Below are 128,714 nucleotides of genomic sequence, written 5' to 3'. Positions count from 1 at the left end.
AAAAAAAAGTTCAGTAAGTAACAAAATGTATTAATAATTACATTTTTAGAACAATTACATAATATTTCTTAGCATCATCTACCTTGGTTTAACATTTAATTTCAAAAGAGAAAGTAAATTTGCCCCTGGTTACATTGAGTGGTTTGACAGTTGTTACAATACTATCTAGGTCAACCTCCAACTCATCATCAACAAGAAGGAATATATATACATTTCCAAAAGATTTGGAACTTTTTCGCAAAAACTTGCACACTTTGTCATTTTTAACATCCTTTCCTGTGACCTGTCCATAATATTGCTTAATCACTTGTTTCTTAGTGTTCTTATTGAAAACCAAGTCCACAATCACAAATGTACCATCAGAAATGTCATCCATTTTTACTTTTACATTGTTCGCCACAAATTCATCATCTTCACTGGCGTCACTTAAGACAAGGTCAGAGCCTGAGTCATGTACTGAATAGGCTTCTGTTTCATCACTTGAGTCGTCTTCATTTTTTCTTCTGAGCCTCTTTGCTTTTTGTTGCAATGGTGGTGTATCTTGTTCCGGTATTTCAGTAGTCTCCACTGAAGTAGATTCAATGCCTCTTCCGGGTGGAACATTTAATTTCTTCTTTCTCAACTTTTTCAAAGACTGTGTTTCTTTTCTCCTACTTTCTTCCAAAAATGACTCAAATGTTAATGTCCAGTCACTCCCTGAGTTGTCAGTACTGGTATTGGTAGATGCTAGAGGTACTGGTACTTCATCATTAGGTTGTGACCTCATGTGTGAAAGTCTCTTCAGTACTTGGTCCTAGCCAATAGGGATGATTCCTGATGCTTTGAACGCACTCTTAATGTTTCCCCCCCCCCTCTACAATCTTCTTGAGAAGCCGTGGAAATTTTTCTTTGGGAATTGATCCAGAATTTTTGTTTTTCCACTCTTCTAATGTTTGACGCCATTTGATTTTTAATGGCCAGTAAAAGCCAACATCTAATGGTTGAGTGTATCCAGTGCTATTGGGAGGTAGAAGAAAAAAATTATATGTTGTTTTTACACTCCTCTATAATCCAAGGTGATATATGATTCGCCAAATTGTCACCGATCATGACTTTCACAACATCCTTGTCAAATTTTCAGAAATAAGGTAGGGCAATCATTCTGAACCAGTCTTCAAATATTTCACAAGTAAACCACCCACTTTTGGACTGGTTGAAGACTGTGCCCTTAGGACCACCCTCTGTCCATGTGTTGTACAGATGATCAGCCTTATATGTAACATAGGGAGGTAGTAGTGTGCCATCAGCCACAGCAGTGAACATGACAGAAGTGCTTACTTTAGTAGAGTCAATAATTCTCTCTGGGTGTCGGCTATCTCTTCTAACTACAATTTTATGTCTTCCAGGGTCATCTATCATGTTGGTTTCGTCGTAGTTTATAATAAGGTTGGGTTTGACATCATTTAATGTCACACTCAATTCATCAAAGTAGTCGTTAATAATGTTTGCATCTATCATTGCTCGACTTCTCTTTACATTTTGGCATATTTTATTTGACAATTCACGTTTATATCTTGCTAGAAAGGACCTCACAAAATCTACACATGGTAAGTTATTCTTAAATCTTTTCTCTGTTATACCCAACCAATCAAGATATGATTTGAAATAAGACGAATATCACACATCATTAGTGGGAATCCCCAGTCCCCAGCCATAATCAAACACTGCACCAATTGTTTTTGGTCTTCATCAGAAAGTACATATGGTCTTCCAACTTTGCCTGAATTTTTTCCATTGATTTTCCTGTTCAATATGGACTTTGATATCCCGAACTGTTCAGCTGCTTTTCTCACTAAAGTGACATTTTTCACTGCCTCAACTGCTTTTTCAAGTTGACTTGTGGAATAATCTCTATATTTACGTGCACCAAGCACTCTTTTGTAATCCCGCACCATATTCAAGCCTAAAACAGAGATCAAAGGGGAAAAATGAGAATTTTCGATTTATACGTAATAAAATTTGCAGGATACAGTGTTGTCCCAAGTTAGACCATCTTTGACACTGTTAGGAAATTTTTATTTAGTTCTAAAGTAAGGTTGGCAACACGACCTTGAAGAGGTCACATGCAGAAAACCAGCGCTTTGAAGTTAGACGTGAAGTACAGTACTGTCATTTATTTAGCTTCAATAGTATTTCGTGTAGAGAGAAAGTTATTTCATATAAAAATTTCGTTTAAATAATTACGAAGCAGGGGCGTATTTTGCGGGCTACCGGGGCTACCGGCGGTAGCCCAAGGAAATTACAAAAGAAAAAGTTTATAATATAACATAATGTAATAATTTTGTATTATTAGTTTTACCATAGTAATTAAAATTAAAGTCATTGTTAGATATATTTTGTGTAATAATAGGGTCAGCGGTAGCCCAAACCCTTTAACCAGTATACGCCTCTGTTACGAAGTATGAATGACCACTGTAAACTTACCTGTAGGTATAAGAACATGCAAATTATACGATAATTACAACCGGACTTCATTCATCATACCACCATATTCAGAAACAACCAAACTGAAACAGGTTTACCACACACGGCAACGAAATAAATATTGTGAAAATGGCTCAAGTAATCCCAATGTCCCAAATAGCCCCATTTTAGGTATGAAATGAAAAGTTCTAGCTATTATAACATGAAAGTGGTGATTCTATTTTACGATATGTTCATACAGTGCGATTATTTTCTTCTTGTGAGCCAACAGGTCCTGCATGGCAGGCAGGCAGGCAGACAAGCCCGAATTTAGAGTTGTAGGCACCCTAGGCAGAGTAAGTGGTGGACTCCCATTATTTGAAATACTACTGTAGTTAAAATGTAAAAAATATAGTTATATTAAATTTTTTTTGTTTAGTCGACTGTCCGAAGACAGGTTTGAACCTCATAAGTAACACCAATAAGGCATCACTCATGAGGCAACTAGGCCAGGAGATAATGGAGTAGGGTGGCCAGTTCCTTTCCCCCTCCAATGCATACATCGTCGATTAACTACATATTCCATTGATCAGACTTCAGATGCATACAAACAATTGTTCTTCCTCTGACACACATCGTCAAGTGAGATATACTACCTGATAATAGATATACATATCAGCCAGAACCTCAATGAGAGGTATATTAAATTTTATTTACTTTTTTTTTTTTTCTTTTTACAATTATATTCCTATACAAATATGGTTAAGCTAAAAATGTTTAAATACAAAATTAAATATGAAGTGAAAAGAATAACAAGATGATCACCAAATCATTATTAAGATGGGTACGTAACAGAAATAAAAATTGAGTATGCCAAATACATACATTTAGAACAAAGACTTTTCCCTAACTTTTCTCCTAAATAAATTTGTCTATAATCCATTTTCAAAGAGCGGTGAGAGTGTGGTGCCAACCACACCACCTCATTCTAGTGCCAAGGTCACGAAAGCATCGAGCTTTATCTCCATGCCCCTCAAGTACCTTCATGGCATGTAAACGGGATAGCTTTTACCTTTACCTTTTACCTCCAAAATACTTTTTTTTTTACCTCTGTACCCCCAAACTGCATTGCAGTTATATAAGAAATAACAAAAGACTATGATTGATGATATATCCAAAATAAATTATTATTATTATTATTATTATTATTATTATTATTATTATTATTATTATTATTATCGTTATTTACACTACTACTCCTACTCTACTATTATTGCTATTATTATTATTATTATTATTATCATTATTATTATTATTATTATTATTATTATTATTGTTATATTACGTATACAGAAGTTGTTGATGCAATAATACCGGTAATAGTACCATAATGTCTTATGTGAAATGTTTTTAAAGCAAAGAAAAACAAGAGTTGGTGTTGTAAAATGAAAAAAAAAAACACACACACACGGCATGCATACATACATTACATACATACATACAATTCTCCAATCTTTCCCATTTCCTGCCTTCCTCTTAGCCTCCACATATGATCTGCATATCTTAATGTCGTCTATCATCTGATGTCTTCTTCTGCCCCGAACTCTTCTCTTGTTCACCATTCCTTCCAGTGCATCCTTCAGTAGGCAATTTCTTCTCAGCCAGTGACCTAACCAATTCCTTTTTCTCTTTCTGATCAGTTTCAGCATCATTCTTTCTTCACCCACTCTTTCCAACACAACTTCATTTCTTATTCTGTCTGTCCACTTCACACGCTCCATTCTTCTCCATATTCACATTTCAAATGCTTCTATTCGTTTCTCTTCATTTCGTCGTAATGTCCATGTTTGTGGTCCATACAATGCCACAGTCCACACAAAACACTTCATTAGTCTCTTCCTTAGTACTCAAAATACATTTGTATTTCAAATACCCGATACAATATATAAAGAAATAAGAATATTACCGAAAATCTAAAATATTATATTAACATTAAAATTATTTTTATCTCGAAGTTTTATATAAACACTGTAACTGAACATTCTTCCTTTTCCCAATCAACAATGAAATTGTGCTATATATGAATAATTACTGCTCCCTTTCCAAAAAGCCAGTTTCTCAAAAAGTTCATCAGGTAAGGATCCCCTTGCTGGTGAATGAATAAATCCTGCAAAACAAAACAGTCTTTCTACAGCTTGTTTCACTGTTAGGTAATTCTCTAAAGAGCACAGGGTTGTCCCTTTGCCATTGAAGAATTTTATGAGCTCATACTCCGCAGTAGACAAGTTCTTTTCTTTTTGCTTTTCAAAGTCTGTTGTACTTGAGTTGAAAATATAAAAATTGTTTTCGTCGTCTGAACTGACCAAAGGTGTAGCAGAGAACTGCTCAGCTGATTTCACACACATATTCTGTATCTTCTTATCATCATTTGGTGAGGCAGTGTCAGGTAGCTATCTCATCTTAAATGATGGGTGGAAACAATAGCTCAATTTGCTTCTGGGGTCAGATCAAACATCGCTTTAAATCTTGATGAAAGCAAACTCATTAGGATTGGAGTTACTTGGAATAGATGGCGTAGATTACTAGATAACATAATATATAATCTGTTTTTGAGGTAAATTAATATGGATAGAAGTTGGCCGTAATAGCACGTCTTCCCATTTTGCATTACATCAAGAGTTACGGCAATGGGTTTCAGAACTGCATACTATTCTTCAAGGTACTGAAACTCAATATCTTTGAAGGTTGGCAATCTCAGTTTTTCACATACACTGTTCATATTATGTTTGAATTGCAATATTTGAGAAATTGAGCCATAAAGAGAATTCCATCGAGTTGGGCAAGAAAAGTTTAATGAATATTTCAAGACATCTGATACAATTTCTGAGGATTTGGGTCTCCTAGACGCATTCCATAATGCTGAACACTTAGCAAGTGTTGAGTGATGGATCCTTGATGCTGTTGAAGATGTCTTTATGGCATTAAGGAAATCAGTTGTGGCAAGAAAACTAGGTGTATGAGCTAGCACATCTGAAATGGGTAGGCAATTAAGACAGAAGTTCATTCTTCAAATACAAATCCAAAACATGAAGGACAAGAAGAAGAAGAAGAAGAAGAAGAAGAAGAAAGTATTTTGAGTATTTGAAATACAAAATACATCAATTTTATGTAATTAAATACAAAATACAAACTACTTTCTAAAATCCTTGCAAATTACAAAATACAAATGTATTTCAAATACTGCCCAGCCCTGACTATAGTATGTATTATTTAATTACAGCTCTAATATAACTTCGGGTAAAATAGGGTGCAATAAACTGGGATGTTGTTATTATTATTATTATTATTATTATTATTATTATTATTATTATTATTATTATTATTATTATTATTATTATATTAAAATTGTGAACACATTGTTATTAATATTTGTATCCAGTTTAATATATCGTGTCTTCTTGAAAAATAAGTCAAACATTAAAAAACTGAGTTTCTTTATATTGTTAAAAGCAATTTCCTTCCAGAAAGAGCCAACAACCTGTTTTCATTTTGAGAGTTACATAAATATATGTTTATTTTCTTCAGAGCAGAAGATATTTTCAATGTTGCACTTGTGACAAGAATTGTTACAGCAAGATTGACAAGTTTATACTTTATACACTTCTGAAATTATGCCACCTAGATTAGCTATAGGTCTACATCGAATAACTTGGAAATCAATAAACTGACAGTTCAGTTCTCGGCTAAAGAAAATCGAAGTAATGTTGTTCTGGAATTTATATAAGAAACCTCAGATAAATGTTTTGAGTCGAGAAGTGTGATGATTCTAGATTGATCAATATCTTAAAACCATTGGTTTGCCTCATTTTCTCTTTTATATTATCAACTACTTTATGCAAACTCTTCTATGGGTACAAAAATTTATTTTCTTCTGACATCTCCAAGCCGTATTCTTTTAAAATAGTGAAGAGACATTTTACTACTCTTTGGTGTACTTATTATCAATTCGAGATCAATAGTAATTTTAATAATTCTTCAGCTAATGCAAAAGTCTTTATAAAACTTCACTTCACATCAAGAGATTTTTTCGTAAAATTTCAGAGATGAAGTCAACACGAGGGAGAATTGAACTGAACGAATGCGGTAGAAAGATGAAATCAAGTCCTGAGGAGAATCACGAAAACCTCTTGCACCATTACACATTTCACTACCCCATTTATATTCATTTTCAATTATTATCGATTCAAAAGTGTTATAAAATATCATCTCTGTGTTCAAACACAGCTGCAACGAGTCAACTGATGTAGTTCTACCTTGTGGGTATAAATGATGGAAATCTCGTTTTCACTTTGATCAAGAGTATAAGAACGTTAGATGATTTTGAGAAAAATATATTTATTCCTGAAAGAGTAAAAAAATACTGCACTTTTTATGTGATCTACAGAATTGTTCAAAACCAGATTAATTTTTATGTGCAAGTTCAGCCAGCAACATTCCAGCCATTAGAATTTGCTTGGGAATCATTGAGTACAGACTAAATATATAATGTTTTCAATTCCTCTAAACAGGTTAGTCTGCAAGAAATCATAGCCTACGTATTACTAGGGGTAAAGTACTCCAAATGAAAGAATTATTACTGTTCGCGCAACTTATCTGGGCAGCTAAAAGAGCAGGAAGCGGGGTGTAGCGGGGTTGCTTGTAGCGGGAGCGGGGCTAGAGAGGGAAGGATGTTCTACTAGGCGGGTAAAATACATTTGCTTGCTTAGTGTGATCTGTACTTACAGTAATTTTGCATTCTGTGAAGACATATTTATGCAATGGCCGGTAGTAATACGAGATGCAACAAGATTGCCGGTTCGATTCCGGCTGAGGTCGATGGCATTTAAGTGTGTGTAAATGCGACGAGCTCATGTCGTAGATTTACTGGCATGTAAAATGACTCCTGCAGGACAAAATTCCGGCACACCGGCGATGCTGATATAACCTCTGCAGTTGCGAGCATCGTTAAATAAACCATAATTTAATTTTAATATAGCGTACACAGTAAGTAGAGGGAGATAATAAGGTCAGTGGTTGTTTGTTGCGATCAAGAGGTAAAAGAGAAATATCTTATTTACTTACTTATGGCTTTTAATAAACCCGGATATTCATTGCCGCCCTCACATAAGCCCGCCATCGGTCCCTATCCTGAGCAAGATTAATCCAGTCTCTACAGTAATCATATTCCACCTCCTTCAAATCTATTTTAATATTACCCTCCCATCAATGTCTCAGCTTCCCCAAAGGTCTTTTCCCTCCAGCATCCCACTAACAGTCTATATACATTTCTGGATTCGCCCATACATGCTACATGTCCTGCCCATCTCAAAGGTTTGACTTTAATGTTTCTAATTATGTCAGGTGAAGAATAAAATGCGTCCAGTTCTGCGTTGTGTAACTTTCTCTACTCTCTTGTAACTTCACCCATGTTAGCCCCAAATACTTTCCCAAGCACCTTATTCTCAAACACCCTTAACCTCTGTTTCTCTCTCAAAGTGAGAGTCCAAGTTTCACAACCATACAGAACAACGGATACTGTTTTATAAATTCTGACTTTCAGCTTTTTTGAGAGCTGACTGGATGACAAAATCTTCAACCTAATAATAGCAGGCATTTCCCCTATTTATTCTGCTTTTAATTTCCTCCGAGTGTCATTTACATTTGTTACTGTTGCTGTACTATGTTTTAGTCACGAGACCTAATCATATACTTTGTCTTTTCGGGATTTATTTGGAAACGAATCTCTTTACTTGCTTCAAGTGTTTTCCCTAATAATTTATGGATTTTATAATACGTCTAGACGACACCAGCAGTGACGACTATGATGATGATGATGATGATGATGATGATGATGATGATAATAATGAAGAAGGGAAGAGGATGAGAAAGAAGAAGAATATTGATAATGACTGTATGTGAAAGTGAACTTTTTGGAAACCCAACAACACAGACCTGTGCTTCTAATTAAAGACTTCATGCATCGCTTACCATCAGTAGCTCACGGCCAGATACGAATATTGTAATAATTGGAGTTGTGATCATACTGTATAGCACACAGAAGAAGAAAAATGTAATTTATTTATGTTTGTTATTTTGTGAAACCATATACTTTCACCTACCATATCCAATGGAATGGACTGAAATTAAATACCGAATGATGTTTTTGTAACTGCACCTACAACTGCGGCAGCGACGGTCAGGAGCCAGCAGATAGCTACGGGGCAGCGAGAGAGCACTAGGGAACCCAGGTGCCTAGATAAGTTGCGCGGACAATATTATCCAACGATATATACTGAATTTCACAAACCTGTGTGCATTTATTGCGAGCTTCAAGAAGGCATGACAGAATCTATAGAAAAAAATCGCTGTTGTGAGAGAGAAAAGTGGGAGCTGAATCCTTTCAGCTCATGCCATTAAAAATGTTCCATTTCAAATTTTCTACCAAATCATTCTGCCATGCCATGCCTCGTAACACCACTGAGTGTATCTCTTTAGTGAGAAGACCTGCACCTATCTGAAGCTGTGTTCCTTGCACAAAAATGTATATAGATTTTTTTTAGTAGGTTATTTTACGACGCTTTATCAACATCTCACGTTATTTAGCGTCTGAATGAGATGAAGGTGATAATGCCGGTGAAATGAGTCCGGGGTCCAGCATCGAAAGTTACCCAGCATTTGCTCATATTGGGTTGAGGGAAAACCCCAGAAAAAACCTCAACCAGGTAACTTGCCCCGACTGGGAATCGAACCCGGGCCACCTGGTTTCACAGCCAGACGCACTAGCCGTTACTCCACAGGACAAAATTGTATAAAGGAACTAAAAATCTGGACCAATATCAATCAAGTCACAGGTCACAATAAAAAAAAGTTACAAAGATATTATCATAATGCAATTAAAAACCACACCAATGATGTCAGTGCCATGCAATCAGCCATTCATGCCACTCTCCACCATTGTGGCTCTACAGATGAGAAACCATTTCATTTTAAACCGGAACTGAAGAGAAATTAGATCCATTATACAAAATGTTATCCTCCACCAGTCTCTTATGCTATGTTTACACAGCGACAGTTTAGAGAAGAGAGCTAGAGATTATAGCTGAGTATCACTGTGTAAACAGTTGTGAGAGCAGGTATCTCGTTGACTCTAATATCTAAATAGAGAGTCTAAATAGAGCGGCCTTGAAAACTGCTCTCATCGTGTAAACACCCTGAACAGAGAACTCGCATATACTGTCAGCTCTCATTATAGCTACTCTAAATTAGTCAGCTAAGTTGAACTCTTTCATTAACTCTCGCGACTGTTGCGTACGAGATTATACAAGCTTGCGCATAACTCTTGAAATACAGGTCTAAAGTAATAATCATGCTACATTTGCACGGCGACAGTTCAGAGCGAAGTTCTGAAGAATCATGAGAGCTCTCTAACGGAGTGTTTACACGGTGACAGAATATAGCTTCTCTAAACCCATTAGCGAGCTCTCATGAGATTTATATCATTCTAAACTCTAAGTTACTCTCCGGACCGTTTACATGGTGCAGACAGTTTAGAGTGAGAGAAAGTGTTGAGAGAGAGCATTTAGAGAAGCATAGGCTGGTCAGTGCGTTTTTATGACATCTAACTTCTGAGCAGTGGTCAGCAGTTGTGTAACCTGGCCGATCATAGCACTTGCGTTACTAATATTGTTGGGTGAGTCATTATTTATTTATTCGTATAGAATACTATAATTACACGAAGGAAGGAGTTAATAGTCTTGATAAAAAATGTGCAAATTATAGCTCAAGTCGGCACACATGTAATTTACGTTTTATGAATCAGAGATGCATGAAAAAAGTACCAATGGAAAGAGAAACTAAAAGAGTTTAGTTGTGTTAACATTGTTTCCCTACTTGATAACACAACTCATAATAGCGCATATAAACAAATTTGTTCATTGTTGAGGGGAAATGGCTGCTATAGACGACAGAAGAGCTTAATTTTTATGTGAACCAGTTGGTTATTGATGCGCAACGGCATTACCGAACAAATTTTGGTGCAGATCCGCCCAGTGGCCCTAAAATCCGTAAATGGTACACAGCTTTGAAGGCACGATTCTTCGCAAGCAGTTGAAACTCCATCCATACTTACTACAGTTGCTGCAAGCCCTAAAACCAGAGGACAAAGTGCTACGAAGAAATTTTTGCACAAGTATGCAGACTTTAATTGAAAACGATGATGAATTTATTCGTTCCGTAGCGTTTTCTGACGACGTCACTTTTCAAATTTCTGGTAAGATTAACAGATATAACCTCAGAATCTAAAGATCGGAAAATCCACGTACCTATGTGGAACTTGACTATAGGCTTGATGTGTGCCGTGTTACTAGGGGGGGGACACATTGAACATCTTTAAATCAAGAAACTAAACGTTTGGAGTTTCTCTTTCCATTGGTACTATTTTCATGCACCTCAGATTCAAAGCACGTAAATTACATGTGTTCGAAACCGGAAAGGTCTTTTGTGGGAACCATGTATAAAGAAAATTTTCAGGCTTCCTGATGAAAGAAAGGCAACGGATGCAGCTGAAGAAATGGTTCTTGAGAAGAAGAAGAAGAAGAAGAAGAAGAAGAAGAAGAAGAAGAAAAAGATGTGCTTTGTGCCCCCCAAAATTAAAGAGGAAAAATAATATTCTTGCTACAAGGACCAAAGTCCAATTTACCTCCAATGTTAAAAAAGTGTGCAGAATTTGCGATGAAAATGACTGATTGCGTTTAAGCTCCTAAAAAGAGACCGAGTGTTCAAAGAAAGAAAAACTATAATTTATCACATAACATTGTTCATCTTTTTCATTATATTGTGTTAATAATGGTTCTACTAATACAGTGTAATAGTTGTGCCTATTTCGTTTTGTTAAATTATAACTATATTATTCAGATTCCGGCACAGACCCCACTGTACCAGTTATGTGATTTGTTTGTAATGTACTAGGTGAGCGTTATTATTATTAATATGATGCATTATCAATAGTATTAAAGGAATATAGAAAATATTCCACATCAAACGAATGGTGATAATTGCACAGTAATAATAATAATAATAATAATAATAATAAAATAGTGATGATGATAATAATAATAAAATAATAGTGATAATAACATTATTATTATTATTATTATTATTATTATTATTATTATTATTATTATTATAGTTCGCACTTACCGGAGGTTATGGAGCTTTCGCTGTACCTCCTCTAGCAAATAAATAATAAAACCCACAAAATAATTAACAACTAAAACAATGGACCTTGCTAAAAATTAAGGCCAAGTTACAATAAATTAACAAAACTAAAAGCCAAATTCAGATGCCTCAACAGTCTCAGCTAGTTTTGACAATGCCTGATTTCTCAGGCCCTTATTCTTGTAATTATTGTTAAACACATTCCACAAACAACTTTCCAATTCATATGCTTCAATCAATCTTCGTCTCTTCGACACTCCATTGTTTTTGGCCGTCATTTACACTGCTTCTCTCGCGAGAGTTTATGAAAAAGTTCAACTGAGTTGAATAATATAGAGTAGTTATAATGAGAGTTGAGAGCATATGAGAGTTCTCTGTCCAGGGTGTTTACACGGCGAGAGCAGTTTTCAAGGCCGCTCTATTTAGTCTCTCTAATATCTAATTAGAGTCAACGAGATACCTACTCTCAAAACCGTTTACACGGTAATATAGCTCGAATGGAACCTAGTGAAGCTTGACCTTGATGGAGAAACCAGTTCTACGAGCGGTTAGGATTGGAGGGGGTAGCGCTTGTTCAGTCTCACATGCATCTCGTCACATAACATCGGTCGGTAGTCGATCCCACACCACAATACTGTTCTCTCCCTCCAAGTTTCACCAGGTTCCGCACGGGCTATACTCAACTACCGGGTGTTCAGTTCAAAATGTGTCTTGGCTCGCTGTATGCCGTCATGTGGCTAGCTGATGAGCCTAGAGAATTCAATCTTCCTACACTTCCGCAGCCTCAGTGTATAACCTAAGAGCAGAGAAGTTGCCTAGCAAGTACGGCGTCTCAATCTGAACTGAGTACGTGTACGATACGTACGCGTAAGCAGACAGATGGCGGTCCTCGTGAACTGTTGGACTACCAGTACCTCTTCGGGAACTATGGGTTGCGCCGGCTAAGACGTACCTACGTATTTGTTGATCATACTTCGTACGGTAACATGGACTTTGATTTGTGTTGTGGAATGTTACCGTACGCAACCGATGATAACAAATACCCTGCGTACGACTTGCCGGCGCAAAACATAGTTCGAAAGAGGTTATGGTAGCACACAGACCGTAGAGACCGCCATCTGTTGCTACGACGTTCAAGTTATACCGTACACGTTCTCAAGTTCAGATTGAAGAACGCCTTAAATAATAGGCAACTTCTCTAACATATAAGCTGAAACTCGCTTCAAATCGGTGACCCAACAACAGTGACGTCATGACACACTTTGAAATGAACACCCAGTATAATCTCTAGCTCTCTTCTCTAAACTCACGCCGTGTAAATGTACAGACGCAATTCCGCCGCTCAGAGCGCTGTTCGGTTCTAGATATTCGTAGCAGAACACTTATTGACATTGACATTTTGGGACATTTAAAGGACTCATCGTTGCGTACTAAATGCTTCGTACAATATTTTATGGTCAATAGACTTAAGTTCAAAACTTCTACGTCTCAATTATATTAAAATAAATGGTTGTCATTTTTTATATGAAAAGGTATTACATATTATAAACTCAGGGCTATAGAAGGAAGGGCTGGCTCATAGCGAGTCGGAAAGTGCTGCTGTCTTCCCAGCCGCTGTGACGTCATCACGGTACACAGCAAGTCCTTCGCTCACAAATAGAACGTAAAACTCCGTTACAATAAGTGCTGGAATTATCGACCAAATATAATATCAACTGTGGATTGATATGACCATCGTGAACACCCCCCAATAATAAGTTATAAAACTGAACCCTAGGCATATGGTCTGTTTCATTCAATATTTTATAAACGCTAGTTGTCTTTAAAGACTTCAGTTTTAACAATTTCGTCGCTTTTCAAACTGATGTGCCTGTTAAGCTATAGCTTTTTTCTTAAATATTTTGTGGTAGACTTTTATTTCCTTTATTTTATTTCCTTTCACGTGTCACGTTTCCCTGCTGATTAAATTTTATATCCCAGGTCAAGGAGAGGCATTCATTAATTCATTCATACATGGACAAGGTTGTTATATAATATGGGACATGTGGACTAAAGCTGCGCGCCAGAACACATCAATGACGATAATGATAATTAGACTATTATTATAATATTAGTATTGTTAAATATTATATTATATTATATTATATTATATTATATTATATTATATTATATTATATTATATTATATTATATTATATTATATTATATTATATTATACTAGTGGCTTGTGCAGCAAATGCTGAAAACTAAGTTCATTAGACGTTCAAATAAACATTTTTCAGATTTATTTTCAACGAAGAATACCAGACATTCTGAAAGTTATTTGCTTCCATAACAATGAAAGATACTCTCTCGAGCCAATATTGAAGAGAACCACGCATATAAATATCTACACCAGACCGCCATTAAATATATGAAAAAGACCCAACCCCACTTGATTAATAATTATAAAAATATTTGATTTTTAATAATATTATTATCTTACGTAAGTTTTATAGCTTTCAGTAACATATACTATATATACTATATACCCGCCACTCAGTAAAATATAGAAATCAAAATCTAATTTAAGTTATTCTCTGCATCTACTTATACAAATCCAAAACGTTTCACTTTCATATCATCAATATAGCATTAATATGTATAATTAATGAAAAATAGTCACATCATGGCATTAACTACAATAATATTTCATTTCTAATGGTAATAATGTCATCAAACCACCTCAAGTTTTGTAGTTTTTAATATCCAATACACAGCTGTACCCAGAAAATTACACACCACAGAATCGAACCTGTAAATAATTTTTAGTAAGTTCAGTTTTTAATAACCAATTTAATTTGAGCTCTAAATATGTCAGCATTCTTGCAGATCATGGCCTTCGTGTAATATTGTTTACTGTAGTATGTGTCACAGTCTAATACATACAGTCACGAAACTTCAACACTTTTTCTGTCAACATCCGCGACACTAGCGCCCAAGCGGCAGGCAAGGCACTGGTCATAGTCTCGTTCAGCCAGCACGTGCTTTAAAGGGATGAGAGATGTTATAATAACGTTTTAATCATGCATCGGAATAAAGGCAATGTGTGCAATGACGAAAACTGCAGTAACAACAAGTTTAAATCTCCGAATTTGTCGTTTTTCAGATTCCCTAAAGACCAAGAGAAAATCATAACTCAGTCATAACCAATAATTCACGTTGTAGGTAGCCTACGTATTGTGTTCTATAAAACATTTATTAGTTATCAGTTACATATTTGTATGTCAGGAAGGAGAATTTAAATAAAAACAAAGAAAATACCTGTTACAGTATATTATTTTTTTTGCAGAAATCATATGTGTAAATGTATAACAATTCCGATTTTGGATAATCTATCTACAGTTTTTAATGCAAGTAATTCCATAATTTTTGTAATCGTGTTTTTTTCTTTATGTTTTTCAAAAGTTGAACGTTATATTGCATTCAAGTAGGGATCATGGTGTTAATTTTTCAAGTATTCATGGAGTATTGTAATCCTTTTGCAAAATATTCACTTCTTGAATAAATCCAGACTGTGTCTATAAATTTCTGATGTGTTGGTGTAGATTCATATGGCAGATGTATTAAGTTCTCAAGAGCCTTTTTAAATTTAATATAAAAAGCAATCTTTTCTGTAATAATTTGCATGACTGTTATTGGTGTTGATTTTACATTCTCAGTGATTATTTGAGCCGTTCAGAGCAGAAGTGGTGTAAGTCAAAATTAGGTAATGAGGTTTAAAGTAAATATTCTGTAAAATACAGCGCAAAGTAGCAATTAATATATCCTTCGTGCTATTCACTGACTACTAATAGTTTAAATAAATTCAATATTAACTGCTACTTTGCGATGCATTTTAAAGAATGTTTACTTTAATCCTCATTACCCATTTTGACTTACACTACTTCTGCTCTGAAAATAAAATTAGGCCTACATTTTCTGAGTTAATTGAAGTCACAATTTTTTCAACGAAATTGTGTGTTCATTTATTTGTTCTCACCTACGTCATATTAACAGTAAGGGCATGTAAATTACGTATTATATAGGTAGGATAAGTTAAAATTAAGCTTATGTGTGAAAACTGGAAATGTAATGTAAAATGCGGTAAACTTGCCATAAACATTTAAACCATAATATCAGCACTATTTGTCACTCAAAATTATAAAGGAAATACCGGCTCTTAAAAAATGAAAAATAATGAACTTCATAAATCAATGTCTGTCATATTAAGGTTTAAATCTTCCCCTTTTTTATTTTCAAATTTACCTCAGCGGCCGAGTTTACCCCAATTTGCGGTATGAAAAATAGTTAATTTCTCAGGAAATAGGGAGAGGAGTTCACCACGCAATGTACCCTACGAGATATGGCCTACAATTTTGAAGCTACTAATTTTGACTCTTCTCACAGGAAATATAGAGTTCTAATGATTCATAAATATATTTAGGAATGAATTTAATTAACCATTCACGTACGAACAATTATATTATTTCAAACCATGATACGTGAACAGGGCCATGATTCAGTTGTAAGGAGCAGAAAGAATTAGGCTACGTTTATTCCCAGCTTCTGAAACTTGTAGATTAATTGCGTGTGAAATTCTTCTAGGATTCTAAAGTAAAATTAACAAGAATCATATACACTTACTGTATAGCATAAAAATATAAAACAAATTACGCAAAACTCGTTTTCTGATGTGTTATCATATGTCGTGTGCACACTTTTAACCCTGGATGAGTAACATGGGGTATTTGAATACCCCACTGAATTTTGTTTTCTACATATTTTTGTGTTGGTTGCACTGGCACATCTGGCTTTCCGTTACTTTTCCTAACAATGTGTCATAAGTTAGTACCTCCTTTGTGTCTGTGGTGAGTGGTTGTGTTGTGGAGTTACCAAGTGATTGGGGTCCGGAGGAACCCCACATTACTCTTAGCGTTTTAGGTGAGAAATCCATTACTAAAATATATATCATTGTACAAGTTTATTTTATGTGACTGATATACTTACAATTTCCTAATTTCATTCCAAGTGATATATTATATTATATTATATTATATTATATTATATTATATTATATTATATTATAATATATTATTGTACTGTATTGTATTGCATTGCATTGCATTGCATTACATTACACTATATTATATTATATTATATTATATTATAATTTAGAATGTATTACGCTATTTTCCAGGTTTTCCTAATATGGCTTATTTGAACGATGGTGCAATATACGAAGAACTTATGCTTGAAGATCCTCGTGATCCTAATGAACATTCTTCACACGAAGATGATGTAGTGATTACTGATAACGTGCAAGAAGACTTGAACTCGGTTCATATGACACTGAACTACAGGACGACTTACAGAACAGTGAATTGATAAGTGAAGAGGAAACTCCTCCTGAAAAACAACCTAGGCATTCAGACCCATCTTCTAAACCAAGTAGTTCCACAGCATGTCACGTTCTCGTTCCTTCTAGAACTAGTGTCAAAGGGAAGAATGGCTATCGTTGGTCGACAGTTGCTCCAGTGAAATTTGGGCGCACTCCTAAGCGAAACATAGTAGTGTCTATTCCGGGACCAAAAGGAAATGCGAAGCATGTGAAAACGCCGCTTAGTTCTTTTCTGCTATTTTTGGATAATGATATCTTAGAGAGTATTATTTAGTACACTAATGAAGAAATTGAACGCCAGAAACTGAATTATTCTGATGATCAACGAAACCTGGGTATCATTACATACGATGAATTACTTGCACTTTTGGGGCTTTATATTTATTTTGGTGCTCACAAATCAAGCCAAGTTTCAACAGAGTTACTTTGGCACAAAATGAGAGGTCTGCGCATTACTGAAACAGTCATGTCACAAAGAAGATTTAGATTTCTGACAAATTGTCTCCGCTTTGACGAAAAATCAAAACGATCCGAAAGAAAACAACTGGATTCCTTTGCTGCTATTACGGATGTTTGGAATAGGTTTGAAGAAAAGTGTCGCATGCTTTACAACCCCGGTAGCTACTGCACAATTGACGAACAATTGCTTGCGTTCAGAGGCAAGTGTACTTTTCGCATGTACATTCCTAATAAACCAGCCAAATATGGCATAAAGACAGTGATGTGTTGTGATGCAAAAACCGGCTACATGCTCACTGCAATACCTTATACCGGAAAGACAATGAATACAAATGGCAAACCACTTGCTGAATTCTTTGTTGAAGAACTCTCAAAGCCAATACATGGCACCAATAGAAACATTACAGTTGACAATTGGTTCAGCTCTAGTCCATTATTCAAGGCTATGGCACAACGTAAATTGACAATGGTGGGCACGCTGAGGAAAAACAAACTACAAATCCCTAAAGAAATGATAGACATTAGAGGAAGAAACGAGAATACACGTATGTTTGCCTTTGATAACGAACTCATCCTTTTGTCGTATGTTCCGAAGAAAGGAAAGTATGTACTACTTCTTTGTAATATGTATCAAGGAGCTTCTGTATCCGAGTCAGGACTTCCTGAGATAATTGATTTTTATAATTCAACGAAAGGTGTAGTTGGCATGTTCGATCAGATGTGTAGCACCTACAGCTGCAATAGGAAGACACAGAGATGGCCACTTTGTGTCTTCTATGGTATAATCAACTCATCATGCTTGAATGCCTATGTCATACTACGCCACAACATGACAACTGTTGGAGCTCACGTGCAACCCAGGGAAATATTTCTTCTGTCTTTGGGGGAAGCAACGATGACTCCATGAATGGAAAAGCGTCTTGTGATGCAGAATCTACCACGTCTCATCAGAGAAAACATTGCTGATCAACTAGGCAAAAACGTTCCTGAGACATCAACCACGCTTCAAGGAGAAGGAGCGAAACGTCGGTGTCATCTTTGTCCTCGAAGCAAGGACCGCAAAAGCAAGATACAGTGCAGTGAATGTAAGCGTACTGTTTGCCAAGATCACAAAATTTCGTTATGCCTGCAGTGCAAACGTTAAAAACAACAATGAAACAACAAACAAGAGAGTGATTCAGAATTCAGAAAAAAAATGTTGTAGTTCAACAATGTTCAAATTTAAGTGGCTTATTGTTACCTATGGTTTAATTATCCAGGTATAATTGATTGTTCACATCCTAATTTACCTTTTTCATCTGTTTTTAATAAAATTTGAAATATTTCTAACAATTAAATAAATGTTTCTAAATAGGGGTAAAATAATACCCCACGTTACACATTGTATTCCTAGAATTGTATGTTACTCATCCAGGGTTAACTTGCCTGCCGCTAGAGGGCTACTGTCGCGCCAGCTGTCAAATGTTGGCATATTTTATACGTATGAGTTGCGTGACTGTAACAACGAGCTAGATACTATAGAGAGGACAAAGATCTCAGAAAGTTGAAGACAATTGATCATTGGTCCGCCATGTTTCGGTTAGTCAAAACAAAGGGGCGTGGCTCGGATGTTGTAGGAAATGACTTTGATGAAGTTAGTATTATTGTGAATTGAGTTACATATTAAGACTATGTTAATAAGTAAAAAGTAAAATACACACAAAACTTTACGTTTTATAACAGCTGTAGGCCTATGTTTTATTAGTTTCACTAAATATAGCCCAGATACTAAATGACAAGCTATACTCGATGCAACCAAAGCAAAGCACCTAAAGACGGATGAATTTAATCGGCAGAAGAAAAATAAATAATTTTTTGACTTCGTCACAAATTTAATTACCTTACAGCTAGTCTAACCTAATATGAAATCATGTAATTCAGTGCTCACCAGGTGATTTCAAGAGAGACGACGTATGTAACTAATAGGAGTAAAATATAGGAAAGGTAGTGGCGAAAATTAAAAAAAAATCCAGTAATTAAGTTATTGAGAAAAATTCATTTGAAATTGGAATTAACACAGAGAACTTTTGAAAACTGAAATCATTAAAACTACCAATAATCTCTTAGCATGCAACATAATAATTAAAGAATGACACTAATAGAAAGTTACTCATGATCATAACTCACCACATTTATTGAAACGATAAGATATTTACGATTAACATTGTTATCAGAAACAACAGGAGCCACAGCTAGGTACACTTCTTTTCGCGTGATGGCGACATCGTGTAATCTAATATAATTTGAAACAAGCATTGATCTCACACGTGTCTCGCAACTAAGCAGAGGCTTTTGCAGAATAAAACTGTTCTTACATTATTTTGAACAATAATGACAAATTGTGTGTGATGCAAGTGCTAACTTTCCTCTTTGGTAACAAAAAGAGCCCTAACGCATTAATAAAAAGAAAATTGGAGTAGGCCCTATAAACACAATAAATACTAAACTCTTGATGGTACAAACTTATTAATGCAGATATTTCGCTTATGCTCAGTCCGTCTTATCTTATAATTCTCTGCGGCCATGGTACCTGTATTGAGAGGGTTTAATTATCCAGCAACGAATATTATGATTTACGGTACATTTCATTTAAATCCGAGGGAATGAGACATTTTTGGAAATTTTAAAGTCTTAATTATTACTTTTTCATTTATAAATCAGCTTTTTACAAAACCTATAGCGAAATGTTTAAATTAAATATTGATGTATCTGAAAAATATAATACATGTACCAACTCGTTACAGTGTACCTTTGATAAGCACTCCTTGCGGAGGCTGGCGGTACTAAAGACGCCATGTTTTTTAGGGAACGATCCATAGTACTGTTGGCCTCCGCAGGGAGCGCTTATCAGAGGTCTTTAGCCTCTCTATAGTATCTAACTCGTTGGACTGTAAGTATTAGACTGTGGTATGTGTTTTGTTTTATTCTGAAATGCAACACGGCCGACTTGATGCTCGCTTCGCTTCTCCTCTACAAAAAAGCGAAGGGTATATCAAGTCGGCCGTGAATGCTATTAGCTAGTTCTCAAAACTGACGACAGATGGATTTTGGAAAATAGAAAAATTATGTTTAAAAATTGACATTTCACTGAAAACTACTATTTTTCCGAAAAACTTTTTGAGTTCCAAGCTTCAAAATGAGGGGCCATTTATTAAAATCCGTCCAGCCGTTTTCACGTAAATTCCATTACCAGTTCAAATTATATATATAGATTATATTATATTATGTATTATAATTGTATTATATTATAAATATACATGACTGCTGGGGTTGTAGTGAAAGATCTGACCTTGGGCAAAAATCTATCAAGGAATGAATATTATATTATGTCTGGAATGGAGCGTATTAAATGGACAGACAAAATAAGAAATGAAGCTGTGCTAGAAAGAGTGGATGGAGAAGAATAATGCTGAAACTAATCAGGAAGAGAAAACGAAATTGCCTGCGTCACTGGCTAAGAGAAACTGCTTACTGAAAGGAGTAAAGTTCGGGACAGAAGATATCAGATTATAACATTAAGATATAGGGAAGCGACTAAGAAGGCGGAAAATAGGGGAGATTGGATAATTTTGGGTTTGCAGTGAAAGATCTGCCCTTATACAGAAAACTCTGAATGATTATTATTATTATTATTATTATTATTATCATTATTTCGATAACCAATAATTTCACTCCTGGTTTAAGTGCATGAAATCAAAGGGTTTTAAATAATCAGCTAACTACATTATATGGAAATAATGGAACAAATGTTTACCTTTTGCTAAGTAATAGTTAAGGACAGTGGCGTATACTGGTTAAAGGGTTTGGGCTACCGCTGACCCTATTATTACACAAAATATATCTAACAATTACTTTAATTTTAATTACTATGGTAAAACTAATAATACAAAATTATTACATTATGTTATATTACAAACTTTTTCTTTTGTAATTTCCTTGGGCTACCGCCGGTAGCCCGCAAAATGCGCCCCTGGTTAAGGATGTACAGTGTATATTGGTGGCAGAGTAATCAATTTTCATAAGATTGGTAAATTATCAAGTACATCAACGTTATTCTTACTTTCGTTCTATAATGATTCAGCTAATTTTATTTTTTCACTCATCTAATGAAGTTACTGTTTTCTAGATGACTTCATCCACTTGACATTCTTCTTAGCGCTGTTCCTCAGGAATTCTGCTCTCTGCCCCCGATTCAAGGACCTCAATCTCACAAATGTTCTCACACGTGCATATAGTTTGATAGCCTCGGAGCACACGTTTGAAAACTTAGTTTCTAGCAATGTTTTGAAACGTTGTATCACTTGTTCCTCTTTGTCAATGGAGTTCCCGTGCATGGTTTTAAATTCAACTTCAAACATTTGTATAGTTTTTTTTTCCACTCTTCGGAAGGTTCAGTTAATCCACCGTAAGACAAAATCCCCACCCAAGTGTTGTTTTCACCACCTAAGGTTTTTGTTTTCTGGCCTAAAGATGAATCTTTTTCTTTAACTTTATGTGCTATGTAGCCAGCAATGTAGTTCAGAGCTTCACTTTCTGCCCAGCTTTTCAGATCTTCTTGGTTTGCATCCTCTATTCCTTCCATAGGCCTTAATTCATCATCTTCATCGGAGAGTACAGAATTCAATGTTGCATTATTTTCAGTGGCAATAATATTCACCTCATCAATCCCGAAGGCAGATTGCAACATGTTTGCTGTTAAATATGGTTTTAGTTGACAATCCTTATCTTCAGTAACGTTAGTTTTATTAGATGGAAGGGGAAGTTTGTTAGAAAGTAGGAGGCGTCTCAGTCTGAAAATGAAGTCTGTTGGAGTTGGATGGTCGTAAAAATGCCCGAGACCTCTAATTTGACTGAAGAGACTTTCCAGTACATCCTGAGTTAGGCGGCAAGTCATTACGTAAGTCAATCCCTTACGTTTAATTTCTTCATGTAGACCCAACAAGGAATTAATTGACACCAATATCCCCTTTTGGAAAGGCAGTAAGTGTTTTTTACCTAAAACTCTCATATGAAATATTGCATCTTTCACGTCACTAAGCACTTGCAACTGCTCTGACATGCAAGAATTTAAACCAAAGGCGGTCTTCATTGGATGAGATGATGAAAAATTGGGACTGTTGCTGTTCATTATATCACAGAATGAATCTATTAGTTGAAAAAATTCTGATGCCTTTTCATTTCCAGTTAAAGTGGATATTGCTTTAGCAACTGTTCTTGAGAAAACAGTTTTAGCCGGGCCAACCTTCTGTCTCTCATTTCCTTTAAGGAAGAGAAACTCAGGCTTAAGTTTATAACGTAATTTCACTTCCTTTCCATCTTCATTTAGAACTTCGATCAGTAAGTCTTTATTTATAACTGTCCCATCTTTAAGTTCTAAACCAGTGTCAAGCAAATGGTTTCTCAGTAGCTTTAGATAATGTGGCATGTCGGCAAAAACCCATACCTTTCGACACGAATCAGTGGGATGTATGAAACTCGAGGTTTCAGGTGATATTGCCAACTCTTTCCACAACAAATTGCACCCCCCCCCCAAATCTGAAACAATTGCTGATACAAGTATCCCAGTTCTCTCTATATGTACAATTATGTCAAAGAGCAATGCCTTATTCATGGTTGTGTCGAAATTGTAGTACACAGGTTGTTTCCAAGGTGCAGTCAATCCTCTAGCAAGTACTACTTGAACCTTAGAATGAGGTCCAAACACCTTATCCATGCCAGGATGGTAATTTAGGCGGCTGTCGATGCTCATCTCATCGAAGCTAAGGACACATGGTTTCTCTAAAGATGAAAGATTTTCAGAATTGTCGAACATGAGCTGCAAAACATTATGTAAAATTCCAGGGCGACATTGGAACCCAGAGCACCATCTCTTTAAAGTCGCTGGAGAAGGAAGTGGAATACCTATTCTTTCTCTCCAAAAATCGAAAGATTTTCTGGAAATTGCCCGTATTACAATTGCTCTACTTATATCCTCTGAAGACCAAATAATTTTTTTCTTCTGAGAAATTACAGCCTGAATTTGATTTTCTGTAAAAATATTTTCCATATTTCGAAGAAAAGTACAACACTTCTTACTGATAATTCTAGATTTGTGGTCTGTCTTTGTTCTATAAGGAACAGTTACTTTTTTTCGCATTAATCTCCTAACATTGTTTTTCAGTATTTTATTGTTTGACTGCGAAGTTTTAATACTGTATTCTAAAATATTTACCTTTTTTTCAGTAAACCAATTTGTTTTCCGCGTTCATCACACTTCAGACAATGTACTTCAGACGCTACAGATGTTTCTTCAAATCCCTGTGTAATATTTACATATTCAGAGCTGCCGGTACTATGTTCTAATCTTGGCTTCTTTGGACTCGATGTCTGAAGGTGATTAAGAGCAGCTTTCCGAATATTTCTCTTCTGATATCTATCGTCTCGATTTGAGTCACTTGCAGCCTTGGAACTTGGAATATTTAGAGATGGGACCGCATTTTTCTTCAATATTTTCCTTTCTTTTAACCCCAAAAGCCTGTTCTTCATATCATCTTCATAATCGGTCACACTTTCGAAATGATCACTACAGATACGTGCACACTTAATATTCACTTGGTCCTGCCTATGACACTTGCTTTCCCACTCTTTAGCTAAAAGCACGTCTTTCGGAAAACAGTGATAAATTACTTCGTGAGTGTGACGAGAGTCATTCGAACAGTTTGCTACAGCACAATTCACCAATTTTAAACTTAAAATACTATCATTAATAATGTAATACTGTACCTTTATAATTATTCAACACATAAAGAACTGTTATATACGCTCATTACACAACCAGATAGGCCTACATTAAGAAACGGTGCACGTGAACTTGAATTACATTTCTCAACACTCGTAACTGCAACCCTCACCGAGACCAACTGTACCGCAGTGACGTCAGAAAGTGGTGGGGTGGCTAGAGGGAGAGACTCAAGGCGGCAAGCTGAACAACAAAGCATTGAGCCAGCCCTTCTTTCTATAGCCCTGTTATAAACTCAGGCACTACCTTCCTGTTGTTCAATTCATACACCATATCTTTTCGAACATAATGAAAGAAACTTAATACATTTTACATGAGCAATGTAGTCTACCCTTTTCATATGTTTATTTATTATTAATATTCTTCATAATTTATTCTGTTAAGAACAACAAAATAATGTGTTTAGGGTACAAACCTGTTGCTAGGAAGCGTAATGTGACCAACAGCCTTTCCTTTATACTAATGGCAATCCTCATAGTTGTGTCTTTTTTGCCAATTACAGGTCCGATGTATAGGCTCCATGCGTGTTCCGGCGAGATATCCAGGGTTTTTCCCACGTAGATATATTTCTCCTCTGCCTTCTTCAATTCAGAAGAATTTCACACTACAGCCGCCGCAAAACGTTGTGTTTCTGCTGTAGTTGTAAACGCACTGACCAGCCTGTTCTTTTCTATATGCTCGCAACACTTTCTCTCACTCTAAACTGTCTGCACCATGTAAACGGTCCGGAGAGTAACATTAGAGTTTAGAATTATATAAATCTCATGAGAGCTCGCTAATGGGTTTAGAGAAGCTATGTTCTGTCACCGTGTAAACACTCCTTTAGAGAACTGTCCTGATACTTTAGATCTTTTCTCGCTCTAAACTGTCGCCGTGTAAACCTAGCATTAGAGCATTGCACACTTGGCCGCACCCTGAATTTCAACGAATCTCTACATAATATGATCTGGAGAAAATGCCCAAAGGAGACATTTTTATCCAAAAGAAGTAGTATGCGAGTACAACAGTGGGTGTAATATGACCATGCAGGAAAAACTTTTGGAATCTGGATTATCTCAGGTAAAAACAAATATGGTCAAGAAGAGACAGAAAATGTGTTGCAACTACGGGCTACAAGTCGATATCAACAATACAGACAGGTGAAGGTGGCCAAACTGAAGGACGAAGCCAGAAAAAAGCAACAGGAAGGAAGTAACTATAATTCTGGAGGATTTTAACCATAATCACTGATGGGTAACTTTTCTCTACACATAAACTTTTAAATGCAGTTTTCTGGAATTTAAATTTTTAATGCATTCTTGCACTATAAATGAATTTTCTCCTAAACTAATGCACAGATTTTAATGATTTTTTGAACACATGTTCTTCAATGTATATTTGAGGTAATGGAGCATTAATAATAAAGATATTTTACTTATAAGCCATGTAAATACTGTATAGTATATGGAATAAATTAAATTCAATTTTTGACTTCAAAAAACAAAATTTTGAACATTACCCTTGCTTTACCTCAGAGATTCTGTCTTGATTTCTACATCTATTATCAGGCAGTACATCTCACTTGACGATAAGTGTCAGAGGAAGAGCAATAAAATTGTTTGCACAAATCTGAAGTCTGACTAGTGTAATATATAGCTAATCGGCAATGTATGCAATGGAGAGGGAAAGGAACTGGTCACCCTACCCCATTATCTCCTGGCCTAGTTGCCTCATAAGTGGTGCCATGTTGGTATCATTTGTGAGGTTCAGACGTGTCTTCGGACAGTTGACAACAACAACAACAACAACAACCAACCTTGCTTAACATGCTAAATTCCAATGCTCCATTGCCATAAACCGTCTTGCAGCTATAGTATGCACTATGAAAGCTTAAAAATTTCTAGTTTTACATTCCAAAAAACAGTAATATGTTGTTCAAATTTCATTACATTATCTTTTAAAATAGAAAAGTTAGAAAATTTCATAGTGCATTCCCTTGTGCACAAACAGAAATTTAAAGAGAGTTGTTACAAAAGAAAAAAGTTCATAGAACTTGTCATAAATCATTTAGGGTTGCAACCCTGGAGTGCAGCTCATGTTCTTACAGGAGGACAATTAGTTTGCTGAATGTTAAGATAAGCAAGCAATTATACTTAGTGTGACGCTTAATGTATGTAAATAAACATGTAGACTATCTAATTACGCCAATAAAATGTACCAAAATGTTTTAACATGGCAATTTATAAAGTTTGTTGGATAATTCTGAACAGAAACAGTTAAAATTGTCTTCTATCATACTAGCTATCCTTTTATTAAGGATCACTATATCGATTAGAAAGTCCACACCTGTGGAGTAATGGTCAGCGCGTCTGGCCACGAAACCAGGTGGCCCAGGTTCGAATCCCAGTCAGGGCAAGTTACCTGGTTGAGGTTTTTTCCGGGGTTTTCCCTCAACCCAATACGAGCAAATGCTGGACGCGGACTCATTTCACCGGCATTATCACCTTCATTTCATTCAGATGCTAAATAACCTAATGTTGATACAGCATCGTAAAATAACCCAATAAAATTTAAAAAAATATCAATTAGCGATCTGGGAAATATAATGGATAATGAAATCAAAATGAGTGCCATAATAAAATACCGGATTCAAGCAGGGAATAAAGCATATTTTGCAAATCTGAAATTGCTAAAAAGTGAAATATTAACCAGGACAGATAAAATACAGCTATATAAAACATTAATAAGGCCAATTGTTACATATGGCACTGAAACTCGGACACTGACAAAATCAGACCAAGATTCTTTAAGGAAATTTGAACGTAAAATAATGAGAATAATTTACGGACCTGTTTTAGATAACGGCATGTGGAGAATTCGATATAATGATATCAACCAACTTATTAAAGGAGAAGATATAGTAAGATTTATAAAATCACTAAGGCTGCAATGGCTAGGTCACCAAGAACAAATGGATGAGAATAGAATATCTCTAAAAGTGTTTAAAGCATGATGTTATTCAACAAGGAAGAGCGGAAGACCTAGAATACATGGATGGATAATGTGATGGAAGATCTGAAAATTATGAACGTGAGAGGAGAGAAAAGATTGGAAATAAGAGAATGGGGACTGATTGTGGAGGAGGCCAAGGCTCACATAGGGCTGTAATGCTTAGTAGTATGTATATCGATTAGAATCCACCTTCTTATAGAACTTTAAACAGATGTGTGACTGTTACAGTCACAGAATTTTTTTATACAGTCCTGCAATGGCATTTACAAGAGATCTGAATCAATATATTGAAAATTTCTAATATTCATGTGACAGGATCATTTTCTCATTGTTGTGCTCTAGCTACAGAGTTGTTAAAATGAATGCTTGACAAAAGATTCAATGCATTTCAGAGGGAAAATAGCATCGATATAATCCCTACAATTTGATATTCAAGACTGAGGAATTATGCAAATCCTGAAATTTTAGTTTGTCAATATTTTCAAATTGCCACCAAGATATTCCACACTTTCTAGGGCGATGGACTTATCCTGTGGACCTGGGTTCGATCCCTGCATACCTTGGGTTGGACAAGTCCGTGATCCAAGTAACACAAAGGTTTTCTCCAGGAACTCCAGTTCCTCTGCGACATTCCAACAAATCTCTATCGTTTCATCTTGTTGCAGGTGTAGCATAGACCAGCCTCAAATAGCACACCCTGAGCAAATAAGGGAGCCTGGGGAGGTTTGACCCATTATTTTTATTTTATTTTTATTTCCAAAAATAAATTTCCTTAGAGGTGATGAAAACATACCATTAGATAGACTAAGATCTCAGACATATATGGTAAATTACAGAACAGCCTATTCTTAATGTATTAAATTTCATATATGTTTTTTAATTATACTACTTTCTGGGTCAAACCTCCCCGCATAAGGGAGGTTTGGCCCACATGTTGGGAGGTTTGACCCAAGCCTACAAAACAGTACAAGTCTGCAATATTTAAATAAATTAGGAACATGAATACAAAGAACACTATTTCTAACAAAAGTACCAAACACAAATATTATAAAAATATAGAAAATAGTAAAAGTTCCACTGAGAAATAGCACTGTTTTCACTTAACGCACATTTAAATTAATAAATCTCACTGAGAACCTAAGTTTTGAAGACATTCTTTCAGTTCCATCTTGAAAAACTGGTTTTGGAAGAATTTTCATATCTTCAAATGGCACATAACTAGTGTCTTCAACATCAGGATACACAAAGCAGTCTGACCCGAATCGGTAGCGCCGCATGAATTTCACTTTACACTCATATTCTCTGATCTGTATAACTTTTCCAACATAATGGCATGCTGTCGACTTGGTGCAGAACTTAACCAAGACGAAATCACCACTTTTAGCAGACATCACTCCCCAATCTTCATTATTCACCTCCTCGCAGTCGTCATCATCAGTTATATTTTCAGAAGCCTCGTCCTCATCAGCCGTAGGAGTAAAGTGAGATTGTCTTCTCTTTTTCCTCTCCTTTTCAATTGATACAGAGTTCTCACAGTCATTAGGAAATATTTTCCTAATAGTTTTGGAAGGAAGGGTAGCCTGATTTCTCTTCCTATTGACGCGTTCTTCGTACTCTTTCTCAATAGCTGCTTTGACAGGTGTGTCTGTCAACACACGACTAACAACCCTTTTGCGGCCATTTTTACTTTTCTTTGGACCAGCTTTCGGGAAAGGTCTTCCTTGTTCTGGTGAAATTCCACTACAACTTGGCTGGGTAATCAGTGTTGGATGGGGTTCTTTGCTTATGGCTGCTGCATCTTCACTGGCAGGACTTGGTCGATAAGTTACATATGAGCTCATAAAATCAGTAGAATTGAAAATAGTGGAATCAAATGGCCAGATCCCAGTGCATTTAAAGCCACTGATTATATTGGCAGGAGTGAAAGAAACAGGAAATGCATTTCCAACAAATTTTGGGATCTGGTAGATAGTTGCAGTCTCTCCTGGATGAGTGGTCATGAAGTCATCAATAGCTTGATTGTAAACAGTTTTGAAGGGCCCAAATACAGTTCTATCAAGTGGTTGAGTTTTATGGCTTGTGTGGGGTGGCAATGTTATTAGTGTGATACCATTGTCCTTAGCGATCTGAAGTGTCTGTGGTGTTACGTGAGATTCATGGTTGTCTAAGATGACAAGCACAGGACGTTCTTTAGAGCACTTTGTGTGTTTGATAAAGTGTTCCCAGTAATGAACAAAGGTCTCTCCAGCCATCCACCCACTTGGACTAACACCAGCACAAGAACCCACAGGAGCACCATCAATCATTTTATCATTTAATCTCTGTCTTGGATAGACAAAGAATGGTGGAACAGCATTTCCTGTTGCACTTACTGCACAGCAAAGTGTAACAAGTGTCCCCCTCTCAGCGGATGTCATTTTTGAGACCTGTTTTTCCCCTTTTGGTGCAATTACCTTGCCAGGTTTCTGTACATTTGTTACCCCAGTTTCATCCAGATTGTAAATTGATTCTGGGCCAAATTTATTGGTGTGATACACAGAACGAAGATTCTGGAAGAACTCGCCTACACTTGTTGGGTTAAAGGCTGTCCCTCTCCCTAGACTTTTTCCCTGGGGATTCCGCAGTGACAGTCTTGGGTGACGATGCATGAATCCTCTCTCCCAATCATAACTGGCTTGATTGTTTTTCTTCCAATTATCACCGATTGGTTTACCTCTAGCGACTGCATATTCATAAGCAAATCTTCGCAACTCTTTAGGAGTAAGACCATAATTCAACCTAGCTGCTGTTAGAAGGTACTTTTCTAAATCATTTTCCTCTTCTGAACTAAAAATCTGAGAGCTGTTGTGGTCTGCCTTGAAAGCTGTTTCATTTCCTTCCTTTACTTTAGAAACATACCTCCCTAAAGTCTTCCTATCAACTTCATATTCAACTGCAGCTGCTCGAATGCTCACATTATCATCGAGGACACACTTTACAGCAGCTTTCATTACTCCTGGATCTACTTTCTTCCTTGGATTTTCAGTAGGTTTCCACTTGAAAGGCATCCTATTAAGAAATAAAAAAAATGTTATGAAATCACACACCATAACATGGGTCACACCTCCTTGCAATTTTGGGTCAAACCTCCCTCATGGGACTTTTTGTATATACTAAAATATTTATATACTTAATAATAAAGAAAACTACACAATAAATATATGAAATTGAACCTAAAAGGATGTAGAATCAAATGTAACTATCACTATTACCATTAAGATTGCAATTACTTACTTGGATTCTTATAAACAAGAGCATCAAACCAACATCAGCAAGCAACAAATCAAACAGGAAGTAGAATCTCAGCTGTTCTTGGTTTCACTGCCTTGATGAGCATAAAAATTACCTCTGACATTAAAAGCAAAGAGAACCATGACAAATAGCAGAGATAAAAATGGCGGGATTTCAAATTATAGAGATGGGTCAAACCTCCCCTATGGTCAAACCTCCCCAGTCTCCCTTACTCTTGTCGGTAAATTGGTAGACAAGTGACTTCACACCGGTAAACGACGAAGTACTCGCCATTAGTATAAAAAAAAATCAAATCAAATTGTGTGTACATTTGTATGACATTTTCAAGAATTTCGGCATACAATCTGAAAATAAAGTGTTGCATTGGCGAGAGTGATTTTCTATTTTCTTGGCAGGTCTGTTGGTCTTGCAATCACAATAGTGCATTCGCAACGATTTTTTAAATTATTCAATTCGGACAGCAATTTGCCTGTTTCCAGCACTTCTTTAGAACACAACTCACTATCAAAGTTATCGTGCTTGAAGTGCCTCTAAGAAAGAAAAAAAAAAAAAATGTGGAAGTCCTCCAAAATGTATTAAAAATTTGACAGCAGAAACAGAATCCAAATGTTGTACTTTCCATTATTTTTGATCACTGACATCACTCTTTCACTGTAGTTTCAACATCTTGGTGGTGCCACTCGTAGATGAATTCCAGGAATTTCGCCTAATACTTGGGTTCGTTTTGTAAAATGTGAAGAAAAAAAAATCGAAGTTGGATGAGGGTCTACTACTGAAAAATTCTTTAATTTCCTATATTTGCAGATTGAGCCCCAAGATTAAGCCAAGGTGATGAGAAAGAGTTTTTTTTGGGGGGGGGGAACGAATTAATGAGACTTTGAAACCTTAGATGTTACCCAAACCATGAGACTATTTTTGTGCAAACACGACATTTGAAATAGAGTATAATGAAAGTTTCTTTCGACTTCTGGTAACTCGCTAGCCACGTGGTTTATAGGTTTTCATGGCAACCAAGGTTGACCTTGGAAGTAACTATCAGTTTTAACATCCTCTGCTATCTTCGCTCAAGCTTGCAAGCAATGCTGCCACATTATCGAACATAACGCAGACTGACCAACTCCTAGCAGTAACAAAATTGACAATGTTGTCAAGACAGCAGATTTATAAGCTGTGTGGCTATTAGAGAATTGCATGGCCAAAATTCTTAGACCCAGCACAGCCCAATCTGAACCAGATTCAAACCCACCTCGAAACCCGAGATTAGCTCATAATTATCACCAGAGACCAACCCAAAGTCCAAAGACTAGCAGATAAAGCAAGACCAGAGGTCACAGGGTGTTAGGAAAAGCTGCGAGAGGAATCACTCCAGTAGCAGCATGGAAAGAGTTATCTCTCTCTCTCTCTCCTAGGTAAAACAAATAATCAATGCTCTGTATCTACAACAGAGTAGAGACGAGAGAAATGCAGTTACGAAATACGAAGCCGAACTATACTGTTTTTTTTTTTTTTTAAGATGGGACATGACAGTTCAGCGGCCGAGCTTGGAACTACAGTGCCATGTTGCCAATATGGACTACCACGCTGTCAGCTGATGGAAGCTAGCAATTGTCGTTAAGATGGCTGGCGTTAAAACATTGACAATTGACGCGAAGTTAAGAAAACAGTACAAAAATCGACAGGGAATCAAACACGAAACGTACCAATGCTAACATTATTTGCACAATAAATGTCACCAAGAGAGCTATTAAGCACTCGCCGTGTGGGAACGGTAACTTTGGCAACTCAACCGTTGTTACTATAGCAATGGGCCTACCATGCTATGTGACATTCAGTTGTTTTTCCAATCGCAATGCTCCTGTCATGTCCCATCTTTAAAAAAAAACAAGTATAGACAAAGCCCAGTTCAGACGGTGCTTGTTTTCTTGCGTGTTTCCTTGCTGGCTAGCAAGCTGGGTGCCGTGGTGGGTACGGTGCTGGCTTCGGTGATTGTTATTCTCATAGACCTGGCTCTTTTCACAGTTCAAATTGGAAAATCATCTGCTGTTTCATCTGTTGCCAACACTCATGGTCAAAAAGAAACTAAACCGTGAGTAGAAAAACCTAAAGTCCTACATTAACAAATGTAGTAATAAGGTAATTAAGCCATAAGTGCAAAACAGCCAAAGTCCGATATTTAATTGCCGTTTCTTAGAAACCAAAGAATATAGGGGGGGGGGAACAGGTTTAGTTCGAAAACAACAAACATGGCGACATGGTTTCAGTGGTGATACCACAGTCTACTATATACAGTCGCGAAGCTCAATATGTAGTAAAAATGCAAACAGGAGTAGTTGCCCACCACTAGGATCGCTACTATCGCCTCATCATCGCAGATCTCTCTCCTAGCAGACAACAAAGTATGTTACACTTTCGTTGTGTTCTTTTGGAAAAATTAACACCTTATTGAAATATTAAATGCATAAAGTTAATTTATTATTTTAATGAAGTATATTAAATTCCACCATAAACTCGAAGATACCTGCAAGAAATAAATATAATTTTTGTTTGTGCAAAACGAACTGAAATTTATTATAATCGCTTCAATCATTCAAGATTATAGCGATAATTAACTATGAAACCAATAAATATTAATTTGCATTTTCCTTTACAACAATAATAATGGAAATATGAATTAATGGAGTAACTTACGTGTGCCGGTACTTGTAGTGTAGGCTTACGTAGTTAACAAAGTGGGATGAGGTTAAGCACACCAGAATTGGAAATAAAACGTGATCAATAAATTTTATTGTAACAGACTTTTTCTACGTCTCTAGTAAAGCAACAAATAAAAATAACAAAATTAACAGCTATAATTAAAAACATATCCTTCTAAAAAAAAAAAGTAGGCCTAAGCAATAATAATCCCACCAGAATTGAAAATAAAACGTGATCAATAAATTTCATTAAAACTTAATTTTTCTACGTCTTTAGTAAAATAACATAAAAATAATAACAAAATTAATAGCTACAATTAAAAATATATCCTCTGAAAAAAAAAAAAGTAGACCTAACCTTTATTTCTCTGGAAATTTAGCAGAACTTTAACCGGTATCTAATGCCCTTTCGGTTAGACAAACATTTCATTGTGAAATTTAAGGATATACTGTATTCTAACAGTCACAAAGAACTTCAAAATTAAGAGTTTTGTTTCTGCACAGCATTCTTGTGGAAACCCTGGAACCTTTCTGAATTTTTCGGAAATCGGAAAAGGATAACTCTGGCCTCTTTCCCTTACTGTTGCTACTATTTATAGCACTACAAACGTCTCCTCCTCGTCCCATATTATTATTCCAATTATTATATTTTAGCCATTAACATTTTCATTACAACCAATAACGAACATTTCACAAGCATCAATGTGAAATACGCAACGAGCTAGCACTCGATAGAAATACGACATAGTCCAAAGTCGACCATGGACAGTCTATTGTTTCTAGTTGCTAACCGCTTGGAGCACTTTATCACGAGATTTGGAAGAAGAAGAAAAAAAAAACCCCCGCGATTATTGTATACAGTAGACTGTGGTGATACTATATCATCATCTTTGGTTCCAGCCTGTAAACCATCACGAAAAAGAGCAAGGAACCTACCCTCGAAATCCAGCAAGCTAGCCATCAGAGGAGCCACCAGAGCATCTTACTTCCAGCAAGCAAGCATGCAGGCTAGCCATCAGCGCAGCCACCTTGGAATTTATCATAGAATCAAGCCAGGCTTAACTTTCGCTACTGGCAGTCTACTGTTCTGGATGGATTGACATCTAATAGTGCATGCAATAAAATCTTATTAATAATTGATTAAATGGAATCTTACTCGTGTTAATTGCGTAAGCATGTGCGGCCTACAGCTGTTTCGGTGCTTCTTCACACCATCCTCAGAGCCTACTAGATCTCGGCGTCATCTCGAACTTCGATGCCTGTTGTGTGGGTGCGTTTGATTGTTGAGAAGTGTTGAAACGTGGTGTCAAATAGTGTGTGTGTTCTGAAATTGATCTGTGTGTTGAGAATTTGATCAGGGTGTGTTTTAGTGTGTCCGTATATTTCATATTGTTCTAGTGTGTTGAGTTTTTGGTTTTTGGGTTGTATGTGTAGGATTTCCATGTCTGTATATATGTTATTGTATGTGTGGTTAGCATTAAAGTCTGTGTGATGTATCTTGTCTCACTGTGAAAACGGAGAGAAAGGAGATATGTCTTACTTAGTCTGTATTGTTATGGTGATGGGAGAGTGGAGCGGTGCTGTCCATCCATCCAGTGGCGGAAGGGAGTAGTTGATACATTCTGTAGCGCAAAATAAAATTACAAAATATCTCTCTTCGTACTGTGTAAATCCATCACTGAGCTTGTCTTTCAAGAAATTGAGTTCCGGTAGCCTGTACAATAACAAGGTTTTGAAAGGAATCCTGAAAATTTACAACCCTCCTATAATCTCCACCCTCATTTGAAGGGACTTGGTTTTATTGCTACTGAGACAAGATAAACCTTACCAGGTATAGTTATGTGTTCGGCATATGTGATCTGTGTCTAGTAGGCTATGAGGATGGTATGAAGAAGCACCGAAACAGCTGTAAGCCACACATGCTTACACAATTAACACGAATAAGATCGCCATTTAATCAATTATTTATATTAAAGTGTTAAAAGTAGTGTACGAAAGATTCAACATGGAAAATCTTGTTTTATTTAATCAGTGCATAATTTCCGAAAAAATATTTCGCGTTTCTATAAGGCCTGAGCCCAGCAAGCATAAATGATTTTTAACTCAAGCCACTCAAGCCTGGTCAGGCTCAGGCCTGCAGGCTTGACCCAATCCCATGCAGAGCTCTAGTGGCTAGCGAGCTGTCAGATGTCGAAAGAAACGTTACTTCTACTTTAGCTCAATCATTGAAAACTTTAAATCGTGTGTATACAGTCATGATTTATTGTTCTTGCCAGGTTACAATTATTCACATAAATCTTAATACAATTTCCGTACAGCAGTGTAAAAATTAGTGTAACAGGAACAAAGTTTGTATAAATCTGAATTGCACAAACCTAATTTAATGTAAGAAAATTAACAAAAATGTGTCGACACATACACTTCTGTAACTCAAAGACTAAGGCCAAAACACTTCAGTAGATTCATATCAGATCTGATGTTATTTTATAGATATTGGTGAAATTCTGCAGTGTTAATATTAACATTAATTAACAATACCTATCTACAGTAACTTCAACATATTGCAAATTTTAGCAAATTTGTACTTCTCACGCATTTTGTCACGCATGACAAAATGCATTGAATTCAGTGACGTACTTAGTGATAGTCAAAATTATTTCCGAACATTGCAGCAAGACCATGCCATATACAAGACCTGTATAAACCATACTGCAGACTCACAAAAAATATTTATTCGTGAAAAGTATGGAGCTTAAATTTCTGAAAATTGAATATCTCCAGCTGTAAATATAAATGGATTCACCATAATAGGTGTGCTATCCTTATGGTTAATAATTCTTTCAACACAAAGCTACAGGGAACATTAGTAGGCCTATACAGATTAACACAGAACATACTAGAACATCATTGGAACATAATGTGAGGTAAGAACCTTCAAATCCGGATGCTTCTATAAACACTGTGTACAAAAGAGGTTTTTAAATCCATAGAATTTCTGACTACCAAGAACAATTTTATTACTACGTTACTAGGTCCAAGTGAAACTTACAGCTTAAATACAGACAAAAAAATTTGAAATTTTATCATTTGAACACAAAATATAGCTGCACTTCACAATACTTCTCGTGTGGTTTGGACTTTTAAGTATGCTCATAGGAACAATCAAAATACCTCAGCATTATACCAAATGTTATATCTGAAGGAATGTTAGAACACTATTAACAGAAAATGAATTCTGGTCACAAATTTCTCTCTAATTTAGAAATTCACAAATAAAACAGAAAATTTGAGGTTATAATAGTGTTCTAGTATTACTTTATATACAAAAATGAAACTATGATCAGAAAGAAACTGAAAATTCGTATTCCTGAAGTCTTCAGAGAAATTAAAATTAACACACTGCATCTGGATGAGAAAGTCATTGATCATGAAATGTGAGAATGAGCTTCAAAAGGCTCGAAGAAACAAAACTCTCTACTGTAACATCACTGAACGATAAGATATGCAAGCAGATCAAAATTGAAGAATTGCTTAGAACTACTAGGAGTATATAATCATTCTACTTTAATCTAACACTAGAAATATCATATAAAAAGTCTATAGGTAATGTTTTTTAAAATTTTCAATTGTTTAGTAAGACGTGACAAATTAAAGCTCACTGTACAGACCCAGAAACAAAATTTGAGCCACCTGAATTTTCAATGTTCCAGTTATAACATACTGGAAAATTCAAGTGGCCCAAATTTTGTTTCAGGGTCTGTACAAGACAATTTGTTACCACAAATGGAAAAACTACATAATTACATACCAGTACGAATCACTTTGTACTTCTTGTACTTTTCAACTTGAAAGTACTCTGCATTGAAGTAATATCAGCACCAATTGAAAGTAGAATGAATTTAACAATAGTAATCACTAGTAAATTTAACAATCTTTGTCGCAAATTAAAAAAGTCTACATTGGAATTATATAATTGGTCACGTTCAGCCAGGACAGCACAAAGACAGCAATAACATTGTACATTGAACACCTTGCTCACCTACAGCCCTTTGGCTTTGCTCGCAGTTGCCACTTTTCATAGAAATTTTTTTTCCTCTGCTCTCCCACTTCAACACTCAGCAGACAAACAAGGGTGTGATTCTTTGTAAATACAGCAGACATTGTGGAATCAGTTAGTTCAGTGGTTCAGCCCTCAAAACTGTTACAACTCATCAAAAATTAATAGAGTTAGAGCTATCCCAGCTGAATTTGACCAATATCCTTAAGTACATAAAATTACTAATTTGGGTAAATGTTTATCTCGAACTTAATGTAATATTTAGTCATAGAACTATTCTGCTTGTAATCGACATCAGAACTACGAGATAATGTTAGCAAGGAGGACTGATGCAAAGGTTATTAAAATGATTCCCGATGTTGCAGTAGCCATGCTGCTTGTATTGCAAGCTTCAAGCTTTGGATAATTTGTCTTCAGCTGCGCGCAAACCACAGACTTCAATTCCTTCGTCAACTTTGACTGATCTTCAAGTTTGTACGTCTGTGAAAGAACCAGATATACATGTTGGAACTTAAATAATACCTAAAATGTTGAGAGAGCTTTCATTGCACAGAATAAGCCTACATCTATTTAATGAAAGAGAAAGATGAATAGATCAAATGAATAATAAATAGCAACAAGAGACAGGAGGGACAAAAAATGGGACAAGTAAGAAAGAGGCCGAGGATAAGAGACTTAGACGAGGCAAAAGATAGAGAAAGAAATGAGCGTCAGGATGAAAATGGTCAATAAGACCAAAGAGTTAGCAAAATGATGCACAATGAACATAGGGCAACAGCAATGCCAACATAATTTACTGGGATATGAAAATAAATATTATCATTGAATCACGACTACAAACTAGTAAAAATGACATTTATTTTGGGGGCAGATGTTGAGAAAATGTCATCTATTTCTTTGTAGAAAATGTCATCTATTTCTTTAAACTTTTCAACAATGCTCTTTAACACAGTACCGGTACTGTTAATTCACTTTATGATATTACAGATTATAATGATTGAAATTATACAGTACCGAAAGTAGCTTTGAAAGTCAGGGGAATTAAAAGTGAAAATGCTTTTTTTTTTTTTTTTTTTTTTTTTCTGCAAAAACAGTCTATTTTGGAGGAGCAGCAAGGATATGCAATTTTTATGTTGCATTTTTTTTTTTTTTTTTTTTTTTTTTTTTTTTTTTGGGAAAAGGAAATTGTACCAGAACAATGGAAAGAGTCTCCGTATGTAGATGAAATTATTGGGGATCATCAGTGTGGTTTTAGGCGTAATAGATTGGTTTTAGACGTAATAGATCGACTATTGATCAGATTTTTTCGTATTCGACAGATATTGGAGAAAAAATGGGAGTATAAAGGTACAGTACTTCAGTTATTCATAGATTTCAAAAAGGCATATGACTTAGTGAAGAGAGAAGTTTTATATAACATTCTCATTGAATTAGGTATTCTCAAGAAACTAGTTCGATTAAAATGTGTCTCAATGAAACTTACAGCAGAATCCATATAGGCCAGCATCTGTCTGATGCTTTTCCAATTCACTGCAGGCTAAAGCAAGGAGATGCATTATCACCTTTACTTTTTAACTTTGCTCTAGAATATGCCATTAGGAAAGTTCAGGGTAACAGAGGGGGGGTTTGGAATTGAACAGGTTACATCAGCTTTTTGTCTATGCAAATGACGTTTAATATGTTAGGAGAAAATCCACAAACGATTAGGGGAAAAAACAAAAATTTTACTTGGAGCAAGTAAAGCGATACACTTGGAAGTAAACCCCGAAAAGACTAAGTATATGATTATGTCTCGTGATCAGAATATTGTACGAAATGGAAATATAACGCAGAATAAATATGAGAAATGTGTGTTATTCAGTTGAGAAGCTTTTGTCATCTAATCTGCTGTCAAAAAAAATCTGAAAGAATTTATAAAACTGTTATCCAAGATGTGTAAAACAGTTATATTACCGGTTGTTCTGTATGGTTGTGAAACTTGGACACACATTTTGAGAGAGGGACAGAGATTAAGGGTGTTTGAGAATAAGGTTCTTAGGAAAATATTTGGGGCTAAGCAGGATGAAGTTAAGGAGAATAGAGAAAGTTACACAATACAGAACTGCACGCATTGTATTCTTCACCTGACATAATTAGAAACATTAAATCCAGATGCTTGAGATGGGCAGGACATGTAGCACTTATGGGCGAATCCAGAAATGCTTATAGTGTGTTAGCTGGGAGGCTAGAGGGAAGAAGACCTTTGGGGAGGCCGAGACGTAGATGAGAGGATAATATTAAAGTGGATTTAAGGGAGGTAGAATATGATGATAGAGACTGGATTAATCTTGCACAGGATAGGGACCAATGACAGGCTTTTGTGAGGGCGGCAATGAACCTCCTGGTTTTTTAAAAGCCATTTGTAAGTAAGTTTCTTTTTTTCCCCATTACCTGCCATTTTTGTTCTGCAATTATTATTTTTTAATTATTTTTGGGGTCATTAAAAATAATTTTCTCCAATTCTCATTGATTTTTATAGTATTTTTAAAAATGTAGTTTCCCCTCCCCCCAGCAATTTTACATACAAATCACTGTTGCTGCTTTCCATCACTTAATATTTTACTTTGCTAAGAAAACTGACCTTCAGTCGATTGTCATAGTGATTCGATAAGCTGATAAAGAATGTGGCAAGGATAGATTTTACTTAGAAGAGTTCACTGTACCCATTACTATCAGTCAGTTCTTGACTTTCAAGCACGTGAAAACCTAGCAATGGAAGTTGTTTAATTATATTATCCTTTATGAAGACGAGAAACAAGAGGGCGAATGAGTGAGGGAGAATAGTGGAAAAAGAAACTGGTTTAAAAATTTTAACTTCTGATCAGTACTGATATGAAGAGGGGAAAAAAAAAAACTGCTTAGGACGTTCTTCTTAACTGCAGAATGTAATTGCAATGGGCTAAAATAATGTAGTATTGAAGGTTCCAATAATTATTTCCTTTTGAATATAAACTGATCAACTTTTGCATAAATGCATGTACAACACATCATTGCCACACATGTGATACATTAATGTTTCTGTTGACGTAAATTTTTTGACGAGCCATTTTAAATTCTTGAAATAAAAAAGTAACATTTTTTCCATTTCATTTTTCCATTTATAGTTTTCTGTCCAAGGGTAGGTCCTTCACTTCCAACATTTCTCCAATCTACTCTATTTTTCCCCCACCCTCTCTCTAGTCACCACATACAATTCATATATCATAATGTTGTCTATGATCTGATATTCTTATTTTGTTTGTGAATTTGTATTAATTGAGAATTGTTTTTAATAGAAGCAAAACAAAAAAACAAAGTAATTCTGATTTATTTTAAAAACTATCCCCTCGTTTATGTTTATTACCTGTCTCCTGCCTTTAATTTATTAAATTTTAAGGTCAGTTTTTTTAAATAATCTATGGCATTTTTATGTTAATATAAGGACATTCTACTGATCATATTCAGCTACTTTTAGGCCATCAACATCCGCCCCTATTTATTTTCAAATATTGGATTGCAGTCTTGTGAAAGTAAAATGTCTCTTTCAGGTTACTTGACTCAAGCGGGCCCTATGCCACAACACTTCGATGTCAAAATGAAACAACTCTCCTACCCCTTAATAATCAAGATAACTCACCATATTCACAGCTACTGCTGGGACACTACTCAGCGGTGGTGACAGTTTGGCAGTTTTGTTGCCCATTTCTGACAGTAAACTCAGGCCTTCTGCATTAACACACCTCTTGATCTTCTCCACATCTAATGGGAATTTCCCTGTCTTTCCACACTAGAGAGAATATGATACATTAACAAACAGTAGTTTTCTGCAAATTAAGTAGTTGTTTACAAAGTTTAAACACAAGTTAATAATACAAGAGAATGGCCATACTGAAGTGGCTAGATACTACTAAACAATTTTCAAATAATTTTATAATTATGGACTGCAATTGTTTTCACACTGAGTCTTGAGAAAACAGTAGGCTTATACAAATGTTAGTGATTTTATTTTAAAAATTTTAACTTACAGGTTCCAGAGGAAATGAGTCATTGCTGGTTAACTTTGTGTCTACAGTGGTCATGAGGCAACCCACATACGCTATCCTATCGTCAGGAACACTGAAGTGTTTTACGGCACATGCATGAACTATGTTGCCATAGCATTCCTTCGGACCATGATGACAAGTGAACTGGAACTGGTTGTCACTGTACCACTGTAAAGTAAAGTCAGTTTATCTCTCAGCAAATTTAATATAATTTTTCTGTAACTTTTGTTGTTTCCCTAGAAAAAAAATATATATATTATCTGTGAGTCTACAGTTTTTGGAAATGATAACAGACCGTCATTATTTGATTTGGTCCACCACATACATTGCAACTGTGGTGATATTCTTGTTTACAAATCAGGGTACTCTGTTCTCTGTTGTGGTGATGTTAGCCTGTATTAGACGAAAAGTCATCGACAATGACGTTGTCTTTACTCGAACAATAAACATTAGACTATTATGCATCCTAAAAACATGGTATTTTAGAAATTAAAAACAAAACAAAATAGAAAAAAAAAAAATACACATCAAGTTAAGTAGACAGAGATGTAGGCTATACAATTTTATACTCTGTATAGTACAGTTTATTTATCAACACTTTTATCAAATACAGTGAAACCTGCCTTTGCGTTCACTTCATTTAAACGACCACCTGGCCAAAAGGCCAATTTTCTCTGGAACCAATTGGATTTTCCATAAGATCAATACAAATTCTCTCTTTATTTAGTGGCCACCTAACGCGCCAACCAGCGGCCGGGGTCTATTTGGATTGGAACCTGACTATAACAGTCACTGTCCAACAAAAAATCTTTTCACCGATACTGTCTGACCTATTTTTTCGACGGTTAGAGGACAGGAAGCAATATCGCGAGGACAATAGCTAAGTGTACAACAGTACACCCTCCATACCTTGGGGTTAGTTGGTTACTGTTTTATGACTATTATGTCACTACTTCCCACTCCAACTCTGCACAGCTATAAATTCTTACTCGTTTTTAAAGGATTGAAACACGGACTTTATTTTATCGAAAATGTCACAGTATGTTTTAGGTCAGTAGTTAATCATTCGAATTTTTTTTAAAATTTTTTTCTATTTCTATCTTTCTCTATTTGGACCAGCTTTTACGAATTTTTCTTCTTTTCATTCAGTTGATTCAGAGGAACTATGAGGTTAGTTTTAGGGAAAAATCATGTCTAACAATAAATCTAGAGTGGTGTGAAGTTTAGAGGTGAGACAAAAAATGATTGAAGAAAGTGAGAAGGAAACATCTGCGAGAAAAATTGCAGAAATATTCAATTGTGGAAGGACACAAATAAATGGTGTAATTAAGAATAAAGAAGAAATATTAAAAGAATGGGAGAAAAATATGCCAAAAAATGAATCTGTGTTTTATAATGTGAATGATTTCGTTTATGAATGGTTCAAATGTGCGAGGGCGAAGAAATTGCCAGTAAGTGGGCCTAGGATTCAAGAGAAAGCTCTTGAAATTGCCAAAGAACTCAATGTAAGCAATTCTGTTGCTAGTAATGGGTGGTTAGAGTGCTTTAGAAAACGGCATAACATTGCATTTCGTTCCGTGTCTGGTGAAGCAGGTGCCATTGCAACCAATGTTACTGAAGAATGAAGAAAATAGACTGCCTTCAATTCTTGCGGAATATGAACTCAGAGACATTTACAATGTTGACGAAACAGGTTTTTTTTTCAGGGCCCTCCCTAACGAAACTAAGTTTTAAGAAAAAAAAGTGTATAAAGGGGGAAAGTTGCAAAAGACAGAATAACCCTGCTCTTTTGTTGTAATGCTGTAGGAGAAAAAGAACCCCTCTTAATGATAGGGTAATCACTGAAACAGAGATGTTTGAAAAATGTTGACTTGGGCTTACTGGGGGTGAAGTGGACTGCCAACAATAAAGCTTGGATGACATAATCACTCTTTGAGAATTAGCTATGCGATTTAAATTCCAAGATTAAACAACAAAATCGCAATGTGATCCGTGAAATTGGTATTTCTTCCCCCAAAAACATCACACCTCCAGCCCCTTGATCAGGGTATTATCCAGTCATTTAAACTGAGGTATCGCAAGCGAGTTTTGAAAAGGCTAGTTGCAGGAATGGAAGAGGCTGACATTAATATGCACGATTGTTGTACGCTTACAGTACTAAAAAGTCAATGAAATTCAGTATTTTCATGCTGTTTCATAAAAAATCGCAACCTTAATCAAGCGGCCACCTGATAAAACGGCCATTTTACAAGGTCACTTCAGATGGCCGCTTTAGACAGGTTTCACTGTACTAGATTTATTTAACATCGATGAATTGGCGATAGCCATATTGTATTTGGCGAGATAAGACAAAGGATTTACCAGGTGACTATCTGATATTTACCATATAGTTGGAAAAACCTCGAGGAGGAGGAGGAGGAGGAGGGGGAGGGGGAGGGGGAGGGGGAGGAGGAGGGGGCGGAAACAAAGTAATCAACTCACGTAGATATCGAACTTCCATCTGAACGCAACTTGGGATCAACAAGCAAACCCACCTACCAGCCAAGACATGCAGGTGGCCTGACCTGTCTTATTCAAGCCCATCCCACTCTTAATTGTTCCAATAATTATTCTCTTCATTTATTTTGCTCATGACTAAGCCTCTGAGATGTACTTAAAAAGACAAGCTATTGGATGAATAGTATAGAGCAGGACAAGTTTCACGGCTCTTAGCTGGTTGGCCGGCAGGCTATGCGCACAGAGGTGGGGGACTCAAGGCCACGCGAGGCTTCAATGACAATGTAACTCTTGCAAACGTGGCAAGTATTTGTTAGGTGACGCAATACAGTGCATATTAAGTGAAATGGCTGAATTCAGGTACCAGTATTCTGTTCTCCAAAAAGTGTTTACTTATGATTCATAGGTCCGTACAGATTCTGAGAGTGACGTAAGGAGATTATTTGAAGAGAGATTTCCGGATATTCAAGTTCCAGGTCGAACTACGATTCATATATTACTAAATAAATTACGTGAAACAGAAAGCCTTCTTGATAAGAAACATAATAAACCACGTACAGTACGCACAGAAGGAACTCTAGATAACATTGGACATGCTCTGGAAAGGTCTCCTAGGAAATCACTTCGACGTCTTTCTCAGCAAATGGAAATTTCCTATGGCTTTGTTCGAACGGCTACAAAGTTAATGTAAGAACTTTTATTTTTAAGTGTTTGTTTGTTGAGAAATAACTTACGCGACAAACCATAGTGCATATTTACTGGCTTGATAATGTGAGTATTTTTATTTTTAAGTGTTTATTTTATGTTTCTTTGTTACAAATAACTTACGCGACAAACCGTAATGTGTATTTACTGCGAAACCTGTTCTGCTTTATACTATTCACCCAGTACTACATTTAAGGCCTTGGTTTTGCAGTAATTTTCCTATTAATATGAAGTATATTCAATATAAATTATCACAAATTTATATTAAAACACTCACCTGTGAAGATTTTCCAAAGGGAATCAAATCAATATTCAAGTAGTTCCCAAGCTCTTTGTTCACAGGCAATAGTTGATCCTTGAAGAAGGCGATGCTGTCAGGACAAAGCGACTCGTAATAAATGGACAGCTTGATGTCAGAAGAACTCTGCATCTGATTATGGTCTGTGCCGGAGGTGTCGTGATCATGATGTTCATGGCCATTATGAGCCTGAAAATAGAACTCAACATTAGCTTTCACCTCCCAGAACAGAAGTTAATTTCAAATCCCAGAATGTACTAGACAGCAGATGGTATTTTAGTTAACAGCACCTAATGCTGCGACTAACAAATAAGAAAATACCACGAACAATAGTAATCTGAGATTTAAAAGTTTTCTTTGGCAAGAACAGTAGGCAATAATGTGAAACACGCCAGCATTCAAAATAATCACATGATTGTACTCTTCAACAGATCATAGTATGCCTTACACATGAAGGAAATCTTCGTAGTGAAAAGAATATTAAACTATTATTCGATCTGAGGAACGTAACTGTTAACATATGAATAGCTTTATTTTATACACATACACAAATAACAGTAATTATACAGCAGATGCACCCTGAACAAACAATGCACACCTACAAACAGTGCATGGTACTATTAGTTAATGCAGTTAAATAACTATTTATACACCTCCAAGATAAACTAATTTAGTATTATATTAGGCCTACACACTTTGCACATGCAAGTGTGTATAGAAATAAACCTAAACATATACAGCACTTGATAAAAGCAAAGAAGTAAGAAATACATAAAAGTTCGGGAAGTTTTGTGCCTCTTCGCACTTAAACATTCCCTGCAAAAAGTTTGTTAGTGTTAGTGCTTTAAATTAATTGACTCCACAGGTGGACTACTGCAAGGCTACTTTGCACGCGGGTACACATTACATTGTCCTCCTCAGTGCAATTTGCAGCACTTTTATTGTTGTACTTCATACGTTCACAGACAAGGTTCTTCAAGTGTTGCAGTGCGTTTATCTGATCATTCACGTCGTATATCTGAAAGAAAACAAAGAACACGGACTACAGTACTTGGTATGAATTATATACAGTAAATGCATAATTGTCAAGAAATGATAGTAAGGAAGAGAGGACGGCCTAGAAAGCCATGGAAACGATCAATAGAGGAGGAAGTAGAGAGATGTGGGAAAAGCTGGAAAGAGGTGAAATGGATGGCTGGCGACAGAGTATGCTGGAGGAACTTTACTGTTGCCCTATGTTCCACGTAGGAACAACAGGATATAAGTCAAGTCAAGAAATGATAGAGCACTCTAAATAATAAATGCATAATTGTCAAGAAATGATAATGCAGTCTCAATAATACTGCAAGTATTATTTTAATCTCCTATGTATCAAGCCATCTAAGAACAATACACACACAGTTCGAGCATTAGGTATCAATTCTCATCTCCATCATATTCGCCAGACTATTTACCTTTATTGATATTAGAGGAGAAAAATTCGCTCTGGCACTGGGAATCGAACCCGTGTCCTTGGTTCTATGTACCAAGCACTACGCCGAAGTTCAATCAACAGCACTGGATCGAATCCCTCGCCTCCAGTGTTTTTCCCTTTGCGGCCGGACTCCTAGTTCGACATGTATGTTGACATTTATTAAATCAACTGCCATTATACAAGGAACGCACTCAATTGAGTGACTTGGTGGCCGGGATTCCACAGTAATATACACTGTTGGGCGAAGAATCCCCGGCACCCGAGCGAATTTTTCTCCTCTACTATCAATTGTTACCGTAACATATATTCTGTAGGACCAAAATCTTGATCTCTACGTATTTACCCTTATGCCAAAAGGCATCTCCATTTAAGGGGATTCAACCTCAAAGTGAATAAGTAATCTTAAATTCCCTAACTTATCAACCTGCCACACTATTAAAAAAAAAAACCGCTCGACAAAGTTCACTTCGGGCAGTGCCTGGTTCACACGACTAGGATAAGAATGTTTATTTTTCACCTAATGTACTCCTTGAATATATCTTCATTATAGATTATTAGTAACAACCTATAAACAGAGAGAAAAAGAAACAAACAATAACCTATAAATAGACAAAAAAAAAAAAAGAAAAACAAGAGAAAGGAAAAATAGAGGGAAGTCTTGCATAAAAAAAAAAAATTCCTTCGCGTGTAAACCTGAGCTCTCACAGAATCAACCGAAGTCTAATGGCTGGTTTGTCCAAGTATTGTTAGAACACTTAACGACTGTTAAACCTTCAACAGTTTGTTAAATACAGTTTTTCCATTTGTTCAACACCAGTTTCGCTTAACAGATTCTTAACCGATTGTTAACTTTAAATGTAGGATTTCAGGCCGTTAACTCAATTAACAAACAGTTAAACATGGCAGATAACACCACAGCTGTTCAGAAAAAAAGTTGTGAAATAACATGTTATGTTTCTCTTTGAGGAATGTTTAGAGTAAGGGCCGGTATCACCAAGCTTCAGTAAATCAGTCCAAATGAAACATTAACTAATACTGAACATTAAAATATTTACACGAGTACGTTCATATGTGCGCTCTCCCCCTAAGCTTCAAGCCAAGCTGCTATATGTGCCTCGTCGCGCTGGTAACGTCATGACTCTTCGATAGAGTAGTCAGTAGCGAGTTGGGTTGCCACCCCAGGGGCCCGTGTTCGATTCTTGGCGATAACTCTTTTTTTTTTTTTTAACGTAACTAATTTTTATACATGTTGCCTTTCTTCTTTTTTTTAATTTTGTGTACTGGAACGAATTATTTCGCAACTCTGGCTCCACAGGAGAATTTAAAAAACTCTTGGGAGATCAATTTTCTTCCCGAAATGAAACAAAGATAAACAAACAAATTAAAGAAAAATAAAATAAATACACATCTGGATCTAATACTTCATCCACATGCCATTGGCGTATATTACTGCCTGGCATTTTCGGGGCATTGAGTCCACCAGATCGCGGAAATAGTTCTGGTCCTTAGCGAAATCTTTCCAGGTAGCCAGAACTTGATCCCAGAACTGATCTGGATTTTGAGGTGGGATGTCTCGATATTCGTCAATCTTACTCTTTTTCATACTTTTCCGTGAACCGTCTTTGAACGTTTATGGCGGTGTGCGCGGGGTGATTATCCTGCTGGAAAATTAAATTTCCATCGGAAAGAAAACGATTATAAATTCCAAGAATCCAGCTCCTTCGCTTCTGTTTTAAAGCCAGTGTAAACATATCTTATCGCTAGCTATAATATAATTGTAATAAATGAAAGTTAATATACCAATTAAGTCTTGTTATGTTTGAATTCACATTATGTGTTAATTTACTAATATTTCTTAGGTACCGGTATGTAGTTATAATAATCACTTTCATGTCTTAAAATAAAACTAAGTTGTATGTTACCTAGTTGACTAGTTTCAGCTTTGTCTCAGCCTTTTTTATGATATTCTAACCTATGATCAGTTTCTTCTAAAATTTTTAGTACCGGTACCACGATCTTCGTGACGCGGTATTTTTTTGTGAATTTTTGTGTCATTCAAATTTTCAAAATGATCGGTTTTTAAATGGTCAACATTATCTCCATTTGACTCTTAATTTTCCAGCAGTTCCACAAATAACAATTCTGCGTTGAAACGTTCCGCCATTTTATATTGCAACTAATGAATGATTAAAAATTTAAAGACGGAAATTTCTATCACTAAATTTAATGATAGTTTTACTGGTTCGTTACGCTAAAGATGCTTGGTGAGATATAAAAATGATTTAATGAACCAGTAAATAAATTAATGAATCATTAAAACCTTAATGAAGCTTTGCGAGATCGGCCATAAGACTGGTAATATATAATTTGAAAGATATTTTGGAATATTAATATAGGGAAGATAATATTTATAAGTCAACTGATTATCATACTGATGCTTATTTCGATGCTGAGCTATTATTCATTTAATATTGAGAAAATGTGCGATCTCAACGTGGCAAGAAATTGAAGTCAGATTTGAATATCCTACAAACAGAAATAGGCCACTTGTTCCAATTCACCAGCTACTATTAACTCTAGATTCTATGTTACTGGCTCTTCAACTATAGCCGATGTCAATAGTACTTCAAAATATGCAGTGAGTAAATAATAAAATGTTTCAGCAGCAATTGCTTCTTTAGGACGAAATTACATATAATTTATACATGGACCTGAATTAGAGAATTTTATATGATACGAAATTCTCCTCGGGGTTTTGTGTACAGTTGACTACACACATTCGTGTAATTATTCTCACCTGGTGGTCATAATGCCGAGATTTTTCTAAACAGAAATTCATATTTAGCATTATAAAATATAACCATACTTATAATAATTATTATTATTCAATAGTAGTCAATGTAACTTTCATTTATCAACTCTCTGTACTGTATGAATCATGGCTACTGTAACAGGTCACGATTTTACACATGTTTCATGACTTACTCTGCAGTACAGAATTTAAATAATAATATCAGCCAATAAGAAGTTGTCTTATATATGCAAAATCATTACCAACTGCTGTTGAGTAGTTAGAATAGCATTAACAACAGTTAAAGTTAAGTGTTGGTTATTTTAAACAAAATTATGTTGGAAAAATGAAAAACATCTTAACAAAACGTTTAAAATAAACCAGCTGTTAATTTAACATTTGTTAAGCCAAATTAAACATTACTTGGAAAAACTGGCCAGGAGTCTTCTGAAGGGGACTTAACAGCCAGTCATTTTTTTTGGTCAAGACTGTACTTAGTAATATTCCAGGTCTCAAGAGAACGTAACATTTCGTGACTAATTATGTGTATTTGGTATTCTAGAGAGTATAATCAACCCACTCAAATATGAATTTGCAAGTGAATAAATTATTTGTGAAAATGAACTTCATATCTCTGAAACTGCTAAATGTGTGATGCAAATAATCACCACCTTTTACATAGGAATAAAATACACCAATATTATTATTATAATACCAGTACTGTCAAATTAAGAAGTTAACAGTATAGTGTCCACATCTGTGGAGTAATGGTCAGCGCGTCTGGCCGCAAAACCAGGTGGCCCGGGTTCGAATCCCAGTCGGGACAAGTTACCTGGTTGAGGTTTTTTCCTGGGTTTTCCCTCAACCCAATACGAGCAAATGCTGGGTAACTTTCGGTGTTGGACCCCGGACTCATTTCACTGCCATTATCACCTTCATTTCATTCAGACGCTAAATAACCTAGATGTTTATACAGCATCGTAAAACAACCCAATAAAAAAAAAAAACAGTATAGTAGCATACCGGTACTAATTAAATCTTATAGTCTCTTTCTTCTATTGACAACTAATATAAATTTAATACACAGTACAACAAAATTTAAAATGTACGCAAGTATAAACTACATCCACATTCAATTATAAGTAAGGTTACAATTATTTCCATTGCATTCCATCACACAGAACTATTTGTACTCTTGATGGGAAAAGAGGGGGGGGGGAGAGAATAACCATTTCGAACCAATAGTGACTGCAGTAGGCCATTAATACCGTAATATAGAACCAATGTTTAACAACTTAATTTGAAGTTACAATCAAAATACAGAACCATGTTGGATACAAATTAATCTTAGAATTTACTCCATAACAGGTACCAACATACTTTCATTTTTCTGCTATTTGGATTATAGTATTTCCAGAATGTGCAGTCTGAAATTTTGCAATTAAGTAGGTCAGGAAATAAAACTTACCTTGTTCACAACAATAGATGGTACATCCCTCAGTGAAGGAGTCAAACTCTCTGTTCTATTTCCCAAAGTTGACAACAACTGTGGTCCTTTGGTTCCAATACATTTGTTCAATGATTTCAGTTCGAGATCCAGTGAATTTCCACACTGAAAGGAAGAACGAAATTATTTTTCAATGCATGCAACACTACATGGATTTTAATGTACAATAAACAAATACATACATCAATGAAGTTCTGGCCCAAAGCAAGATATTACCTAAACTATTCTTAAGAAATCACGTAACTCACGGTAAAAAACAGAGACTACAATAGTTATTTGGTAATACTAATATGAAACTGACGATATATTTGAAGATCAGCTTTCTAGATTGAGTCTAATGTATGGGCAACACTTTTTAACACTTACGAGATTTCGCATCGAATATTAGTAAACATTTCATTCTCCATGCAAAATTGTGTACAATTGATCGTTATCTACCCAAGAGCTTTCAATTATAAAATACACGAATCACCCTTTAAGCATACCACAGCTAAATGAACACCACAGTTGAAGCAGCAAGGTGGCATTTAAACCTGCTGGTTTCCCTAAACATCTTCTGCAATTTAAAATTCATACAGACAGAAATAGTAGTATATATCAATTTAATATTTTTTTGCGTTAGACATTTTAAGTATACAGTATTTCAAAAGTCAGTTCAAACATTAAACTGCTATAAATATTTTAATATTTGAGATGGGGAGGGGGAGATCACAGTGTTGGGCAAACAACAGAGTTTACAAAACATTGGAAGATGTCTGCCTCTCTCTTATTCAATGTACAGCATTCTGTCTGCGACACCATGCACAACATTTGGCAGATGTCTTGGAATATTGGCAATTTCTTGCGAGATGGCATTTTTAAGTTGCAGTAGAGTTGTTGGATATGTCAGGAAAACTCCTGCTTTAAGGTAACCTCACAACCAAAAATCGGCCGGATTGAAATCTGGAGATCACGGAGGCCACATTGTTGGAAAGTGACTACTGATGACTGGTCAGAAAACGAACCTCAATTACGCGTGCTACCTCCACCATTAATTTTTAGTAGGTTATTTTACGATGCTCTATCAACATCTCAGGTTATTTAGCATCTGAATGAGATGGTGATAATGCTGGTGAAATGAATCCGGGGTCCAGCACCGAAAGTTACCCAACATTTTCTCATATTGGGTTGAGGGAAAACCCCGACGAAAACCTCAACCAGGTAACTTGCCCCAACCGGGAATCGAACCCAGACCACTTGGTTTCCCGGCCAGACGCGCTAACCGTTACTCCACTGGTGAACAATAATGGAATAAGACAGACTGTTATAGTAAATTACAGTAAACGGGGAGCACTACTACAGCATGTTACAGAACTTTGTCATCCCTAGACTGAGGAATCACGATATGGAAAACGTAATCTTCATGCAAGATGGCTCTCCACCCCACATCTTTATCCCTGCAAAACAATTAATTACGCAGATGTTTGGCGATCGTGTCATCAGTAGGCACTTTCCAACAATGTGGCCTCCACGATCTCCAGATTTTAATCCGGCCGACTTTTGGTTGTGGGGTTACCTTAAAGAAAGAGTTTTCCTGACACATCCAACAACCCTACTGCAACTGAAAGATCTCCCAAAAAATTGCCAATATTCCAAAGACATTACCTGCAAAATGCTGTACGTTGAACAAGAGAACGGCGGACATCTTCCCAATGTTTTGTAAACCCCGTTGTTTGCCCAACACTGAAGTTTTTGTTTTCTCCCTATCTCAAATATTATAATATTTATAGCACTTTGTTTGAACTGACTTTTGAAATACCCTATACATCAGCATGAATCCTGATATTTAGGTTGCTTCGATATTTCATTTCTGTGATGCAGTTCTGTAACCATTTATGTCATGACTAAGTCAAGCAGTGCTTAATATAAAATCAGAAGTTCATAGCATCAGACCAAGCCAAGGACTAACAAGGTTTCCTCCCAAAACTGAAGATTCCACATCGTACATGTAAGACATATTATAAGTAAAAGAACCTTCTTTCGTCATATCCGCCGACATTCTAATATCGGAAAGTAATAAACTGCACCTTCTCAGAGATGCTTTCACATTAGAAATAAAATTCTTTAAATGGCCAGACTTACAGTCCAACTATGCCTACATCATCATATCTAGAGAATTAATATCCAAAGAGTTAAATGAAGTAATTTCTTGTTCAATCATCCAACCCAGAAAGAAATTAACCTTAACCTTCACAAGAATATTTACTGTACAATCCTACGAAACAAATGACAATGAAACATCTCTTAAATTTCTTACAATTGTAAATACATTACTACAAAATCGTTCCTTGATCTAGCAAGTCAGTATGCCTGTCCCACCCTTCACATTAAATTCAAACCATACTACGCCATACCATACCTACTACAAAAAGACATAACTCTATGCTTTAGAGATTGGTAAAAAATATTTTACTTACATTTTCCACAGGATACAATTCATTCGTAAGATTTGTGGTAGTGTTGACCTCAGACATCAGGCAGAAAATAAACGGAACGTAATCCTCAATGTGACTGAATTCCTCAAAAGCACAGGCGTGCACAATTTCGGCGTAACATTCAACTTCTCCATGTGTGCATTCAAAATGGAATGTTTCGTTGACATAGCTCTGTGAAAGTGGAGAAAGAGTTTAGTATCACATTATTCACAATGTGTGTAACGAAATGGTGTTGAAATGAAAAATTAAGGACACAGTACTGCACAAGATGTAACAAAAATCTGCTTTATGATTAGACAATTCAACAGAAGTCTCGTGCGCTTAGAAACAGATCAGGTTTTTAGTATTTTTAATCAATTATTCCTGTGCAAATCTTACTTCCTTTAACTAACATACATACAAACATACTATAGTAGGTCCTATCTTACTCTGAAGCTGAATAAGATGAATTTTGTTTTCTACATTTAATATGAAGCATTTCTTTACTAACCTCATGTGTAAATTTTATGGTTTTTAAGTAGATTAAGCTATGTAATTGCATTTTACATGAAGTAGGTCTTCGTATATAACAATTTTCTTAAACAAGAATACAAATATTCAAATTCACTTGAATATTAGCATTTAAGAGCGTCACATTTGCTACTTCGCATATACCTAACAGGCCTGCAGTTCCTATAAGGAATTTCTATCAATATCATTGCCAAATAATACTCACGGCATACAGCCACTGACTGAGAAATAATAGTAGCTGAAAAACCGTTTACAATTATTATCCTGACGAGACCAATCCAGCATGGTCCTGTGTGGTACATTTGTAACTTTCAACTATAGAACATTTTCTAAAGAAATTTTGTTACGCAAGCAGAAAAAAAATATATTTCTTCATTTCCTCGAAAAATGCTTCATTTGTGTAATAACATACAAAATGAATAGATTATAAATGCATTTAGAGTGTGATGGAAAATCTGGCATCGCTGCACTTAAGGGTTACTCAGCATGTCTGAGTATCTGCATTCTTACGTTGCACCTCAGCATTAGCGAGTCATATGCCAGTTTTTCAAAGAATTCTAAAAGTGAAGTAAATTAAGGACAATGCCAAAATGTACTAATCATGAGTACCTAGATATGGTTTAATTTATGGGGAACCAAGGCAATTACTATGAATCAATAAGATAAGATTTCCTAACAGAAGACTGCCAAATCCGAGAACTTTTGTTGCTGTGACACGAGTCTAGAAACTGAATGTGTGATACCAGCCTGTAGAAATCTAGGGCTGTGATTACTAGCCTACCTTTATGTGTTTTAAAGTTTATTTTATTTTCTTATTTGTTCTGCACAGAATTGATTACTATCAAAGTTGAAGTGCAATTTCTTTTTATTTCTTGCAATGTAATTCAGCTGAAAGTATGGATATGTTAATAAATTGTATTTATTATTTGTTATTTACAAAATCTTAGTAAAATATGTCTACTGACTGGGGACTGACCATTAAGGGACTGGAGAAGAAATTGCCAACAAATGGGTATACCAGTTCAAAAAACACATATTTGCAATGAATTTTGCAAACAAAGTATTATTAGCTCAAGATCACTATATATGGAATACATGGCAAGAAAACTAAAAGAATATGAAAAATGTGGACTTCCCATAATTATAGGGAAAACTAAATATTTATGTGTAAGAGAAGAAAATGAAAATTTAAAGTTTGATAATGGAGAAGAATTAAAACTATATATTGATTGCACTTATTTAGGCACGAAGGCCATTCAGGAGATAATACAGTGGGAATTAAAAACAGAATTTCAGAAACAAAACAAGCAATAAATGCTCTAAATTTTATTTGGTGGAGCAAAAAATATTATAAAAAAAATAGAAAATTACAAATAGGCTATATTAAAACGCAGTACAAAGTATCCTACAAATATATTAAACCACAGTACAAAGTATCCTAACACATGGTACTGAAGTTCGGTAAATTCCAACTAGGGAAACAAAAAGGATTTAAAGTACAGAAATGAATGTTCTAAAATCATCTGGGGGGGGGGGGAATAATAATAATAATAATAATAATAATAATAATAATAAACGAATAAAAGAAACTATGGGAGTGCCAATGGATGACGTTTGGTTTCCGGAAGACAGACAACTGTTACGACACCAGAATGTTTTATTTAAACCACAGAAAACCAGGTTGAAATTGTACAACACACTAGCTCTCCTCACCCTCTTGTACGGCAGTGAAAATTGGACCACCAGAGCAGCAGATGCATCAAGAATAAGAGCAGCACAAGTGAAATGCATGCAAAAAAAACTTCCAGTTACATTTGGATGGACTATAGGACTAATGCAGAGATTGCAGAAGAATTAAAAATAGTTCCAGTATTACAAAAAATTGAAATTCTAAACAAAATGGATTCAACACGTAAACAGAATGGCAAGAAACAGACTACCCAAAATTTTTGAAGAACTATGTCCTAAGAGGAAGGAGAAGTCAAGGAAGACCTAGGAAAAGACTTTTGGACAGTGAGACCTGAACAGGTCAACAAATGACCTAATTCCATGACAGATAGACGATTATATTTTTATTGCATTTCACTTACAATACTACACTCACCTGATTGGCTTTACCAAAAGGCACAAGCTCCAGGTCAATGTACTCTGCAAGTGCCTCATATGTGGGTTTCAACTGTTCTTTGAAAAATTTCAGGCTGGAAGGGCACAATGGTTCATAAAATACAGACAGACGCAATTTCTCAAAATCTGTGTTGTCCTGAATCCTGTACTCATTAGTTGATGGTTCATAGGCCTAGAAACATGAATATAATCAGTTAAATTGACAATAATAAAATTGTAACTTGTTGAAAATCTTAAGTAGGTTATGAAACACTTCAATATTACAATGAAATTAAGAAAATACAAATATTCAAGAATGAAATAAAAATTTGCCAATAGAAAAAATTATTGCTACTGGTACACTAATTCCAGTAACATAAAAATTTAATGAAAATATTTTTATATGTAGGCTAGTTTGAAAGCGGTAAAAAAAAAAAACTTTTTTTTATGCACCAGACAGAAGAGAGAACAGAGTTATTTTAGAATTCAAAATAAAATGTGGAACAATTTAATCTTTGCGACATTTTACCTTTAACTAATGAATGCCATTAATACATAAATTGATCTTTACAATATGAAGCTTATATTCCAAGATGAAAAGCCAGAAGTGAACCAGAATCAATGAAAAGCTATTCTGGCATCAGTGCGACAAAGCATTCAGACACAAGCTTGACATTTCAACAAGCACTTTATATACATGCAAATATAAGTATAACCTCTATACAGGGTTGTTTGCGATCTGATCTCATGTGCATCAGGAATATCACAGTCAGCTGAATTGCTGTGAGAGGTGACAGACCAGTAGTGAGTGCACAGTGTATCACAGTAGCAATGCCCAAGAAAATAGAGCCTTTTTGGGAGGGGTACATAACAACCCTTTCAGATGCCAAGTAAAGTTACGTGAAAAGCATAGGAGCCTTTAAAAAAAAAAAAAAACGTGGTTTCGTAATTTCCAAGAAAGGCATCTTGTGTGTACCTAATAAGACCGGCAAAGCTCGGATGGGATTAATTCCAGAATGGAAAAAGCAAGCATATCCACCCCCGTCACAAGTCACCGCACCCCATGAGATGATACAAATTAATTTCATTCGAGTCTTACCTATCTTATTAAGTACACAGAAGATGCCTTTCTTGGAAATAACGAAACCTCGTTTAACGCAGGATTCTTTTATTTCCACTTAACTGTACTTGGCATCTGAAAGGGTTGTTATGCACTCCTTCCAAAATGACTATTTTCTTGGGAATTTCACTCACTACTGGTCTGTCCCTCGCGCTGCAGTTCAGCTGTCATGTGACATGATGTCATTCAGATTCGTTATCAGACATCGGAAACAACCGTATATATCAAAAAGTTTGATAAAATTAAACTAAAAGTGATCAATGATTGATGGACAATTTGAACACAATTGTTGCAGAAATTACTTCAAAATCGCTGTTTTTCAATTCATGCAAGATCGGATGCAATAAAAACCGAAATAAACCGCTACAGAGGCCTAAGTAACTGACCTTAACCATCTCCATACTGGTAAACAGACAATCCATACTATTGTAAAACATATCATCTGAAAAACCAAAATTTCTGCCCAATACTGAAATATTGTCGGAGTTCACAGCACTTAAGTTTACATGAACAAGGACATAAAGTAGTTGAAATATACCACCATGTATCAATAGAAATTTAATTTAAAACTGAAGTAAAAATAGGTACATACAATTGTAAAAAAAAAAAAAAAAACACGCGCACGCGCGCGCGCGCGCACACACACACGCGCACGCGCACGCGCACACGCACACGCACACGCGCACGCGCACGCACACACACAGAGTTGGTTACAGGCAGCACAGTGCTTGTATTTAGACCTGATCCTGCTCAACTTCATGCACAGTAGTTCGACGAGTTCATTGTCAGAATATGTTCACTTTGGGAGGTATTGTGTCAGTTGTGGAACAGTATTCAGCACCATCAGATCTTAGTGTGATGTACGTCCCACTGCACAGTAAATCAGGGAAAGGGAACAATCATATGCTACTCTCCCTTCTACTGACTTGCCCTGTCCTCATTTGCACTGAACCAGTATCAGGTCTGAATACAAGCACTGTAGTTAAAATACACCACCAAAGTATACCACCCATGTTTCCATAGCAATTTAATTTAATACTGAATGAAAAAAGTACATACAATAACCCCGTCATTCACAACACCACCATACCTTTACCATGTTGGTTTAAACAGGGTATACACAACCATCACCACTATCATTCAAACTGCCACCTCCATTGTTACTGCCATCACCATACGTCCATCAGTTACAGACACCACTTTCCTCTTCATGGCGAGAAGTTAATCCATTACACTTGGAAGGATAGAAAGGAACAGTCTTACTACATACACAACAGTTAAGTTCTTAATATTCTCGTTGAAATAAATGAAAAAACGCTAAAAACAGTCATACTTGACATATAGGGCACAAAAACCTCTAAAATGAAAAGTACCGGCAGTCTTATTAAGGATCTACTACATAAGAAAAACTTACAGCTATTTCACCTTGGAATTGTAGAAGGTAGGATTAATTTTTTTTTCTTCCAGTTATTTAAACTGGTAACTAGACGCTTCTCCAATTTTTATTCATTGGGCGCACCATTAACCGAATGGCTAAAGTGTTTGGTTTTCAAGTTCGAAAATCAAGTAGAATTTGTGGTGGACAAAGAGTGTTTGGTGGTATGTTTTCGCGGGATACTTCTGTTTACCCTACTGCAGTATAACATTGCTCCATTAATCATAATATTGTGTCACGCAGTTCATTTTCTATGGTGCACAAAGGACGCCACCTTCGTGGAGACTGAAAGAACTACAAGCTTCAGCGCGTCGCCCAATATGATGGGGACACTTGAGTGAATGACGCAAGTGCTAGCCATTAGTAAAAAAATAATACTAATATCCATTTGTCTCAAATTCAAGCAAATTATATTGAAAACATATTTCCAACATCTTTCCTCTTTTTTTTCATTTTTCGTTATCTGCAATAATAATGCAGTTTGTCTATGGAGTCAGACTTCTGAATCATCCAGTCTTTATCTGTATCAAGTTGAATTGAGCAATCCGCATTCCTAGTATCGAAAGCGTCTTTTACAACACACATTTTCAAAACTGTGCAAGCAAGTGTTAAACTATAATATTTTCGCTGTAAGAAAAATCTTAATATAAACAATAGCACGTGACTGAAGTGAGACTTCATTGGCCACTGTTTGGCGACGTGTTCCCGCCTACTGTTGTACATTCTGTTTCATGTTAAACATTTCCCGTTACTCGTCAAGTAGGCCTCACTACTATGCATTCGTTTGCTTAGGAAATATTTACTTTATAATTACTCTAATTAAAACTCACAGAACTTATTATATACATTTAAGACTATTTGTTTTTCTCCGCTTTTGAGAGGGTTTCCACTCTTACGATTAATAACCACACACAACGAGGATCCAGAAGCCATACTTCAGTACCACGTGCTAACGTGAACGACAAGCTCAAGGGACGCCAACTTGTTACAAGAACAGACTACCTCGGTATTACTGTTTGTATTCATCCGCGTTCATAGTACATAACAAAATATAAAAGTAGCTTTTCTTTTACATATCGTTTTACATATGAGTGAAGTTATACGTTTCATTGTATTTAATAACTAGAATTCAATTTTTTATTTTCAAATAATACAAGATGATAGTTTCCAAATACAGACTATATTTTCCTGCGTCATGTGAGTGTTTCGACTGTGAGCCAATCACGGGTATGACAGCCACGTGCTTGTGTTTACATTAGGATTTTTCTTACAGCGAAAACAGTATACAGTCTTCTAGCATGCAATTTGCCGCAGCTTATGTGAACTGCGCGTTAGGTCTTCATAATTTCAATGCAGGCAATCTTTCTATCCAGCATCGTACCTGCAATCTGTAGGGATTAATGCAGATTTGTAGTGGAAATAAATTCGACATTTACCTTTTAAAATAATTTAAGATTCCTAGGGTTATTCATCATCGAGCAAACCGCTAAAAACCGAGATCTGATTGGCCGGCCTCAGAACTAAAGCCTATAACCTCAAAATGCAGTTCCAATGTTTTACCACAGGGCCGCCTTGTCTAGAAAGTGGGCTAAGGGGTACGTTCCTTACAAGAGGAGTAGAAATAGAATATTCTACTCCTCTTGGTTCCTTATCGGGTATTGAACATCTGCAGGAATCTGAATGAAGTAGGAGGTAGGCCTATGCATATTAAAGCTAAAGTAATTAAGTGATTATCTCCATTCTACATTAAAATAGTGAAGCTTGCTAGTCCAGCACAGCTTACTTCTCACATATTACACAATACTCATAAATAAGTGTTGCATAAATTTATGTAGTTTTTGAACTCAAGCACGTTCGTATTTCTTTCTGACAATCCTGTGCTTTAATCATAGATGGTTTCAAACTCTTGTTTACATCAGGAACTAGGTTGGCTGGTACATGGAATAACTGCCCTGCCGCTCCAATCAGCCCGCGGTTATCAGTGATGGTGTTCATATCGAGTTATTTTAGTTTTTGAATTTACAGTACATTCTAAGCATCATGAATACGGAAGTGCATGTATGATAAATATGTACATTTTAACGAACAGGCCTACCAGTAGTATCACTTTTGTTTGTGATTATTCATGGCAGCTTTAAACACTCAAAGCTTTATGATCAGGGTAGTAGGGACGGCTCTGCCACTGCTTCATCTAGTGGTCATATACCAAACTCCCTCGCTCCAAAATCCCAAAATATTTGCCGAGAGGTTACGACAACGATGGGTGAAAGAGGAAATTTCCTTCTCTTTCTAAAAATCCTGCATCAACATATAGATTCTGAAACAAATTGAGAATCCCTGTCGTGTGATCAGCAAAACGCCAGGCCTACACCTGAAACAGAACCTCATACTGATAAAACCATTAGTGGGATTCGAACCCAAGACTCATTTTCACGCAGAATCAAAGAACTACATTGTAATTATCGGAATCATCATAAAATACCGGCACCTCGATAGTCATTCCATATGCCTTCCAAAAGGAAGGATTCCGCTGGAAAAAAAAAATCGGGGGAAAAGGTCGCTGCTGGTATGGTAGGAAGCCACTTTCCTTTCGGAGTAACGTGCATGGGAATATTTACTGTTTCACGCAATAACATCTCAAGGCAGCCATCGTCTCCTCCAATTGTTTCAAGCACTGCACAGCCATGACCCATATCCAGAGAACCGGAGAGAACAATGAATAGTAGTGATACCGCACTGTTCCAGGTGGACGCGGACTTGGCTCACATTGCTATAAAAGCTTTCCGGGATGTCTGAAGGCCAATTCGATAGTGGTCGGTTCCATATGCAGTAGTGTTTTCAAGTACTACTTCATTGAAACAGTTCTCAATACACAGTCATGGTTATTAACTCTTGAGGTTTAATAGCTATATGGGCCATTGTGAAGTTTAATGAAGTCGATTTACAGACGCAACCACCAATATACATTTGCTGGACAGCATATCACGCAAGCCATTTCCTACCAATGATTAATTTGGAATGGGTTAGGTACACAGCAACGTATGTTAGCATACGGTATCACAAAGCGATATCCTTTTTCCTGCCAAAGATATATATTTTACCTACAAATCCAGAGCGCTGCAAACAAGACTTTACACTGGTAATGCCGCTAGCCACTCTGTTCGCTGGCGAAGTAACATTTTAGAGTTTTGAGTCCTCGTAAAACAGATCGCTGCAACGTAATTCCTGCGCTAACAGCCTTGAATATTTGACTTCGTACTTCACATCAATCTTGTTCGCACATCGTAAAAAGTTTGTGAGGGCTCTTTTCATAGTCTTTTTCATAATTTAAAAAGGAGACCGTTTCACGTCACTTCTTGCACTGGTCAAAGACATTGCTTAGGCCTTAGACGGTCGAGTAGCTTCCGGAAAAGTAGCCGAAATTTATGCTAACATTCCACGTATGACTTTCTCCCTAAGATGTCTGACCGCGAAACGAGCGGGCTAGGGGGGTTCAAATCTTGTTTGGGACAAGTTACTTGACAGTTTTTCCTGGTTTTCTCCTCAATCCATTAAGAGCAAATGCTGGATAACTTTCGGGTTAGACCCTGGTCTCATTACATTGGCATTATCTCCTTCATATCACTCAGACGCTAGATAAACTAATTTTCGCTCAGACATCTCCACAATGGATATTCATTGTTCAGTAGTGTATCTAACCATGATTTTTTTTTTTTTTACGAAAACGGCCCTTTTTTAATTAGAACGAAACTGACTACCGTATGATGATCTGAATCCAGTTTTGTCTGTCCTCAGACTGGCATCACTGTGCCTCTTCCTTGTCAATTGCCGGCGATTTGCTAAACGTTAGCGCGGTCATGTCTTGTTTGCCGCGCTCAGTATATGTGAACCTAATACTCGTGTGTGAATTTTTCATGGGATAACCTAGCTTCATTTTATCAATCTAGTGAGCAGATCACTGCTCGCCCTTAATCCGATGCAGAAAACCGGAAACAATCTTTTGGAGACAAGTTGATATAGGGTTTCCATTGACATCTCTTGCATTATATTATGATATAGCCTACTATCCTGAAAGGGAGAACGAAACCTTGCTCTACGTCCAACTCAGATGCATTCCCAACTCACACCAGCTGACTACGCCGAGGTTCGCTGATTATCTAGGTTTCAAGAAGACAACCCCATTCGTTCCCATACTTTGATTAAAAATACTTCGTGATTGTACGTTAAGTTACAACGGTTACTATGGCAACAACAAATTACGGCCAGTTATGATTTGTGACGCAGTAGCGTTGTTGCCCGTTTTCATTCTATGAACAAAGCCGTGCTTGTTTGTACAATGTAGTTACTGCGTGCGTACAATATGTCTGTACTTGATAACTGAGATTTTGAGATTTTATTATACAACGCCTAAGTCACTTCTGAATTATAAACTTTGCATTGACATGAGCAAGAAGACACTCCTTGATAGAAGTCTGCACAGTAAATATAGGATGAGTAAAAGATTAGTAAACTTTTTACATATGTAATACATTAACAACACTATATGAACCATAGTGGGCTAAACGCTATATACCAAAAACTGTGAAAACAAGGGTTAAAATGAAGTGAATACCATAATTTAATGAAACATTTAGCAAGTAATATATATATATATATATATATATATATACATATATAGTTGGTTATTTAACGACGCTGTATCAACTACGAGGTTGTTTAGCGTCGATGAGATTGGTGATAGTGAGATGGTATTTGGCGAAATGAGACAGATTCGCCATAGATTACCTGGCATTCACCTTACGGTTGGGGAGAGCCTCGGAAAAAACCCAACCAGGTAATCAGCTTAAGCGGGGATCGAACCCGCGCCCGAGCGCAACTTCAGATCGGCAGGCAAGCGCCTTAACCGACTGAGCCAAGTAATATAAAATATGCACATTAAAACTGAATGATATGTCAATCTTCATTAAATTGTGGTATTCATTTAACTTTATAACTCTTGGTTTCTCCGTTTCTAATAAATGGCGTTTGGCCCACTATGGCTCTGAACCCTTCACATACTGTATGTAGTTAAACGATAGAAACGCGTTACCTACTGAATAAAGAAACACAACAGCTCTTCCGTCCTTGACGACACAGCTACGCCAGGTACTTCCCGTGTTTCACTAAAACATAAAACTTCCTTTCCGAACTACTTTAGTCATATCACGCACTGGCGATTATTGCTTAAAAATAGTGAACAATTTTAAAAAGCTTGGTGTAATCAACAAAGACTTTATAAATTTTATGCGCGACCGAATTTACTTCTATGAAATATGCTCGCTTAATAATAAAACCATCCTATTCAAGTGCGCAACATTTGAAGATCCAAGTGCAGTATGAAAGAAATTACGAGAAAAGTTTGCATAGATATTCGCTAAGACTTTCAGTAGGCTACTATTTGGACAGACTGCCACACATCCTAGGAACCCTCAAATAAATGAAGAAATGTGTGTTCTATTGTTACTCGATTCGTTTACGCAAGATAACTTCCAGTAAAAATACAAGATCAAAACATTTCAGTAATTCTCTGGAGCAAAGTAGTTTTCCAAATTTAAAACATCCACAGAAATTAGCACTATCGATTTTAATACCGGAAATTCGGGATAGGACGTGATGGAATGAAAGATTTCAAGGAAAATATATCTTCATCTCCTAACACTCTTCTACACAAACGACATGAAGTTAATGTAGTTTATAAAATCAATCCCGGACAAATTTGGAGACTCTTAGAACCCCAGCCAAAAAAAAGAGTATCGGGGCTTCAAAGTCTATGCATGCCAAGAGATTCGCGTTTATATTATAATAAAGAAGTCTCTAACCCACATTAAGATTGAACTCAGAGTATGAGTTTGTCTTAATCTGTAATCACGCAAAATAAAATTTTAAAATTTTCAGAATATCTTCAATGACATAGGAATGGTCAAATTCCAGTTTAAATAAAGTTCAGTTTCTTCCGCCGGAATAAAATTATGATACGAAGTTAATGCAAGCGAGACTCGGTTGTGAATTATTAAATAAAATGTGTATTACACAAAACAGCAGCAATATTTCAGTCTGTTTTAGTGTAGCCGTATTTACAACAATTCATACCACCTTTCTAGCAGTTTACACGATATTGCCAATTTAGCAACTGTTTTTCTGTGAAAATTTCTTTTAAATTTTCTACTGCTTAAATTGGAATTTAGCGACTTTCTGAACACACTCTGGCTACAAAAATAAAACATTCTCTATCGATAATAAAGACTCTAGCGAATCTTTAACTACAGTTTGGAGACATTCCCAATAGTTGTCGCCCTATTAGTGTTCTTCCCATTTTTTCCAAGATTTTTGAACGCCTTCTACTTCCTTGACTTCGAGATTCAATAAACCCCACTATTCCCAACACTCAATTTGGATTTAGATCTTCACATTATCAATCTCAATTTGAGAAATATCAAACTAATTCTGGAAAATTTTGGTAAACTATTAATGAAGCGACAGACAAATGTGAACCAAAATCGTACCATATTAGGGACTTTAACCCTTTGCAGCACAAACAGCACAAATGTAATTTTTTATGTTTCTTCATTCAGAATTATTCCAACAGGACACAGCGAGAGTTGCGTTACGTGTATTCGATACTATTCAGGTAGGAATTGTTATAAACTTTAGACCACGGCATGCACTTGCTTACAAGTGGTTTTTAAAGAATCCGGAGGTTCATTGCCGCCCTCACATAGCCCGTCATTGGTCCCTAGCCTATGCAAGTTTGATTCAATCCGTACGATCATATTCCACCTCCCTCAAATCCATTTTGATATTATCCTCCCATCTACATCTATGCCTCCCCAAAGGTCTTTTTCCCCTTCAGATCTCCCAACTAACACACTACATGCATTTTTCGATTCACCCATACGTGCTACCTACCCTGCCCATCTCAAACGTCTGGATTTAATGTTCACAATTATGTTAGGTGAAGAATACAATGCGTGCAATTCTGCGTTGTGTAACTTTCTCCATTCTCCTGTAACTTCAATCTCTCTTAGCCTCAAATACTTTTCTAAGCACTTTATTCTTCTCCACAGTGAACCTCTGTTCCTCTTGCAAAGTGATAGTCCAAGTTTTACAACACCATGAATTAGCTAAATTTTAACACGAATGTATCAAAATATCATTCCAATACCTCTGAAACATATTTCACGATGTAAAAATCTGACCAAGCTACGACTAGAAACAAGTGTACTCAACTTTGCACCACTGTTACACGCATGTAACAATCTTACGGAAAAATGTAATTACAAAATTTAAAAAAACTACCGTTTACTTAACAGAAGTGGAACGAAATCTTTCCAAAGCATGTTGCGTGAAGTATTCGTGCAATCTTATGATCCCAGCTGGTTCTTATTATAGTATATTAATCCTCTACCATGAAAAACTCGTACATGTTTACAAGTTTAACTTGAAAAAGAAAGTATTCATAAATTACAAAATATAACCCTATCCTATTGGAAGTCACTAATGAAATCATAAAAGATATATCTGACAGTATATCAAACTCATGTGGGTTAGAATGTTAATACAGTAACTATGATTTAAATAATTTTAAAATTTACAAAAACGTTAAAAACTAGAGACTCCAGCCAGAACAAATCTCAGAGTCTCAAGTCAACTTTCAACTTTAGGGGTAATCTTCACTAGAGTGCTAACTAATTCTTGCTCGTATATGAATCGTTGTGAAGTACATTTCTAAAAATATATATACTGTAGCAATTAGAACAGAACACATCCAGAATTTTATTGCAGTACGCAATCCCCACCTTCATTGAGACTAGAAGTTCGGAATTGGGAACAGAAAGGACATGGATTTCAAAGGACAAATAGGATCTTTGGATATAGCTAATAGTAAAAAACTCTGGAAGCACATCCAACGCCTGCAGAATATTGTGAAGTCTAATTTTATGCGGAAAAACCGTATTACCCGAATTATTCTGGATGTTACCTAAGTAGAACTAAAAATTACAATGTTACCAGCAAAAAAAAAATATATATATTAATTTGAGATACATGACGCAATTTATAAGCGGAAATTTAACGCAGACTACCTTAGGAGGAAAGGTCCTAACGGTCATCGTAATCCAATTAATCGCGATTCCAATTTTAAACTATGTACTGGTAGCAAAAAAACTATAATCTGATTAAATATACCACGCACGTCACAATTATTTGTTTCGAACCCGTCATCATGGCAACAGTACATAAAAACAGCAAACCATAACATGCGCCGTTGACAATCTTACACCTGCATACCACTCGTTTCACGTGTGCCTTTATTTTTGTTCAATTTATTTTCCTGAGATTCCCTTATAACGGAAGTTTGTCCGTGCGTTTGAGAAGATAATAGGAGAATATTTATCACACATTCATTTATTATATTAGACTACTCACTAATATTGAACATGCAACAGGTTGCTCGGATCTTGAGAAGCAATTATGTTTAAAATGATTTAATAAAATTCGAAATGAAGTCATGTCATTACAGCCTGAAATATTTACACTGAAATGAGATTTTAGCAAGGACACCAAAGCTGAATTTACACCAACTACATGTGCTAATGTAGTGCGCAATTTGACAATGCTGACTTGAAATGCAGAGTCCAAAGTAATTTCAATAGAAGTTCTAGCTGTATACATCCTGCGCTGTGCTTGTCCAGACGGTCTCCTGAGCTGAATAACATAAGTCAACCCACGCTTCGTTTGGCGACACGGTGTGAATAGAAATGTGACCATTGATATTTCCTCCTGTGCCACGTCGAGACAAGCTTCACTAGTGTTAACTAATTCTTATGACCGTCATACAACCAACAGCGTTCCGCCACAGATACTCCTGGAACCTCATCCTCATCACGTGAACCTGTTTTATAGCGGACGTACAAGCAGCGATCTACTGCGTCCTCGACAGCCGGATGAATGTTTCACACTGACGTTAATCAATTGCGGGACCAAGTTCCTCTTGGATGCAGCAAATGTGAAACAGAAATGGTTACATTCCTTTACCAAGTGCAAAGATTTATTTAAATTTGCATTCATCCTATGGATATCCGAACTAATATTAAATCTTAGTACAAAAGTTGCACAACAAGCGTAGGATGTGTAAATCCCGTTAGGTGAGCAGTAAACGAATATAAGAAATGCATTTAGAATTGCTTAGAAACAAAGATCGGAAGTCAGATGGAGCTCTTCTTCTACGCTTTTCTGCTTTTCCTTGGGAAATACAAATATAAGCAGAGGTTACATTGTTGACATTTACAATGCAGATGTTCATTGTAAGTATCGATACTTCAGAGAAAAAGATATACGTGAAAATGTAAAATTAATATACAGGGTGTTTCCGAGGTGGTGTTACAAACTTTCAGGGATGATGATGACGAAGGGCACATGTATCAATTTGAGATAAGGAACCCTGGTCCGAAAATGACCGAGTCGAAAGTTATAAGCAAAAATAGTTGTGGAAATGAAATAATTTTATTCCTCTGTACACCTTATTTATGTGTATTTATCTGTACATCTTACACATACTGTATTCATCTGAAGTTGTTTACGTTGTCTACTTGCACTATTCCATTCAGTGCGCTGTGTGAGGGATGGGGACAGAAAACTAAACTAAAGCAATGCAGATAGCGTAATGTGTAACGGACAAGGTCTGTTCTGATATGCACGTCTGTAGACAGCAGTGTATGTGTATAAGTTGCAGTGTCCAGTAGATCAGTCCTAGTGAAATGGAGGAGTACACGAGAGCGAAATAAGCAGACCTGATTTTCGAATACGGATGAGCCAATGGGAACAGTAGACAAGCACACAGATTGTATCGGGACAAGTACCCACGTAGGAGACATCCGGCCCATACCATCTTTCCACGACTGTTCCAAAGGTTAAGGGAAGGAGGGCATGAGGTGCCAAATTACAAATTTCATTTCCCCGCAACTATTTTTGCTTATAACTTTCGACTCAGTCATTTCCGGACCATGGTTCCTATCTCAAATTGATACATGTGCCCTTCGCCATCATCCCTGAAAGTTTGTAACACCACCTCGGAAACACCCTATATAGGCCTACTGTACAATCTTAGGAGAACATGACAGGCTGTTACACGCGAAATACCCTTCTAAAAACTTCCATTGATTTCGAGTTTAGATTTACACGTCAACGAATTTCTGATACACAACACCGCTCTGTTTTTCCATTTGTTTTGTCTGTTGCCTTTTCTGTCTGTATATAAATCATGGGTTGTAACTAAACAATAAGATATATTCAAGGTGCACATTAGATGCAAAATAAAGGTACTCTTCCCTAATCGTGTGAACCGGCGCTACCCGAAGTGAACTTGCACAAATTCACGCTACAGGAAATCTGACATTTTTTTGTGATCGACATTTTTTATGATTTACATATGAAACTACACCGGACCTGACTGGCGCGTCAGCAGTATCTACATCGCTACTCTGGCGGCAGGCGCGCCAATCTTCACCCAGTCCAAGGCCACGGAACGGACCGGCCGAGTTACGAACGCGCTGCACTATGTATACAATTGGAACAAGAAAACAACGTGGCACTGGTAACTGAATTGTAGATCTATCGATTTCCTGAAGGATATATACGCAGAGTTGTGATGGCTATTGCTGAAATATATCTTAAAAGCACAAGTTAAAAATAAAGCTATACGAAAAGATGCTGAATAAAATCGAGAATATCAGACATTTGTAAATGCGACGATACAAAACTTATATACAAAAGAACTAAAAAAAAAAAAAGCTGTAACTAAATGTAGCAAGCTGAAGCCACTGTAGTTAGCATTTCAATTTTTCTACAAAAAAATTATGGACATGTAAGACTGTCGCTTAAATCATTCCTTTCAAGTTAATGGATTATCAAGCAGTTGTTCCTAGGCCGTCACTACCTATGCCTCGTATGTTACAGTTTTCAGAGCTCTTCACAATTCTTCACACTATGTACAGGAAAAGACAAAAAAAAATATATATATAATAAGTCCAAGCATTAGCAAAGGCACAGAGATATAACCAAAAACCAATGTGTGGTTCAGGTAACACAGGTAAGCATATATTGCAGACACTATTGCGTGTAAACGTGACATTAAAACGCAATGAAATTGGAGTGCTCGGCCGAAAAATATACAGAGGTTTATAGAACTCACAAACTGGATTTTGGCTTTTCATACTAGCTCAGAGACAAATCATGTTCCACAACACTCACATATTGTAACAATAAAATTTAAAGTACTTACCCACGCACCAAGACCCATCCAAATTCTTCACTTCTTCAGTCTTCCTAGTCGTCAAATTCTGCACATGTAAACAGTCTTCACATCAAAATTAAAGACGAGAATATGAAATCACATTCTTTACTTTCAAAATCATTATGCAAATAACGATTTTGTTACTTTCTGACCACAAACTAGGCACCCCATAATATTCCAGTAATTTCTATAAATAAGGTTTCAATACATCTGAACACTTGTCGAAATATTGTAATAAAATTCAGCACAGTCAACAAAAACACTGCATACATATAAGGTCAAACTTATGAATTCCAGAGTAACATAACATGTTAATGAGAAGTGCCGACGAGAGAATATTACAGTTCGGCTGAGACAAAGTGCAACATTTTAAAAACGGTGCTGAGGTTTCTATGAATATAACTTAGCAGCAGTAAGTAAGTGGCAAAATGTTTTTCCTCTGCTAAAAGCAAAAACTGAACTAATGTACGAGTCTCAGATAATCCAAAGAGTGAATACTTTAGATAATTCAGAGTATTGTGAATATAGTAGACACTATTTAATAAACTTGTCTGCAATTTCGAAACGTGAAAGTCACACCACGAGAATAAATCTAAAACTGGCTGTTCATGAGTATGAAACGTTTCGTTCATTTCAGACAATTTAAATCGTGACTACTTCTAGTAGGTTTCACAGCTTGATTAAAATTATGTGCGAGTACTTATTTCCGGTAAGTAATTCCTCTATCACTCAGACTTATTGGATTTCATCAAATTGAAATTTTTCGTCTTCATTATTTTAAAGTACATTTAACATTCTGTAGATTCATAATCCACAACGTGTTTAGACAATCACATATCAAGCGAAAGCAAATCCTCCTTTAATAGGTTAGTGTGCAAGACTTCTCTGTTACGTTCTTACCGGGGATACCTACGTGTATATTGCTGCATTTTCACGTTTACATATCCCTGCGATTCTGGGCTTTACGTGAAGAAAATTACATAATTTTCGGAACGTGAATCAAAGAGGGATGCTTACATTAAAAGGATCGGCGCACCAACCTTCACCTCGAACACAGATCATCACACTGAAACAGTATAGAGTAGACTCAGTAGAGAAACCATAATCAAGAAGTAATCGCTCGTATTATTGTGGCTTCCGTGCTAATTAATTCCAGCAATATTCGAAGCAGAATCACAGTCTAGTATACACAGTCACGAAGCTCAATACGTAGGGAATATGCATCCATAGATAGTTGCTAACCACTAGGATCGCTACTATCACCTCATCACAGACAATGCGAAATAGTACTGGCACAGTCTATTGTTCCTAGTACCCTCAACAAGTTGAGCTTCGTGACTGTATATACGAGACTGTGGTAGAATATCGAAGATGTTGAACAGAAACCTCGCAAGACAATAGCACATTATGCAACGAGCCTATAATGATAGTAATTAAGAAGCGAGTATGGATGTTTATAAAACGAGCGCAAGCGAGTTTCATAATTTTCATACGAGCTTCTTAATTACCATTATAGGCGAGTTTTATACGACTTTTTATGCTCGACCATATTTCTAACTTGAAATTATTCAGATGTAACTTATACATTTCATTTGTATCTGACAAGATCGGAAGTGACCTTGTTCTAGGTCGTGAATTGTGAGATGTGCGCAGACGCGAAAGTACTGATTTTTTCCGAGGAACAATAATGTCATTGACCTTGTGTAATCCCGTTAAACTTGGTATAACCTTGATTATTGAATTCGACATTGGAAAACGAGATGACAAATTGAATTTATTTGAATATTATTTACAATTAACGCTAATTATTATAGTAACAACATAATCTTCTGCGACAGTATTGGATTTCCAGTCTCTGTGACTTTTCGCTAATTCTCTTTCGATTGCATATCCGAGAATAATCGATACTTGCGGTTTTATAACGGTACAAAGCTGACTTGTTATTGGCTGAACACCTGTAAGCTGAGATGTCATTGGCTGAAAACACCTGTACTTTAATGAGTAGGTGTACTTTAATGACATGCATTAAAGGACTGCTACCCGGTGTATAATTACTACATTTCGGCATGGTCGAGCATAAAATATTTTAAAGGAGAACGAAAAAAAAAAATCTTGATGGCCACCGGCGTAGCTCAGTGGGCTGAAGCACTAGCCTGCTGATCCAGAGATGCGCTCGGGCGTGGGTTCGATTCCCGCTTGGGCCGATTACCTGGTTGGGTTTTTTCCGAGGTTTTCCCCAATCGTAAAGGCAAATGTCAGGTAATCTATGACGAATCCTCTGCCTTTTTTCTCGCCAAATACCATCTCACTAACATCAATCTCATCAAAGCTTAACCTACTAGTCGATATAGCGTCGTTAAATAACCAAGTAAAAATATCTTTATAACTAACAAATATCCGACATAAGAGCGTATTTAAATATCTTCTTTTAAAGTTTATATCCATGCCCGGACATAAGATGTGTTTGCAGAAGACATTGGAAAGACATTTTCGATAGAGATAAAGTGAAATATCATTGTTCATTTTTCAACACCATCGATATTTTAATTTAACTTTCTAAATATGACTTTAGAAATTTGTCCGAATTTTGTAACAGTTACTTTATGTAGCATGATTTCGAGATTTTGATCTTCTGAATCGTCCTCAATCTCAGGACATTTGAAAATTACATCGACTGGAAAGAAAATGAAAGCATACGGAGGAAAATCGAGAATGTGTACTTCTGAGAGAATTTTGGATTTCGTCAAAGTAATAAATGATTTCATGGAAAACGAGAAAAATATTTTTCACAGAAATACAGCAGTTGTAGTTATTTCTTTGGAAGGAGGAAGGCATCGATAACAAAGAAAAGTCCAGTTAACACTTTTGGGCTCCTTTTAAAGAGGAAGCATTCTGATTAAATAATTACGCTTCAATGCTTACAGGTGTTTGTTATTAATAATTCCTTAGTGTTCTCACAGCATATATTGGTCTCATTTTCTACATGTTTTAATGTAATTCTGGAATATTCAATCGATTTTGCATGCAACTTAGAAGCATGATTATTAATATTTTCACATTTATTCAATAACATGCTTACGTCTGCTAGTAAGATGATTAATTTTACATCATACGTTATTTATGCAAGAATTTAAGCGCTTTGTTAGCCAAGGTTAATGTAAATTTATTTATTGATCGGCTATTTATCGATGCTGTATCAACTGCGCGGTGCTATAGCATCCACGGAATTTATCATGGCGATATGAGATGTGAACTTATTTAAACGAATGAATCCGAGAATTCGCTATAAGTTTGCCTAACGTTCACCTTACATTTCGGGGAATTCCCAAGCAAGTAAAAAGGCCAAGCAGGATATGAAGTCACGTCCGAACGCTTAATTTAGCTGGGAAATAGCCTTACTCCCGTCTGCTGCTGCAAGGGTGCACCAATTCCGTTCATTCGAAGTACGAAAGAAAATACTCGTGCATAAACTCGGCAGGTAAGTGTCCCACAACACTCCAGTACTCGCGTGGCATACATTTGTAATCCACTGATGTTTATTATGTTATCACATCTCCGGTTTCAGTGCTGATATCGTGAAATTTTCAGTACCTTCCTGTTACAGTTTAGCCCTGATTTATGGAGTGTTCGGAAATAATTGTGACTCTCATGTGTAGTAATGTACTTGTTTTTAGATTGGGTTACAATTGTAATCCGTGCGAATGCTAACGCCAGTGTTTTTAAGAAGTGATAATAATAATAATAATAATAATAATAATAATAATAATAATAATAATAGTGGCCTTCGTAACCGGATTTCACTATCTATCGTAGCTCCCCAAGTGCATCACGATGCTGGGCAGGCACCGGTCCCATACTCTGGTCGAAATTTCATGCGAAAATTTCTTCCCTCATGAGGACTCGAACAAGCGCACATTCCGTAACGCGAATCCTAGGCAGGATGCCTTAGACCAAGACGCCACGGCACGGGACAAGTACGAATACAAAGACATAATTTTCGATTTTATTTGTAATCTGAATTATTTCTACACGCCTTTCATAAACATCTCTACACATATTTTCAATTGTTGCAGTGGTTATTTTATCTTGCAATATAATTGATTGCGAGGACATATTTGATAATATAGAACAATGACTTCTCATATGAAACAGACATGTACTTGAACCCAACAGTGACAAGTTTAAGGAGTAGGAGATAACCCTAGAATGTAGTTTTTAATAACTAACAGTTAAGTCTATATTATAATAATAACAATACAGTTTTAAATTAAATTCTTTGCATCACAATACCACTCATTATATTGACATCACTGATTTAAATATTAAATTTCAAATAGAGTTACACTGTTATATCACAAACTGTTAGATGAATTACAAAATTTAATCCGCGCGAGTACTGGCGTCACAAATTATGGAGCGAGTACTGAAGGGTTAAAAACAAGGTATGTCCGTCCTTTGTCTTGTCCTGCCCGTCTCGATTCTCCAATGCAATCCCCATGGACTACAGTGGCTTAATTTGGACAAAATTAGAAGCTTACGATTATGTAACTTCACATTAGTTTCGTCACTAGCCTTAGGTTCGTAATGAATAAAAGACTAGTCTATCCTGTCATTAATTTAAGAATTCTTAACAGTAAACTTGTTATGTGCGGTTTTCTTCCTCCTCGCAGAACCTAGAGTGTATGAGTAGACTGCTATCATGACAGCATGAGGTGAGTATGCACTGTATGCCTACGTAACCTCATTGGGATGTCACTGGTGTTCTTGCCATTCTCATCTCCTCCCGTCTCTGCGTGGTACGAAGGTTTTTTCCTGATACCCACAACTTGTTCAACAATCGTAACTACTGTGAAATTATCAGGATAGAGATTATGCATTTTACTTTATAGTTTTTAATATAGTTTTAAATCAAAGTTGCTTTGAGCTGACACACAAAAAATAACATAAAACTATAGGAACTTAACTGATTCGTGGCCATTTACCGGTCATAAGTACGTGCCAAGTAACAATGAACAGTTCGACATTAAAATTCTGCTAACGCTCGTAATAATTAACGCTGGTTTTAACATACATCATCAAAATTCTTGAAACATCCTGTGTCAAACATTCCAAAAGTCTAAACCCTGCTGAATAAAGAAAAAAAGAGCGACATTTCGTTCACCTGTTCCACATAAGCTACAACCACAGTCTAGTATATACAGTCACGAAGCTTGAGTTGTTGAGGGTACTAGGAACAATAGACTGTGCCGGTACTATTTCCAATTTTCTTCGATGAGGCGATAGTAGCGATCCTAGTGGTTAGCAACTATCTATGGATGCATATTCCCTACGTATTGAGCTTCGTGATTGCGATTGATTGTGCTACACTGTGGAAGTGAATAAGCTTAAACAAATTATTTTCGTTCTGAAAACAAAGTAAAAACACTTCATTCCAATTATGTTACACTCCTTACTCAAGTCTAACCATAATCGTTCGGATATAAGTAACACAAAAATTAAACTTTCGAAACTGCCCAGTCATGTGGTGACCATGACGAACACATAATCAAAGACAAAACATGCTTATTATTTGTCACTCAGAAAGATAGATTTATCTGAACTTCCGTCATCGAGAACGTAATCCTCCGCCAGAGAGTTTGTGATTACCTACAATGATTCATCAATTTCTTCCCGCAAAAAAATAAAATACGTAGATGTGAATCTGCTGAACGAAAAAAAGTTTCGTAAGGTAAACCGTGAACATTCCGTGTTATAAACTACTTACTACAGTAATCAACAGGTGTGATACGCCGGTCATTGTCCCAGTTACATAGAAACTGGGTACGTACTTGCAACGTTGGCAAGTTATATGAAGACATCTCAGAGCGGTTTTTCTTTTAACGGTAAAGCACTTTGTAAATGTAGCCTGTTCAGTGACGTCACGACAATATCGGTTGGAGAGGAGAGATTTAGATGTAATATGATATCCCACAAAATTTTCGACATTTCTTAAATGCATTAAGTTTTAGTAACTTTTTTTCTTGCATTCTGGAACTGACATGACATGAAGCTGGAGCTGTTTGGGTGTTAAGCGATCACGAAAAATTATGAGGTAGCCTCAATTTTCCATTTTGTCACTGCTACAATAAAAAAAAAAATGTAGGTTGAGGTTATAGGAATCAAAGGTGACCGACACTATAGTACTATCAATGTTGAACTTAAAGCAGTAATGTTATTAAATAAATATTCATTGCTTAAGATATCTCACTAAAACCACATTACTTTTACATTCATTCCTGTTATTAATTTCATTCGTTACTTTTGCTACATATGAAATGTATACACAATATAGAATCTGAATAAATTTGGTGAATTTGTTGTCGAATAGCTTCACTCTCCTGATTAGCATTTCAAATCGTGCCAACCGAAGTTACAAAATGACTATCGTGATATTCTTAACATGCGTGTATTCGAGGAAGTGTTACCAGTACTAAAGTGCAGCTAGAAAATCACTAAAGAAGTTGATCAACTAATGGGGGAAAAATGTTTAAGTTACAATTCAGTAGGCCTACTTCAAGTTACAATGTACAAGCCTATACTGGTAGACTAAATCGTCCTGTTGATTTAATTGAATTATGTGGTTAATGGTCACTAAGGATTCATTTAAGAACTATGAAACAGTGTTTCATTCAAGACATTATATAATTCAATTATTAACAGAAATTATATTACCATGTCGAATGCAACCGTACTTAATTATTGCCAATGTGAGGCGTCCATTTCCAAATGCGCTCTTGTCCATAAATTTTCGAAATTGAGATATTGGTATCCCTGCATTTAGGTGATCATTCCCTATCTAAATATACAAGTCTTACAATTCCAAAACTCTTTTAAACCTGTATAAAAAGCATTTGAAAATTACGAACAGGTTGTTCACAACAGAGAATCAATCATGGCTGACTATAGCAGTAGTCATCAGTACAGGAACAAATGGAATCTTGTCCAATGGCGGAGCTTATGAAGAATGTGATATTTACTTCCAAAAGTTCCTTTGTCCATTTCTCACTTGGATTTGTCATCTTAGGTTTAATGATTAATTGTACAGAGAATTAAAAATCTTTATACAATAATTGAATGTTTCTGTTAGTAGTACCACAGTCTATTATATACAGTCGCGAAGCTCAATATGTAGTAGAAATGCAAACATGGGTAGTTGCCCACCACTAGGATCGCTACTATCGCCTCATCGCCGATCTCTCTCCTAGTAGACGACAAAATATGTTACACTTTCGTTGTGTTCTTTTGGAAAAATTAATACCTTCCTTCCATTATTGAAATATTAAATGCATAAAGTTAATTTATTATTTTAATGAAGTATATTAAATTCCACCATAAACTCGAAGATACCTGCAAGAAATAGGTTAATATTATTTTTGTTTGTGCAAAACGAACTGAAATTTACTATAATCGCTTCACTCATTCAAGATTATAGCGATAATTAACTGTCAAACCAATAAATATTAATTTGCATTTCCTTTTCAATAATAATGCAAATATGAATTAATGGAGTAAATTATGTGTACCGGTACTTGTAGTGTAGGCTTACGTAGTTAAAGTGGGACGAGGTTAAGCAATAATAATCACACCAGAATTGTAAATAAAACGTGATCAATAAATTTTATTATGACAGACTTTTTCTACGTCTCTAGTAAAGTAACAAATAAAAATAACAACAAAATTAACAGCTATAATTAAAAACATATCCTTTGAAAAAAAAGTATCCCTAAGCAATAATAATCCCACCAGAATTGAAAATAAAACGTGATCAATAAATTTCATTAAAACAAACTTAATTTTTCTAAGTCTCTAGTAAAATATTATTATACCAATTATTGTATTTTAGCCATTAACATTTTCATTACAAACAATAACGAACATTTCACAAGCATCAATGTGAAGTACGCAACGTGCTAGCACTCGATGGAAATACGACACAGTCCAAAGTCGACCGTGGACAGTTGTTGTTTCTAGTTGCTAACCGCTTGGAGCGCTTTATCACGAGATTTGCAACAAAAAAAAAATCACCTCAAGCTTCGCGACTGTATATAGTAGACTGTGGTAGTACCTCAATAGGCACAGAGCATTAGAAACAAATTTGAACGACCAGTACAGCTGTGAAATATATTCAAATTTGTCTTGTTTTGTTGAGGTAAGTGGTGCATTGTAGGCTTTTATTTCTCTTATCGTACTTTATTTTTACTCACATATTCTCAGTTTAATCATTGCATTAATTATTACGTTTTAATTCATCATAGCTTTTATCAAGAATATGGATTAACGACAGCAGCCGTCTACAAGTTTTGAGAGTGAGGTTAGGCGAGTATCTGGTGCAGTGACACCCTAACTTAAGGGAAAGGATCCATCGCTTACTGAGCTGCACTTTGAAGAGGCCTGTGCTAACTCGCAATAGTTGGAATTTTACAAACACCTTAAGACTGTCATTGATGTTCAATTTCAGTTGCTATCTGAAGATGAAAATGAGGGGGTTTTCATGGAAATTCTTGAAACTACTAATGGGTAGAGAAATTGTAAATGCTATTTGCTATTAATAGGTAACTATGATTTATCAAAATTCTGAATTGTATTCCATTCATTTTTCATTAATCTTGTGTAAATTTTATTGATGGTCTTTCTTCTTTGCCTTAGTGGAGATGACCGAAGTATACATTTCTGTTATTTAGGCTTCTAAATTGCTTTTATTTTTCAGTAATTGTATATTAAGCAAGATAACTTAGATTATTATTATTATTATTATTATTTTATTATTATTATTATTATTATTATTATTATTATTATTATATTCTTTTCAGTCAGTAATAAAATGCTGCAAGAACAAAATGCCCCTTGTCCATTTCAAACAGTTCCAAAATCGCCCTTGTCCATAAGACAATTCCAAAACGACACCTTGTCCAAGTAAATAACCTTATTTTCAACAAAACCAATAAGAATTTGAAGTTAATTCTTTCAGAATGCCGTTCTTCAGTCATGAAAATAAAGTTCCATTAACATTTTCCAATCAAAAATATAAATAAAAAGTTTTTATCACATTCCCTAAAATTAAACAGCATGGACAAGGATCCTTTTGGAAATGGACGCCTCATATACAGTATGCTACTTACAACACTTCGATGCGTAATGCTTTTAAGACTTAGTGGTTGAATTCCAAGTTTTCAGCAACAATCTTACTTTCACCGAGTACGAATGCAAAAATGACCAGTGTAAAGTTTTATGATCCACGAATTTCTCAACCTTCAATGAATAAACATGATCCACGCAACTGCAAATAGGTTCGGTACTTCATAGGCCCTACCTATTTTAAGAATTGTTCTCAAACAGAAATCCAATGTCATATTCAAATCTCCTTTATCACACAATGTACTGCTCATTAAAATTTTAATTACTATTTTAATCGGCTTATAACTACATGTAGTTACTCATGAACATTGGATACAAACAAAACACGACAGCAGGATACGACAAACACGGATGTATTCTGAGGAAAACTTCACTAATTCCAGCTGTCCAGGTATACTATACCGAGCTTGATTTCATCATCAAGTATTAGGATTGTTCTTTCGCTCTACGGCTCTCCAACCTCGAGAGATTTGAAACAGGGATTCTCAAAAACGGCACGAAGCTAAAAAAACAAATATGCATTTACTTGAGGGTAACACTACAGACATGAAGCGTTAAGTTAATATTTCACCAAAACAACTCTATTTTCGCACAAATATGCGTAATTCAATACAACTATTTACTTGTTTGTATACAAAGTATTGGAAAAATTATTGTGATGTTGAAAAAATCTGTTTCGATATGGTTTCAGACATGTCTTATAGCATGTAGGGTATGTAAAACGATTTCTTCGAACTACTGGGCGAATTTTGTTCATTTTCAGATGTGCAGATCCGTTTAATTGTGTACGATATGCAATATATATATATATATATATATATATATATATATATATATATAATTTTTAGTAAAAGACTGTCCTTGAACAGAAAACTATTAATGAAATTTTGAACGAATTAATAAGTCTTAATTTTAAATCAGAAAAACTTACGCAAGATTTTTTGCAGAAGGTTTGGACATAAGGAAACTACGGTATATGAACCTTATGTTCCTAGACGCCAGGTAGGTCTATTGCAGAAATTATATGCAGACTTAATTCTACTTTTCGTTGCGAATTTTCTTAGAGTCTAAAATTTCACACACCACACTTGGCTAGGCTAGGTATAATCACTAAGTAGCCTTCGTGAACGATAGCTTCATTATTACTGAATAGAGCATTTGCTACGAGTGAAAACCACTTCTGAATACAGAGTTCCATTGGGGTGTATATTAAAACCGATTTAAATTCTGATTGTCTTTCAAATGACGACTCAAGGAAATAACTTGAAACATTAAACTATTTTTGTTATTGGCAACATGAGAAAAGAACTGAATTATCGTGAATCGCATAAAATTTGCGATATCGTAAAACTTTAATGTCTGAATTTGATATCGAAATAAAGATTACTTAAATATCATTTAGAGACTCGTTATTCGAAGTTACTATCACACTGAGTTACAACCAGAACTTTCTGCGGCAAAACAGTTCAACCATCTTATACTACGTTAAAATATGTAATAAATTATCGCAACAGAAATATGCACGAACGGCAGATTTCGAATTTGTTTTCTGGAAACAATTTTAAGAACATAATGAACGATGTTCGTGCTTTAGATTTGCGGCACGTAACAGAGCATTCCCACGATACAGGGCTCCAGTCAAAATTAGACTGCCATTTCTCGCTCATGTTGAATTAAGACACTGCATAAACTCTGTAATTTAAGGCGTCGTTAAATAAAATGATACCGTCGACTAAACATGAAAATACATGAATAAATTCACGTCGTATTGTATTTAGATTACGAAAGGTATTCGACTAAATTAACAGAAGAAAATTACTCGAAATCTTACGCAACAAAAATTTTCCAAATTCACTTTTCCAGGTAATAAGTAAAATATATTAAAATAATGAAATAAAAATTAAATTGTACTCCAAATTTTCACATCTGCACATATAAACAGAGATATAAAAATGATGTGGAATTAGTCTCAAAACTACTAACTCGCACAGAACTTATTTACCTGTCACAAAACAAAACATCGCACAGAACTTATTTACCTGTCACAAAACAAAACAATCACTTCCTTTAACTGCGAATCGCACTAAAGCAGTAACAATGAACCCTACCATTACGAAGGCATTAAACATTTTCAGGTGAGAATTCACGTCAACTTGTTTGTTTTATGTGAAAATATTTGCCAGTCTCATAAAATTTCAAGGAAAAGACTTCGAAGTACCCATACACTAATGTAGTAGGGTAATGAAAGTGTGCACGAAGTATTGTTCTGTAAGTTTTTACCTTCATACAAGCGAGAGAAAGTGAGCATGTGGAACGAATTGGAAAACAGGCTTCACTGAACTCTGAGGGATCTAGGACAGGTACTACTTCCAACTCCACGTAAGTTCCTGGTGCTAAATCATGTGCTAAATTTTTACCAAACACTGTACCGGTACTCTAAACACTGCGTCAGTGGTAAAGAACACGTGCAAACTCTATTCATTGTAACTGGGTTACAATACAATATAAAGGTTTTATCAATAAGAGCTGTATGCACTCGTTCGTCTCTAGCACGAGTTGGTAGAAATTTGTTTCTTAGTTTCTTTCGCCACGTTTCACCTCCTTTCATAATCTCCTATGAGAAATTTAGGTATGGACAAACACTTCACAGGGACACATTACGGGGCTCCCTAGTCAGGAGTCAGAACAGCAAAGGACAACAGCTGAGAAAACAAGACAGCACGCGACAAAGAAACATCTCCATTCCGGATCAGCTTACTTAATACCCCAAGGGTGAAACCCAACAATTCCCCTCCCCCATTACTACATAAACTAGTGGATTATGGTGATTTTCTAGTTTGCAGGTTGAATTTTGTTTGCCAACTTCGTTTCGAATTTGGGTACTCAGAAATAATACAACTGGTAGTGATTTTATAACATGTTGGCAGCAGTGACAAGTCGGTAGTTTAAATTCTGAAAATTCAAATTGTTCCAATTTTTTGATCGATTACTGGAAGCTAGTGAAATCTGACATACTAATAATTAATTAATATCAGGATTAATATGAATACATAATAGTTATTGTATGTGTTGTGGTTACAATTCAAGATTATAGTCAGGTAAGCTAAGTGTAAATAAATATTTCGTGTGATACAGGCCTTGGGTAATCGACAGAAATACCATTTCATATTTTAATTAATTTCTTTCGTGTTTAGACTTTTATTACAATAATGGAGTAAATATTCTTAAGCATACATTTCAACGTGGCATTCGGTTTTGGAATTCGTACTAATCATTTCACGTGATCAAACAAAATACACTTTTAGGTTAGGTCTCGTGAATCGTGAACTGTTTAATCAAAGCAATGAATTTCATGTTGTAAGATAAAATACATATTTAATATTAGATCATACAGTAATCTACTAACTATTAACAATGTGCGAGAGGTGCAGAAGGAAAATATAGCTACTCTTTCACAAATTATTGAACCATTTAGGAAACACCTCCCCTGAGATGTGGTAAATAAGCAAGTCATCGTTATTGTTATTATTACTATTATTATTATTATTATTATTATTATTATTATTATTATTATTATTATACATGGCATTGTGATTTTATCATCTTTTGGTGATATCTAGTATCAGTTGGCAACACTGAAGAGACTGCCAAATTAGTCTTTTAAGGGCCGTCTTCATAGATATTTTAGCGCGGGTTTCTGGTGGATGATCAGTGTTTTTCGTATTCATAAACCAGTGTTAGCGATAGGATATGATTTGAATTCTGCACAAGTAACCAGTGGATAGCCGGGGCTAGCTTAATACGCTCGTAGCGCGTGCTGCGAAATGTCTATGAACAGCACCCTTAGGAACTACTCTTACGTGATCCTCACTATATACTGTATTTTTTTTATACAGAAGAAAACTTCCCACCGCGCCGTAGAGTTAAACGTTAGGGCGATCAGTAACGACAGGGGTCGAAGTGTGCTACTTACTACCGTGTACCTGTTTTATAAAATATTCTTACATCACGTTAACATTCTTTGTTATCTTTCTTCACTTTAGTTCTCCTTGCAATCTAGTTAAGTTTAGGTTTCAAACACATTTACAAATTACTTTTCATTCAGTATGATCGATATTGTGATGATGTGCTTAGTAATTACTCTATATTTAATAGGTGATGGATGACATCACATACACTGATACCAAGGAAGTTGTGTATCGTGCTTCCCAGAGCGAATATGGCAATGCAAGGAATGGAAGGCAACTACAGAGCCCCCTGTCTATGCATGATACTTTTGATAGGTGTTCGCAGATAATCAGAATTGAATTTTCTTCGTGAAATGTGTAATTACTCTTCTCGAGACGAAATTGTCCCACAAATTGATTCTAAAGACGCATTTGATAAATGTAAAACGCCACAAACGTATTACTTACTGTAGTTGGCGCTTCAGCAGTGTTGAACTGTAAGCGAAGCCTACTTAGTCACGTGGCGCAACCATGCACTAACATTAATGAAGACGCACGTTTTGGTGCAAACAGTTGCTAACGTTGAGGCAAAGGTAAACTTCATCTCAGTTCATCATTGGACTACACTCGTAGGAAAAGAACGTCTGGCAAAATTTTCACAGATTTTTCTTATAATTAGTAAGATTTTTTTATTTTTATTTTTTTCATGATACATGTCCTGCTAAAACTGTCTTAGGAGCTCGAAATATCCCCCCACAAAATACAAACAACAACGAATTGCAAACCAAACGCATTTCAGAAGTCTTGGTTTCAAGACCAGGACAAGTGAGCGTCCAGCAATCATCACATACCAAATTACTACCAGTACGAAAATACTTTCCACTAAGTCCTACTAATGAAATAAAATTTGGGGATAACAAACGAAAATCTGAAGCTGGGTAATTACTGCGTGCAATTTTTGGGCAATTTAAAGCAACTTATAAAAACTGTATTTAAAAATTTCTGGCAAAGTCATCTATTTATGAAAGGCAGTTTCAAATTTTGGCATGCCGCAAATAAGATAATGATCAAGGAGATCGTAGACTCGTGGGTTAGGTCTCCAGTATGCCATAAAATGTGTGGTGTAACGTGGATAACAGGCGGAATAAACAGACGCGCCACTCAAATGCAACACTGCACTGGGAAATAAGCGGAAAATAGCTGGCAAATTTTGCTTGGAGTCTTCTCATTCAGAAACAGAGCTTTTACGCTCTGTAAATCAAAGACTTTGGCTTCCTAGCTTTACCTATAATCCGAGAATCCGAGAAAAGATTTTTAACACACTTAAAAGAATCTCCCTGAGATATTGATCGGAGGTCATACACATTATTGAAGAAAAAGGGGAGTACCACCACATAGTAATTCAGCTTCTTTGCCTTCTTACCTCGTCCTTAAGTGTTGAGACGTTACTAGAACGCTTCGGTCGCCTTTACCTCTGAAGAAGTATTCGAGTACTATGAAGAATATTAATTGGTTCTACAACAAAGGCAAGCTTTTTTCCTTGCGAAATTTGAACTTTATTCCAAAATACTCCCTGTAATTCCGACGTCTGAGGTAATTCCGTTTACAAAATTAAACTCTTCCGATCGCTGTAATGTATTATTATTCGTAACGGATTAGCAAACTCTTCCATTTCTCGGATCTGTCCTCCTGTTGACAGTCCATGACGGGCAGCAATTTTAATGAACATACGTGATTAGCCAAGTCTGCGTTAGCTTAATTCTTAATGTAAATGACAATGTCAGTATGATATTCAGCTTCCATATTCAAGGTGAAAATGTTCATATCTGCCAAAAGAATGATTAATTACAGTTCCCGATTAACCGTTCAACTACTGAAGATGTGGTCATCTCTCACGGTCAGCCAGATCACCTGACTTTGTACCGATGTACAGCTATCAAAAAGAAAAAGTGGTCGCTCTCTAGAAACTAAGTTCCCTTCGGGTATCTCCGCTACAATTCAGACAGGCGATGTTACATGTTGTTGGACTAGGTTGCCTGATATCTACAGTTATAATTGAAGAGTTCTCCGTGTTACTGTTGTAGCGTAACGGTAGCGTTTGGGACTGGTTTTCATGAGGTAGTGCGTTCAAACACAATCTACCGCTTTATGTTTTTTTGTTGAGAGAGAGAGAGAATATAATTGCTCCTGTCTCTTTTATGACTTTCTGTAATTAACATCAGGTTCATGAATGTATTATGACATTATGGCTGCAAATGGAAAGAAAGATTATATTCAACAAAAATATCTTTCGTAGCATAAACAAAATAAACTTACTGGCGTCTGCCTTAGAACACTCAAACAATTAAAAGTAAAAAAAAAAAAAAACAACAAAAAGCCACGATACAGTATTTAATCAATCTTCCTCCCATCTCGATCACATCTTGCAGTCTAGCGGGCTTGGAATCTACTAGTTATTTCAGTTCTCAGCCACGACATCCCTGGCATCCTGGACGAGCTTCTACAAATCAGGACGTCTTGGAGTGAGATTGGGCCAATTTTTCAGCGTATGCTTCTTTACTTTGCCTCTGTAGCTCAGTCGGAAGAACGACGGAATTTACATGTCAATGTCTCAGGTTCAAATTCTCATCACTACTTTTCCATTTTATTATGTTAAAGGATAATATAATGTAATAATATAAGAAGAAAAAACTAATACTAGTATTATGCAACTGTATTGTTTCAAAATACATTAAATTTATATTATTTATATCACTTACTAAATTGAATATTATTTATATCGCTAAAGAACGATAACAAAATAAAATGAAAACTTGAACAAGGCTCGAAATCACAACCTTCGAATCATTAAGCAAACACACTACCGCTGCTCTACGAGACGTAGACGTGAATGACTCCTGTTTAAACATCTTAGTTCCGAAACTGCTTCTATAAGTGCATGTATCATGTAACATCACCGTTATCCGAAGTGGACTTAGAAAATATTCGCTGTTCACGAGTGCGGCCACTTTTTGACAGCTGTACACCATTTGGCACATAAATTTGTCGCGTTCAGAGACCTAGTCACACCTCGAAATAGCTCGGGAAATAAAGGCTTCGTAGGGAATATGTAGTTTCGTATTCTAGATACGTCGCTGCTACGACTTTATTTCATTCTCGAATCTTGATATTTTCCCGTGTGAATCTCGCGTTAGCCCAAAAAATTCACGCTACAACAAAGCGACCATTTTTCATATAAAACAGTGTAAATATTAGTAGGCCTAACTCAAAACATCCTAATTCATCCTGCGAACTGGAGGTGGAGTGTGACAGCGTTTCACCGTCACAGCTCCGAACTGTGAAGGGGTCCAGAAAAGTAGGTGACAGTTAATGATTTTGTCACAGTTTGATTTTTGTGTTGCGATAATTCTTCGCGGTTGTGAATGCTTCTCATCATGAGCTGACAGATATTTAATGCTTATCACTTCTGCAATTTTTTTAGTTGATTTAACGACGCTGTATCAACTAATAGGTTATTTAGCGTCGATGAGATTGGTGATAGCGATGGTATTTGGCGAGATAAGGCCGAGGATTCGCCATAGATTACCTGGCATCCACCTTACGGTTGGGAAAACCTCGGAAAAACCCAACCAGATAATCAGCCCAAACGGGGATCGAACTCGCACCCGAGCGCAACTTCAGACCGGCAGACAAGCGCGTTAACAGACTCAGCCACGCTGGTGGCTTTCTGCAAATTGAATTAAAATACCTGTACCACGTCGTATATCAACAATAGTGATCAGCGCGGTACCGGCAAGTCATTCTTGGAAGAATATAGCGATTAGATTCAGTATGAAGAAGTTGAAGTTGATCTTTCGATTGAGACGATAATAAATTAGATCCCACTTATGTTGTTTAAGTTAATCTTCTGGTTTGCAATGTTCGACTCTGAAGTCATCACACATACGTACATCAGTCGCCACCGCTAGGAGTCGCATATCGTTCAGAGATGGCGATTTCTCGGAACTGTGATTTTGAAACTATATTCAGAGTCGGAACCAGCGACAAACCTATCACAGGAACAAAGCCAGAGGTCTTCATATCACACTCCACCATTACTTCGAACATCCCTTAAGTTTCCTGGTAAAGTTCGGAAACACCCTGTCTATAATTTTCCGATAAGTGTTAAAATATTTAAAAGTTCTCGAAGAAATGAAATCTTCAATGTGTACAACACAATCACAAAATAATTCTTATAATTTTATTCAGCATTCGAGTTTGAAAAAGCCACCGGCGTAGTTTCAGGGTAGCCAGCGGCATTCTTGATCAGAGGCTGTGCCGGAAATGAGTTCGAATTCCGCTTCGGCCGGTAACTTGGTTGGGTTCCCCCCCCCTTGATGTCCCCCCCCCAAACTTTAAGGCTATTATCTAGTCATACGAATCCTCTATCTCCAATTTCACCGGCGCTAGTTAATCCCACAATTAATACAGCGTCGTTACATAGTAAAAAAGATGGACTCGAATCTAAATATTGTAAATCTTGGGCTTGCAAACATCTGTTCCAAAATATGAATCTTAAGTTTCAAATGAGCGTGCATTTTCAATGTCATGTAGTGACAGCACTGAACGGCCTCTTTCTGAATTATGTAAAATGGCTTTTCGTGTACATGCTATGAAGGCCAAAGGGAGGTATACCAGTTTTTTTTCACATGCCCTGTTCACGAAAGTGGCTGTTACCATTACGCTCGAACTTCACCACCACAGAAAAGATACCAGTTCATAACTCTAGGTAGCAGAAAATGTCACCTTAACTGTGGTGGCTTCCGACGAGTACAAACATGCGAAATACTGTATAAATATAAAAATATTGCTATTTGCAGGTACTCATGCCAACCCTCTGATCCACAAATTAAAATGTGTGTTCAGCAAAAATATATATATATATATATATATTCTGGAAGTTTCATGGACTTTAATTAGCGAAACTTTCAGAATTAGCAAGCTCTGCCGAAAATTATCAGCGATACTGAAGAAGTGATCAACATTTGGAAAAATACTAATGTATGTTAGCGTACGGCAAGCTGAAAAAATGTGTGATGTCACATTCCTAATTTGTATAATTATATAAAATTTGATGATGATTAAAAAGCTCTCAACACTAAGAATAGGACCGAAATAGTTCGAAGACAGGTGATTATCCATTTAACAAGCTTGACTCCGAAAACCATACCCTTTAAAATTTAGGGGGCATAATAAAATGACGAAACCGAAGTATTAGAGAGACAAAAAGTGCATATTTGTTTACCCCGAAAAAAAAATGTCTACTGAAACAAGTTATTCTCAAATTGAAGACGCCAAAAATTAGATATCATAGGTACTCAAATACGCTCGTGAACTTCCCGAAGTTGTTACAGTTGTTAAATTTATGTATCTACATGAAAGTCACGTCGTCAAAGATCTGAATTACTAATGCTTCACTTATAACATTGTTCCCCTTTGTCGCATATACTGTATAATTTTATTGTTATCTTGTTTTGGATACAGATATTCTGTTTCTATATCGCCTAAGCTCAGGTAAAATTGATTGATAAAATCAGTTAATTTCGACACACATTTTCTTCAATTTATATAACATGAATTGCTCAATACTGTACTTCGCTGCCCAATTAGGAAGGTAATTTTAAGCTCTTAAATATATGCGAAACTTATGTAAAGCAGAACAATGTGCCATGTTCAGCACTATGGAATGTTCCGTACTGCGACATGCAGTATGTAATGTACGTCAAGACCGAACTATATATCAGTTTACAAAGTCACAAAAGTTTCGTCACCTTCCGTAAACATGAAAGTATACAGGTAACCAAAAAAGGCAGTACATGTGCACTCAGACGGGATAATTTTACATGCATTTAAACTTCCGGCAATCGCGGACCTCAAAACTTCACAGAAAGACACTGTTGGTAATAAATGGTGACAGGCAAGATATAAAATAACATTCTAAAGTAATGCTCTTTTAGGGACATTTGGTGCTCTCGTCACGCGAGTAAAAAAGTACTCGTGAGCACGAAAGACCCTGAGATTTTTTTTATTAAAACTTTGTTGTACGAACAAAATCTTAAAAATAATAGTTCTCTTTAACTTATCCTTGATGTATGAGCGGCACAAATAGTGTTCCTGTCCATCCATTATATCTTGTAGACCTGATAGGGTTTCTCGTATTTCATGGTGTATTTTGTTTTGTTGTGTTTAGTCAACTGTCCGAAGACGGGTCTGAACCTCATAAGTGATGCCAACAGGCACCACTCATAAGGAAACTAGACCAGGAGACGCCCACAAACGCAGGCCACATAAAAATCTCCACATCACCACCAAATGACAATAAAATAATAACAATAAATTGTTTATATCTCAATATACAGGGTTTGCATAACAAAATTAATCTTCTGGAAACTTCCTTTAACTTAAGACTCCTATTAATTTTTGTGTTTTACGGAACACTAGTTGCGTGACTATAATATTGACTATATAAATTTTGATAGTTTTAACTTAGGTGACTGTTTTAAAAGGTGTAACCATATTCATGAAGTATCAGCTATTTCTTGTAAAAAAAACTTCTATGGAAATTAATGAACTAAAAATAGAATTTCATTTCGAATGCTAAGGAGTAATGATCGACTCATTCAAATTGATAATTATTTGTATTTATAGATCTCCAAGTGGATCTTCAACTCGAAAAGCTTCATCAAATACTCACTAAATTGCCCAATTATACAGTAGTAATCGGGAGAGACGTGAACTCTGACTTTGATTTCTTAACAGAGAAAACGGCTGTACTTGACCTATTAAATCTAATAAGACAATTCAACTTCTATCTAGGAAATTGCACTGCAACGAGAGGAAAAGCATGCCTCGATAACATTTTTATAAATAGTCAGCAGGAACCCTATAACATTAAAGTATATAATTTTCCATATTCCGACCACTCTGCTTCATTATTGCAATTAAATTTTCACTTCAGAAACGGATGCAACCAACCTCAAATTTTTGAAAAGCGATTATTTATCGCTGAAAGAATAATGAATTTTTGTTGTTACATAAACAATATTGTTTGAGAATCAATCTTCAATGTTCAAGCAACAAATACGGCTCAAATCTTCAATACATTTTTTAATTTAATTTTAGAATATTTTAATTTATCATTCGAAGTGAACAAAGTAAAACTAAATATTGGCAAAAAGCATAAAAACAAATGGTACTCTGAAGAATTAAAACAAATGAAAACCCAATTACTAATGCTACATCATATTTATAAGGAGATTGGTCTGCTCACAGTTAAAAATAAATTAAAACAAATTAAGAAACAATAAAGAAATCAATAAACTCAAGCGAAACTAGTTTATATTACAAAATTAATTGTTAACTCTGATAATAAATATAAACCTGCCTGGAATCTGGTAAGAAGAGAAAGGACTAGTAACTCTCAAAATCAAATAAACAGTCCTAATATATCGCCGGAAAACTTCAATACAGTTTTCATTGATTCGGTGGACAGAAATATAAAATTCAACGCTCTGAGCTATCCCCTATGGAAATACTAACCAGAAAAGAAAATATTTCATGTACTTTTAAATGGAGATAAGTCACCACTGACGAGTTATGAAACATAATAAGAACTTTGAAAAAAATCAAATTCATGTTTATATGTTAATTGATTTTTTAAAAATAGTTCTAAATTCAATTTATATTCCTCTTACAAATATGATCAATATTTGTCTGAAAGAAGGTATATTTCCAGATCAACTAAAAACTTCGAAAATATTTCCAATTTATAAAAAAAAAGGCAATGGATGAAGTCCACGTAGTTACAGACCAACATCTCTCATTCCAGTGCTATCCAAGATATTTGAATATGTAATTTTCAATCAAATTTATGACTACTTTGAAAATTCAAATCTCTTTAGTACTAACCAATTTGGTTTTAGAAAAAAGAAATCAACAAATGATGCAAATGAGTTTTTAATAATTGAAATTTTAGGAAATTTTGAAAATAAGTCACAAGTTAATGCTATATTTTGTGATCTCTCCAAAACGTTCGATTGCGTTGTTCACAGCAATTTTATCAAAATTAGAACTTTATGGTATTCCAGGGAATACACTAATATTTTTAGAACTTATCTTCAATAGGTGAAAATTTGGTCAAGTCTCACCAGCACAAATTATGGTGTTCCACAAGGCTCAATAATTGGTCCTCTACTATTCTTAATATCAATTAATGATCTTCCTGATTTCATTAAAGCTATAACAATTATGTATGCTGATGACACTACATTCTTATTTCTAGCTCTGCTCTGAATTACAGTGTCAGGAATGGTTCATCACACTGCTAAGAGGTAAATATGCTTAAAAATCTGTCCATGTTAGAAGTTCAGTTAAATTTCTCAGTCATACTTAGGGCCTACAAATACAGTTCCGGGAAAAGTGGAACAGTTGTTAGTTTGAATAGCCGGAAAAACGTAAATACATTTTCACACACTACATTATGCACATATTATATAATGACCTGAAACCAACAAAGGTCCTCTGAATACGGGAAAAATCAATGGATTTGTATACTTCCAACAAATCACTCCTCAGTCTTTAAGTAATCAAACATAACTCTCTGAGTAAGTTGCGACACGTGTTGACGGATCAGGCGCATGGATATGATTTAGAGGTCATAATTCGCAGTGCTGCGGGGTGTTGCAAGTGAAACCTTCAGTAATTACTTATAAATGTCTACCAATATACATGTGTAAGTTTCACAGTGTACACTGCGCATTTTTTTTTAATTTCTAAAACAATTTTTTTTCCCCAAAACACGAGCAATAAAAACTGGATTTATCAGTAATTAGAAAAAAAAACTCTGAAAACTGTAATTGTTCCTAATACATAAAACCGTAACACATTCATGAAAAATATACATAGCATTTTAATTTGCATGATTAAGTCAGACACAATGTTCATAAATCACTTATAAAAATACAGAGTTAATTAGGAAAGATTTGTGTCACTTTTGCCCGTAGTATTGGCCAGAACCATTGAGGTACTCTTCGAAAAATATTTTGGTCTTATTATAATGACCACTGAGGATAATTGAGGTAATTTTGTGTTTCTAATATGAAGTTCGAAAAATGACTTTTGTCCGGGTTTTTAGCGATTGAGACCACTATGCGCCGGCGACCTACAGTATCTTCCCATTTGCTTCTTGACTTCACTGTAATGCAGTATTTACCGAAAGTAACCCATTGTAATACAATGGATTATCTAACAAGACTAATTCCTCGTGGGGTTAAAGTTAAAACAACTCAAACTGTAGAATGGCACAATGGAAACAAAGATATCTCCACCAACTGACCTACAGTATTGTTCACTCGAAAATCTCCCTTCAAGTCACTGTAAACTGTGAATAATGTTGACGTAAATAGCTACAGTGGCTCCCATTAATATTCGGTTTGACTGGCATGTAAGATTAAAATAAATACACTAATTATTTTCAAAAAAATTAATGAAAATAAAAATATGCACTATAATAAACTTAAAAGTATGCTCTCCGTTAAATTACATAGAATTAGAACAAAATGAAAAAATCTTCTCTGTTACATAAATAAAAAATTATAAACATTAATACATTATTTGTGATAGAACACAGTGCCTCATTAATATTCGGTTTGTTCAATTCACATTTTGTTGAATACCCCTTTTGCCTCAAAACTGCCCTCAAACGCCTTGGCATACTCCTGGATAACTTCGTAGTAAATTGGGGACTAATTTTCCTCCATTCTTCCGTTAATTTCCGTTTCAGTTCTGTCTTGGAAGTGATAGGAGTTTGTCTGATTTTGCGATTAAGTTCCTCTCACAAATTCTCGATCGGATTTAAATTCGGTGATTTGCGTTGGGGTTCGGACAGTTGTATAGAAGCCATAAACGCACTTTTTCAGCTGTGTGTTTAGGATCATTATCCTTATAGTACTTGAAACTGTCTTTAATCCATAGACTCTCTGCACTTCGTTTTAAATTATTTCTCATAATGTCCAAATACACATGCTGATCCATCCTTTTTCTCTGAAAACAAGTTCGCCAACCCCACCTACAGCCATACAATTCCATACCATGATGCTGCCCACACCATGTTTCACCGTTGGTAACAGATTCTTTTTTTTCGAGATCTTCATTTTCCTTACGCCACACATACTGTTGTCCATTCGACCCGAAGACGTTAAATTTGTTTTCATCGGCAAATAACACATCGTTCCCCAGTTTTCCTCTTTGTGGACATGTTCCCTTGCGAATTGACGCCGCCTCCTTTTATTTATTTCATTTATGTAAGGTTTTTTCCTACATACTCTCCTATTAAACCCCTTTTTCCTCAAAACTCTTCGAATTGTTTCGGCACCTATCTGCTTGCTAAACTCTTCACGAACACATGCTGCAAGTTTCGTTGCACTTAGTCGAGGATTTTCTTTTATTTTCTTCAGGATGGAGCGTTCTTCACGTTCAATTAATTTTTTTGGCTGCCCTTTTTTGGTATGGACTCGATTCCGCCTTCGTTTCTGTATCTTATCACTATATCCCTGACTGTACTCTTACTCACACTAATATTTCGGCGTATTTTAGCCCCTCTTCGTCATGATAGATCACAAAAGTTGTGTTGTTTCCTTTGCGACCCATTTGACGACCTGTAGACCAATCAAACCTCGCCTGGGCTGTGCACAACGTGTAGATTAAATGATTGCGCGTTCGCTACTGAAACCTACAATGATGTCAACAGAAAACTGCATTAGATTGAAAGTAAATAAATCAAAACCGAATATTAAAGAGAGTGAATTTTGATGTTACTTACCGATTATATTAAACTTTCGATGTAAATTCTTTAACGTTATGTACTAAGTGTTTAAATGATGTATCTGCAACGAAATGCAGGTTCGCTTGGACACAGAACAAAATAACAATAGCAAAATACTGTGAAATAAACCACGAACCGAATATTTATGGGAGCCACTGTATCTACAGAGAGTTCGACATCTAGGGTGGTATTCATAGACATTTCGCAGCACGCGCTACGAGCGTACTAAGCTAGCCCCGGCTATCCACTGGTTACTAGTACAGAATTCAAATCATATCCTATCGCTAACACTGGTTTATGAATACGAAAAACGCTGATAATCCACCGTAAGCTCGCGCTAAAAATGTCTATGAATACGGCCCCTAGAGGCCTAACAGTAAAACTAACGCCAAGCTACAGGAAGCAGCAATAAATAGAGTTTAATTTCAGTTCAATGCTATGTAAATCGACACTCCCACATTTAGCGACAAGTTGTGAATGAATACTGTGTGCTTTAGCTTGGTGTAGGTGTTTGTTAACTTTGTGCATGCACTGGTAGTATCACCCGAGATCACATTCCTCCATTTCTCTTTAACTGAGACAAGAGCACCGTCCCTCACACAGAATGTATGGTTATCACAATAGCAAGCTGTACAGAGAAGGGTATCAATGACTGGAAACCACCTTATGGACTTTGTTAAAATGGTTGTTGTAAAAAAGTTAAGCCATGTTAACCCGCATCCATTTATAACTTGAAATGTAATCCAATGAAAATATCATAGCATGAGTAAATTAATATGAACTATGAACCCGGCCCCGGAACAATTTTTCCCTTGAAATTATTCAAATCTGCTTTACAGGGAGCCTTACCTGAAAGATTTGATTTGCATAATATATACGTCACTGTGTACGTTAACAGAAAACCACAATTTCAAGTCACACAGAGATTGAGTGCACTCGTTGTGGGTCTCTGGCGTTTCGTCAGCCCACGCGAGTTGTGCGGATATAAAGGGAAAAGTTGAGACGGTGTCGGGTGGAGTTCCCGGGTAGCTCACTGGTAGAGCGCTGGTACGTTCAACCAGAGGTCCCGGGATCGATACCCGGCCCCGGAACAATTTTTCCCTTGAAATTATTCAAATCTGCTTTACAGGGAGCCTTACCTGAAAGATTTGATTTGCAAAAAAATTTATGACATACCGAGATATGTACATTAGGTTTTAAAAAATTACCATTATTAGCATGTTAGTCGAGCAATTTTGTATTTTAATGCTTTTAAATTGTTTAATTTTGTTAACTTTGATAAACGTAATTGTATAGTGATCGTAACCTGAGCAAGCCTGAACTAGGCGAAAATGTTTGTTAATGAATGTGTTTCAATAATTTCAGTCATTGGTAAGGGATTAATACTAAACATACAAAAATAATCAAAAGTAACAACTAACAATGGCTACACCTATTAAATACTTCAATATCAGCCATTCAGGAGATCGTAGACTTAAAGAGCTATTATGATTACATATTTTAGAGTTTTACACCGTGCTCGACTTAACTTGAATGCTACGCAACTATTTAGAGTTCCACTAACAGAGTAACAGTCCATTGTTAAAATAGGCTAGTGTAACGGATTCAACAACATAGGAGACGTATTAGGTGCGGTAATGTGTTACACCGATAATAACAAGCCTAGTCGTAGAAAATCTGAAAGGCAGTCTGTTTTTAGTTGGTTATTTAACGACGTACCAACTACAAGGTTAGGTTATTTAGCGTCGATGGAATTGGTGATAGCGAGCTGAGGCCGAGGATTCGCTATAGATTACCCGATATTCACCTTACGGTTAGGGAAAATCTCGGAAAAATCCAAACAGGTAATCAGCCCAAGCGGGAATCGAACCCACTCCCGAACGCAACTCGGTATCGGCAGTCAAAAGCACTACTGCCTGAGCTACGTCAGTGGGTCGTATGTTCCAATACGCGGTTTTGAATGAAATGAAAAATATTGCCTATTCTTGCCTATTTCACATCAGATGATTCGAATTACCATTAGCTGTGCTTATGAACGCACGAGATTCCCTTACCCGTTGGTAATGAAGTGTAAGTCAGCACAGTAGTGCGAAAGGAAGACATTTTAATATATAATTTCGTGGCTAAAGAAAATATTAGCTAGTGCCACCAATAATAATTTCTTAAGACATCTATACTGCACACACATCATGTTCGGTAAGACATTTAGACAGAAGTTTATCAGTTCAAGCTACGTGTTCAAAATATACATTACAAAGCAGAAGTCTCTTGTTATAACGGAATTAAGGTGAAGTCTTAAAACTTCAAAATTACGTACCCAGACTAAAGTATCTACAGCCTTGCTAAGATTGAACAAGTTGAAAAATTAACAATGACATGGCAATGAACATAATGAACCTTGCCGAAACTGGCACATTATGGAAACCATCACTAAGCTTCGGCTAAAGAATTCTTACTAAGAAAACTTTACTATATAGGATTATTTTAGTTGGTTATTTAACGACGCTGTATCAACTACGAGGTTATTTAGCGTCGATGAGATTGGTGATAGCGAGATGGTATTTGGCGAGATGAGGCCGAGGATTCGCCATAGATTACCAGGCATTCACCTTACGGTTGGGGAAAACATCTGAAAAACCCAACCAGGTAATCAGCCCAAGCAGGGATTGAACCCGCGCCCGAGCGCAACTTCAGATAGGCAAGCAAGCGCCTTAACCGACTGAGCCATGTCGGTGGCTATATGGGATTTTAAACTCTAGAAGCTCACATAGCGAAGATACGTTTCTTGCAATTACAAACAAAATTACATCCACAATACAACAATTTCTTCAAAGCTACCCTGTGATAGTAATGAAAGATTCTCTGTAATGTTTCCAAAATAAAACTTTGTTCAGATGTGGTATAAAGCAACGAGGCCGTCAACACTGCTGAGTAACAACAGTACATATACAGTACGTAACAGTGTTGTTTGTACAGTTCTATTTTCAAAATAAAACACTAATTTATCTTACGAAAATATATAAATTATTATTTCTTCTTATGAGAGAACGATTACACATGGACTTTGGAAATATTAACTATGAATCTCTCGTCACGTGCATTTAGCATTTTTGCTTGATTTTTTTTTTGCCAAGTTATTCCAAGTTCCAGGATTTCGAAATTTTTCTACAATATGTTGTACTGTATAATATGTTTTATGCACTACTTTACCTCTTTTCCTATATAAATAGCCCTTCAGACCAGGCGAACAGGAACTTCCTTTAAATCGGAACTGAGCTTCTTACGACGCACCATTGTACACAATTCTCAATTACAGACTAACAGTAAGTGATCTCCAATGAAAGACAACCCTGTGCACACTGCATGCTTGCTTACTATGCATCTAAATGTAACTACCCTCTGTCCGTGGACGAAGTGTACAAACAGCAGTGTTACAGGAATTTCACGGAATATGTAGTTTTAAATTTTTATGTAAGGAATGGGTGTATGTAAATTAATTTTATTCATGTCACTGTGCTCGTGTTTAACTCCTGAAACATAATGAATTTAGTTTTATTGATATATTTTGAATTTTAAGGTCATTTCAAAGGTTAGTTTAATATACGAGGTGTACAAACAGTTATATACTGTGTGCACGCGCGCACGTACACACAGTATATAAATTTTCACATTCCCCCCTTTTGAAGGTGGCAGTTCGCTTTTGATGCTTGGTGCTGTTAATATATTTCAGGAGGTGATTATCCCTTTCGTCTGTGTTCATTGGTTATTGACCTTCATTGTCTCGCCAACAGCGTTAACTACAGAACAACGGCATTTTGCTGTACTAAAAATACGTTCATGTATTGCCATTTTATTAGTGTACCTACATATATATATCTATTGTGATGCTGGGTGGTACCGATCCTACCCTCATAAGCGCTCAAACCAGTGCTCGCTCTTTAACGCAGTGATGTTAAGTTCTGTTTTACAAATTGCGAGTAATTTTTAACCCGTAACACGAAAATAAGCTACGTTCCGAGAAGAGTCTTCACTAGGTTCATTTCTGCATTAACACATGGGCTAGAATCAGTGCCGTCATGGCAAGTTTTTTTTCTCGACCATAACATCCCACCCCGCATTTTTTCCTCTTGAAATATATTTTACTTCCCCCCCCCTCTCTCTCTCTCTCTCTCTCTCTCTAACAGTCAATCTCTCGTTTTATATTAAAGAAGAAGCAAAGAAATTGTTTTGCACTTTTAATTGTGAAACGACCTCGATTTAAATAATCTCCCATGAATCTCCCTCAGTAAACGCTCACGTGTCTTGATTAATTTTGGAGCGTGTATTAACACTTCGTATTTTTTTTTTCCAACCATTCTTTAAATAATTGTAGTTCTGGATTCCAGCGCTGTAGATGTGGATATTTATGTTTATGAACATCAAGAATGTATTAGGAACAGCAAGGAATTATGTAAGATCAGTACAGGTTCCCATGTACAAAATATAGACTTCCATATACAAAACTTAAGCAACCATACGCCGTATGGAAAACATTTTCTCTTTCCCATAAGATTCATTAAAAATTGTAGGTTCCCGTATGGCCTCCATAACAGTACTGCTTAGAATTCACACTCATGTTTTGCAAACTCATGTTCTCGAACTCTTTATGAATTAAGACAAAATAAAATTTGAGCCTTTTCTTTTAAGAGCTGTGTGGAAAAAAATTCACATTTATTGTTTGGGCACGTCGTAAAATTTACGACTGCTTGTCATAAGTTATAACTTTACTATAGAAAGCATAAACACAAGGTTTACTTTTCCTTTTGAACAGTTCAGGACAGCGATCTCTGCGCTAAGTACAGTCTTAGAAAAAAGTTTTGTCGCACAGATACTTTTTTAGTCCCAGAAAGGAGGCAGTACGCACCATCATACAACGAAACAAAACAAATTTTATCTCAACTAGTCCTCTTGTGCACCAAGTCGCTAGTCCTCTGATCATGCGCCCTGCCTCCTTTCTGGGACTTACACAAAGTATCTGTGCGACAAAACTTTTTCTCTAAGACTGTACATATACTTAAATCATTTAGTTATCCCATTATTTTCGGTTGCTAACAATAGGACCTACTCGAAATCACGTCTAACGAATCATTCTGCAGATCCTATGTTCCCAATTTTGCAACAATTCATATTTTTACAATTATACGTGAATTCTGCATTCTGGTTTCACAACTATGTTAACTTTTCTCTTAATGAAGAAATAGGGAAATACATATGTTGAACCTGGTTTCGTATCTACGCGGAAGAATTTGCTTACGATGTAACATTAAAAATCAGCTGTTTGGACAATGTTAATTATTTAATTCATTTTACGTAAAGCCCCTCGCACAAAAGCAACAGATAGCCTGCGTAGAAAACATTAAATTTATAACATTTATCCTGAAAAGAACCACTACTCGTAACAAGAGATTTCGTGCCATCAGTACAGTCTGACGGATACACGTGACTAGTAGTCAATCATAAACCCATTAGTAGTAGTTCCATCAGCAAATTCCTTCGTAAACAAAGTGAATACATAAATTATTTACGCTTACAGTATATCAGTATTGTTCCACTTTGTTAGGTTTTTACACAGCCTACATTTTTATAGAGTTGCACTAAACATCTACAACAGGGTCAATGGGATCCCAGATACAATATACACTTACTAAATTCAGCTTTGTTGCATATTAACAATAAGCAGACTACTGATGGGAAAGAGAAATCGAGAATTCTAAGTGTGGAAATTGCCGTAGAGTGCATTAAAAATACACATCAATTCGAGAAGCAGAGAAGTACCACAAAGCGTCAAAATCATGTCACGAAAACTTAATTAATTTGGATGGTAGAGGAATCAATTATGAAAAACGTTAAAATAAAACCTGTATAGCTATGACCTGGAGTTGTTGACTTCCAGGTATAATTTCGTTGTCAATAGTTTATTTTTTTAATACGTGTTTATCCTATCTATTGGTACACGTAATCGTCACGAAGTTAAATATAGGGTAGCCTAGCCTACCCTTCCCTGTTACAGTCTATTTGTATCTCGAAATCATCACTTAAAATTAAAATGGGGTGGCGACAGGTGAATAAAATTGATACCGGTACCACAAGTTTATAGTCTAACCTTTTAAAACTATCTGAGACAAGAATTTAGTTTTCATAGACCTAAGAGAAAATGACGCTTTATGAATTTCCTAAGTATTAATTCAAATTCGCAAGAAATTTGACATCAGCTAGACACCGTAGTTTCAGACCAAATCCTGTTAAAAATTATAATTATTGTCTGGAGAAAAAGCGACGAAATAATATCGAACAAATTGTCTATTTCAAACAAAAGTTTTCTGCAACGTACTGGGTGTGAATTGAACATTAACCCCATATGAATGACCATACGAGTTTCCTTTATATCCAATTCATGACAGAAGTACTCAGTCCCAGAACGTGTATTAAAAGCACATGACAGTGTCTCAATTACAGTAATAAGACAAATTACAGTTTTCGTTTCTATTACTATAATTGAAAACATAATGCGTACAAAACGAGTCGATGTATGCTCGTTACAGACTTCAATTAATGTAATTCTTTTTTCCGTTGGATATACCTAGTAAAAACAAACTTATTTCTCATCACAACAATAAAATAATAGCTATAATAAAGGAAAATTCACCCTTGCAACCATAGACCATGCAACTGAGAAACGACGATGGAACGCTAGTGCTATAATATTGTAGTAAGATGAAGAAAACCGATATTAATAGCAAACTCAACTTGTTTAAGAGCACAAAATAAAACGCACGATCGTAACATGTAACACTACTCAATTTATCCTTCAATTGAAGATTGAGAAACACACAGGTAGCATACATGTAGATATTTTAATTTTATAACAGACCAGAAGAATAAACAAAATCATAAGTTACTGCTCGTCGAACTTCCAAACTAACATCCTAATTGTAGATTCAACTAGTTGTGAGATTTGTTTTAGTTATCCAGCTAAAAATTGTAAAAACAAATTAGGTAAGTGTGTTGTAAGCATCTGCTAGGCTATTTTCCCCCATACAGGTTCAGGGCACATACATTACCAGATATGTATTATATGTATTATTTTAATTAAATTTTCCGAGTTTTCTTACGACTGATATCGTTAGCCTTTTACACTCGGGAAAGCACATATGCCCTGGGCCTCTATTGCGGGAAGATGGTGTCCTGGCCAACGCTTACTACATAATTACTGACATGTATTATACTTCACAGAAAATGTATGAAACTTTCAAATATTCGCAGTCGTGAACCATTTTATGAAACTGCTTGAAACGTACAAGACATTGAATAACAATTTCATGAACTTCCAACATAATGCGGCTCACAGTAGACAAGACAAAATTGTCGCTTACTTTTAAAATCACAATTAGTGTACACCTTTACACTGTACGAAGAGACGTCTACTAGGTCTCCACTGCAATAGAAATAACACTGTACTCGCGCAATTAAGCATACCCCAAAACAGAAAGTCATTTTTAAATTTCCTCCGAAATCCACTTCAACAGTTATCATTCGTAAAAAGGGTCTTCTCTGATAAATGGTAGTAACCCATATAGAAAACATCAAGATGAATGGCAATCTTTACAGTCAACGTAACAAAAACCCGGAGAACAATGAAATCAACATCATTTCCGTCGCTACAATAGTGAATAAATTACATGAACCGCAAGTTGTCAGGTGTACGTCATAGATACTACAGGATGCAGAACAAAATGGAAGCTTTCTCTCAAAGTCTTGCAGGAACTGTAAAAATGTTTCCGGAATATTACAACCCGAAATTCCTTCGGTCCAACTGCTGTATAAAATTAAGTTCTCTCCTTAAAACTAGAAAGATTGCGGTCCAATGTAAAAAAAAAAATACGAACATGAATGCAACTTAGAATTCTTTCAACCACACCAACACCAATGCAAATTCAAACTCTTTTCTATCATACGACCACGAATGCAACTTCGAACCGTTTTCAATATTTCACAGACATAAAAATGAATAATATTGTAAATAGTTGCAGAAAAACAAAGTTACGGACATAAAAATATATATCGCAAATAGTTCCAGAAAAACAAAGTTGGAGTTTATTTAAATAATTTCCCCGAATACAATTTCTGGACTGACTTTACAATCCCATGTAAACTTTGATGTTCGTTGTAAATGGGTATAGAAGAAGTCTCGATTCGTGAAGAACCTGTTTTCGTACATTGTACAAAAAAAAAATGCCTAGAGAAATGAAAACTTGAGAACACGTCGCAAAAATGCCGTGAAATCACTCTCCAACTGACGTAATTATAGCCGAATATCTGTAACATATTCGTATGTGTTGTAGGTATTCTTCAGAAAAACAACGTTCAAATAAATATTCAACACTACTACCTACAAATGAAACTTGAAATTTGTTGTTAAAAATGTTTTAAAATTTGCTTAATTTATCACATGTCAATTACTAAAATGTACCTGAATAATAAACAGGATTGCCTGACGTTAAGACCCGAATATCAACTAGTGATGTAAGGATAAGCTACTATTCGGTTTCCCGGTAAAAGATGTGGTAAAACCGTAATTTTCACCTTGTACATACATCACAAAAATGTATAACATTCACATAAAAGAACAGTCTAATTCCAAACAAGGAATATAAACGGCTTACCAGGGCTACTGCCAGGAAGAAGGATGCAATCAAGCAGACCCTCATCATTGATGTCAATGATACTGTTGTCTAAGAGTTCCGGATGAACTGACCACTCTGTTCCTCGTCACTCGCTCGACTACGCTGACTACGTTGCTCAAGTGCTGCCAATGCTGCCTCTGCTTCGTGGCCGTTCGTTCTTGGTGAGTCAGTGCGGCAGACGAGGAAAGAAAGGAGATGATAAAGATGCAGTCAAACCTGTTTTTTCTTTCTCTAGACGTGACTATGGCAGTTATTTCCTTTTTGCTTCGTTTTGTTTGTAGCTCGCTAAGAACGTACCTTGTGGAACGAACGAATTTCTGGCGCACTGGAAAAAAAGCATGATGAGAAGACGTAACGGTGAGCCAGCGAATGTTTGGCCTTCCACGTTTTGGCAACCGATAATCTAATTAGAGATTTTACTTTTTTGGAACTTCTTTAAGGATGAAATAATTACTTTTCAACCTTTGTATTTCCAAGCCAAGATTGCACACAATTAGTTAATATTCCACATATAGGCCTACTTTAGGGGACACACTTGTAAAATTCGAAACTTTTTTTATTGGGCCAAATTTAACCAATTTTTTCAGCATAGTTATGCTAACCAGTAATGGCATTCTACAAATTTTCAAGAGAATTAGGTAATTCCCTCAAGAGATATATTTTTTTAATATACAGTGTAATCTTTTGATTAGGCCATACTTTTTATACCTAATCGTTGAACAATACGTAATTTTTACAGCTGAGTCTCCATATGTGTGAGAACCAGGCTCTGCATTAGATGTACTTAATATGAATTAGTTTCTGAAATATAACTTTTTGAAAACAGAAAAAAATTAACATTCATACATTTTATCTACACATTCTCTGCCTACCGTAAAAATTTAATTAGAATTGGATAATATTTACAGTAGAAAGTATGGTCTAAGCAGAAAAAATTGTAAATCACTGGAAAGTGAGTTTAAATTATTTTTATAGCTTTCAAATGGACCACGCCCACACAGACATTAGGAAAACATTTTTTAAACCATCTTGAAAGTGGATTTGGACACATTTCTTTGGCAAGATGGAACCTATATATACTGTCCAACCGAGTGGTTATGTGCATTTCGATTTCCCCCACCCGTTTTGCTGGCTTAGTGCTGGCTGCAAAGACTAGTGGCTGGAGTGTTAGGCTCTTTCCTGAAAATATTTGCTGTTCGGAATTGTAAGTCTACGTAATTTTAAAATAATTTAAAGAAAAGAGTCCCGCCAAATAAGTAAAGGCTGATTCACAATTAACCGGAAATGGAAACGACAACGGGAACGAGAAAGGAAAAATTGTTAAAATAAATGTATTTAAATGTGAACATTCACAATTAACTATTATGAATGCTCACATTTAAATACATTTATTTTAACATTATTTCCGTTGTCGTTGTCGTTTCCGTTCCCGGTTTATTGTGAACCAGCCTTAAGTAATGTGACTTCCCCCGTTTCGCCGACACTGCGACATAACCACTCGGTCGGACTGCAGTAATGGTGTTTTAAGTGGAAAAAAAAAATCAGTAAAAGTTTTACATTTTTCGCGAAACAGTCTACACTTAACTTGTTACTAGATGGGAGTGGTAGTGTAAGCGCTAATTTTCGGTCATCTTTCTCCCATGATTTTCCGTCACTGACTTCGGAAAGGACGACCGCTGCACAGCGGGTCAAAATGCGATTCTAGCGAGAAACGAATTATTTTATTTGAAATATTACTTCAATGAGTCCCGCGCCGTGGCATCGCGGTCTAAGGCGCAATTCACACAGAGAAGACGTAGACAGGACGTGGCTAGGACGTCGGGCGGAGACACGACGCGGACATGATGTGAGCAAAGCATACTGAAGAGTAAAAAAAAACCTTCAACACTTGTGCGTCGCACAGCTTTCGTAATGTCTTCTTCAGACGATGAGGATGCCCTGGCTCTCGTACAATTTGGTAATATTAAAAAACACTGATAAGATTTTGTGTGCACCCTTAGTGGTTTGAAAAAAGGAAGAATGTATGTCATATCTTATTTAATTCATTTTATTTGGCCCGGGTTCGAATGCCGGTAGGGACAAGTTATCTGGTTTAGTTTTTTTCGGTGTCTTCTCTCAATACGAGCAAATGTTGGGTAATTTTCAGTACTGGACCCGGACTCATTTCACTAGCATTATCAGGTTCATATCATTCAGACGCTAAATAACCTGAGATGTTGATACAGCGCCGTCAAATAACCTAATAATTATTTTTTATTTGTTTTATTTATTTATTTATGCAAGCTTATTTATTTATTTATTTATTTATGTATGCATGTATTCATTCATTCATGCATTTATTTATGCACGTATGCACTTATTTATCCATGCATTTATTTATTTTTTATTCTGGTAGAGTTAAGGCCATGGGACCTTCTTTTCCACACTACCAGAAGTGAAATATAGCATATACATTGAAACAATAAAACGTAGTAATATTTATATATAAAATCGTTACCATGTACATTAAGGAGCTTACATACTAAATAGTGAAATATTGACTAAACATGATACATAATTATTTACAATTTATATCCTATTGCCACTTTATAATAGGCCTAAGTGACAATTTATACAAATACATAGAACAACCTATTAAATTCGGCTAACACTCACAAATCAATCCCATGTAAAAGTATGTAATTTTAATTCTTAATTTAAATTGATTAACTGTTCGGCAATCCCTGACATGACGAGCTAAAGAGTTCCATAGGGGACAAACTGACATGGAGAAAGAGATGAATAGAAAGAGGTACGGTGACGAGGAATAGATAATAAAGTCTTATGTTGATTCCGCAAAGTTGTAAGATATTCAAAGCGAGTTCTCAGATATTTTGGAGTAGAAGATGTGATGAAAGAATTGAACATGTATCCCGACCGTTTCCAGAATTTTTATTAATGTTCCACCAATGTTTCTGTACCATATTAATGGTTAGAGCGTCTCACTGCGAAACCAGGTGGCCCGGGTTCGATTCCCGGTCGGAGCAATTTACGTGGTTGAGGTTTTTTACGGGATTTTCCCTCAACCCAATATGGGTAACTATCGGTGCTGGACCCCGGACTCATTTCACCGGTATTATCACCTTCATCTCATTCAGAAGCTAAATAACCTAAAAAAAGTATAAAGCGTCGTAAAATAACCTATGAAAATAAAAAATTAAATATACAATATTACACCATCTCTTCACAAATTGAATATCAAATTCAAAATCGGCGCGAATTTTCTTTCACAGTCAGACGCCACGTGTCGCTTTCAAGGGCCACTCGTGACTCGAAAGAGACGAAGCGCTGACTTCGAAGTGGCGTGCCCCCATCCCGTCCTCTCTGTGTGCATTGATACATTTGTTTACATGGGAGAGACTCGAAAAGTCATCATGTCTCAGCCCCATGTCCGAGGCACGTCTTCTCTGTGTGAACTGCGCCTAAGGCATCCCGCCTTGGACTCGCGTTACGGAATGCGCGCTGGTTCGAGTCCTCATGGGGGAAGAAATTTTCTCATGAAATTTCGGCCAGTGTATGGGACCGGTGCCCACCCAGCATCGTGATGCACTTGGGGAGCTACGATAGGTAGCGAAATCCGGTTGCGAATACCAGCTATAACGGCTGGGGGATCGTGCTAACCACACGATACCTCCATTCTGGTTGGATGACGTCCACCTCTGCTTCGGCATGTGGGCGTGAGGCCAGCAGCCGACTGGTCGGTCTAGGCCACGGATTATTATTATTATTATTATTATTATTATTATTATTATTATTATTATTATTATTACTTCAATGAACAATATAATGATTAATTAAGGCAACACAAACATAAAAGTGTACTGTAGAAAAAACAGCAATATTTAATGGAGGTTAAGTAGGCTTTACTTACTTACTTACTTACAAATAGCTTTTAAAGTTCAGTGCCGCCCTCACATAAGCCCGCCATCGGTCTCTATCCTGTGCAAGATTAATCCAGTCTCTATCATCATATCCCATCTCCCTCAAATCCAGTTTAATATTATCCTCCCATCTACGTCTCGGTCTCCCCAAAGGTCTTTTTGCCTCCGGTGTCCCAACTAACACCATATCTCATAACCTCATTCCTTTGCTCTGGTCGTGCCAGAGCATCAGTCCCATTCCGAGGCTTATTGTATGGATTCATAACAAGCTGTTTTTACGGTGATGGGTCCAACCCCCAAGCTTGAGGACCACCCTTTATCAGCTGTCCACGACTGCTTATTCAATATTATTAAGTAGACCTATATAAAATAATTTTAAACTAATAATACAATAAAATTCAGAATCCTCCACAATTTCTGGGGCACTTGAGCCGTCAAAAGAGATATCATCATCATCATCATCATCATCATCATCATGACCAGCAGAAGCAGCAGCAGCAGGGAAAGAAGCAACATCACGATCACCATACCCTTTCTTTCTTCGTATTACACTTCATATTTTAGGTTCCACCGACAGCGGACTTCCAAAGATAGAGATTCCGTCCTTTTCTTTGGAAGTCTCACCAGATGACAGAAGATGGATCAGAAGTGACGAGTAGGTGATTGGAAACATCCAGCATGGTAGTTTTACGCGAACACTTATTGGCATGGCTCTCTCTATACTCCCTCATGTATTTATTCCATGCTTCTTGAGTTTTTTCTGGTAACATCCCAGTTAAATATTATCGGCTTTTATGATTACAGCACTTGTGCACTGTAGAGGACATATAAAACAAGGGTACATATGGATATAGCCTATAATATATAATTTTGCTGTGCACATGCAGTAATTACAGAAAACATCTACATCAGCGGTGACCAAACTGGGTATCGAGATTACATCGTGTAATCAAAGACATTTATACTGGTAAGGGGAATTTTCTGCACATTGCTCTCTGTCTCGCTCACGTACTGAAGGTAAGCAGTGTCGGTACCATGTCGCTCTACAAACCCTCTGTCTCTACGAGCAAGAACAGAAGTTTTCGTACAGAATGGGAAGAGGAATTTATTCGCTATTCTGTCGGAGAAAATGTAATATGTTGCTTTGCTCAACGGTTCAATTACTAGTATTATACAGAAGCGACATTATAGGGCATTACGCTGAATACACAGGCATAACAGGTATTATTATTATTATTATTATTATTATTATTATTATTTATCAGCAATTGTTACCGTAATTCTTATGTACGTGCCTGAATATATAGGCCTACATCTTCCCTTGAATGATAAACGAATTACTACGCTGTATCTCCATTTTATTTTTTTTTTTTAATCTTTTGATGACTATTATCAGTTATTTATTAGTTATTGATTTAATAATAATAGTAATATTATTAAGAATACTGATAGCTTTATCAGTAGTAGTAGCAATAGTGGAAATAATAATAATAATAATAATAATAATAATAATAATAATAATAATAATAATAATAATAATAATAATAATAATATAGAGATATTGAATGAATATTACGTGCTAGTGTAGTAATGAAACGAGCTATTAAATTATAAGAACTGAAATCAGCTTTAAACCATCGTCATGAAGAGAAAGATGAAATAAATAAATGTAAGGGAGCCAGCTATATAGTGGCGAACGAAATAGCTCGTTCTCTTAAGCCTTCCAACAAAGGAAAGTTTTATAAAAGCATAATGATCAAGGTGGCTGAAATAATTTGTCCAATGAAAGTTGTTAATTAATTTTGAAAAACTGCGCATTTCTCGACTAAATATCCAGAAGAGAATTCAGGAAATTTCTGATTGTGTTCATGAGGAATATTAAAAATAGGACAAGAAAATTTATATATATTTTAATTGGTTCTTCATGACAGTAATGTCATTACTTGTACACCAAAGCTTGCGATTTTTATTTGCGGGGTTGATGAAGAACTCAATGTTAGTGCACGAACAACCATTGGTTGTAGATTTCATGCCATGTACTGTACCTCTCCCCGTCACCTTACTTCTTACACTGTCTCACGCATGTAATCCCTGCCGTTCGAGTTTTGGTCACCGCTGCGCGCTGATCTACATTAATTTCGTAATCACTTGACACAGTCCTTAACATGACAGGAAAAACATCTAATCAGATAAACACTGACTCTCGTAATTTCTGCAGTAAGTGTACACTTGTCAAAGAATCGGCGAGCTGTGTTGCCATCATTAGGCGAGTCACTACTTCCAGATCTTGGTTGATCAATATTTAATCTCATTTTAGATTTAAATGTCTGGATTATACTGCATTTCCTCTCTGAAACTGCATCTTTTCTTCAGAGTTTTTGCTTGCCATTTCTTTACTTCAAGTTTGTATCCATATATATAAACGAATCCACACATATGCAAGGTCGAATGTACAAAAGCATAATAATTTTTCGAAACGTTTTAAGTTTATATTGACTGTCCCTGCTACTGCCACATCACAGCCCCATTTATGGACGTCTTTCTGGATAGTTACAAGTGCTGTGACATTGGAATCTAAAAGTGATTGTAAATAAGTTGTACTTCATCTGAGATTATTATTGTTTTCCTTCTCTCTTTTGGCGGGTAGCATTCTGACTCTGCTTGAGAGACTTTATTGTAATGTGAATATACAGGATGATTCACGAGAATTTACCGTCACTGACGGAGCTTATTTCCGAAGACATTCTGAGCAAAAATGTCATATAAACATTTGTCTTAATCTCAATATTTTCATAGTTACGCTAATTTGAAATTGTTTGTAAAATACCATTAATCTTAGTTTTAAGGGTAAAAGAATATTACAGATAAAGAATTAACTATTCAGGAGTATCATTTCATTAATTAGGTAGTATTATGAAACTAAAAATGTGTTGTGAATTCGATAGTTGCTTCGTACAGAAATATTTTTTTTCGATTTTTAACTACAAAATTACATTTTCTGACGCATTTATCAAACAATTGTTACAAATCACGCCGCTCTTGTAAATTCTTCAAGACTGTACATGAGGGTGAATAATTAAACTTTAAAGAATCAAGTTCCTAAAGTCGTATGATTGGTAACAATTTTTGTGATAAGTGCGTAAGAATGATGCAATTTTTAATTAAAAATTGAAAAACAAAATCTGTATAAAGCAACTAACAACTTATTTTTAGCTTCAGAACATTCGCCAATTAAAGAAATGATACTTCTGAATAGTTAATTCTCTATTTGTAATATTTTTTACCCTTAAAACTAAAGAAAAAGGTATTTTACTAACAAATTCAAATTAGTGTAACTCTGAAAATACTGAGATTAGGACACATGTTTATATGACATTTCTTGCTCAGAAGGTCTTCAGAAATGCTCCGTAAGTGACGGTAAATCCTCGTGAATCACCCTGTATGTTACTCTTCTTTTTCTATCTCCCCTACGTATATAATTATACATTGTTTTAGTTAAATTATTTTCTACAAAGAAAGCCAGAGCTTCTTGTGAGCAGTATGAAATTGGCAACAAATGGAGTGCTTCATACACTTTTTTTTAATTTTGTGGCTCTGAAAGTGATAGTTTCCTTAATTTTTCTCACTATTTTTAAAGCGTCTCTATGCTCGAAAAGATATTAGAGCAGCCACAGTTAGCTCCTGGACTCAACGTTCTTTAATCAGAGATTGTAACCTTTTTTGTGTGGTTTTTAAACCACAATCTTCAAAAGTTTACTCGGCCTCTACTTTTGAGGTTGAGTGAACTAGATTATCATCTTGGGTTTCAAATTTTATTGCTGTACAGGCTTTTTCTGAATATATTAATTCTTTTTGCTACCAATTTCATTGATTTGTTTGAAACTTGATTTTTATTTTCGAACTTGCTCTCCATCTGTCACGTAATTGGCATTTAAATGCATTTAGTGTAATTTTGATGCTCCCTAAACATTACTAGGGCAGTTCCTAATATTCAGTTTACCTAAAACAGCATGCCAGCTGATCTTGAGTCTTTGTTTTGTCACTCTTCATGTCCCACAACTCCCTACGTGTTATGGCCGGGCGGCGTAGCTCTCGCACGTCTGCAAATGATACGGAAGATCCAAAAGAGAGCCAAGAGAGCCGCTTACGGAAATATTCCCACAAATCTACATGAATGTAACTAAATTATGAAATGGGAAAGAAGACTTATACATTCGTATACATTTTTATAATCCTAAGCAAAGTTTAGAAAAGTAGAACCTTCTGCTTATTTTACAGTACTTAATAAATATATAGAGTGTCACTGAAATATTAAAATAAATTAGTTTTGCTAGCCATAACAAAAAAGTACATGCCTGAAACTTTCATTTATATGTCTCAAATATTTACATTAATGAAAAACCATTCACTGACCTTTTAACTTCAGTGTGAAAACACAACTAGCGACAAGCATCAACACTCCTTCAAGAAAGGACGCATTTGGGCAAAGATAAGATGCAGACGTTGTTTATATTTTATCGCCAGGGGTTGGAATTCTTCATCTGTAAACATTTCTTAGAAATATTAAGGGGGGGGGGACCCGACAATTTTCAAGTACGTTTTCTTAATCTTTTCCAGCTAGATTGCATTTTGAGCCACTGTGCGCTGTGGAGTAACGGTTAGCATATCTGACCGTGAAAGAAGCGGACCCAGGTTCAAATCCTGGTTGTTGCGAGCTACCTGGTGGACGTTTTTCTGGGGTTTCCCTCAACCCATTAAGAGCGAACCGAAAGTAACCCAATAAAAAAACTTCGGAAAGAAGAGATAAAAATGGAAAATTCTCTTTCTTGTCAAAGGTCTTACCGTGATCTTTGTTTTTTTTTTTTCAACTGGCCGACGTTACACATACAGTATATCAATCCAAAACGAAAATCTCTTTTGAGAGCGTAGAGAAAAAGGTGCATTTCGTTACGACATTGTGCTTTAACTTTTTTTTATTTTATTGGGTTATTTTACGACGCTGTATTAACATGTAGGTTATTTAGCGTCTGAATGAAATGAAGGTGATAATGCCGGTGAAATGAGTCCGGGGTCCAGCACCGAAAGTTACCCAGCATTTGCTCGTATTGGGTTGAGGGAAAACCCTGGAAAAAACCTCAACCAGGTAACTTGTCCCGACCGGGATTCGAACCCGGGCCACCTGGTTTCGCGGCCAGACGCGCTGACCGTTACTCCACAGGTGTGGACTTGTGCTTTAACGATTATTGTGGTTTGCAATCAATTATTCTTTTCGGTGATAAAGAATTTTAATTCTCCGTTGTAATTATTTAATAGTGATTGACACTTTCTGAATCATTGAATCCCTTTATTATATTTTGGTTCACAGTTCAATATTTTTTCAACCGTGGCGAAATTGGTGGGAAAATGTCTAGTAGTGTCCACACCTGTGGAGTAACGGCTAGCGCGTCTGGCCGCGAAACCAGGCGGTCCGGGTTCGATTCCCGGTAGGGGCAAATTACCTGGTTGAGGTTTTTTTCCGGGGTTTTCCCTCAACCCAATATGACCAAATGCTGGGTAACTTTCGGTGCTGGTCCCCAGACTCGTTTCACCGGCATTATTACCTTCATTTCATTCAGACGCTAAGTAACCTAAGATGTTGATAAAGCGCCGTAAAATAACCTACTAAAAAAAACTGTCTAGTACATGTATTATATAGGATTACTTGCCTTCTGACATTTTGAAAAATGTCTTTATTTCTTTTAAAAACTAACTCATTTACTACTACCATTCTTATTGATATTACTGCTAATGAAATCGAAGGGCCAGTTCAAAAGGGAAACAACTCAAAATGCAAAGTTTTTTGATAACAGCATTTTAAAGTTTCATGTCATTTTAAAAATTCCTAATACTCTTAATGATGTTTTAATTGGTTATTTTAAGACGCTTTATCAACTGCTATGGTTATCTAGCGTCCGAGTGATAGATCTAATACCAGCGAAATGAGTCCAGACTTCAGCACCGAAAGTTACCCAGCATTTGCTCTTAATGGGCTGAGGGAAAACTCCGGAAAAATCTCAACCAGGTACTGTAACTTGTTCCAACCAGTATTTGAACCCGGGTCCGCTCGTTTCACGGTCAGGCATGCTAACCGTTACTCCGCAGCGGTGGACTATGACGTTTCTTATATAGGCTACTCATTCATTTACAGTGTTCTGCCCAAGGACAGGTATTTCACTGCAAACCCAGCATTCTCCAGTCTTTCCTATTTTCTGCTTTCCGCTTTGTCGCCTTATATGATACATATATCTTAATGTCGTCTATCATTTGATATCTTCTTCTGCCCCGAACTCTTCTCCCGTTCACCATTTCTTTCAGTGCATCCTTCAGAAGACAGTTTCTTCTCAACCAGTGACCCAGCCAATTCCTTTTTCTTTTTCTGATCAGTTTCAGCATCATTCTTTCTTCATCCACTCTTTCCAACACAGCTACGTTTCTTATTCTGTCTGTCCGCTTCACATGCTCCATCCTTCTCCATATCCACATTTCAAATGTTTCTATTCGCTTCTCTTCACTTCGTCGTAATGTCCATTTTTCTGTCCCACAGAATGCTACACTCGATACAAAGCATTTCACTAGTCTCTTCCTTAGTTCTTTCTCCAGGGGTCCGCAGAAGATGTTCCTTTTTCTATTAAAAACTTCCTATGCCCTCGCTATTCTCCGTTGATGTTAATTGGATTTTTCACTGCAATATGAAACTTTAAAATGCAGTTATCTCAAAACTTTGCATTTTAGTTGTTGCTCTTTTGAACCGGTCCGCCGATATTACTACTAAACATCACTGTTACTGTCGTCTCCGGTGGCCTCGGTTTACCATGAGTTCTAGGTTCGAGGGTTCAAACCTGAATGAGGGCGATTAACTTTTACGGAAGGTAAAATCCTCAGCATACTTTCGTCGGGTTGAAAGTACGTAAATATGTTGAGTCCTGCGTAATAGATTTAGGGCACATAAAAGAACCCTGTCCCAGAGAAAGAACTCAAGAATAAAGTTGTAGATTAATTATTTCTCGCACACGTTGAATTTCGAAGCCAATTTACCTCTATAGTTAAAGCGTCATTAAATATAATACAACTGTGTTTCTAGGCTTCAAGACTATTGGGTATTCCACCGTGTCCTGGAACTTAACTTTTCCAATATTTCAAAACTACTTACAGCAGTGTTTCTCAACCGACGGGCCGCGGCCCGGTACCAGACCCTGTTATCAATTGAATAGGTCATTAGAAAAAGGGCCCAACTCCACTTTTTTTTTTAAATTCACTTTTTTGCATATAAACATACTAGATGTAAGCGCGCATCTGTTGAGTGGAAAAGTGTGCCGCTGAACCAACTCTAAGCATGCTAAAATTACTGTTAAAATATGGGTTGACTAGAAAAAGGTCCCATTTCCAGGATATGGGACGTTCTTCTGTTCACTCAATGATGCATTCTCTCTTCTCACTTTAAGACTTCCTGTTTATCTTGCCGTTGTTTTGCTGCGACATTGTTGACTTGCGTAATCGTATTGCTTACTCATTGTCAACTTCATAATATTATTATTAATACCTGCAAGACAGAATTTGAAGGAAAGTATAACCTTAAACGTAGGTACATTCAAGTGCATAAATTTACTTGTCTGCTTGTGTAATGGAAAATATTTCATTGCTCACTAAATTTCGGCCAGTGTATGAAATTAGCTAGCAAGTTACTATAAAATATACTGTTGCCGAAAACATTAAATAAATACAACATATTTCGGTGGTTTAGAAAAAAAAGAATTCAGATTTCTCATCAATAAAATATGGAGATTAAAAAAACTACCGCGGACAGACTAACATCCTACCTTTTAGCCCGAGGTCTGACATGTCGGTTGCATCAAAGTCTTCGTCCAACAGTTTATTCTAAAATAGGTACAATAACAAAAACTAATGAGGGCGAAACAAGCAGTGCAGTGGCGTGTTATTTGAAGACAATTTTACAGATTCTGTGGAGGCTAAATTTTGGAAATGCGGTTGATTAGTTCTTAACAGTTGGGCTTCATGTAATCCCTAAAAATATCCGAAACCATCTCACACCGTTCCACACCTCCATTTCATTTTGTTAATGAAATAAGAGTATCAAATGTAAACAACTTTAACTGACCATTTATCGTCGGAGACAATGATAAATGAAAAATTCACTGTTGTTGATGTCAAAGGATTTATGATCAAAGACTATGTTTCTGCATTTTGTGTACCGTATTTCAAAAAAGTTGTAACAAATAAAGGTTATAAATTTCAAATAACAAAATATAAGGAGTTTGTATTTAGGGACCAACATAAAGATAATGTGGAGACATGAGGGTGAGAAATTTCAGTTATAAAACCTGGTATTAAAACAGTACCTTTTCCAACACAGCCTTTGTATAGGCCCTACCACAATGCTACCTATAAATGCAAATAAACACAAAGATGTTCTTAAACTCACAAAGTACATTAATAAATAAAGTGCTCTTGTCTATTATAGAAACAAAATTGCTACCAATATCATTACTGCAGACGACGAGTAAGACATTATGATGATTTTTCATTGCACATAACTGCATATTTTTGTTCCTCAGTTTCTAAATGTGATACATAGTTTGTATGTAACTAGTAGTTAACTGTTTTAATGCAATGATAGCAGAATAAAAAAATTTTTTCCCCCCAATTTCCATTTTTTATGTCGTCTAAACTAATTCAGTAGAAAAAGGGCCCAAATTCGCAGAATTAATAAATATGTATTTAATAAACTAAAGCAAGTAGAACATTCAAACATTACATGCAAGTGTGTGGATACCCTATCTACCATGAGAGAAAAAATCATTGAGCTCTGAGTCACTATTCTTTATTTGTCTCTCCTGAAAAATTTAGAATTGTGGATTTGGGCCCTTTTTCTAATGACCTATTCAATTACACTTCCTGGAATTTGTAAATTTTCTTTTCTAAGCATTCTTAATAATATACATTTTATAGTGGAAATAATCTTAGGAGAATAATTTCTATGATTTTGTCGATAAGCACAGATCCAGATCCTTTCTAAACTCTACATTCTAAAATATAACTAATTAACATGTGTAGCAAATGTCAGTGACCAAGCCACTTATTCTTGAATGATCGGAAATTTTGTCTTTCAACATGGGGGGAAAGGAATATCGCTGTTTATGACCGGTCATAAAATTGCCTACAAGTCGATTACAACAATGGCGGCGAGTCCTATGTTCTAAAAACTGAACGAAATAGCTTGTGTTGCAGATGTCAGTCACCAATTAGCTGGGAAGTATAAACAATTTTCTTTCACTTAGATTGAAGATGGCAGTCTGTATCCATTTCTCGATACTGAGGAATCATAGTGAATACTGTCTCTTCGCAAGTTCGCATTGCAGTGTGTGCTTGTTTCAAAACCCGATTGTCATGATCAGAGACGAGAATTCCATGCAAATGCATGTTTTTATAGGAACATAGGACATAGCTCAAACTTAGTACTTATCCATTTCATTACTCTCCGGTTCCAAATATGTGTACTTTTTTCGTGCATATTTGCATTTTTGGCCTTTTTGGGAATAAAAACATGCACAATCCATATTTAAGAAATTTTTAGCTTAATCATGCATATAATATATATTATATTCGGTTTAAATGCATGTTTTAATGATTTTGAGTGGACACCACAGTTTCTCGATTTTTATGTCCCTTATTTTAGCATCAGAAATCAGGAGTGAAGAAAGAAAGCACCAAATAACAGAAAAAGGTTTATTCAAATTTGCACCCATAACTTCTTGCGATGTAGAGAGGTCATTTCACAGAGGCTCTTATTACAACAAAGCTATACACTAAACCAAATTTTATTTAATTTAATTTATTTAATTGTAAATATTTAACTAAAAAAATAAAACAGTTTAAAAATATTTTAAACAAATTTTTAGTAAGAAGCAATTATTAAATGAGGTCTGTTCTATAAAACTAGGTCTGTAATATCTACTAGAAAAAAAATCATTTTATAATTCTTGAGAAAATTGAACCTGAGCATAAGAAATTTAGTATTGTCAACATAGGCTGTTCAATCTCCCCTTAAAGTGGTGAGAATATGTATATAATCGGCTTGTGACCAAGAAGAATAGCTACACTGAAACCCACAATGAATCACAAATGGTAAAGCAGCAGGAACAGATACATAATTGTTTTGATGACATCAGAATTCAAAATTCCACTGTCAAGGTTTTATAATATAAAAAATGATGTGTCACTGTTAAGAGATATAAACAATCGAGCTGGCCTTTTATTCCCAAGGTTGCGGGTTCGATCCCGGGCCAGGTCGATGGCATTTATGTGTGCTTAAATGCGACAGGCTCATGTCAGTAGATTTACTGGCATGTAAAAGAACTGCGGGACAAAATTCCGGCACATCTGGCGACGCTGATATAATCTCTGCAGCTGCGAGCGTCGTTAAATAAAATATAACATTTAAACAATCGAACTGAGGCAAATTTGAAAATATTCTCTCTTTATGAAAGAGAAGAATTTAGTTCTTTTATTTTTTTACAGTTAGTAGAATATTAATTTTATGAATATGCTTAGTAGTGAAATAAATTTGAAATGTCTAAAATATCGGGTTCCTGAATTTTTGTTAAAAATATCGGAAATTTCGCTAATTCTTGCAAAATTCATCTGGCAACTCATCAATTGGTGTGAGTTGGGAATGTGCCTAGATGCGGTTAACGCTATCTATAAGGTCGCAGTGCTGGATCATAATTGCCCTTCTCCAATACTACAAGTGTTAGTAATATGTAACATAAATATACGCTGCTGTAGCTACTTCCACATTTACACCACTACCTCAACTACAAACGCTGGTAGGCTGCAAGTTACGAACTCAGGCGCAGTTTTAAATGTTGCGTAACCTTGTTCCGTTTTAACCTTCTTACGCGGTAACGGGACGAGTTTCAGGTCGCATGTCTGTACTCACTTTACTGGGACAACAAGGTTACCAAATTTCTATGTTTCTTGTGTAAGGGGAACTCCGCACCCACAGGCAAATATTATTTAAAGCATAGCCAAAAACGAAAAGATTAGTACCAGAAAACAATGTAATGTATGAAAGTTTGTTTAACCACTAAAAGTTCTATTACCCCCATTTCACATTAAGCTCATATGGGAACCTTAAAAAAACTGTCATGTTGAGGATTTTATTCAATTCACGTATAAAGAAAGATGCTGGAAAGAAAGAGCGAATACGAAAAAATTAGCTTATTATGTGGACTACAAGGCCCTAAAAAGGTGGTGTGAAAATATTTAAAATCGCTTGAGTAATCCAATGGCTGTACTCGTACGGTCAGCTTTCCGAGACCTGAAGCGCTCCTTCCCTTAAGGCTGGTTCACAATAAACCGGGGACGGAAACGACAACGAGAACGGAAATATTGTTAAAATAAATGTATTTAAATGTGAGCATTCACAATTAATTTTCACGTTCCCGTTCCCGCGCCCCGGGAAGCTTCTCGTTAATTGTGAATGCTCACATTTAAACACATTTATTTTAACAATATTTCCGTTCTCGTTGTCGTTTCCGTTCCAGGTTTATTGTGGACAAGCCTTTAGTGCGTGGATGCTATTGCGGCTAGCTTATCATATCAGGAACCCTGCAAGCAAAAGCATACAAGTAGGCTATTTATTTCAGCCAGTATAAGATTTCAACTTTGTTTTAATCATTCAATTGGAAAACCCCAATTTTGTTATTCATACGAAGAGTAAAATGAACATGAAATGAAGAAATATTATGATTTGAAGTTCGTCTAATCATGCAATTATAAGACATAGGCCTACATAATATATCTAACATTCATTATACTTCATTTATATTATACAGGGACATCATTTTATTTTTACTGACATTTTTTATATTAACCTGGCTATACCTTCGGATCAACACCGTTCGATGATACTGGCGTAATGTACAAACAAATCACTGTACTAGGTATAGGAGGGAAAGAAAAGTATTCATCCATTTACGTAAACTGAGAAATATCGCGATTTTGAGTTTGATAATTTTCATTAGGTTTTTGTTTAATCAAAATAGAGTACAGTATTAACAAAGAGTGTTTTTACTCACGAACTGAGCTGTCCATGTGGAAGTATTCATTATGCAGTGTATATTATACTGTCTACAGCACATTAGCGTACAATATAGAGAATGAAGTTAAATTTAAAAATAATCATAATATGGATATTTAAACACATTTTTGAAAATGGTGGCCGTTCATTTCGATACAGGTTTCAGTTCTAATGTGCATATTATCGCACTATAGACCATTGTACTTAATCCCAATTACCAGGTTCGTACTTCGTATCAGTAACTCATGTTGAAATAATTCTGTACCTACTCTATAAAGGAGTACCTTACGTACTGTTAATTCAATCTTCACTTCTGCCCGATCCGAAAAGATAAAATTACTCAGCTATACTATTTACTGTCCGTCCAAGTGGTTATGTCGTAGGGTCGTAGGGTCGTAGAAAGAGGGGAAATCACGTGACAGTTAATTACTTAACGAGGCCCTTTTAGTTAAGTTATTTTAAACAGTTGTATAATATTACGTAGACGTTCAATTCCTAACAGAAATTAATGTTCTCAGAAAAGAGCTAAGACAGCCCAGCCACTAGCTGGCGAATAAAAGCTGGTGGGGGAAACAGGGATACGACGTAGGCAAATGGACGACAGTACCTGTGCGAAAATTATTCAATATTGAAAGCTCTTTCGTCACTGGAAAACGCGAACATATTTTTGGAACGTACTGTTTACTATGACCGTATAGCTACTATGACTGTATATGCGGTCTTGGAGGACGGTTGAGCTTCATTAGTAGAAGGGGTGGGAGTGAAGTACATTCAAAAACTCAGGTACAATAAAAATTGAAGTAAAAATAAAATGATGTCCCTGTATATTGACCGTCTATACAGTTAACTTGTTCTTTTATGAACAAACGCGCGTTTCGTGATAACGTATCCTATTTTCAGTGTTGTTACTGATATTATAAATTACATCGTGTGAAGTTAATGATTTTCAATATCATTATACCTTATTATGTTCATGTTAGGTTTACATTATTGAAATTCAGTTTTTACATTCACTTGCTAAATAATTATCGTGTAATCTATTATTTATATGCATACTATTTACTTATTGTAATATATACTGTAAGTCTATATACATTTTTATTTCTTTATGTAAAATCTTAATATATAGGGTACACATTAATATTTACATTAGTTAACAATTATTACGTATAATAAAATTTTCACCCGCGTATGGTGAGTAAAATTGTTTATATCACAATCGGAGCTAGGAAATCGGTAACAAAACTGTTAAGTTGTGTGAGCTTGGACTACATCTGTACCGAATTGAAAATAAAAGGGCATCTCTCAATGTCAGTGAACCAGAACGACAAACATGTACAGCCGGGTGTCAACCAAACATGTGCTTCAATCGTCCACAGCCTTAGAACAAGAAAATAATAAATGAATAATATAAAAAACAAAAATTTGTAATTATAAACTTCGCAACTTCCAAACTAAAATCATTTACCCATAGGCCTACATATAAAAATAGCATACAAAGTATACAGTTATGTTTCTAGCCTCATTATATGAAACGACAATGAACATTTTCATTTTATCAAAAAAAAATGCTCCTTTTATGTTTAGAAAAAGGAAAACAATATTTGTACGCTGAAAATATTCGTTCTACGTCACAAGACGTTACTCAAGCAAATCTGAAATATGATACGGTATATCTTACTATCATCAGATGAACAACTACTTTGTGAATCTAATAAGCCTATTGTATCTCGCATGTGGCACATAATATTAAACCCATAATTGTTTTCAAGAACATTTTTCATTTCTATTGTAATGACAGCTAGGACGTTTGTATCGTAATTCCGATGGTGAACTTGGACTGTAACGCAACCGAATGCATAGCAGCACGAGACGTCAACATTTAACGAAGAATAATCAGGGAAAAAAATAAACGTGTTACGCACACTCCTGTTTTCATAATTATTTAATAATAGCTTAGTTTACTTTTTTGGAATAATGCATAATATTAACATTACGTAAATAATACAATAATAACAAAGTAGCTCACTTTGTACAGAACCTAAAATATTAATATAAATTACCAATATTCTCTACACAGCTTCACAGAATGCCACTATGCGTTGTTTATGTGAACATACTGTGTATCGTCTGCAGCGAGCGGCAGCAGGGTGACATCTATACTCCTCACTGTACTTTTTTTTTTTTTTTTTTTTTTTTTTTTTTTTTTTTTTGTATATCAGCATGCTCCATTACATTGGAGTAATACTACATGCTTTACATAAAATATTACAATAATTAGTTACATAATTTATGAGAACAAGATATTTACTCAACTAAAATCTACTGTTTTGGTACGAACTTTCTACCTATGATCATATACAAGTTAGCTTAAAGTCAGTGTATTTATTCGATCATGTTGTAAATTCTTGCATAATATGCATAATATTATTTTGAATGTGGTTTACTTTATATGTTAATGTCATTCTGCTTCGTAAAATTGTTTCATTAGATTCTATTAAAATTTAGAATAGGTATTTCTTGTTGCGTCCTGCTATTTGTTGCCTGTCATTTATTTTCCTTCATTGCGGTGTTCAGACCAGAGCAATTGAGGGGTTGGCTGGAAGAATGGCGTAATTCGAATTACGGCGTTTATCCGTAAAATGGCTATATGCGTTCTTTGGCGGCGTTTCTATCAACCACCATAATGTTATGCCTCTACTCCCAATAGATTGCAATAGAGAGATATTATTGAATTGCGTCCGTCTTCCATCTCACTACTGTGGTTCGAGGACCGGCGAAGGTAACTACAAGGGTGTTCGCGTTGTCTGACGAATGTTCTGATCTATCCTATCTTTCCCTAATGGAAGCGAATATAACCTTTCTGATGTTGAAAGTATCAGTGAAAATAAATTACATGCGGAAAGGTAGAAAACGAAAACTACTTAACAAACTATCAAAGAATAATCTAGCAAGCGACGACGAAATTACGACAAAGCTTACACAAGTAGTTCAGGAAAAATGGTGAAAGAAATACAATACTATTTATTTTTGTCAATGGAGAATGAATATAAGACACTAATAATATAGGCGTATGCAGTACTATAAAATATTAGATCCAGACTAGCAGTCAGTCATTTTGGAACGACCATATTTCTGACAGGTTAGCAGCAAAACATTTAAGCCAGTTGCTGCCAGAAGAAATATGAGATGTCCACGGAGGAACAAGCCATTTTCCATTGAGGATTTTGGGAAACTGGAATAAAAAACCAACAGGATATATTTCTTATGGGATATCTGGAGAGGAGGACAATTAAACAACGTCAAACAACTGTAAAATCACAGCACCGAGAATGTTTTTGGGTATACAGTATCATGACTGAGAAGAATTTTTATGCAAGTCCTTTATTCTGCCATTGTTTAAAATATCTAAGAAACGAGTGATAACTGTACAAAATATAATGAAACTAAGTGGTACTGTAATGACGGATATGAGAGGCAAACACTCCAATAGGCCTCACAAGATTCTAGATGTTGTTTGTGTTAGGTTATTAGATCACTTAAAGTGGTATAGTGTTTGTAAGCCTATATTCTATGTATTTTTAGTTAAAATGATAACGTGAAATAAGTGGGATTACTTTTACTTTTAATGTTGTGATAACAATTTAGTAAACGAATATATCATATTTATTTTTATAGAACATACATTGTAATTATCTTCATTATTTTAGTATAGACATATATCTAGCCTTTCCTATAGAAACATAGAAAGGTTAACAGTATTGCAGTATTTTCAACCCTCTTCTATGGAAGAAGGGCGTAATTTAAAAAAATTGAATGCTTCGTTCTCGTACAATATTTAAACATTAACCATGGAACTCATTCTAATCACAAGAGAACGAATTACTCTACAATATATACGAATAGTGTCATATTCCAGCAAGAGATGCAGGGTACAGATAGTTTTTGTTGATTATCTCAAAACTATGTTTTCTGAGTTACGCCCTTCTTCCAGCTAACCCCTCAATTACGACATTGTACTGCATATTCAAACTTCGTCTTGAAAACTGTACAAGTTTTTATAAATCAATAGTTAATCTATCTACGTATGTCTATCCATTTTTAAATTTATAGAGTTACTGTAAATCTACTGTATTATAAGTTCCGAACCTACACGGTCAGCTATTCGAGCAGAAGCATATTTTCAATGTTATTAAAGGATTGTGCATAGTAGAGTACGAATAAATGAAGATCACTGTACTGTTCTATTTCACACAAAATACAATTTAAGTTCGTTACTATTACCGTACGTAAACCACTGTTTCGATTATTTTGTTTCATATTTTTAATTATCGTGTATAGTACAGTATTTAAGGTCATTCGTATCACTGTAAATGCAGTCATCTGATTCTAATGGATGTCCGTTATGTGTCTACTAGATCAAATTATTATTTCGTTTCATTTTAATAATATTTTTATAAATTTAAAATGATGAGTATGACAAAACTTAGTATATATCAGCCGTTCAGAGCAGAAGTGGTATAAGTCAAAATTGGGTGATGAGGTTTTAAGTAAAAATTCTGTAAAATACAGCGCAAAGTAGCAATTAATACGTCCTTCGTGCTATCCACTGACTACTAACAGTTTAAATAAATTGAATATTACTTACTACTTTGCGCTGTATTTTACAGAATGCTTACTTTAACCCTAATTACTCATTTTTGACTTACACCACTTCTGTTCTGAACGGCTCATATAATATCGGACTGATCTTCGATATACGTATACTGTTCAGCTATACAGCTGCATCCCTATTTCCTTGCTATTGCTGGGTGCAACGTAAACATCATGGTAGACGAAGCGAGTGCGTATCAGTTTAGTGTGAGGTTACTCAACCTGTTTAGACCGAAAACGTTACCGGTACTTCTAACGAATGGACTGACAGCGTAGGTAATATTGTTATATGCCTTTTCTTTTGTTAGGCCTATATGCCTTTCCTAACAAGACATTTCAGTGTGCGAAGTTTGGAATAGAATCTCAACATAATATCAGTTAGTTTAAGGTTCCCTTGTCAGTATTATGAATTAATTCTTCTTCTTCTTCCTATCACGTATTAAGCCTGGTGGCCTGTTACAGTTTCACTCCATAGTTTCAGCGGACGGCCCAAAGATCATGTTCCTAACGGGCGGTAATTTAGTGTTTGGCGTGGTATCGTTGTTTTTAGTGGGTTATTTTACGACGCTGTATCAACATCTCAGGTTATTTAGTGTCTAAATGAAGTGAAGGTGATAATGCCGGTGAAATGAATCCGGGGTCCAGCACCGATAGTTACCCAGCATTTGCTCATAATGGGTTGAGGGAAAACCCCGGAATAAACTTTAACCAGGTAACTTGCTCCAACCGAGATTCGAACCCGAGCCACCTGGTTTCGCGGCCAGACGCGCTAACCGTTACTCCACAGGTGTGGACGGTATCGTTATTCTAGGTATCCTGAGTATATGAGATTTCCATTTCTGTCTATAATTTTGAATGTTCTCTAAAATTGGGTCAATATTTAATTCTTTCAAAACATCCTAATTTTTCTTCTTGTCTAATCTAGTATAGCCAGCAATTCTTCTTAAAACATTCATTTCATTGGCAGTGATTCGGTGTTCATCACATTTACAATGGTCCTTCTTCAATTGTGTAATTGTCTAAGAACTAACTAGATTGCAGTTACCCCCCCCCCTCTGTGCTTAGTAGGGCAGTATAGCCGTCAATGTGATTGAGTTAGAATTTGTGCAGGTTTCTGCGCTCTATGTCTAAATCGGGGGACATTTAATGAAAAATAATTTTCCAGTTTCGCAGGTCAATACAATTATTATCAATGGCGAAGCTAAGTGTAAATACTGGGTAGGCTTTTTCAGTCTGCTTACCTTGTATCTTTTTATAGAGGAGATGTTTCTCGGCTTTTCTATCAAAATCTTTTGTGACACAGACCTCACAAGAAGTTGATAACCACTCATTTTCACCCACAAACAGAACACAGGTATAACAATATAACAGACTGGGCGCACAATTGTCTAGTAAAACTGCTTGAAGCAGAAACGTTATTTGCTTAAAGCATGAACGTTTTTGCTGTAACCGAAACAATTTTGTTTTCCCGAAAAGCATCTTGCTTTAAAACGTTTTTGCTGGAAACAAAAACGTTTGTATTTTCCGAGAACATTAGAGTCGTGGCAGACTAGAAGCAGAAACATAATTAATCAGTCTTGCAATGGCGGTGAAGGATGATGTGGTTGTAATATCATGGCACTGTCCACCGTTGTGGCTGAAGAGTTAGCGAGTCTAACTCCGAACCCAGCGATCGCAAGTTCGATTTCCGGTCAGGACGAGGTACTTGGGTTTTTCCCTCACGTCTATGGATGAATATCAGGTAACTTCACCAGGCGATTGGAACCCCACTCATCTTCGCCACTTCCTTTCCTTCCCCATCGTCCTTTCATCATCATCCCGTTTCTGGTTTTTCAGATCACTCTACCGGCGGCCTCCCGAAGCTGCTGACTCTCTCGACCGGCCTCCGTGGAATGTAGTTCAGCCATGTTGGATGGCTTCTGCAATGGCACCCGAGGCGGACCTACTCGGGGGAGGAGTTTCGCCTGGGACCGACAGGGGAGGGAATTTGCCGAAGCAGGAATGGTATATGGATTCTGTCGTCCGTAGGGACCGGTCGTTAAGGAAGCCATGTGATTAGGGCGGTGCGCGTAGGGGATCTGTGGCATGTAACTCATATATCGAGGGTTAGCTCAATAGGTCGCAGTGCTGGGCCATCCGTGCCCCCCCCCCTCAGTTAAATTCCGTTCCATTATGACACTGGATGTACTCGGGTTGAAATTCACTATACTTGTCGGGTTCAGGTGTTAAAGAAACGATTTTTTTTGGTCAATTATGTACTGATTAAAAAAAAAGTAATACGAAGATTTTAATACGTTTAGATGTCCACTCAGCAACCATCCAGAATAGTAAACTAGTGGTACGTAAGTTATTATTTAGTTCGACTTCGTATTCGTAATGGCATTTGTATCGTCTCTACTGCCATAGACACAGAGCATTGATTGTTTTACCTGGCAGACTGGTATATTACTTTTTTTCATGCTCCTACTGGAGTGACATCTCACATCTTTATCAGCTGTACCTGACCCCTTTGGCCTCTGGCCTCTGGCCTCTGCTCTATCTTCTCTGCATATTCCAAGGCTCCGAGCGCATGGGCACAACGAAATGTTTTGTCTTCAAACAATGGTCAGTGTTTGTGCGACGAGAAATCCCAACTCTGCTCAAACTTGCTGTATCGTGCTGTACAGCTTTTTTGGTTTTTGCTTAATCGGTGCTACACATCGTTAAATTAAATTATGGTTTATTTAACGACGTTCGCATCTGCATTGGTTATATCAGCGTCGCCGGTGTGCCGGAATATTGTCCCGCAGGAGATTTTACATGCCAGTAAATCTACTATGGGCTTGTCGCATTTAAACACACTTAAATGCCATCGACCTGGGCCGGGATCTAACCCGCAACCTCGAGCATAGGAGGCCAGCGCTATACCAACTACGCTACCGAAGCCAACGCTATACATCGTTCTTGCACTTTGCTCAACCATGTTTTAACTTGCTTAAACATGCTGTATTCGATTGAATTCTGAAACAACCCATGTATATATAATTTATTTCGTTTCTTTTTTCACAAATTATTGTCCTAGTTGATTGACGAACAAAATTATGTAAATTTTTCTCTATTAATATAGTATGTCATTCATGTCAAAAGATGCCCATAGGCGCAAGCGCGTGCCTTAGACCTCAGTTGAACCTGAGCGCTTTACAGCGAAAAGGAAAAAGACAGACGAAAGAGGTAGTATATGCCGCTTGGTCGAGCTATATACGATTGTACAGGGATGGCCAGCACTGATTCATTGGATAAAGAGAAGGGAACTTATTAAAATTGTATCCATGTTAATTATTAGATTTGTCTGAAGTGAAAAGTATAAGTGCATTATAAGAGTGTAAGTTTTAATTTTAATGCTCATTTTTCACAAGTTTGCTCCTTTATTCAAAAATAATATTTTGTCAACTTCTTTTTACAGAAAAATGAAATTTTCAGATATGTTTATTTAATAGTCTTATAGGTACTGAAACAATGTTTTCGTAAATCTAAAGCCTCGTACAGATATGCGCGCCGAAACCCGTAGCGCAAACACGACCCGCGCCAGGGCAATGCTACGCACGGTGGTTGCGCTATTACGTTGCGGGATGAACTTTTTAAACCCGCGCCGAAGTCCGTAACACGACGGCCCGGTTGCACCAACCCTTGTTAAATATTTAACATTACGTTAAGGCAGTTTAACAGCAAACTTAACGGAAGTGATGTTTCATCAACTGTTGTTACTGCTATCGTCATGTTAAACCCACTGTTAAATTAACATAGCTTACTCCCTCAGTTAAATCCTTAACGTCCTGTTACAGCGTGAATCATGGCTGCCAGAGAACATATGTTACACGCCGCATTATTATGTCGAGATATATCATCATCATCATCATCATCATCATCATCATCATCATCATCACGCTTTAGGCCTCTCTACCTGTTGCGAACTTCATACATATTGCTTATTCTTGGTCTTGCCATCGTTTTCTTGGTCTACCAATATTACGGAAGCCCTTAGGTTGATACCCGAAGATTAATTTAGGCAGTCTTTCATCACTCATTCGTTCCACATGGGATCTCCAGTTCTGTCTATATTCCACAATTTTGTTGTTTAAGTTGTAGATATTCAGTGATTGCCTAATTTCTTCGTTTCGTATTTTGTCCCTCCTTGTTACACCCATCACTGAGCGAAGGAACCGCATTTCTGAAGCTTGAGTTCTACTTTTATCTCTATTGGTGAGGACCCACGATTCTGCTCCATATAAACCCGCTGGTACTGCCATTGTCTTATAAAACTTCAACATTGTTTCCTTCCTTGCCTTGTTTTTTAAAGTTCTAATTATTGTACCGCACATTCGGTTGAATATTTCCGTTTTTTGTTTGACATCCGCTTCTTCAAAAGGCGATATTGTGTAACCAAGGAATTTGAACTGGTTTACTTGTTTAATCAATTTATTATTAATAACAAACTTACAGCGGATTTGCGTTGGACCTTGGAATGCCATAGATTCTGTTTTATCAGTTGAAATTTCAAAGTTATACACCTCTATTATTTTCTGCAATTCAAACAGAGCTCGTTGGAGTGTATTTTCAGAATTTGAGACAATTACTTGATCATCAGCAAACATAAGTGTAAGGACAAAGTTATCACTGTTTATGTCATTGTCAAAACCCAACTGTAATAATTTTCTCTTCCATGCTCTAATGGCGTCGTCAATATACAAACTAAACAATATAGGTGACATACAACAGCCCTGTCGGACACCCATGTTGATATATTCGGATTTAATGTCTCCAGAGTTTATCTTAATGCTTATTTGGGTCCCTTTATAGAGGTTCTGTAATATTTTTATGAGGTGCTTAGGTATTCCCCTTCTGTCCATGATTTCCCGAAGCTTACTCCTCAGCACTCGATCAAAATCTTTGACATAATCTATGAATACAATGTAGGTGATCTGATTCCATTCTCTCCTCTTCTCAATAATTTGTTCCATGATGAATATGTTGTCAGCGCAAGACTAGCCTCGGAAAATCGAGATATATTTGCAGTGAAAAGAATTAGCTGCAATCACTACTTCAGCATTTTTAATTATTCAGAATAGATATGTTCATAAATAATAAAATTATTTATTATTTCGTATTAATACTCAGATATAATTGCAGATTTTCAAAACGATATTTTTTTATTTCACTGATTTAAGAGTTCACATGTAATTATGACTACTAACGTGTGAAGATATGTTAGATATATAAGATATGAAAATAATGTTAACGCTTATTCAGCATCACTATTATTTTCATTTTCTATTGGTTCTATTTGATCCTGGATAATTGAAAGAATCTTCATACAAATATCAACTTTGAGAGTGAAAGTACCACCGTCAGTTTTCAAATGTTCCACTGTATCTTGTGCATGACCCGTCTTAGCATTTCTTTTAATATTTTCATAACATTGATTTGTTTCATAGTTTGCGTTTTCACATCCAAATGGCGATTGAAAATATTGGGTTAAAGAGACCCATCTTTGTTCCTTTTTCCTAATGAAAGTTCCATCACTACGTTTGAGTT

At 36.0% G+C, this 128,714-nt stretch overlaps 2 protein-coding genes across 4 annotated transcripts; both read right to left on the bottom strand.

Annotated features, from left to right (window-relative positions):
• Nucleotides 1–28,092: 28,092 nt before the first annotated feature.
• LOC138707850 (tigger transposable element-derived protein 4-like) lies at nucleotides 28,093–30,866 on the bottom strand. The gene is made up of 2 exons (XM_069837831.1): nucleotides 30,656–30,866; nucleotides 28,093–30,430 (listed from the first exon to the last, which is right to left on the bottom strand). Exon 2 carries the CDS (start codon nucleotides 30,427–30,429, stop codon nucleotides 28,483–28,485), a length of 1,947 nt encoding a protein of 648 aa, XP_069693932.1. The 5' UTR covers nucleotide 30,430; nucleotides 30,656–30,866; the 3' UTR covers nucleotides 28,093–28,482.
• Nucleotides 30,867–35,605: 4,739 nt separating this feature from the next.
• On the bottom strand, nucleotides 35,606–102,588 carry LOC138707849 (uncharacterized). 3 transcript variants are annotated; one of them, XM_069837827.1, is made up of 9 exons: nucleotides 102,411–102,588; nucleotides 55,844–56,035; nucleotides 53,212–53,400; nucleotides 50,717–50,860; nucleotides 45,891–46,001; nucleotides 44,963–45,172; nucleotides 41,467–41,652; nucleotides 41,079–41,228; nucleotides 35,606–37,903 (listed from the first exon to the last, which is right to left on the bottom strand). In XM_069837827.1, the coding sequence occupies exons 1-9, from the start codon at nucleotides 102,456–102,458 to the stop codon at nucleotides 37,724–37,726; spliced, it is 1,410 nt and encodes a 469-aa protein (XP_069693928.1). In that variant the 5' UTR covers nucleotides 102,459–102,588; the 3' UTR covers nucleotides 35,606–37,723. The 3 variants fall into 3 exon arrangements, with proteins under 3 accessions (XP_069693928.1, XP_069693929.1, XP_069693930.1); XM_069837828.1 differs by lacking the exon at nucleotides 102,411–102,588 and adding an exon at nucleotides 69,715–69,747; XM_069837829.1 differs by lacking the exon at nucleotides 102,411–102,588 and adding an exon at nucleotides 58,053–58,076.
• Nucleotides 102,589–128,714: the final 26,126 nt, after the last annotated feature.

This window comes from Periplaneta americana, chromosome 10 (assembly GCF_040183065.1).
Source record: "Periplaneta americana isolate PAMFEO1 chromosome 10, P.americana_PAMFEO1_priV1, whole genome shotgun sequence".
Taxonomy (NCBI): Eukaryota; Metazoa; Arthropoda; class Insecta; order Blattodea; family Blattidae; genus Periplaneta; species Periplaneta americana.
Note: the sequence above shows the minus strand (reverse complement) of the source record. Positions and strands in the feature narration are given on the sequence as shown.

What these genes read in the sequence shown, in the direction of transcription:
- LOC138707850 (XM_069837831.1), bottom strand. Translation starts at nt 30,429, where the DNA reads ATGCCTTTCAAGTGGAAACCTACTGAAAATCCAAGGAAGAAAGTAGAT.
- LOC138707849 (XM_069837827.1), bottom strand. Translation starts at nt 102,458, where the DNA reads ATGATGAGGGTCTGCTTGATTGCATCCTTCTTCCTGGCAGTAGCCCTG. An exon ending in CTTTTGGTAAAGCCAATCAG is followed by an intron (nt 53,401 to 55,843) that starts GTGAGTGTAGTA and finishes CCACTTTCACAG; the next exon opens with AGCTATGTCAACGAAACATT. An exon ending in CCTTTGGAAAATCTTCACAG is followed by an intron (nt 41,653 to 44,962) that starts GTGAGTGTTTTA and finishes TTTACTTTACAG; the next exon opens with TGGTACAGTGACAACCAGTT.